A 135,034-nucleotide genomic window follows, 5' to 3' on the forward strand; every position below is an offset into this window, starting at 1 on the left:
TCTTGAGATACAGCAGTCACAATTGACGACAAAAAACGTTCTATAGCTCAACCCCCGTTTGAGTTATTGACACCAAAATTGAATCAGCACCTGTTCCTGTTAATACCAACATATGGACCAAATTTTGTTTGATTCCGCCAGTTACTTCCTGAGGAATAGCAAGCACGCGTAACTCGAAAAACGTCCCATTGCTCCACCCCCCTTGGAGGAATTCGCGCCAAAAACTAATGGGCACAAGTTCACATAGTGGCACATACGTGTACTAAATTTCGTTCGATTTCATGCGGTAGTTTTTGTTGTAGAGCGGCCACAAAAAACTGGTCACACACAGACGTGACACACATACACACACACATACACACACACATACAGACAGACAGACATTTTCCAAAAATGGTCGAAATGGACTCAGCACACCTCAAAACGTTCGAATCCGTCAAAATTCGAAATTCGAAAATTTGCACGAATCCAATACTTTCTTCTATATATTAGATATAGAAGAAAGTAAAAACGCTGCAAAAAATCTCAAAATATTGTTTTTAATAGAACTTTTAACACTAAGAATTTAGTTGTTCTGCCTTTCTTCCTTGGTATTAGTTTTCAGGTTGCTAAGATTCTGAAGCGATTCCGATTCCAAGTGGTGTTTTCTCCCCTTAATAAACTTTCGTTCTCTTCTCTTAAAGATTCCATTAACCCTCTCAATTGTTGTGGGATTTATAAAATTGTTTGCAATCGTGGACTAGGATACATCGGGCAAACCCGCCGTTCTTTGAAATTTCGCTTAAAAGTACATCAAAGCTTTGTGAAAAAACAACAGCTGAATAAATCAAGTATTGCTCAACACTGTTGGGATTCGAATCACACACTTTTGATTTAAACTCTTATCAAATTATACAAAAATGCCCCAATTCGTTGGATCTTTATTTTTGGGAATCTTTCCACATCCTGAGGAATCGGTCTAATTTAGTAAACAATCTTTCTGCAATTTCGTATTTTTCTTTTATGTTGAAGACATTCCGTTCTTGAGTTATGTGACGTACATACACACATACAGACATACGCACATACATACGTACATACAGACGTCACGAGAAAACTCGTTGTAATTAACTCGGAGATTGTCAAAATGGATATTTCGGGTGTCTATACGTTCTTAAACACTTATCCACGTGTGGTCGGGTTGAAAAAAAAAAAAAAAAAACTCAACATTCATCAATACTTCCTTTTTTGTAAAAGGAAGTAAAAATTCATGAAATAAATCAAAATTATTTATTTATTTTAAATACTTTATTTAATTTATTTTCCTGGTTTGATTTTAATGACAAGAAGTTCGGTATCTTTAATCCCGTGCGTTATTGAAGTTGCTTGGAATATATTTCGACAATACTTGCTTTAATAACTTACTTTAGACTTTTTCTATTTTTCGCCAGTTTGGATCAAGTTTTTAAAGAATCACGTCACAAACAATGAGAGTAAGAATGAGATGAAAACTCAATAAGAAGGAGAAAAAAGTGATTTCTAAATAAATGATTTTTAAAATATTACACCTAGCAGTTCATGTGATTAATTAGGCTACATGAGTAAAAAACATGAGAAACTCAGATGCTTTAGAAATTTATTTTTCAAATCCTTTTTTGAAAGATATTCTGAATTAAGACTGTTCGGTGCATTATTTAGGCATTATTTAACTATACTAAAAAAATCCTAAACATCAATTAGGTATAGCAAAACTTAAAATGAAATGAATGGTGTGAAGCCCGACTTCCACAGTACACATGCCACAAGGACCCGTTCATACGGTGGGCAACCATCTACAGCATACCAACACATTCACACAAAGAAAGGACAAGAGCGAGAAAGTACATCCATGACCGAGCCGGGATTCGAACCTGGGACCTCCCCATCGCAGTCAGACTACTCTGACCACTAGACAAGGTGACCGGCAGCTCCTAACGCAATTTAGCAAGCAAGACGAAAGCTAAGGCTGAACTAGCAACAAATGAAGTGCATCTTATTTGCATTCAATTCTTGCAAATCTAGTTTCCGACACTGAACTTCTAGGGCGAGATCCCACTAGACTTGACCTACCCTCATCGAGTTTCCTAAAATTGTTATCATAGATGAAGACAAGACACTTAATAAAGACGCAGAGTATATCTTCGCACTGGTAGTGTTTTTTTTTTTTAATTTTTTTTACAACACTGAAAAGCCGACATTCATGTACTTTGTAGAAATTCAGGAAACGTTTTCAAAAAGATACTTGATTTTTACAGGAAACAGAAGAAAGCTGTGAAAACTCGGAACATTGGCCGGAAATTATCTGTAACACTTCGGAGTATTTTTTTTACTGTGTATGGGTTGAACGTCTCTCACTCAAAACTTTGAAAATTCCACTACTTACACCCCTATGCTTCCCGCTACCTCATATTTACTAATTGATAATGTTCAAATGTGAAAGTATTGCATTGACGACGTACCATCATTTTTCTCCAATTCATTCCTAATTACAGAATAAAGCTAATAAAAAAAGAAGCTTATTCATGAAAACATTAATACCCCAAAATCAATCCTCCAATTACACCACGTCGCCGCTGAGACGCAGAAATCTGACAAATGTGGAATTTCGTAAACAAAGCGGAAGCAGGAATAAAAACATCGCAGTCAAATAAAATCAGCAAACCAGTGCTTATAATCAGAGTCTTCAAGCCTAAAAAATGACCATAGGAAACGAATAGGAGAAAGACAAGTGGGCAAAAAAAAGTGCTGTCCATAATTTTCAATCAGAGGCCGTTAAGATTTCCTCCACAGAGCGGACGCCGAAATCCGAATCAGTACTGTCCCATCCGTGACAGAAGGCAGGACGGATGGCCGGGCGAAAATAATGAAATGAAAATGGAATGGGGTTGGAAAGGCTTTGTTTTTTCCCCCTGATCATTCCCTGTCTTTTAAATGCCCGTTATTAGTCTCTGGCCCAGAGCCATCAATTAGCCAATTCGCCGCCAGGAGAGGTTTCACTAAATCAAATGATAGGATTCGCTGATGTATTTATTTGGCAAGGAATCGTCCGTTATTGGCGAAGTTTTTATTTATTTGTTTTGTGAATTGCTATTTTACAGCAGCATAGAGAGTGCCCATAAATTTCCACGGGCTCTTGAAGCAAAAAGTTTTAATACAATCGCAAAATTTGATTAATTTTATTATAGACCAACCAGTGAATCAACACTTAACAGCAGTTTCATTTTCAAAAATTCATATCACCGTTGCAATATGCAGAATTTGACACATGACAAGAAAAATATTTTAGGTGACATAATACAATTATTTTTTTAAAAATATCGTGGGAACTCTTGTGGTTGTTCATCAGGTTTAGGGGAAGGAGGGGGTGAAATGGAAAAAGTGCCCCTACCCATTGAGAAGAGATAAAACGGAGGGAGTGAAGACTTTCATTCGTGAAGCCAAGACCTCAAGTCACGCGATAGATTTTAAAGCAAAGCATTGGATGAAATCAGGTCTCTTTCGCTTGTTTCACGCAAAAGGTGCCAATCATTTGTTGTTGTTGAGTCAAGGGACTTGGCATCTTCGCCTCAGCTTTTGCTAAGCCAATGATTGGACTTGCCCCCTCCATTTACTAATTCTTGCTCTAAGCCCCTACCCAGTGAATGAACAGCTCAACAAGTGGTCAAACACAGCATTTTTTAATAGCTTCCTTTCTGAAAATGTAGAAGGAAGTTACTTCCAAGGCTGCGGGGTCGGAATAAGAGTCGAAGTCGAAGAGTTGGAGTTGGACTGATTCTGGAATAAAGGAGTTGGAGTCGGGAGTCGAAGGCTTTAAATTCCAAGAGCTGAAGTCGGTCATTTTACCACAAAGTCCGTCACTATACTAGTGTTTGCGGAGTCGTAATTAGAGTCAGGCTGATTTTGGGGCAAAGGAGTAGGAGTCAAGGCTCTGAAATTCCCGGAGTCGGAGTCAGAATCGGTCATTTTTGCTCCGAATCCGAAACCCTGGTTACTACTGCCAGTTCAAAAAAATTTTAAAACCTTAATTCAAAATAATAAAATAAAAAAAAAACCGAGCTGTTCATTCATTGGTCAATCTATCCTATACGTACTAAAAGGTTTACTTATCAAGGTTTTAAATATTCCGTACTACCAATGTGCAGCCCGTTTCTGGCTCAGCATAAATCCAAATGGTAATCAACCCCATCCCACGCCATGACCAACACGTCTCGAGTGTTATTTACCATATATACTTGCCTGAGATAGTTTACATCCTGAATTTTCTCATCGTAAATATTATTCTTAACTTGTACCCAGAAAAATTCTCACGGAGACGAAAAAAAGAGCCTTTTGATGGCTAAGAAATAGACCCTGACCTTATAACCTTTATAACACACTTAGTGCCGAATCGAGAGTAACCAAAATGCTTACTCTTTAGCTCGTGATGAAAAAGCAAACAGAAACTGTTGTGCATACAATTCGTTCAGCAACTGATTTCTTCACTCTTAACTGACCTGACCTAATTCATAGACCATTTATTAGACCTGTCTTTTTCATATCGCCGAAGTCCTTTTGTGGATACCCTGTATAAACATATGCAGGGCGTCTCAAAACTCTCGGTATGTACTTTGAGAGGAGATATTGAAGCTCATATGTAGAAGAAATCAATCAATCAAGGTTTATCTTCAATTGTTCTCAAGCTACACTAATTAGACCGAAAATCTCTATTTTCTGAAGCTGCTGAAAGCACTACACAAAATTAGAATGCTCGTAATAACTTTAATTCTTTCCTAACAACAATCGCCTCTTCACAGTTGATAAGAGTTATTGTAAACTTAACTTTTACATAAAAACTTTCACAAAAAAGGTCCCTTGATTGAAACAATTGAATGAATTGAACTTTTACACTTTTTCAGATTTTTTTTTCAAGGTACGAAATTATTGTCTGCAAACACAAAAACATGTATACTTTTTCTGCACCTCTATGCCACGTGCCTGTTTTTACATCACAAATGGGCAGCTTCAACAAAACAATTAACTGCAATTACTTCATAACGTCTCCGTTACTTTTTGTTTAGGATTAATGAGTCTTATTTTTCGCTTCAGTTGATGCCTAAAGTGCGTTAATTAGTTGGATGTAAGTGTGTGCGTTAATACATGCATCGTCGTATATTACATTTAACACGACTATTCCATTCTGCAAAGCTTCCATCACTTTCGAGAGATTCAAACATAGGCATTGTTCCAAGAACAAGCCGAATGTATCATCGCCATAAACCATTCCCAGAAAAATTATTCCACCAAACAATTGCCCTTCCGTCCAACAATGGCTATTATCAGCACTTTAAAATAAAACAGTCCGATGACGAATCGTCGTCATTATCATCAAAACATTGAGCAATATTTATTCTCTTCGCTTCCATAACTCCCAAGGACTCTGGTCGGAGCCATAAATCCATTGAGCAAGAGAAGCCAGCCACGATAATTGCCGATCGTCTCATCCGTGTGTTAAAAAGTGCTATGACACAGGTTATAACTACACTGGCGAGTCGTAATCATAACTTTTTCGGAGGAAGTGATTAAGAAATGGCTTTACCCTCCGTCTCCCTCTGACGTAAATTAATCTTAACCGTCACTGATTCGATTCAATGGATGAAGATGAGCTTCAGCCGCCCCCGCAGCCACCCCGATGAGGTTGCCGATTTGTCGCCAGGCGGATTTTTTCGCAGTGGTCAATTTCCGTTTTGACAAACCTGGCAGTTTAAACTACATGACACTCCTGATTATCCGCTTGCGGATTATCCGGTTTGCATTAGGGTCGCTTTTAAGATGTCTTCATAAAAAAGTGTCTAACAAAAATTTTTTGAGCTGAAAATTCTACCTTTTGACCTAGTGTTTTTTTTTTTTTTTTTTTTGCAGGGGTCCATTTACGTTTCGACTGTTTGACAAGCCTGGTAGTTTAAACTAAATTAACTCTCGATTATTCGTTTGCGGATGATCCGGTTTACTGATTCTTTTTCGAATGTGTTGGAACTCCAGTGTTTCTAATTAATTACTATGTTAAAATGCGGAAAATCGCAATCCAGTGCTTATTGTGATGAAGCCCTGGGAGTCTTTCACACCGTGAACATAAAAGCGTTTCTAATTGTATTAACTTGACTATTTTTCGAGCTGAAAATTCTGCCTTTTAGCCTTGAGTTTTTGTGAATTTTTTTGATGTGGTCCATTTCCGCTTCGACTGTTTGACAAACTGCTAGGTTAAACTTCAGTTAGCTTCCGATTATACGTATGCGGATTATCCGGTTTGCTGGTTCTCGTTCGAATTTGTTGGAACACCGGTGTATCTAGTTAACTACTATGTTAAAATGGTGTAAAATTACAACTATTGTGATGGAGCACTAGGGTTACTTTTTGACTGAACATGAAAGCGTTTTTAACCAAAATCACTTGCTTATTTTTCGAGCTAACATTTTGCCTTATTGGCCAATTGTTTTTTCAACAACAATTACCCAAACAACTTTCAAATCTACGGACTGCTTCTACTTTTTTGCATATGTTACTTTTCTTTTTCACCTTATTTGCGGCTTGCAGAGCTGTTTCCTTATCGATGTTTTTAGACTTCAGGGATCGAGGATTAACTCTGATAATCACGAATCCCCCTTGCAACAAACTTCAAAACTATAACAAAACCGGAAAGGCAGTTATTATTTAAGGTAACGAAATATTTTTGGACCCATTGTCCTCATAAGGTAAGTCGGGCTAAACTTAAAACTGAGGCATTTTAGTATTAAAAAAAAAAAAAAACATTTCAGGCTCTGCCCACTTAATTTTTCCAAAAGAATTAATTTTCATTTGAATAGCCTTTGGTGTACAACTTCATTTTTCTTTTCATTAAATAATTACAAAATATTGCTGATTTTAAAATTAGCAGACTAGTATGATTATTTACAGACTAGTCGACCCGTGCGGAACTCCGCACTACGCTTCGAATCGTTTCATAAGGCATTTCGCTTTTTAAAAATTTCAAAAGAAGAACATTATGAAGAAGAACCGAAAAAAAGTAAACGCAGAAGAGAAGGCATATAATTTAAAGACATCAGTAACAAAACCTCGTTGAATACAACGCTGTGATAATTTGATCATCGCTCACCTTTTGGCCATACATATTTTCAATGCAAACATAAATATCATTAAAAGTGGCTGAGTAGTGACTCGTGAAAAAGCAATAACCAGCATGATACGATTTAAAATTATACGTAAAGCATGGAATTTGATTAAAGAATGACGAAGATCTCACGTAGAGATTGAAATAAGCATTCTAGAGAAGTAATAATTTAGATTGAAAATAAGTGTTTTTATCTTTGAATATTGAACTATTTCACATAGAAGATTGCTTTAACCGTTACGGCTTAAATGCCCGCACATGTTTCTCTTTTAATCGAACACTTAAAATTCAAAACCAAAACCAGTTGAACTGAGTCCGTTCTTAAGTGTAATTTTTCGAACGTAGACAAAATGTTTTTTTTTTTTTTTCAGCAGAAAGCAGAGGAGTAGAAAATAATTTCTTGCTAATGAAGTTGATAATACTTTGTATCGTATTTGCGCGAATAAAAAATTAAAGGTTTACTGAGTGAAACTCGTAGTTTTAATCGGGCGTAGTATTTTTTCATTTGTACAAAAGGTCGAACACTGCTATTAGAAACATCTACATTTTAGCATACAATAAAAATGTTTTTCTGCACAAAAAGGATTTCTTTAGGTAAATCTAATACTTTTTTATGCTTACATTATGTTGAGTGGTCTGGATGTAGTCAAAGAACACAGTTCGATTAACAATCAACTTATCCGAATGATAACTGTAGCCTGCATAAAGGAGTCGAAACACCAAGTAGCATTCCCACTGCATTTATTTTATTAGGTGTGTATGTTATGAGCACATGTAATGCGTAATACTAATATAAATTTGATATTATGTCGGACAGCCCAAGCTTGCCCGAAGTTCAGATAGTTTATAGCCGAACGCTCTACCGAAAAAAACTTATCAATTAAACCGAACAACTAAGTCCAGTGCTGTTAAGCTTTATTAAAATATGAACACACACAAAGGCTATTTTTTTTTCTTTGCCGAAAGCGACGTAAAAAATAGAAAACTGCATTAGAACTTTGCTTTAAAAAATGCATAAGAACTACAGGCAGCATCAAGGTTTTGAAACAGCAAGAGGCGATTTCGAAAACTTGAATTTTCGACTGTAAGTCTTTTTTTCGTCAATTGGCCAGCCTGATAAGTTTTAAAATGAGAGGGGATTAATATATAAGATAAGATATTGAAGAAAAATGTTTTTATTTTTGAAAATTTTTACAATTTGTTATCGCAGGCTGCTTAAACCGTTATAACTTAGATGGCAGCACGTGTTCATCATTTAACAGCACGGTTAAAATACAAAATAAATTGAACTATGCTCTTTTTAAGCGTAGCTTTTCGAATGTAGTAAAAATGTGATAAGCTATTTGTTTTTTAGCAAAAAGAAGAAAAAATATATATTTTACCCTTCAAATTGAGGTAGTATTTTATTTATTTGTACAAAGAGTCAAAAACTCATTAGAAGAATATATATTTCAATATACGATTTATTATTTTTTTTCTGAACAAAAAACAATTCTATTGTAGTCTGAAATCTTAAACCTGTTACTTATATTTTCGCTTACATTATGCTTTAATTTTCTTTCCAGAGCCAAAGCTTCAAAAAAAAAAAAAAAAAACACGTGCAATTTCGAAGTAATTTAGCACAAAATCACTGAATGTTTTCATCTCAGCAAGGAGCATTTCCTTTTCATTTATTCTATTCCCTCATAGTTGTTATTCAGTTAATTCAGTGTTCATGTAATGCGCGATATTTCTCTAATTTCTTTGCTGCAGATTGTCCGGACGTGGGCCCGAACACGTAATCTCCCTGTTACGAAGAGAACGCTCTGCCGATCAAGCTACTCAGCTCGGTCGGTCATAGCGCAAATTAAAGTTATAAGTTTGACCGAAAATCTTATTCTGGTTCTTTAAAACACGTTTTTCGGCTAAAAGAAACAATTTTTAGACCTTGGGTCTATTTTTCGTCAGTAGCCAGCACCATAAGCTATAAAATTAGCCGTAAATCAAAGAAATCGATCAAGAATTGAGGGAAATTTGGCGTAGAAACCAAAAGCAGGCTACAGAAATAATATATAAGGATGAAAATAATTTGTACTAAACTGGCTTTTTAAAAAATAGTTCGTTTTTAAAATTCGGTTACTTTCAAATTTAAATTAAATTCCTGTGGTATATCAAGTTTATGTCATGTATTGGAATTTCGATCATGATTGAAATTTGTCATGGAAAATGAGGATTTTCAACACAAAATGCTCAAAAATAAAGAAAACTAACAGTTAGGCATGGATTTTGAGTTCCAGAACGTACACTTTAACCAAATTTCATGGATTAAGTTTAAAATTTACCTTTTCATCTGTTTTTTAGGCTTTGGCTCCGATTTTTTGCGCATTTTAAAATTCCACGGCAATCACTTGTGTAAAACTCGTTTGTTTTTTCTACTATATGATTCAGCTTCTAGGACATTAATAATTTTGTGTTCACCGTTAGATTTAACTCTTCTTATGTTTTATATTGTGTATTTTAAGTGCATCATTTTCTTCCTTTAGTCATGCCCACTCGAAAATTTTAATTCGCATGCATCCTAGTCGATTCAAGAGCCATTTTGACAGAATTAATTGTTTAATTATAAATAACTAGCTGCATTTATCGGCATTGCACGGTCTACCTCAACATTAATAGTTGTGTCAAGTGACGGATGTTCAACAATTATGTTTAAATAAAAAAAGAAGAAAAAGTAAAAATTCCTTTTCATCATGTAGAAAAAAGCAATTTCATGATCAAAAATTTAAAATTAGACCTCTTCGGATTTTTTTTAAATTACAAGCATTAAGTGGCTGTTATAAGGTGGCGTAAACATTCCATTTCACGGATTTTCTGTCGAAACTCCTCTAAGGTCCCCCCCCCCACACACTTACACGTTGGGGTGAAAGAAACCGTATGTGAATTCCTCAGCCTCAAAGGTGTCAAGTTTGGCAAAAGTCAGACGTAGACTGGATTTACATACGAAAACCCCCTCCTATGACTACTCTTGAGCATCAAAGAACATCTGGACCAAATATGACTAAGATCCGACGAAAACTGGATTTGTATAAGGAAAGGAAGGGGCAATCTCACGTATGGGGGGTTACCCCCCCCCCCCATAGCGGGACGAAAACTAAGCTATGTGAATTTATGAGAAAAGAACCCATAACAAAGAACCTTTGAGCTAAATTTGGCAAAAAAACAGACGTAAAAACTGGATTTGTATTGAAGGAACATATACACACAATTAAACTTCCAGTTATATTTATATAGATGTCAGAAATTATGCTAATATTTTCATTCAAAAAAGTATCGAATGTGCTAGAGAGAAACGAATGAATGATGAACAACAAACCGCTTGAACAAACGCACGTCATCTAAAACAAGCATGTTGAAACTCCCCCATTTTAATATTGCTTTCGTGAACCCCATTCATACCTCTCGCGAACCCCCTGAGATTCGCGAAACACCGGTTGGGAATCGATCTTCTATATGAAGAAAATAAATGTGTTTTACTGTAAAGTTTCTCATTTCATTAGTTATAGTTTTGTTCTACGAATGAAAGTCTTCCATAATCGTGAAAAACTGAGGATCACCTGCAACTGTAATTTGGATGAAGAGGTGTTTCAAAAGAAATCACAAATCAGTTACGTGTTTTATAGTATTTATTTTAACTGAATAAAAACATGAGAGTAAAAGTGCATTATTTATATACAAATAAGTGATAAAATTAGAAATAAAAAATTGCACAGTATATATATTTTTTAATTTCCACGACAGTTAAACCAACCAACAAAACAAATTGAGCCCTGGAATCCAAGATTTTAGTAATGTTTGGTTTGCAATTGAGTGTGAAAAATTATTTTTTTCTCCTTACTTTTTCTTAATCATCAGTATTTTTTTTAACATAATTTTGTGAATTGCTATGACTACCAAACTTTATATGCTATTACCCTCTACATAATCGATCCTCGACTGAGGTCTCGTTTCAAAGATCCTTACGTTTCAACACGATGTTGAAAACCAATTGCTCCTAGTAAATTATTATTATTATTATTATTTTCAAAAATGACATATTTGATATTTTTCAAAAAAAAAAAAAAAAAAAAAAATTGCTTATCAAAACGACTGCTCAGATAATTTTTCAAGATGCAGAAATGATCTCAAGAAATGAATTTTTTTGTAAGAGGTTTTTTTCTCTTTTTCCTCTCAGAATACAAAAGGAGATGTCAATGTTCAAACGTAAAGCTCCTTACAAGCACTTACAGGTTGAAGCATTATCTGTATCGTGAAAATATAAATCAATAAATGAAATGAAAACTTTGCTTTTTTTCAGTTTTCCTTCTTTTCAGTTGGTTGGAAATATATCGTAAACAGGCATGGCATTCATGTCTGAGTTGAACTATCACAGCCATTCCTAGATTTACCTTTGAAAAGAATACGACATTTAATCTTTACTAATAATAATGCTCAAAGTCTCTCTGTCTGGAGGACGTCTGTAGGATGTCTAGATCTCTGTGACGCGCATAGCGCCTAGACCGTTCGGCTAATTTTCATGAAATTTGGCACAAAGTTAGTTTGTAGCATGGGGGTGTGCACCTCAAAGCGATTTTTTCGAAAATTTGATTTCGTTCTTTTTCTATTTAAATTTTAAGAACATTTTCCGGAGCAAAATTATCATAAGATGAACGAGTAAATTACCAAGTTATCATAACGTGAAACCGTAACATGGGCAAGCCAATTGGCGAAAAATTCATCATACATTATTCGTAAATATACAGGCGAACAGAATGACCTTTTAATTGTCAACTACGGGCAAAGCGTGCGGGTACCAACTAGTTCAGAATAAAAGGGTATATTATGTAATATGCTGATAATATGCTGAAATGTTTAATTCCAAATAAAATATACTCGTATAAGCTAAACCAGGGGCGGCATTTCAGCATTTCATTTGGGGGGGGGGTCGAGTTTCTTAAATATGAATTGCCTCAGGATGGAACCAAAACGCATATTGGCTAACAGCAAGTAATCATGATATGGCTTTAGAATTAATAAAAAAAATGTTCCAAAACAATTTAAATTTTTATAACAAAATATGTAGTTCGTTTTATAATATGTTATCATAAAAAGTGTTTTGGTACTACAGTTTTCACCTTTTAATAAAGTTTTGAACATTTCAGATGTCTATGAGATTATTGTGCCAATGTCCACCTAATATGGGAGCTAGTGTAAATGTTATGGAAGAAGTTATATAGAACTGCCTTGGCCGGCTAACAACAAATATTACAGTGTTATAGAGATATATGATAACGGAAATTATTTCATTTGAAGCAAACTTTTCCAGCTAAGCAAAAAGCTTTGGATATCAATGTCATCCGCAATGCAGTCGAATTTCAACTTCGCGAGAGATGCTTTCCTAGACTTCTCACGTAGGTTCAAATTTCGCAATGTGGAAAAGGGTATCTAGCTACACGATTTTTTTTATGAGCATACCAATTATTTCAGGCATTTGAAAACATCTTCAAACTGTTTTAACCCATTTCTTAATTTCCTATTACCGAATTCAAACATGAGAACTGATGAAATACACCGCCAGCTCAGTCATTTCCAGCCGAGGACTGCAGTTTCGTGCTTATTAGCACTCATCAGCCCAGCATAGGAAAGTGACTGAGCTGGAGATGGAAAACCTCTTAAGGAAGCCAAGAGTGCCAAACAAACTGGTAGCTAATATAGAGTTAGAGCAGGTCTGCGCTATATGCTCCTATGCCGAGCTAATGAGTGCTAATAAGCACGAAACTGCAGTCCTCGGCTGGAAATGACTGAGCTGGCGGTGTATTCCATGTATTTCTGCTTTAGCCCTGGCTAGGGCGGTAATTTACTGAATATGAGAACTGATATTTTACTGTATTAAAAAAAAAGCCGTGTTATTGAATAAAACTACGGTTAGGATGCACAAAATCAATGGGATGGAATGGCATAAAATGAAACAGTACGATACATATAGTACCTGGCAAAAATAAAATGCAGCACTACAATATTACTATACAGTAGATACAGTAATTATATTCGACGCACTTTTTAGTTGTTCAAGCATATCTAAAATCCTTACATTTCTTTAGTTGTTATAAACTTCCTATTTTTCCTGCCATTTTCAAACTGAAGATAAACAGCCCGCTTATGTGAAATTATGTTTCATCAACTTCATATTTAGAATGAAAAAGATGCGGAGTGGCGATTTGTAAGTTAACAAAACGATTTTTCGACCAGTTCAGTGCGGGTACTTTTGCTTTCAGTGATGCTGAAGGGAATGTCCATTCACGAAACTAATATTTACCCAATAATGAAGGTGATACTTAATAAGCCTTGCGATTCCGTTCCGAAAAGTTTCGCGTTGTGGGATGAGGAATTCGCGTCAGCTCCAAAATTCGATAAAAGCTCGCTATTTAGCCATTTTGCGTAAGACGAATCACGTTGCAGCGCGAGTGCTCTGTAGTTTAAAATCGCACATTGAAGTAAAGTAAGCATTCTTAGTTATGTTTCATGTTTCGGATATTTCTTTATATTTGATTATAAATACTAGTACCGTTTAGGATATTTTTTCCTATTTCTTTATTTCTTCTTTTTTACTGATTGAGTATTATTGTTATATCACAAAACAAAAATCAATTATTAAATATTGTAAGTTTTTGAGGTCATTCGGTAAAATTGAAAAATGCTTTTCCTTCATTTTATCAGAAGCGTAAGAAAGGGGGTGAGGAGGTGGTGTCCAGGTCCGGACCCCTTGCATGAAGCTCAAAATCAAATAACTAGTTTCTGCAAAATATCGTCGCCTCGGAGCAACACTAAGATGCCTAATCCCAGAAATAACATTAAGATATTCTACTGTTGGTCTGGGGCGACGATATAAGCTCCTATAAAATGGGGTCGTTTCCAAAATTTTAAAAGTATTTTTTTTTCTGAAAGAGCATGCTTAAAAACATAAAATCTGTCCATTTTTTAAAAAAATTAAATAAGTTTAATATTTAAAAAAAAATACTTAAATCGGTGCTCTTTCATCGTTTAACGCTTCTGCCGATGACATCATAAATGATGAAATGCCATTCAGTGTTGCCGTTCACGGTCCAAAATATTTAATTTGCATCTTTACTCACGTGTATTGGCAACGATATGGTTGATAGCAAGCGTAGAGCCCAATTGTAATTCGCTTCTTGATTATCATAACGTGGAAATGCGGTAGACAGATGCGCCATTGTGCATCATTTGTGACGTCATAAAGACTACGTCTTGTTTGAAAATTCGGACATTTAAAAAATGAATTAAAAAATAACTGTTGAGAAAATAAAAGTATTTTCTGAGTCCGTGTTTTTTTTTTTTTTTTGCTTATTCTATCAATTTCAGTGACAAAAAGTACTACTTTTGACTAAAGGAAACAACCCCATTCACTCCTATAATGAAAGTTAAAGTGTTTCTCCTTTGTTTAAAAGATGTTTTTCACCATGTAAATCAATTTTATGTACATACATTTATTTCTATATAAAACTTTAATCAAATTATGACTGCATCTGTTTACATTTTCAAGTGGTCGAGTTGCACTTCTTGAATGAAATACTTACTGTCAGGAAAGGATTAAAAACTTGAAGGTTGAATTCCTTCAACTTCTTAAATCTTTTTTTGCAGCGAATATCCGCAAAAATCGTAAAAAATATTTGGAATCACAAATTGGCTCAGTAAAGGAATGAAGGAATAAATAATTCTTAGTAATATTCCATGTTAAAGTGCGCCAATTTATTAATCGAAACTAATTTTTGAATTTTCTTCGTTCAATCCTTAAACGGTGTGTATATGCTGCTTTTCATTTATTTATTTTTTTAAAAAGTAGCGAAGTAGCGACTACTTTTCAAAAGTAGTTTGCAGTAGCTACATTTTGAAAAAAGTAACCGTAGTTGTAGTTAACTACATTTTTAACAAAGTAGTTGTAGTTGTAGTTCGCTACGAAAAAAAAGTAGTTTTTACAACCACTCTTTTGATGCTTGATTTTTAAAATACGGAATAGCAGGAAATCTGGTTACTAATCCAGCAATGCCCAGTGTCATGCTCTTTTTTCAGCAAAGTCTTTTTTTTCCCATTGTGCTTCAAAAATAATTCTCTAACCTCCTGAAACACGAAAATGATTTTTCTCTACGTCTGATTGGAATAGTTGAAAAATAATTGAAGTAACAAAGTTACGTATGAAAACATATCTTTCACATCTCTTGCTCTTCAAAATCACCCAGGTAACTTTAAAAATTGTGATGATCTTCATTTTTCATCATTGAATCATCTATTCTAGGCCAGTCTCTAAACAATTCTTCTTGAGTCATGCTATAAATTTTACTCATAATTGAAACAATTTATTTTTTGTTTTCAATATCCAATCCAGACCATAGATAACCAAATGGCACCCTTATGGGTGTTATAGGGGTGCCGTAGGGAGACAAATGGCAAACTTAAAGAGGTGCCACTGGTGCTACACCATTTCACCCTAAAAAGTGTCATATGCAACCTGCAGTTTTCACTGTACTTGCTTTCTTTCTTTCTTCTTTTTTTTCAACACTCGACAACTTTTCTCTCTTTATGTGTCCTTGAAGAAAAGATTAAGTAGAAAAAAAAATGATAGTTTTAAAATTAGTAGGGAAGGAAAGCATTCAAAGTACTCCTTCATTATCCTCCCGTTGAGCTAAAGCTAATAAAAAGAGGTTTGATATAAGCTCAAGATTAATTCTATAATAATTTGTGACTGAAAAACCAAAGGGTAAAACAGAAAAATTCATTTTAAATTTTCTGTTAAGGGGGGGGGGGAGAGCCGACCTGTTTTTTAAAATTTATTTTAAATTTTTTTACTCCGAAATCTTTAACTTTTTTTTTTAATTTCAGCCTAACTAATCTCCTAAAAGTAGTTAGATAGCGACTACATTTAAAAAGTAGTTTGTAGTTGCTACATTTAAAAAGTAGTTTGTAGTTGCTACTTTTCAAAAATAGTAGTTGTCTACTACAAAAAAAGATGTCGTTATTCCGACCACTGACAGTAACATTCAAAAGCAGTTACAACACACAAGAAAAAAGATTTAAAATTTCTCAGTAATAGTCAGAGCCCACACATGTATTTATCATTTTCTGTCTGTGAATGCAGATCTTTTTTCCTCCTCTCCCAGCAGCAACTGCTTTTCAAATCAATCACCAATACGCTTCAATATCACTTATCAATGCTTTTCCAATCCCTCCTTTACCAAATTTATCTCACCCTCTCCAAAAATCTCTAAAGAAAAGGAGAAAAAGGAGAAGGAAACTAAAACAAAGAGCGAGAGAATGAAACCGAGAACTCTCGAGCCCCAAATCTCTACTCCACCGCCGCCTCTGATCTCTGTGAAGTTTTCCAAACAGAGCGAAGAGGCGAGCGTAGAAATCACTCAATTTAAGCGCACTCCCAGTCCACCTCTCATCTCGGGAAAGGGGCGTGTCCTCTCGGACCCTCATTCCTCCCCCCTTCGGAATATTTCCTCCGCCGACCACCCCGCGGCGCTGCGACCGCTAGGCGGCACGCGCGCAATGTCCGCCGTAAAAACGCGTGAGTTATTGGTGGAGAAACACATCGTCTGCTCTGGGGGCCTTAGAGAATCATTATAATAATCTCCGGGGCAATTTATTATCCCATCTTCCATTTTAAGATCGTCTTCATTTTTATATTTATTCCCCCGGAAAAAGTCTAAATATCAAAACCATCGAAGAGATTCGACCCCCCCCCCATATCATCCTGTCATATGGGCATTTATAATAACTGCTCATATCAGCACCGTTCGTGATATCTTCGGCACTTCCGGATTCGATTGTCCGGCGATGGGCGGCGGTGATTCGGCAATCCGGCCGGCGCTATGACGGAAGGTCCGGCTATCCTTGGCATCAAAGACGGTCCTTTGAATTTCCGGGAGATGGGCAGCGCCTTCCGAGTTGTCACCCCGAAAAGGTCCAGGGAAGGTAAGGATCACTTGGATTTTTATATTTTCTTGAATCTTTGTTCTATTTTTTGTGGGGTTTCAAATTCCTGTTCATTATATCCAATTTACTTCATTTATGTTTGATACGTTAATTGTTTTTATTTTTTAAGATTGAATAATGAGATTCTTTTAAAATGTTTTCGTTCCTTTATTAATATTTCATGCAAACTAATTACTTCCATGGCATGACGCATGAGTTTAGGAAACACATGGGAAAATGCCGTTTCTTCTTTTTCGAACTTTTAAAAAGTTAGAAGTTGAACGAAGTTTCTTTTTATAGTCTGATGTTGTTTCATTTATTCACATTTTTAAAAAAATGTTCCAAATCAATTTTATTCATTTCCGTGTAAAAGAAAAATTCTCCAAAATGGTTTCATTTGCATTTCACATGCAAGAAAAAGTGCTTCTCGGTAATATCATTACATCTCACACACAAGAAGATATGCTCTAAAAGAGTTCATTTACTTTGTACGAGTAAAATTGCTTAAATACTTTAATTTTTTACAACTGATGGCACAGCGACTCACTCTCAATAAAACTATTTAGTCCTAATTTTGTGATTATATTTCAATAACTTCAGGATATAAGATAAATAAAACACTTTTAATCTTTCCTGAAATTAAGGTTCGTTTCTTTTGTCCACTGGTTTGAACAATATTAAATGCATCTAAGTAGTTTCATTTTCAAGAATATTTTATTCCGTTATTAAACTTCTCGTAGAAGCTAAATTGCTTCAATGATACAAGGTTTATGAAAATAATTTTAAACATTTGACAGATTTTGCCGATTGTTTTTATTTTTATGTCGGATTCAAATTTCTGTTAAATAAATCAGTGTTACAACAAGGGGGAAAACTTTTAAATACTTTCATTAAGCAAAATTTAAGTCAGAACAACTTTCAATCGAAGTTCTTAAAAATATTCTGTTTTCACTTAAATCAACTATTTCCTGAAATGTTCTTTTCATTCTCTTTATTTTAGAACTTTATGTCATATTTTAAATTTCTGCTCAATAGACAGAAATCGTTCCTTTTGCATTTTATACGCAGGTAAAAATGTTAAAAAAATTTTAGCATTAAAAGTTGACAAATCGAAATGCTTCCGAAAGCATTTTGTTAAGGTAAAAATTTTTTCTCCAATAGTTAATTTCATGCTTAAAATTTTGAGAAATAAATATAACATTCTCTCCAAAGTGTTCATTTTACGTTTCTTTGCTTTTAGTTCTAATTTTCAAATGTAGATTCGAATTTCTATTCAATAGTTTTATCCAGTTAAAATGAGCATAGAACAAAATATTTTTTTTTAAAGGTTAAAACTCATAGAACTAACGACTTTTCTTGAAAGTTGAGATAGTATGATATTCCCTTTTTTTCCAATTTGCATTCATGTTGTAAATTTTAAGAAGTATTTCCTAGATCATTTAAAAAGTCCTATCGTTGCTCCTGCGTTCGAGTTTCGATTCACCAATATAAATTAGTTTCAAAATGCAGTAATCTAAATTAGTTTCAATGCACTAATGTTAATTATTTTGAATACATCAACGTTAACTAGGTTTTTCAACACACAAGTGTAAGTTAGTTTCATTGCACTAATGCAAATTAGTTTCAGTGCTCTAAAATAAATTAGTTCAAATGCACTAATGTAAATTAATTGCAATGAATTAACTTAAATTAGTTTCAATTGATTAACGTTAATAGTGAATATAACATCTTTTCTGCTGTGCAAAATGAAAAATAAATCACTTGAATTTACCCGATTAAAAATTTAATAATGAAATAAAACTTCCAACAAAGAGTATAAATAAAATAATTTCTACGATGTTTTAAATTTGTTTTGTGCAACAAAAATATTTGGTTCAATACGAATCGAGACACATTATTTATATCTTTAAAACTTTTAAAGGAAGTGCATTATTTTATGCGTCTCCTACTCTAAAAGTTGAAATCATTTCTAAATTTTTATCAACAAAATTAAAGCGCTTCGGTTTAAATTAATTTACATTAGTTCATTGCAATAAGTTTACATTAATTAATTGCAATTAATTTACATTAGTGCATTTGAACTAATTTATGTTAGAGCATTGAAACTAATTTACATTAGCGCAATGAAACTAACTTTTGTGTTGAAAAACTAATTAACGTTAATGCATTGAAACTAATTTAAATTAATTCATTGCAATTAATTTACATTATTGCATTTGAACAAATTTATATTAGAGCACTGAAACTAATTTACAACAGTGCAATGAAACTAACTTACACTTGTGGGTTGAAAAACTAATTAAAGTTAATGTATTTAAACTAATTAACATAAGTGCATTGAAACTAATTTAGATTGCTGCATTGAAAGTAATTTATATTGGTGTATTGAAACTAGAGAGCAAGTGCAACGATAGAAGTACGTTTTAAATGATCTAGGAAATACTTCTTAAAATTTACAACATGAATGAAAATTGGAAAAAAGGGAATATCATATTATCTCAACTTTCAAGAAAAATCGTTACTTCTATTGGTGTATTGAAGAGATTCAACTGAGGGTTTTTTTTCCTCTCTCTCTTTATTTATTTATTATTTTTAATGAAAAACTAATTTTAGAGTGAAACATTTTTAGCAAAAGTTTTCAAATTTTTATTCACTCATTTCATTTTTTTAAAATAATTAATTATTGAAACATAAATTTAAAATCAGACTGTATTCAATAAAGATGTCCAGGAAAAATGTTAGTATTAGGTATAAAATATCGTCGAAATCTTAAGTTAAAAACCTGTTTTTTATTAAGTATCCCCCCTCCAAAAAAAAAATACGTTCATTTAATATCAATGGTAACGAAAACGTAAATCTTTGAACTCAAAAATTATTTGAGAAAATATTCTGGAACTTCGTTGGAAGTCTTACAGTACATTGATGTTGCGACGACTATATGCAACATTGCCATTAGGAAAATAAATAAATACCTTTGTATTATACAAAGTAACTGTAATTAACAATGTTGATCGTACATAAAGCACAAATAAGCAATTGATTTGCAGACACGTGTTTCGAGGTTTCAAGGATTCATATTCAATGCAAACTAGTGTCAGTTATGGGATATCAAGTCATCCGAGAATAGCTTAATATTAATCCGAGAGAACTTTTCTCGGATAACTTTACATTTAAAAGCTCGCCACTTCTTTGCATTGAACAAATTTCAATGCAAAGTGCGAGCTTTGGGATGTAAAGTTATCAGAGAATTAGCTTAATAAAATCCAAGAAAGCTTTTTTTTGGATGACTTTAAGCTCCCGCTTCTTTGCTTTGAACAAATTTCAATGCAAAGTGCGAGCTTCGAGATGTAAAGTTATCAGAGAATTAGCTTAACATAATCCGAGAAAGCTTTTTTCAGATGACTTTAAGCTCCCGCTTCTTTGCATTGAAAAAATTTCAATCCAAAGTAGTGCGAGCTTTCGGGAGCAATATTATCCGCGAATAGCCTAATATTAATCCGAGAAAGCTTTTCTCGGATGACTTAACATTCTTAAGCTCACACTTTTTTTGCACTAAAAAATAGGTTCCTTGAAACCTCAAAACAGGTGCCAGCAACTCAGTTGATTATTTTCGCACTGTCTATGCTGTTCACTATTGTTATTACCATATAGATTTTATCATGAGCAAGCAGTAATATAATTTTTAAGGTTATGGGAAATATTTAAGCGATGTATCGGAAAATGTCTAATTCATTTTAATTTTGATGGGGATAACATTTTCCGCTTGAGAACAGAATTTAAGGCTGGTTTAACAAAGTTTATTCTGAGAAGTTTTAACTGTAAAAATTAAAATTTTACGCAATAACCAATTTTAGCAAGATGAAGTTATAATAACATGCATGTTACTAATGTATATACATATATGAAATTGGTGACTTATGTTCACGTCACGAATATCTAAACGCAATTCGTAACGTTTTGACAAATAATTTGAAAACACAATAATTCTCATATTACTATTTTGAAAAATCAAAATGTTACTGAATATATTTTTAACAAGCGTAATATGCATTCTGAAATTGCTTAATATGAGCAATGTTTCATACGGAAATCTTTAACACAATTTTTTAAATATATATATATATTCTATGTGTGGGAGTATGAGGGATATGACATCGACAACAATCAAAGAATATGTGCTTCATAAATCGTAAAATATACGCTAACTCATATTATGTTCAAAAATATTCGACAGTTGCAAGAAAAATTATGAATCAACGTAACAAAATTTTGAAAGAAAAGTTTTTTTTAAGGGGGTTTGGGGAGATACTTAATAGAAGAGCTCATGAAAGACCTGGTAATTTGTGAAACAAAAGTTTAAATAACACATAGAATCATTCTTTGTTTCTAGCGAGAAAGTTTTAAAAGGAAAAAAAATGGATACAGTAAAAAAGATAAGTGCTTGTCATTACGACATTTCATTAATTTGTTACTATCCGATTATATATTTTTTTATGTTTCTATAAAACAGAAGTAATAAAATAAATGAATAAATCAAAAAGCGTAAAATCACAGCATGACTGAACTGATTCACAACGTGTTCCCAAATATTCCACAAATTCACAAAACCATCTTTGGTTCAGTAAATAAGATATAATAACAGGGAAAAAACAATAATGTCAGCACTCAAATCGAATACCAGCCAAAGTGACTAGGTATAAGTCCTTCAATACAGTAATAAATCAATACGAAATTGTCAATCATCCAACTGAACTCTTGAATCATCCTGATTCGACAAATATGCCGAGGACCCATTTTTATCTCAAAAATTGGTGTGCCAATTATTCCGAGACTTTAAACCTCATGGACTTAGCAATAGTATCAGACATTCCGTTAAAAGAAGAAAGAAAGAACTACATAATAAAAGTTGCAATTTTAAATGCAAATTTTAAATCGGATGATTTGCTATTGCAACGTATTCAAAATACTAATATTTCTAACAGATCAACAGATATGCCATTCGAATTCAAACGTTTGTAGTTTATGTAGTAAATCGGATTTGTTATGACCATTGACAAAATTCAGGGGTCAAGCGTCGGAAAATCTTTTGCTAAGTCAGGTTCTGATAAGTTGAATTTCCGATGATGAGCTGAAACTAAAGGTTTCCATTTGCTAAAATTAATGTGAGGAAGGTGGTTTACGTTAAGATAAGGATTGTTGGAATTGGACCAATCTAAGAATTTTGCTTCTTTTAATACAAATATAAATGAACTCGCCCGGTGTCAAGCATATTTTACCAGAGCCAGACTATTCGTCCCAAACGGAGAAACAAAAATATTATGTCTTCAACAGCATCTCAATAAATACAATTAAATTACTTTCTTTCTTTGGGTGGTATTGCAACGTAAGCCCCTTGTAGATTAGTTTAAAATGAATCGATGATCCAGTTTTTTTTTTAAATCTTCATCGGGGGTTTTAGATTTAATGCAAATCACGTGGTGAACGGTAAGGCGTTGCGGAGTTTAGATCAGGACCTGTAGTACTGATTTTAATCTTAACATTGTGGATCGAGTTGCTGGGGACTTGTACAAGATGTGACTGCTGTGAAAACTCAACAAACACTCAAGTTACCAGGTAGTTGTTTTCAAGAGAGTTGGTTTTGAAGGGAGTTGTATAAACCTTTAGGAAGGAGTAGCTATATACAGGTAGCTTCTTGATAATGTTTTTAAAGGGAAGCGGAGGAGTAGCGTATTAGGAGTTCAAAGGAGTAGCTTATTAAGAGTTTTAAAGTGAGTTGTTTGTTTTGAATTCTTAAAGAGGGTTTCTTGCGGGGTTTCTTTAAAAAGTGTTCGTAGTTTGTTGGAGGAGAGCGGCAAGTTAAGTTTTTAAAAGGTGTCGCTTATTAGGTGTTTTTAAAAGGAATGCTTTTTAATGAGTTTTCTTTTATTTTTGGGGGCAGCATTACAGTTCTTTAAGTTTTTTTCGACATTTTATAAGGAGTTTTCTGTTAAAAATTTTTTCACGCATTCGATTATGAGGAGTTTTCAAAGGGACAAGTTGCTTGTTAAGAAATTTTAAAGCTATACTTTCCGAAGGAGAATTCTAGAGGGAATCCTACTCTAAGAGTTTTGGCTTTTGGACAGAGGCAGCTCATAAAACTTGGAATGGAAAGACTTGGTTAAGAGTTTTGCAAAAAAAATTCTTGATAAAGATTTAGTAAAAAAATGCTTGATAAGGGTTTTGTAAAAATGTGTTTGATAATGTTTCAGGGTCAATACGAATTTTGCAAAGAAGTAGGTCAATAGAGCTTCGGAGAAAGGCATGCTAACAGTTTTGGGAAAAGTTGCTTGAAAAGAGTTTAAGAAGTAAGAGTTCATTGAAATTGCATTGTTCAAGTCGACAACGTGGACCAACAAAAAATCTGCGTCAACTTCTCAAAAAGATGATTTTCGAATTAGGAACTTTGACTTGAGCTTTGATTTCACTAATCAGGAGCTTTGTAAATCTGAGCTTACCAAGATTCTTTTGATTAGTAAAATTTTGTGAATAACAACTATCACAATCCTTATTAACGAATAATTTTACACCACCCCAAAGAGGTATAGGAAGTTGTCTTCAAAATGTCTTTTATTGTATCACAAGTGAGCTTATATTTCAACAAAAATTTATGTTTTGAAAAATCATCTAATTTTTGATGCGTGCTATAACTTAAAAGCACCCAGCTTTCTTTTTTCAAAATTTCTCCAGTAGATGTGAATTACTTTCGCAACTTTTGAAATCAGGTCAAAAAGTTGTTGATTGAAACCAACCTTTTTTTTAAATGCATTGTTTAAATAAAAAAAAATCATTCACATAAAGCACATCTAAATCTATATTAAACTGTTTGATTATGATCTATAAAAGATTATGCTATAAAATAAAGCAATAATAAAGGGAAAGGCAACACAAATAAAGTCAAATTGTCCAAAAAAAGAAAAAAAAAAACTTTTCAAAGTATTTTTGATAACTTTTTTTCTGCTTTATTATTATTTTTTAAAATTTAATTTTTGTTTTAGCACAAAGTAGTTTAGATCTTTTTTTTTAATTATAGTAAAACTTTTTTTTAATATCAGAGATATTTAGAGTAGAAATAAAGTTTCTGTAAGTAATGTAGTTTCTTAAAAACATGTTTGGGGGTGATCGGGTATATAGCGGACTGACCAGCAAATAGACTAACCGACACACAATGCACTCACATAAAGAAACCCTCAAGGCTTTCTTTTTTTAATTGTATTTTGATTAATTTAATTGATTTTTGATCATACTTCGCAATCACATTTTAATGCTTTTTTGCTTCTTTTAAAGATTGCTTCATTGTAACTATCTTTTTTTTTTTTACTTTAAAAGAGAGAGAGAGAGATAGAGAGGGAGTAGAAGAATTGTGTTTGCTGCAATTAAAAAAAACGTAAAATGATTTTAAAAACTTTTTAAAAATTGCATTTTAAGAACACGAAAGAAGGAAATCACTCTCAGTTTCCACAAAAACTAGCTTCTTAAAGGATTAGCTACAAGGTATTAATATTTTTAAATGAATCTTCGAGCGTACTACTGATTAATTGAAAATTATTTAACGTGCAGTAAGCAATTTGAATAAATTATAAAATCCTACGTAAAGCTTATCTAGCGTTTTTTTTTTCTGCTGAATGAATTTTTTTTCTACAGTATCATACTTACATGACAATTATATTTAAATTTATCTATTCAAATACAATTCCTGCACCATTTTTTCTAGCGAGGCTAATTATCTTTCTGGTTTTAAAAGCACAATAATTTTTAACTAAAGAAAAATCAATAACAAAAACATTTGTTTCTTCCATAAAAATATTTCTGTTTCCCCATATTTGAAAATTTTGCTGCTTGTTCATTAAAGGTAAGTCACTTGTCGCATTTTATGTTTTTGTCAATTTTAACTTATTTATAGCTATTGTAAACAAAAATTTTCGCATTTGGCGTCATTCTACAATTTCAGTTTCTAAAGTCTAGGGTGGCCATATACTTGTAAATATCGCCAATCCCTTCAAGCATTTTTACTATTGTCAACAAAAAACTTAATGTAGAAAGTCGTATCTTTAAAGTAATTCCTCTTTTGAATTTTTGAAATTTTTGCTATACTGTTCATCTCATCCGAAGTAGCCCGGGTCAGGTGGACCATTTGGATGGGACAGACGGATCACAATAAAATTATGAAATAATTGCACATTTCTCTCTACGTAGTATAAAAACGTCCAAAAAGCGTATGTGTGTTTGAACTCGCACTACCCGGCCGATTTCGCTGAAATTTTCAGTTTGTTCCTTTAAGTCCTGAAAAGGTTTGCAAACCAGTTCGAAAAAAATTCGACGAATTTCTTTTTTTATTCCAATTTAAGCCCAATTTTGACATAAATTCTCGAATATGAAGCTGAAAAAATACTTGCACATATATTAATGTTACGAATCTTTGGAAAGAGTAGAATTTCCGCATTCTACGCAATTTGTTTCAATGCTCTAACGTAATTACGGCGGGAGTTATTTGCGTTTATAGCTCGAATTATTTTAGATTTAGGTGCAATTTAGGCACTACTTTCTTCATTACATTTATCAATAAAAAATGAAGGGATTGTTTCACAGTTTTCTTTTTGACACCATTGGAAAAAGCGACAGTTTTTATTCCAGATCTATCTCGATCTATGGTCGGAAAACTAAGCTTCTATCTCGAAAGGAGAAAAATTACATACCTTTTTAAATCAAGTTCAAAAAATCTCATCTCCATTCATATTATTAACCATTTTCTTTCGCATTTTAATTCCATCAACTCATTTTTTTTCGTGTTTCCATGGTTACGCTTTTTAAATTCATCCTCGATTTAATTTCTCAAAAGTATTTTAATATCTGTCGTCATTGTTTGGAAGGGAAATTTTGCACGATGTTTTTTTTTTTATATTTAATTATTTAAGCCTGATTGTTGAATGTACGTCACTTAACACAATTTTTATTTTCAAGATGGACCGGGCAAAGCCAGGCAACGCAGCTAGTTATATTTATAAATGTTTATTTTCATTACTTTTTTTAAACCAATCCTAAAATATATCAGAATTTACGTAAGCAGACTGTGGCGACATTTTAATTTGTGCTCCAGACGGCATTCTATCTAACAACCCATCTTTTATGTTGTTTCCTTTCAAACTACAATAAGGAAAAAATGTTCCCTCTCCATTACAGCATGCTCAAAGTGAAATAGTTTCTCCTTCCACTCCAAATATAATTAATACCACATTTTTAGATTCTTTAATGGCCACTACTTCGCCTGGCTTATTATTCAACTGTAAAACAGTTTCATCTTTATTAAAGATACAAAGGAGCTTTTCAAAAATATAATATTCGTTAAAAAAACCTTCGAACAGCTATATTCTTTTCTTCAACGACTTTAACAGCATTTCTCAAATTAGCTGCACTTCATTCCCGCGTTTTTACTACTTTTTTCTAATATAGGTAGTTGACATATTATAAACACAGAAAAATACCATACTTTAGTATTATTAATTCAGTTCTTAAAAATCAATTTTTAAAAAATTTCAAGATTGTAATCAAGGTCCAACACTCCCGTCTAGACGTGGTCCGTCTCTCCCGATTGTCGGGTTGAAAAGTACAAAAAAAAAAAAAAAAAAAAAATCCCCCCCCCCTAACCTTTTACTGTAGGTTTCACGTTGCCATTTTAGGTTATTAGGAAATCGGCATGTACCCAGACATTACATCATCAAAAGCAGTCACATTACATTTGATAAAATAGCTTAGATTGTGTAATTATAGTTTTGTAAAAAAAAAAAAAAAAAAAAAATATTCGACTTACAGAAAGAAACTGATTTTTAGCTTAAAAAATTTTTTTTTTTGAGAAGCAAACTGCAGCACGTCATACGAAATGTCTTTCTGTTCCTGACTGAAATGGTGGTTTCATCTATTGAGAGCCGCAATAACGAAATTTTTGACTGGTCCATCTCTCCCGGAGTTACCCTATCAAAAGTTTCCATCTTTTATTATATTTCATTAAAAAAAAATTTCTAATTCAAAAAGCAATTTTGCTACGACAATATTGTATTTGGACGTAATAGAGTTAACAAAGAAGCAGTTGGGATTTGAACCTGGGATGTCTACTTCCTTGCAAGATTCCTATACTGACATTTTTTTTATTTTTAAACTGAGAATATTTGTTTTACTTTCGTTATAGAACAATATCAGGCGATATATGTTCAAGCGATATGATCAAGCGATATGAATCATTCAAAAGTATAAGTTTAAATCGGAAGGCTCAGTCATAACTACTATTTTGAAATGACGCTCTTATATTAAGCAAAAGTTCAACCCAATTTTTAATTCCTAAAACAATTAAGAACATCGAAATCTTATTTCTAACTTACGTCAATGAATGCATACAATCCTTTTTTTTTTCTTTTTGTGTAATCAAGTTGACTTCCGATCTGCTGAGGTTTATAACGATTCAATTGTTAAAATAGGGGTGAGGATAGATGGTTAGCATTGGTGATACATCAATTATTGGTGTTGTGCCAATGTAAGAGTGTCTCCTCTTTCAATCCAAATCTAAATGAGCGCGTCCAAAGTCAAGCATCAAGTTGCTAGAGTCCCATTACATGTGGAAGTATAAATTTTCAGGTAGTAAACTTGGATATTTCTGTTTGATGACTCTATCGATATTTGGACTGTAATAAAAAAAACCTCAACTAACGAGAGAAACCGAAATACATGAAAACAATATTACAAATAAAAGCATTTAAAAAGGGTTAAAATCTCGACAATCAGTTGTTTCGGGGCTATCGACACAAGTATCTTCATTAGTGCATAAAAATGAATGGTTTATGAAAACCTAACAAACGATCAAGTGAACCCACAAAAAAGCGGTTCACAAAAGCTCAAATATAGATCAAATGAGCCTATAAAAAGGATGGCTCAAGAAAATCCAAATACGGTCAAGTGAACGCTATAGCAGTTCGAAATTAACAAATCAAAATAATCTCGAAATTCATAATAGCAATTTTGAAAGCAATAATCCTCTTTACATAATTTTTCTTTTACAAATCAATCTAACTTTAGTGCCACTTCCGTAAAATTGAAAAAACGTTTGACCATCACCGGAAATTACTGGTGAAAGTACTTAAAACAATAGATATAACAACAACAATCAACAACTCTTGTACATAACTTTACCTTTATAAATCAATCTAATCCAACTGCTACTCTCGTGAACTAGATGTCCAGATTTGAGGGCAGTAACTTAATTGGATTTGACCCATAAGCTGAAGGTTTTATACTAACCGTAAGTTTTCTTGAAGAAAGAGTTTAAAACAAAGGACATAAAAGGTACAATCAATACTCTATTAGATAATTTTACCTTTACAAATCAATCTAAGACAACTGCCGCTTCAGCGAAATTGGTGTCCGGAACTGAAGGCAATTATTTAATTAGATTTGGCATTGCCAAAAAAAAAAAAAAGGTTTTATACCACCGTAATTTCTTGAAGAACAAGCCTAAAACTAAAGACATAAAAGCAACAATCAATACTCCTGCACATAATTTCACCTTTACAAATCAATCTAACCCAACTGTCACAAACGCGAACTTGATGTCCAGATTTGAGGGCAGTCACTTAATTGGATTTAACCCACATGCTTAAATTTCTAACTGCCATGCCATTTAGTGTCTCCGGAATGGCCAAGCAGGTCATCTGTCTGCCTGTTCCAGTGGCCATCTCCATTAAAGTCCGCCAACTATGGAATTCCGATGACACAAATTACCGCCTTAACTTTACAGTAGCGAAACACAGATTACTGCACTACTTGGAGAAAGTGCTTCATCGCCTCTTTATGGCTGATGTACCGTTTCTGAGGAAATTTTTATCGCTGGAACTAAAGTTGGACATTAGTGTTTAAGTCTTTCATTCTATTCATTAAGTAGAAAACTTTTGACGGCGCAGGAGGAAGAGTTTCAAAATGGTCTGGATAGAGAATTTTGATTAAATGATTTAAAATCATCACTAGATGGATCCGGACTTCGGATTTTAACCCCGTTTTATCTCAGTTACAATGGTATCTGTAAAATTTGATACTTGATTCGATGTTGAAGAAGGATTGGTTGTGAGGGCTACTATTATTTGTTGCATTTACATTTGTTTGTTTGTATTTAAGGCTAAATCATTTTGAATCTTTACCGAATGCAACTAAATTTTGGATTTCCTACCTGCAAGAGAGAAATCATAGAAAGAACAAACTACCAACACATGACAATGTAAACTGAATAACAGCTTTCCTTTTGTCTTATTTTCCCTCAGATACTCCCTCACTCATACAATAATCAGCAATATGTAGAAATGACTTATTTTAAATAGCCATTCAGCTATTCAAAACATCTGATATTTTTAATAGCTTTCCACTTGCCTTATTTTCCCTTAGATATACTCACTCACTCATTCAGTAATCAGCAATATGTAGAAATGACTTATTTTCCGTAACCATTCAGCTATTCAAAACATCTGATGTCCCCCCCCCCCATGTTTCCTTGCTCTTATCCTTCTTCCTTCCACACAAAAATAATAGTAGATGATTATTAATTGCTTACCATAAATTTATATACATAGTAATAAGTAGTTCGTAACGCTAAATCTTGAAATATATTAAATTTTTTTCAACGTAAAAATACAGGTAATGAATTTTTCTATTATTTTTAACTCTTATTTGTACTTGTACAGGGAAAAATAAAAATATTTCGAGATTTAGCACTACGTACGGAACATTTCACTACCAAAATACTGTGAAATGACCCAAAAACTTGTGTAACTAATAAAATGGCGCTGTTTGAAAAGATTTTTGGAAAACTGATGATACCCAATAAAAGTGGAATGTAATTTTACTTTAAAAACCGTGGAAGAGAAATAAAGAAAATTGAATTCAAAAAGAAAAAAAAGAAAAACTAAAAGGATTGATCAAAAATTAAACGACTCATGCACTTAAGTCAGCTATAAAGTCTTTAATTTTCTTGACAGACAGCTTAGAGCAATCTCTATACGTAACAGGATAATTAATTTAAGAAATTCGATAATGCCGGGGAAAGTGGGGCTGTGTGCGCCTTGAAGAAAAATTTAATTTACTCGGTTAATCGTCAGGAAATTAAGAAATACAGAACTCAAAGAGGAAAACACAAGTTATTAACAGCAAAAATAAAAGGCAATTGATGACAGTATTTTCAATAAACAGCCCATTAAAAATGAGTTTCGACTGTTAGCCTTTTGCGAAATGATTATATGTTCGCTTTCCGTTCAATGTCCTGTTACGACCTAATTGGTGTTAAGCAGTAACTTAAGTGCGTTTGAGAAGAGAACAATACGATATAATTCATTCTCTATGGATGTAGTGCGCAAAAATAAAATGAAAGTCATTACATAAATAAATGCAACTTATATAGATAAATAGGAGGATAAATGGTAGAGTCGAGGGATGTATGACACTATATCAGATTAAGAAATTTCTTAGGAATTTTTTTAAACGAAAATGAAAACAAATATAACTTGGGAAAAACTTAAGGGTTTTTTTTTTTTTAATTTCCATATACTCCCATTTTTACAATGTGACTATTTTTTTTTTCAACTACTGAATGATTTTTATAAGTTTTGCAATAAAGATTTCACCGATTTTGTTAGTATGACTTTTTGTTATCATATTATCTTTATTATTCTTAAATGGTATCATTTGTGGTTTTTCAATTTTATTTTTAAAAAATTCAGTCTTTGAAAAAAAGCACCCACCAAAATTAGTTTCTGAGTACACCACTGAAACAGTGATATATATTTTACTTCGGTGTAAACTGGACAAGATTGCGCGGCTGAACACCTTGCCAGGATAAGGATTTGTAACTCGAGTGAATGTTTCATATGCAGGACTGGGAAAAGGAAACCTCATCTATTTATCTGTTAGGGACTAGACCCCGAATTAAAACGAAAAGGGTGTACTTGGTACTGGAGAGCCAGAAAGCTCATATACGAATCATATGGTCTTCTTACAATATGCTTCTAGCTTTTAGATTTTTAAAATTTCTGAATTTTTAAAATTTTCGAACTTTTTAGATGTTTTATATTTTTGAGCTTTTGTGTAATTTTTGATTTTTTTATTCTTGAATTTTAATTTTGTATTATTTTATTATTCGTACTTATTTTGAAAGTGTTTTTTGGGTTTAAGTTTTTACCTTACCCTTTAATCATTTTTGTCATGATTATCTTCGAGGTTTTAAAAATAATCTGGCTTGTTGAGAAGCATGATTTATCAGGATTAAATTCTAACTTTCCGTTTGAAATAAAAACTTCCCAGAAAGTAGCGTTTTAGGGATGAAGTTGAATATATAACATCCATCTAGTTGCGATAACATCTATCTAGTTGGTGCCACCAAAGATAGGGAAAAATTCAATTTTAGTAACCAGTTCAAATGCAAAGACTCAAAATCAAAGTAGTTAATTGTACAAATAAATATCTGAAAAATACAAAACAAATGTCCCCTCTGACTACCATAGAGATCTATTAAACTTTGTGGAATGGAGTGTGTTGTCTCCAAAAGGAGACGATGTCATGAACAGTCATTGGACGAATCCTTGTCTATACTTATAATTAGAATGCCATTAGCGTGTAACTAGAAAATTTTAAAATTTTGCTGAAACAGGAAAAAAAATCTTTCCAACAAAATAAGGATTTATGAATGGAAAATATTACTTCTCTGAAAGCAATATTCTCAGGGATGGAAGTTAACACTTTCAGCTTTGATGGCATTTTCTATCTCTCTCTAATTGGTGCTGCCAAAAAAATGAAGTATTAGATTTGAGTAACCAGTCTTCTCAAACAAATATAAAGACTCCAAATCAAAGTAGTTAATTGAAAAAATAAAAAATTCAAAAAATAAGAAAATAAATGTTGATGAAGGATGTAAAAGAGAACTCTGCTGGCTACCACATCAATCTAGTGAGCTTTGTGGAATGGAGTGTTTGATATTCTAGAGGAGACGACGCTTTGAACAGTTATTGGACGAACCCTCGTCAACTTTCAAAATTTTACTGAAACAAGAGGGGGGGGGGGATCGTTCCTACAAAATGAAGATTTCAGAATAGAAATTAGTATTTTCTGAAAATAATACTTTCAGCAATGGAGCTGATCACTACTTCTTGATGACATCCTCTTTCTAGATGATATAAAAAAAAGAGGAAAAATTTGATTTTAGTAACCAGTCTTCTGAACAAAATATAAAGAATCCAAATCAAAGTACTAGTTAATTGAACAAATTCAATATCCGAAAAATTAGAAAATAAATGCAGATGAATGAAGTAAAAGAAAACCCTTCTGACTGTGTGCCACATCATTCTATTAATTTTTGTGGAATGGAGTGTTTGACCTTCTAGAGAAAGAATCCTCGTCAACTTATAATTAGAGTGCTTTTAGCTTGTATAGAAACTTTCAACATTTTTTTGAAACAGCAGGGTAAAAAATCGTTTCAACAAAACAAGGCTTTCAGAATAGAAAATATTACCTCTCTGGAAGTAATATTTTTCGGAATGGAACTGAACATTTCCGGTTTTTTATGATATCTTCTCTCTAGCTCGTACCACCGAAAAGATGAAATATTTGATTTGAGTTGATTATCTTCTCAACCAAATATAAAGACTCCAAATCAAAGTGATATACACTGACCCAAAGAGTTCAGTGAAAGCTATCACTCACCGCAATAATAACAGCCACTCTATAGTCATTCAGTCATATCATTTATACAAAAATCTTATACAAAATAATTTTCATGTGTTCTTTTGTTGAATCCCTGGTCACGTGGGCATTGCCGGCAATGAAATCGCCGATTCAGCTGCCAAAGCCCCAAACATCCTAGCTGATTATAGTATCCCTTTTGACGATATTAAAAACGCAATATCTGAGTGCCTTAACACGCATTGGCAGCAAACCTGGAATTTTGAAATTGCATTCGATCCAGTTCTCGACGACAGGTTTCAAACCGCTACAACTTACCAGGAGAGAACAAGTTTTATTAACTTGATTTCGCATATTTTAAGTAACTGCCCAAATTTTAATCAGATACGTTTTAAATATTTTAATGATTTTAATCCATCTTTGAAGGAGCTGCTGGGGGACCCACCCCGTCGCAATTTGTATACTCCTTCCTCCAGGAGATTGGATTCTCCTTTTTTATTTAGTGCTTGTTTCGTCAAAATGTGACTTTTTCCTTTTCTTGTTATGAAAGCTTTTTTGTCAACGTATTGTTTCATACGTTGTTTAAATGTTTTTAATATCTACGTGTTTTTTATTACTTATTTTAAACTACTCATGTTTATACCTTTCTCCATAAAACACGCTTACTTTTATCATATCCTGACTTTATTTTTATATAATTTATTCTAAAAAATCGTTTGGCGCAGTATAGCCCCCAAGGGCTCTTCCGCCATTAAAAGTAAATAAACCGCCCAACCAAATCAAAGTAGTTAATCGTATACAAATAAATATCCAAAAAAATCAGAAAATAAATGAGTGCGAAGGAAGTGTATTCTCCAAGCGGAGACGTCGCCTTGAAGAGTCATTGGTAGAATCTCCGTCATCTTTCAATTTTGCTGAAAGAAGGGAAAAGAATTCGTTTCAGCTCTACAAAATAAGGATTTCAGAATAGAAATTAGTACTTTTCTGAAAATAATACTTTCATGAATGGAGCAGAATACCAGTTTTTGATGACATCCTCTTTGAAGTTGATATCATAAAAAAAAAAGAAAAGAAAAAAAAAAGAGGAAAGGAAAAAAAAGAATGAAAAAAAAAAAAAAAAAAAAACCCCGGAAAGGTATGAATTTAGTAAAAAGTTTTCTCAATCAAATATAAGAACTCCAAATCAAAGCAGTTAAGTGAACAAACTAAATACTCGAAAACTAAGAAAATAAATGTAAATGAAGAAAGTAAAAGAAAACACCCTGCTGGCTACCACAGTGGAACGGATTGTTTGATCTTCTAGAGGAGACGACGCATAAACAGTCATTGGAAGAATTTTCAGAATAGAACGTATTACTTCTCTGAAAGTAACACATTAAGGGATGGAATTCAGCATTTCCAGTTTTTGACGACATCCTCTCTCTAGCTGGTATTACTGAAAAGATGAAATATCTGATTTGAGTAACTATCCTTTTCAAGCAAATATAAAGACATCAAATCAAAGTAGTTAATCGCACAAATAAATATCCGAAAAATAAGAAAATAAATAAGTGGAAAGGAAGTATATATATAAGAAAATCCCGCTGGCCACCACTGCACTCCATTAAGCTTTGTGGAATGGAGTGTGTGCTCTCCAAGAGGAGACGTCGCCTTGAACAGCTTTATCCGCAGCTTTTCGAACGTCGCCTCGGAGTCCGTTCGACGGCCGGGCACTCCCCAAGGGACGATCCGCTCGCCGCTGGTTGGTCCAGGGAAAGCCGTGGGTGGGGATCCGACGCTGCGACCTCCCTTATGACGCCCCTTTTCGCTGCGGGGTTCTCTTCCAGCCACAAGACAATGGAACGCGAAGGATGAATTGTATCTGGCTAGGGAATTTCTTGGGATTTTCAAATTTCCGTGAGCGTTCTGCGGAAATTTCCAATTGGGATTAGGCGGAATGAATCTTAGTGATATAGTTCGATGGGGCTTAGACGGAAGCTGTGTCCTTGAGATAACTGCTTGCGGATTATAAAATACAAGTATTAATGAACTAAATCATTGATACGAGTTAAATTAGCGTTACTTTCGATATTTTTTTTAGCACATCTCAGCTTCAACGTAAAATATTAATACCAACAGTTAATATTTTAAGTTGTGTTATTATTCTTTTTCTTCCTATTTTGATTTGGGAGTAATTGGAAAAGGAAAATAGAACGGAAATGCTATAGATATCAGACGAATATACAGAGTGCTTGTAGGGGAAACTGGGTATAGTTATGCACTTTTTATGGTTGGATTTTTCTAGTACTTGTTACTAATGGTGATGTACCAAAATAAAATTTTATGAAATTTTCTCATCAAATGATGGGTCCAAAACGTTTGTTGACGTTTTTTTCGTATATATATATAAAGAAAAAAAAATCCTTATTTATTTTTAGGATGTATTAATTTGATGTAACAAGGGCCAAGTTGATGCACAAAAGGAGAAACTTTCATTCTGGCGTAATTAGCAACGAAATCAAGTTTTCAAGAGTTGTTTTTAAAGAAGAGTCCTATAAAATGTTGGAAGTATTAACCGAGTTAGATAAGCGTCAATCTGATTGACAGTTAACACAAGAATAGAATGTTTATTCTAAAATGACTTTGAATGATGGGTTGAAATCGATTTTTTTATAGCTGCAGAACTTTTTTTTCTGCAAATTCATACAACAAGAAAATTTTCACTGCCGTAAGACTACCACTGTAAGAAAGCTACATTTACGCATAAAATGAAATTTCTATCGGGAGATTCGTTAGAATTAAATAAAAAAAATTCACACATGGAAAGTCAATTCGAAAACGATTCAAACCTCTTTGCATCATGTTAACTTTTTAATTTTCCTTTGATCAAATTCAACTGTTTTAAGGAAAATTAGAAAGCATCAAATTAACTTTCTTAAATTAACTAACACTCTTTGCGTCAAATTAATTTTCTAATTTTAATTTCCTTTTCAAGATGTATCAATTTGACCTATAACGAAGTTCAAGGTAATGGCATCTCGTCATGATAATTTGATAATATGTTTTGGTAATGTTTAATATGCAGGGAAAACTTTATTGTGACAAGGCTGAACTGAATCCGGTAACTTAACTGTTTTACTGGTGAGACTGTGTCATTTCAGGGGAATGAAGAAAGGAAAATGCAAAATACATCAGTTATTCCATCTTTTCGAGCACTCATGAGAGGCGGGGGGCAAGCTCTTTTAGCCTCTTGGCTCCCTTAAGAGATTTTTCGCCCCCAGCTCATGTGATTCCTATTCCGGGCTGATGAGTGCTAAAAAGCACGAAGCTGCAGTCCTCGGATGGAATAACTGAGCTTGCGGTGTATTTTAAGTATTTCTGCCTCAGCCCTGGCTTTAGGGCGGTAATTTACTACTAAAAAGGAAAGAATGGTCAACAATGAACGCTAGCTACTGGAGTTAAGGTTAACCTATTGGTACAATTGGGTACAATTGCAACTATCAAAATATCACCTAACAGGCAATGGCTTCGTTCATATGTAGAAGCAATTTTTTTCCATCATTCCTTGACTGACGATTTTCTATTGCTTATTATATAATAACTTAAAATAATGGCTTTATATCGAGTGTACTCTTTTCTTAATTTTTTGCATCAAAACTAATTTTTTTGGCTAATTAACCGAACAAGAAAGTTTTCATTCCCGCAAAGCTACATTTACATATAAAATGAAAATTCTTTCAGGAGATGAATTCGTTATTAAAAAATTTACACATGCAGATTTAATTTCGAAAACGATTCAAACATCTTTGCATCATGTTAACTTCATAATTTTCCTTTCATTCGTTTTTAAACAGAAGTTATCTTTTTGGAGTTTCCTCATATAGTCTTCCTACTTTCCAGTTGGATTGCCAAAACATTTGGAATTTTAAAAGCCAAGGACGTTTTTTTGCAGCTGTGTTTGATTTGCGCTCGCTTAAAATCAATGTACAAATGTTCATGTTAGTAAAAAATAAAAGTTCTCGCAAACATAGAATATTTATTATGAAAAAAAAATGAATGGGTTGTAGTTGATTCTTTTTTTTTTTTTTTTAACTGTAGATAAACTTTTTCTTTTTCTTTCTTTCTTTTTCTTTTTTTGTTTTTGTTTTGCAAATTGATACAGCAAGAAAACGTTCACTGCCTGAGGACTACAGCTGAAAAAAAGGTAAAGTTACCCATAAAATAAAATTTCGTTCAGGAGATGAATTCGTTGGAACTAAATCAAACGATTAATACATGAAGATTTAATTTCGAAAACGATTCAAATATCTTTGAACCATGACAGTTTTCTGATTTCCATTTAATGTGTTTTTAAATGGAAACAATCTTTTGGGAGTATAATCGCATAATCTTCCAGGGAAAATTGTCAAAATGTTTGAAATTGGAAGAATCAATGACACTTTTAGTAGTTGTGTTCTTGTGTACGACTTGTATTCGCTTAAGATCGACGTAATTATGCATATTCATAGTTAATGAATAATGAAATTTCACGCATAAACTGACTGTTTATTATAAAATGACTCAGTATAAAAATGTAGAACATGAATTTTTTGGTTGCAAATGAAAAAAATTCTTTAAAAATTCATGCAGCGAGAATTTTTATACTGCCACAAGAAAGCTAAATTTACGCATGAAATAAAATTTCTTACATGAGATAAATTCGTTGAAAAAAAATCCTTCTTGAAGATTAAATTTTAAAAGCGGTTCAAATATCTTTTCACAATGATAGCTTTCTAATTTTCCTTTAATTTGTTTTTAAATGAAAATAATCTTTTTGAAGTTTTATTGTATAGTCTTTGTCACACAAAATATTTGGAATTGCAAATGTCAAGGACGTTTTTGCAGTTGTGTTCGATTTACGTTCTCTTAAAATCAATGTAATAATGTTCATGTTAATAAATACTAAAAGTTCGACATAAAAAGAATGTTTTTCTGTAAAATGGCTTTGAAAAAATTGGTTAAATTCGATTTTTTGGATGCAGATTTTTTTTTTCTGCAGTTTGATACAACAAGAAAATTTTAATTGCTGCAAGACTGCCACTGTGTGAAAGCTAAATTTAAGCATGGAATAAAACTTAAACACCTTTGTATCATGATAACTTTCGAGTTTCCCGTCAACTTGTTTTAAATCAAAATTTATCTTTTTGGAGTATGATCGTATAACCTTTCCAGGTAAATTGTCAAAATGCTTGAAATTGCGAAAGTCAATGACTTTTTGCCGTTGTGTTCAATTAACATCCGTTGTAAATCACTCATATTAATGAATGCTAAACGTTGTCACATAAATTGTTCTTTACAATGCTGCCTCGAACCATAGAGTAAGAGTTACTCGCGAATGATGAACTACGTTTTCTCTCCTGTCAATCCTCGATTGTCAATAGTGCTTTTGTAAAAACTAAACGGGATTGGGGGAGGGGGTAAACAGTTATTCGCGAAAACCTACTTAAGAGTTATTCTGCAGTCACCTACGATTTTTACTAACAGTATTTTACAAAAAACTGAACTGAAGTAAGAGTTATTTGAAGAAATAAACACACGGACGTATCTCCGGTCGCCTCATGATCGTTAATAGCTCTGTTATAGTTAAAACTAAACCGAAACAGTGGAGTGGTTTGCAGAAACTAATCCGTGAGTTTTTTTTTCCTGTCAAGTGACGATATGTTAGGACCGGAACAAAACTGGAAAAGAAATTATTCGCAAAAAATAACTCACGAATTTCATTCCGGTAAACTGTATGTAACTGTAAAAGCTAACTGTTAAAACTAAATTGGCATAAGAGCTGCTTGCGGATAATAACCCAGGATTTTCACCCCAGTCAACCCACGATTGTTAACCGCGTTATAGTTAAACCTGAACCGGAAAACGAGCAGTTTGCTGAAGTTAACCGAATTGTTGTTATTATTGTATTATTATTATTATTATTACTTAACACTTTCTTTCACTGGGTACCTATTAAATTCCTTTTCTTAACTTTTCTGGACTTTAACCCATGTAAAGTTAAAAAAAATCGTTGATTCAAGTCACATTTCTTAAAATAATTATCTGCACATGTTCCCTTTTTTTTTTCTAAATGAACATTTAAATTTTTACTGTTAAGTTTTCTATTGCTGTTTACCCATTTCTCATACATTTATCAATCGAGCAGCCACTTTCATTTCGACTAAATGTCATATGTTTCTTCATTTGTAACCTATGATGTATCACATGATACTTCACTGGGTTGCCATAATTATATTTCTCGCGCTATTAAAAGTTGTCAAATTGCTGTTTTAATTAATTCCGAACAATCGGAGTTAAACGAGAAATCAAGATTTATTTTTCTTGTACTTATTTCTAATACATCAATATTTCTATCTGCACCGAAACGAAATAAAAGAACTTGTGTGCATCAGGTATCTATCACAAGAACACTTTTTTACTTATAGTGCGAAACGAAACGAAAAAAAAAAAAAAAAAGAAAAAGAAAAAGAAAAAGCTTCCAAGAAAGAGATTAGATAGCATTCGATCCAGTCTTCTTTCTAATAAAACTGATTGAAGAAAAAATATTTTTGATCCAAACTAATTACAGTTCTACCAAAGGGAAGTAGGGAAAAAAAGTGTAGGGGATAGAACGAAAAGTACAGCAATCAAAGAACGGGGAGGTTAATCCACAATGCTGTGAAAAACCCTGGCTATCAATCCTCTTACATCACCACAAAAGGGATTTTTCTCGCCAAAGTGACACGTGTCGCTGTTCGGGTGGAAAAAATGTACAAAGAAAAAGAGGCTTTGAGACTTACCGCAATTTAGATGAATTGACCCAACAAAATATCGGTTTCTCAAAACATATTAAATATTTTCATAGTTAAATTTGTTAAATATTACTGAATGTATAAGATTTTTTAAATAGCATGAATTTATCTTCATTCCTATTCCATTGGAAAGACTACACACACGAACACATGTATTATTACTATAAATTAAAATAGAATTGAGTTTCGTAAAGATGCAAAATAGAAGTGAAACTTTTATGTTTTCTTCTTCTTCTTCTTCTTCTTTTTTTTTTTTTTTTAATGTTCTGAACTGTTACTTCACCCGCACGTTTTCTCTAACATCAGGCTCTTGTTCTTTCTGTGCCTGACTTTGCAAGAAAATTGTACATTTTAATGAGGAAAATAGATTATAAACATCGATGTGTAATAGTAGCTTATTATAGCTCTATGATTCTAAACAAACACTAAACAATGCTCGAAATCCGCTTGTTAAGTGTTGCCAAAAACAAGGAAAAATGATAGTAATTACAAAGTGAATTTTGTTAATAAAAGTAAACCAACTAGTTTCAAGGCTGAACTGAAGCAATGTGGATTACGCTTTTAAACTGATGACTTGATATGACATCGCAACTCCAATAAACTATAGGGTGCGCTGCAGCCACTGTCTAACTGCGGAAGAAAAAGGTAAAACAAACACATGCCGTAACTTAGAACTTGCTTTGACGCTTAGTGAATGACAGTAATTTTACATCGTGTTTGTGTGAAGATTTCTTTTCTATTCTTCTAAAATTACATTACACCAAAAACTGTCTGAAACCTGTAATTTACCCCAAAGAAAACACGTGGAATGGAATGTTTTACTTTTTTCGGTAGCATTTTTAATCACCGCAAGATAGCGTATTCGAGCACTGGAGTTGCGAATCAAATTTTGAAATAATGCAAAATTGAATTATTTCAAAAATTTAAATCCACAAATATATGCTTGCTTTAGTTCAGCTTTTTAATTAAATTGTTAAGTTTATTAACTATTTTATACTATAATTGCTAATACTTTTCATTGTTTTTGGAAACAATCAAAATCGAAAGTATTTTAACTTGATAATTACTACCATTTTTCAATGTTTTTCGCAATAATTAAAAACAACTACGTCACTTATGTCACACAAAAAGTTTACCGATAAAAAGTTTAAAGCCCTTGCATAAAAGTTTCACTTCAATAATTAAAAAATAACAATTTAAAAATCTCAAGGTAAACAAAACAGACACGGTTTATTCGCGTTTTCTTAAATGCTGGCATACTTTTGTGTCCCACGAATGCTCAATGAACAAATAACGACATCGAACAACCTCTCCTCTCCACCAAAAAAAAAAAAAGAACCGAAAATTCACCATGTTTAAAATATCTCCAAATCTTCCCATTACCAATAAGTAAACGTACGTCTAAATTGGTTTTATCGAACAGAATTCTGTTTTCAGCAAATGAAGCCATGATTCTTTCCTCCTACGTCAATATTTGTACTATCCTTTAATATCCTTTCCTCTTAGCGTGTGTTTCTTAGTTTGCCTGAAGACTCTTAGATGATGATGTTCAGTTTCGCCATTGGCCCACGTCACGCTTCAATTGACAAGCGTAGTTGACCAATATAAAATAAGGTGGAACGAAAAGAAGATGTCTAATCCGTGCCTTGCTTACGATTTCCTCGGGCTTCGAAACTTTTTAGTTGACAGCGAATAGGTGCCTTATTTCGATCTTTTTCAGATTCGCTAAGTGTAATGTTTTTTTGAATTTGATTTTGTTGAACACATATTCGGGCAAAACTGGCGTAGTTGAAGAAGTTCTAAGACTCCTTTCGTGAAGGAATATTTATCGCCAGCCTCTGCAACATATCCGTACTTCCAATCATAGTTTGTGAAATGTCGATATTTTTTAAAAACAGTTCTTTTATCTTTAACCGTAAAATACTGTACAGTGTGATTATGTTGACAATGAATAAATTTCTTATTTCGGTATTTTTCAGATTCACTAAGTATAGTGTTTTTTTGAATTTGATTTTGTGTGACGTAGGTGAAGATATATTGTAAGTCTGATTTCGTGAAAAGTTACTGATTGAAAGCTGTCGACACATGGTACGAGAATTGCCGAAAACTTTTAAAACAGTTCTTGTATTTTTTGCCATGCAATACAATGTAGGCGTATGGTGATATGGGTTAAGATCCTTATTTCGATATTTTTCAGATTCACTAAGTGTAGTTTTTTTTTTTTTTTTTAAATCGATTTTTTTGAAGAAATATTCAGAAAAAAGTGTTGTTAGGTGAAGCCATTGTAAGGTTGATTTCGTGAAGAATTACTTATTACCTGGCTTCGGTTAATACAATTGTTTTCAAACTTTCAATCCCCAATGCTTGATATACAGGGAGTTTAGAAGTCTCGGACTGACAAGGAAAATTCACTAAAAAAACTACTCCAGATTTAAACATAAATCTCTTTTTATTTTGATCCTTGCCCCAAAAAGTTTTTTAACAACGTCCATAAGTATTTCTAAGGGTGAATCTTTCGCTCTTAGAAGATTAAGATCGAGGGTCGAAAGTCGATCATTCTCGTGTCATACTCCGATATGCCGCCGAGCATATTTTATCCATTGTCATGATCAAAAAACATTTCAAACTATATTATTGAATAAAAAAAATTACAATTAATTAATAAAATAAATTATTAACTGTATTGACTTTTTTTTTATAATTCAAAAAAAAAAAAAGAAAAGAAAAGAAAAGAAAAAGGCAAATTATTTGCGGTTGACCGAAAATCTTATTCCACTTCCATAGTACATTTTATTTTTCATCTTCACGTAACTTTTTCACAAAAGACAATAATATGACTTATTTTCTTTTTCCATTTTGATCTTTTTTTTTTACAATATATAATGTTAAAATCATATTTTTACAATTAAAAAGGAAAATGTATTTACGCTGCATTGAAAGACTATGTGCGTTACATAGTCTTAGTCATGTTTTCATGAAACACAAATAATGAATGTTGTAGCGAGTACTTACCGGCTTACCAGTGGTGTGATGACTAACATGTAGACAGGATTATAATAAATCGGAAAAAAATAAAGAATTATAAGGGGGGGGGGGCTTGGTCCCCTGGACCCCCCTTCCTGTGTACGCCACTGCTTGTGGAGGAAGAGGGTTTGTTCATTACACAGCCAAACGTCTAGGTTTTTAACGTTCGACTTTTGCAATAACCATGTTAGTCTGAAAAAAATTCATTTGGAAATAGAAATAATAAATTTACATTTGTAATCACAAGCTATCACAGCTTTAATATATACACTTAAGGAAAAAAAAAACGACTAGGAGCAAAAAATCGACTAGGTTTGCTTTTTCATGAAAAATCAGGCGTCAAAGTTGACGACAGGACGTGAAATTGCTGTCGTTAAATGAAAATCTTAGTTACAAAATACAACTAACAAATGCTTTTTTTTTGAGGAAAATGATTTACCGTATCATTTAAGAAGCACGGAAGTCTATGCACAGAGTTGTAGTTTTACGTGTCAGTTGTGTAACTTTGAAACGAGTTACGCAATTCCATCAATTTTAATGCCCCCCCCCCCCAATAAAACAAGACACGAAGAACATCACAGACAAGCCTTAATTTTGTTGCTCTAAAAAATAAATAATAAAAATAAAAGGAAGAAAGGGGGAAAAAGAAAGAAAAGGAGGGGGGGGGGAAACGTACTTTTTGGAAGAAAAATCCGGAAGATTTTAAGAGTGACCAGAATATCCGCTTCTTTTCCCCGGGGCGCTTGGGGCGGCGACATGCATCTGCCCTGGTGTCACTTGAATCAAGTGAGATTTCCAAGGCACCCCTGTAATAAGCTTGTTAGGTCCAGATGACAGGGATCTTGTTCAGGCGTTCAAGAACCTACAAGGATTATATTAGATTAGGAAAGAACACTCGTGTATTCTGCTACTGTTCTTTTTTACTCTTTTCTTTCATGTTTTCAATGATATATTTTTTTTTTATTTATTTATTTTCGGAAGATAGAATTTTGTTGATATTTTCGAGAATTTTTAGCGATGGAAGAAAAGAAAGATGTACTTTAGTAGGATATTTTGTGGGTTTTAGTTGATTGATGCTTTTAATTAAAGACAAAGTGGAGCTTTTAGAATTTTAAGGTATAATAATCGGTACTATATGGAATATCTTCACAAGTTTTGGCAACAAGATCTTTTGGTATAGAATCAGACGACAACTAACTGCTCTAATTCTTGGCATAAGATTTGTGGATAACTAAATATTTGGTTTGATTAAATGATTTTATTTTGTCCGGAAAATAAAAGCGCTAAAAAGTTACGATTTTCTAAACACGCTGGCTTCATAATGTAGTTTTAGCTTTGGCTAAACTAATTGCGTTTTTAGCGAGGAATCTCCTAAAATATTCTAATACTCTAAATTAGAAAAAGACAAAAAAAAAAAAAAAAAACCGTTAATTTCAACATTTAAAATATTTTATTTTAAGCAGTTAAAGTTTTTTTGTTTTGTATATCTCACAATTTAACAATGCAGTAAATGAAAAGTTCGTATGACAAATTAGTAAATTCTGGTTTTTATCTTTTCTAATCGTTAATTTTACAGTTAGTACTCCACCTGAAACATGTAGAAGAAAACTGTAAATTTAGGATTTTTTCGCTAATTTCAAATGCGTAAATTTTCTTAAATTTCTTCTTGTATGTGCTTTATAACATCGATTAGAATATATTATTTGAAGCAAAAATAGATATACCTCCTATGTGTTCATAGGAGATAATAACGAATCCAAACACAAATCTTCATTCATGAAAATACCACTTAACATGTTCATTCACTAAGCCTCTCAATTATTTATCCAATTTTAGAAAAATAAGCATTGCACATTAAGAGCTATATATTTTCTCGAGTTAAAATATCTTGTTTTACCAATACTTTGAGTTTTAAGACCTTTAAGTAACTACTAGAAAATACGATGACTTGAGTCAGACGGATAAAAATTGAATTTTGACGTAAAACGTGGCAAATATGTTGGCGACTATGTAAATTATACATTGTCCTTAAAACCGCCACCAGAAGAATTTAGTAAAATAGTGTTAATTTTTTCATCACTGCAAATAGTGCTTAATTTAGATAGAAGCTCAGTTCTAGAGCCTCGATTCTTTTTCGGTGAATGTTTATTAATCAGGTAGAATTTTCAGAGCAAAATACGTATGAATATAAGTTTTGAAAATTATTGGGCTCCTGCATGTTTTTCGTTAGAAATTATGTCCTGAGAGCAACTTCAGGCTAAAGTGACTCTTCATCCAAAAAAGCATAAAGAATACAGTCCAAAATGATTAATTATGACATTTTTATACAATGCACCTACAAAAACACGGCCTATAAGATGAGCAAGAGCACACCTTAGATCAGGAATTAGTTAATGGATGGAGCAAATCCAATCATTGACTTAGCAAAAGTTGAGGTAAAGATCCCCAAGCTACGAAACTCAACAACAACGAATGGTTGACACGCTTTGCGAAAGAAGTCTGACTTCTTCCAATGGTTTGCTTTAAAATCTATCACGTGACTTGGGGTCTTTGCTTCACGAATAAAAGTCTTCACTTTTATTCGTGAGTGTTCAACCATTCGTGTTCAACAACAACGAATGGTTGACACGATTTGCGTGAAATTAGCGAAAGAAGCCTGACTTCTTCCGATGCTTTGCTTTAAAATCTATCACGTGACATGGGGTCTTTGCTTCACGAATAAAAGTCTTCACTTTTATTCGTGAGTGTTCAACAACATCGTGTGAGCATTCGTGAGTGTTCAACCATTCGTGTTCAACAACAACGAATGGTTGACACGCTTTGCGTGAAACTAGCGAAAGAAGCCTGACTGTTTCCCAATGCTCTGCTTTAAAATCTATCACGTAACTTGGGGTCTTTGCTTCACGAATAAAAGTCTTCACTTTTATTCGTGAGCTCCCATATTCATAAATACAAGCCTTTCTGCATTCACAGTGACCCTAACCACCAGAGTACATGAGATTTCTCCAATCCAGGACCAATCTTCCAGGACCACACTTTATAACCAGAGGTTCCAGACGAGTGAATATATTCCCCTAAGGTGAAAGCATGGTGCCCAAGGGTGCCATACTAGCCAGGAAGTAGAGCAGGGGTGCGAAAACAGCAGACAATCGTAGACAGGGGTGCCAAAACAGCAAGCAATCGCAAAATGACTTGCTGGCGCATGCGCTTCCGGCATACATTCACCATTCAACCACTTCAATATGGCGGACGAATGATAGGTTGCATCTATGCGTGGCTTCTATGTCTTTCACATTGAATGAAGTACACTATTGGATTAAATCTCAACTTTTCTAGGATAATTCTTTAAAATAACAAGTAAGTACAGCTTTTGATCACTTTGTAGCTTTTAGGGCTTTCAAACATAGTTAAAAGTACGTTTAATGCTTTTCAGTTACCGTTAGTCCGTTACGATACCGTAGTACCGTTAGTTGTTGATTTTCAGTTTACCGTTACTGTCGTGAAATTTCCATCATTCAAAACGCTACTAAATATATATATCATTATTTTCTTGAGTACTCGATAAGCAACATTTAATCACCAAAATAATAACCGCAATAAGATTATCCATAATCAACAAGTGAGAACCTAAATAAAAATGATTCTTGTGCTTCGTAGATTACTACACAACAGCGAGCGCAAAAAATAAAAAAGAAATCTCTCTCCGTCTAGCTTTTTCTTTTGCTTTTTCGTTCAAGTGTTTGAATCATTTCCTGTTAGCGGTTAATATTTCGATAGCGTTAGGAATTTCTTTAAATTTTTAAACTGTCAAAAATTTCATGCGCATTTTATTTTATTGTTATTTTGATTGAAATTTTGAACGTTTGAGAAACGAATTTGTTTTTCCGTAACTTTAATATCCCAGAATATTTTTGGCTCTTCATGTAAATAATTCATAAGTACCTCTACACTTTACTTTCGGTGCGGTTATTTCTCACAAATGATCATTAACTTAACTATGATTATTCAAATAATTACTCGTCTTTAACTTTAAATATATTTGTGACAACTCTTTGATACCAAATAAAGTCTGTAGATATTTATTGTTTTATTCATTTTTAATATTACTTTGTAAAAAAAAAAAAAACTCATCAGTACGCAGAATTTTTTCACAAGTTTTTTACCGCCCCGAGAGTTATTATAATTATTATTATTTATTTTATTTATTTTTAAGAAAAGGATAAAAATTTCACAGGTCCGCAATGTTTTTCATTTGTTTTTACCGACCCGTGGGTCAAAAGAGGTTGAGAAACACTGATGTAGAGAACGATCAGATGAATTAAAGCAATGAGCACTTCTTAACTATGTTGAAAACTCTGAAATATGATCAAATGCTGTAATTACAAGTTTTAATCATTTCCAGTACTGAATTCATGCAATGTGAAAAGTGTGCAAAACGTAGACTATCATGAATCAAAACAAAACTATTAAAAAAAAAATACACAACTGTATTCAAAAACGCACACAATACGGGGGAGGGGGGGGAGGATCTACAGTAAGGGTGCCATTTCTCTCTCCGAAGGTTCATTCTTTTCACCCCGGCTGCCTATTTTTTAAAAGGTGCCTGTTTTTCACCCTAGTTAGAGGTGCAATTTCGGCTCCGTATTAGGTGCCGCTGGTGAACAAGCGTTTAAAGGTGCTAATGCAACCTGTAGTTACACTATGTAGTCTATTCCAGTAAAATTTTTCAGGAAAAAAAATACTTATACATCTTGCCAAATGTTATCGGAGCAAGTGAACAAATTTAAAACACATTCAAATCTAAGCATGACGAGAGACAATACTGCTTAAAAAAATTACTTGTTATATTACTATGGATTACATTAATATTCATTTGAGATTCTACGACTTTTTTAAGGGTTAAACGGAGGTAAAACTCTCTAACAGTTGAGGAATGTGGAACAAAGTAAAATGGCAGAATATTTACTCTGTTTTTAGCGCCACCTATCTGGTAATATTTTAACTATGTAGTTACATATGTAGTCTATTCCAGTCAGGAAAAAAAAATTACATTTGAAAATCAAAGCATGTGATAAACAATCAATTTTCAGAAATTGATACTCATATTGTAATGCTTTGTTGTAAGTCAAAAACTGTTTTTGCCATTATAAAAAGAAAAAGTTCTTGTTATTAACGAAACTAATATTTAATGCAGTATTTATTTATTTAATATTAAAGTTATTTTTACTTTGATTGTTTTGTACAATTAGTCAAGTGCATGTGGAGCAAAGTGAAATAGTTCATTTCGTGCCTACTCATTCAATCATTTATTTAATTACTAACATATTCATTCATTAACTAGTTCATTTACATGCCTTCACTAAATAATTCTTATATTTATTCAATCATTCACTTATTTTCTTATTCATTTACTATTTTATTCAGTCATTTGTTTTTCTCACACATTAATTAATTAATTTGTTTATCCGTTTATTTTTCAATATCTAATTAATTATTTATTCATTCATTCTTTTATTTACTGATTCACATTCATTTGTAACAAAAACATTTTCAATATTTAAATAGAAAATATTTAACGTTTCACATTGCCTCAGGAAAAAAAAAGGTGAAAAAGTTCTTTTTTTTTCTTTTTTGAAGGTGCAAATATACTACCAAAATTAAAAAATAATGTTTTATTGTTAATTTTATTCGCAAATACATTTTTATTTCTTTATGTACTGTTAAGTTTCAAAACGCTATTTTCGTGCCTACTTATTCAATCATTTATTAAATTACTTATTCATTTACTAATTGATTCGCTTACATCCTTTCACTAAATAAACCATATATTTATTCATTCATTCACTTATTTTCTTATTCATTTATTTTTTTCTCATTAATTAATCAATTTATTTATTCGTTTATTATTCACTATTCATTTATTTTTTCATTCATTATTGATCCATTCTTTTCTTTACTCATTCACGTTCATGTGATTAGAAATTTTCCCTAATCAAATAGAGAATGTTTCATTAGAAAATATTTCATTTTTCTCTTTGCTCCATAGAAAAAAAAGTGAAAAACTCTCCCCGCCCTTTTTTTTCGAGGGTACAAATTTACTGTCAAAAGTAAAAAATAATGTATCAATGTAAGTTTCATTATAAACTGCATTGCTCATTTTTTATGTACTGGAAAAATACAAAAAGTATTTCGAAATTAATCATTTTGAAAATGGTATAAGTATTAACCATTCCTTTTAACCCCACATTCCCTCACTTCTTTTCTACCCAGCTCAGAAGAAGTAATAAATTGATTTCTGCTTTTAATCTTTATGAGTTTATAATCTAGGGAATCAGCTGTCCACTTTCATTGTGATTAGAATTGGAACTGAACGAAAATATCTGCGAACCTGTTAATTGAAGAACTTACAAATTCCACAAACATTACAACTCACTCTTTCGAAAAATCTAAAGTATTCTTACATCATTGTTCCTCGCACCTGAGGACTTCATGAACCCGCAGCAAAAAGCAATAAAACGAATACCATGCCTCAACCTAATGCCATCTCAAAAATGGCAGTTCATACGGGTAAGCGCCTCGGAGATTTTTCACTGACCAAAATACAATGTCTGTACCTCCTCCAGGCGCTTTCGAGCCAAAGACATCTTCCTCCAAACTGCGGTGTCATTCGAATCTTGTGAGATTTCCAAGCTGCCCCATAATAAGCTTGTTATATTCGGATACATTGCCCAGCGATATATATTCTCCGTTCCAGGGATTAGATAAGACCAGATGTAGTTTGATACTTGTCATGGCTTTCTTTCATCTTTTCTCAACCAGGGAAGCTTTGGACGCCACAGAATTTTATGCTGATGCAATTCTTTAAGTTCTTTATTTATGCTATAAAAAACCCTGATATGGAGATTACGTTTAAATGTAGCTTTTTAGAATCTTTTTCGTGTGAGTTTTTTTTAAACAAAACATAATTAAAAGGATTTCATTTTTGATTTCAGAATTCTAGCTGAAACTTAATAAACTCCCACCGTCCGAATTTAATTGCTACATTTCAGATAAACTTTTGAACTGATCATTGATGCTGATGACTTAATGGTTTTGTTGAAGCATTTTAAAGAGATTTCTAACAAGCTATTTACGGTCGAAGTTTTGAAGCATTCACTCCCTAAAGCAGTACAAATTAAAAAAAGAACCACAGAGAACCAACGAGTTATGGTCCATATCCAATGGTTATCAACCTGTGGGCATTTTTTCAATTTGTTTTTTTTTTAATTTAAACATTCAAAATTTTTAATTACCCTTCATTCCAGTTTGAAAAGAAAATAATTTTGTAAAAACGTACTTTGAAAAGTACATCAATGATCTTAGTCAAGTATTTCTCTTCAAACACCTATCAATTCTTTTTGGAAAGGAAAAAAAATATAAGAAATGTACTTTTATTTATATTTATTTATTTCATACATTTTACTTCAAATTAAAATCAAGCATTTATAGTTTCAATGATATCGATATTCACTAGCGGCAATTTATGGGGGGTTTTTTAAGGAAGAATTGGTGGAGGGCGATAAGGGTCCGTCAACATCAAGAGGGGGCAATGGGTACAAAAAGGTTCGAAACCACTGGTCCGTATCATATTTCACGATGCACCAAGTTCACATATTAGCCGCGTTTACATGAGATTTTTTGTACCTCGCATTTTCCCGAAAAAACTCCGAAAAAACCGGAAAATACATCGTTCACATGCAAAAAGAGGTTGTATCCAAGAAAACAATTTTACTTAGCGTCTATACCCATAGCTAGTAAACAATTTAGTTTTGAGAAGTGCTTTCTAGGTTTACCCCCGGGGGAACCCCCGCATTTACTCCATTCGATAGAATGTGGAAGGAAGATCCACATTAACCGAGAAAGCCAGCTGCGAAACTTAGCCATACGGGAGTTCGCCTTGTGGACCATTCGTGTGATACAACCTAAGGTATAAGAGGTGGGGTGAGGTGGAGAAAAGTATCAATTTATTTTCAGAAATTCAGAGTTCGCACACTTTTAAAGCATGTCCCATTTTGCAAGGACTCGATCACCAACATACCAGAAAGATTAAGTGTGTTTTTTAATGAATTGACGATTCATTAGAATGAAGACAATTTTATGCGATTACTGGGTTAAGATTCCTTACAAAATAGGCCGTGGCTCACAAGTGTATAAAACCTGGATTTTTGAAAATAATTTGATGCTGATTTAAGGAGGAATATTCTGATAAGCAAATGATGTTATAAGTAATGACCTAAGGTATAAGAGGTGGGGTGAGGTAGAGAAAAGTTTCAGAAATTCAGAGTTCGCACACTTTTAAAGCATGTCCCATTCTGCAAGGACTCGATCACCAACATACCAGAAAGATTAAGTGTGTTTTTTAATGAATTGACGATTCATTAGAATGAAGACAATTTTATGCAATTACTGGGGAAGATTCCTTACAAAATAGGGCGTGGCTTACAAGAGTGTAAAACCTGGATTTTTGAAAATCATTTGATGCTGATTTAAGGAGGAATATTCTGATAAGCAAATGATGTTATAAGTAATGACTTAAGGTATAAGAGGTGGGGTGAGGTGGAGAAAAGTACCAATTTAGTTTCAGAAATTCAGAGTTCGCACACTTTTAAAGCATGTTCCATTTTGCAAGGACTCTATCACCAACATACCAGAAAGATTAAGTGTGTTTTTTAATGAATTGACGATTCATTAGAATGAAGACAATTTTATGCGATTACTGGGTTAAGATTCCTTACAAAATAGGCCGTGGCTCACAAGTGTATAAAACCTGGATTTTTGAAAATAATTTGATGCTGATTTAAAGAGGAATATTCTGATAAGCAAATGATGTTGCTTGAAACCATAGTATCCTGAACTCTCTGATTTTTTTTTAAAAATAAGATCATAAAATCTTCAACTTCAATATATGATACAAGATTATTCAAATGTAGCAACATTTTGAGACGAAATTTTTGACCTAAATGTGGTGACTAATTTACTAATTTGGAGGGGATGGAGTGTTTTTAGGTTCAATAGATTTGCTAAAAGTAATAAATTAGTAGCTATTACTAAATGTCAGCTATTCATAAGAAGATACTAGTATACCTGTAGGATATATAATTTACAAAAGTTATTATCTGGAAGCAAGATAAATATTAGTATGCAACTTTCAGTAACTAATGGAAAATCGATATAGAATAAATCATCGCCGCACCCGGAATAGATGCCTTATATTACAGATTCAAAGCGAGGGGTCTAGAGAATAGTTTCAAATAAATGTGTGCTTTTTCGTGGTTCATTTCAGTTTCTAAGTATTCAGATTACTATTTTTTGACAAATATGGTGAAATTGGAGCTGTGCTAATGTTAACCGTAACCATTTTTTTTTCTTTGTAGGTGGACCAAGCGTGGGAGTGTCCGCTCTTGCTGCCTCGTCCCTTCGACCTCAATTCCCCCTTTTGACCGAGGGTCTCCCAACCTATTACTCCGGATTGTGGTGTGGGGCACCGCTTTCCCTCAAGGATCCAGCTTTGCCCCTCTTCCCGCTCTTTCCGCATTACCTCCCCTCCTACAGTTTCTCCGTTGACTCTGCAGCATCATCCGCAGGAGCTGAAAGTTCAACTACTGCTCCAGGTAGGAAACTATCAACTTTTTTTTTTCAACCATAAGCGCTAGCTGGCCAAAATTTGAACACAATCATCGGTTAAATTTAATAAACAAATTATTGTAACAAACAATGTTTAAAAACGGCGGCTGTTTATTTTTCAACTTAAAAATTGTAGTTTGTCGATCACAACACAGCATCCAGTCGTCATTTTTGATGCCAAACTTTTTGTAATTAATAATTTGACGACCGTAATTTTACGTCCAGTTGTTATTTTTTGCAAGATTTTTAAATTTTGCTGAGCATTTTGTGTAAGTTACTTTAATTAGTTAAAATGACGTCTGAACAAGACATTTTTGGCAACTAAAACCAAAAAATTAGCTGCCCGCAACGACGCCTAACTTACATCCTAATTTCAGCAGTGTGTTCCGCAAAGCCTGCTTAAATAGTTAACTTAAAACTCGTAAATTAAACTGAATATCACAACTATTATACGAGGCTTCTGAAGAAACGCGTTGGATTTAATACCAACAATAGGGAAATGTTGGAAATGTATATTTTTCGTGCTTTTTTTGCAACGGAAACCAAATAAGCTTGCTTATGCAATTAAGCTAATGAACAATTGACAAAGAAAAAGCAAGGGGGGGGGGAACAGAAAAATCTGCAGTTACTGCCTGTTACCTACACCCACGGCAGAATAGCACGAATTCAACGAAATTTTGTAAAGTATGTTCGATTCAATGCATCAGTAACTTGAAATTCAAGTTTTATTCTTAGTGAAAAACAAAGAAATATAAAGTATAAACACATCTTTAAAAATACATCCAATAATGAAAGCATAGAAAATCTGCTTTAAAATATGAGAAAAGAAAAAACACGAATGGTAAACAAATCATTTCAAGACGAAGCAAAAACTAGCGAAAAAAACTTAGCTTCAGCTAATCAAATTTAGAAGATTTAATGACAAGAGAAAATATAAGAAACGCAGAAATCTCTCGCAACAAGTTGCTCCTTTACGAAGAAAAACAAGAAAAAAAAATCTTCAAAAGTAATCACAGCAAAAATCCAAACAGCGATTAACAGATGAGAAAAAATAAAACTCACTTTCCACTTTAATTCTTTTGCAAATTTTTTCCTGCAGCTGACACATGCACCTAACACCTCATTACTATTCAAATGAGGCAGAGGAGAGAATCGGAATCAAATGTCGCAGCAGTGAATATAAATACTGTAATAACCCCTCGAGATTTTGCAGCCGGAAGCTAAATTGTCGTCGAAATCGGCTCCAGCCGCCAGAGGTAAAAATAATCTCTAGTTTGCATAAAATAATCTACTTTGGTTCGTTTTTGGTGCTGAAGTCCTCTGCGTTTATGATGAATGGCGAGAACTGCGAGGAAAAAAACCCATCACTGATTGGTTGATTTTTCACGGAAAAAAGTCGGAATAAATTTAGAAAGAGAAAGGTGTTTTGGGAGAATTTGGAAATGAATCACGATGTTTAAGTCATAAATTGAGTTTGGGGAATTCGACTTATTTCCAATTGGAATTTGGAAAGGATAATTTTTTTATGCTATGGTATGGCAATTCATAATAAATTAATCCTTTTACTTTGCAATATTTTTTTATTCGAAGCTCCGATGATTATTTTAATTCAATTGATAAAGTAAGCCAGCAAGTATGTTTCACATTATTTATTCTTTTGCATCGTATATTTTCTCCAAGACAACTTTTTTTTAATTATTATCATGACTCGCATAGCACACATATAGCTTCCTTGTTTAAACAGAGGAGAATCAAAAATATGAAATTCGTTACTTTCATGAATTATTTTTAGCCTTAAAATTGACAAACGACGTTTTATCGCAGACGACTTCAAAATTGATTTTTTAAAAATAAGATTAGTTTTAAGTTTGACTAATGAACATAATTATGTTTTTCTAATAGATATTTTCCTTATCCCTTCAAATTTGTTTTCATTTTTTCAAACAAATTAATTACTTTCATCTTGTATTGCGTAGGGGACATAAGATATTATCAATTAAAAAATAATAACACACAGAGAAATCTAAGCAGGCCCGGATATACGTACCCGCAGACCCCGCGGTTTAAGGGGGAGGGGGGGGGGGCTTGGCTCAAGCCTCTAAGGGCCTCACTGCCCAAGAAGCAGAAAAAAAAATACACAATAAATTTTACGAAAACTGTACTCAAGTTTTAACTGTTTAAAATATTTTTGTAATGTTCTGGTAAAGTGGGTAAAACTTTTGAAAGCTTCAATTTAAAAAGACCTTTTTCAAAAGTGGTCTTAAACAAATTCCTGTTGCATTTTTATTATTTTTAGAATAATAAAACGAAATATTTCAGAGAAAGTTGCTCTATCTTGCGCCCCACCAACTATAGGACAAGAATTAACTATTTTTAGAAAAGCATAAAAATTGATTCATTTAACAAATAATTTTTCGTACTGACGTGCAAAATGAACTAATGTACAAAACTATAATTTTTACAGATCTTAGTAAGTAATATGCAATGGCAAACAATATCAAGCTTCTTAAAACATTTTACGAGAGTTAGTTTTAAATTAGCACTTATTACTTTACTGTGCTGCGAAAGAACCTCCTTTAAACTGGATAAAATCAATTTCCGTTAACAAATTTTACGCTAAACAAAATAAGTAGCTTTTACAGATCCCCTATTTGCTCCCGCAGCGCATGGACAACCCCTGTTCGTCTTCATCAATCCCCGAGCTTCTTTTGCAAGCAAAGGGCAGCTCAATTCAAAATTTAACGTTGAACCTGGCAACGGCGCTGATTTTCGGGATCAACGAAGTTAAACTCGGTAATTAACCCGCTCAATCTGGCAACGACGGAAAAATTTTGCACCGATAGATTCAATTTGGAACGAACTTAATTCCTCTCGTCTTGCTTGGCCTAACAAGATACAAATAAACTTCTGATTAGAATATCAAATTGCTGCTACAAGATTCTGAAGACTTGATCCAATAACCTCTCATGCTGTCTTTCTTGAAAAGTACAACTAGATTACACCGGCCTTAAATAGGTTTCCTTTTTTGAGCTCCAAGTCAACACTTGCTTGCAGTGCGCGTCGAATGTTTTTAATTTGGCAGGAGAGATTTTTCCGGGAAAATTACTATTGATCGAATTAAAGCTGTTTAAGTTGTTTGATTTTTGTGCTAAGCTACTCAACTGCGCTTTTTAAATAGCATAATTGCATGTTTCCTTCTATAGCGCCAAATTAGACAAAGAATCTTAATGTTTTGAGGCAAAATGGCGTATTTTAAATATCTCTGATACAAGTAACAATGCTCCAATTGCAGTTCAGACTGTTTAATGACCTTTTCACAGGAGAAATGTTCAACTAGACTACATATTTTTTTTTATTGGAGAAGTAAAATATATTAAGATCTCTAAAAACGAATACAGTAGAAAAATCGCGTGGTAACTAGCGAATATTCTTTTCACAACGAAAGCAAGATGTTTGCGCATTAAAAAGTCAGTAGTTATATAGTTTTGTCTTAGAGGCAAAATGGCATATTACAGACATCTCTGGTACAAGTAACAATACAGCAGTTGAAGTTCAGACAGTTTAGTAACCTTTTCATAGCAGAAATGCTGAACCAGATATATTTTCATTTTATTAGAGTAGTAAAATGCACTATGGTCATAAGTTCGCAACGAAAGTTGGGCATTAGTGCATTAGACGTGCATTAGAATGTTAGTAGTTATATAGTTTTGTCTTAGAGGCAAAATGACATATTACAGACATCTCTGGTTCAAATAACAATACTGCAGTTGAAGTTCAGACAGTTTAGTGACCTTTTATAGCAGAAATGTTGAACTGGACTATATATTTTTTATTTTATTGGAGTAGTTAAATATATTAAGATTTGTAAAAACAAATTCAATAGAAAAATTGCGCAGCCACTGGCGAATATTCTTAAATTCAAAACGAAAGTTACGCGCGTTAGCGCATTAAAAAGTTAGTAATTAGATAATTTTGCCTTCTAGGAAAAATGCCGGATTACAGACATCTCTGGTACAAGTAACAATACTGCAGTTGAAGTTCAGACAGCTCAGTAACCTATTCATAGGAGTAGTAAAATATATTAAGATTTGTAAAAACGAATAAAGTATAAAACTTGCGCAGCTACTGGCGAATATTCTTAAATTCAAAACGAAAGTTACGCGCGTTAGCGTATTAAAAAGTTAATAAATAAATAGTTTATATTATTTATGTGGGCCTTCCAAGAAAAATGGCGTATTACAGACATCTCTGGTACAAGTAACAATACTGCAGTTGAAGTTCAGACAGTTTAGTAACCTTTTCATAGCAGAAATGCTGAACTAGACTGTATATTTTCATTTTATTAGAGTAGCAAAATACATTAAGATCTGAAATTCGCAACGAAAGTTAGACGTAAGCGCATTATAATGTTTAGTTAGATAGTCACCTTTAAGGAAAAATGATGCATTACAGACATCTCTAGTACATGTAAAAATACTACAGTTGAAATTCAGACAGTTTAGTAACCTTTTCATGGCAGAAATAATGAACTAGACTATATATCTTTATTTTATTGGAGAAGTAGAATATATTACTCGAGTTCACTAGCGAATATTCTTAAATTCACAACGAAAGTTGAAAAAGTGAAATATAAAAGCAAATTACAGTGTGCAGTATAGAGAAAACTTTTCTTGTCTAGAGACTTCATCTGGTTTCTAATGAATTTTCATATTTAACAGATCATTCAATTTTTGGTTACTCCATTGCATTTTGAAAACTAATAATTTCATTTTTGAGTTGAACTGTGTCTTTGACTGTTTTGGATTACTCATCTTTTTAATGTTTTTTTTTGAAAAATAATTCCTTTTTTTGTAGTAGTAACAATTGATTTTTCATCAATTCTGATTAAATTATATACTTTTTTAGCTCAATGCTCTCAGAATGCGCGCGAATGTTTGTAATTCAGAGTTTAAAAATATGTACAGAGGGTGGCCAAATCCTTATGCCCAAATAATACTTTCTGTATTCTAATGTTTTTTATTGATGTTACATAGTTTTGTTATTTGAACATATTTTAAAGTTTATTTGAAAGTTTAAATTTTATTCTGGCAGCACTTTACTTTATTTTAAATTATTATTTTAAATGTGACTGACGTCAGTGTCAATGTCCGTTAAAGTTTCAAGTTACAAGTTTTTTCTTGTGAGTGTGATTTTTTGGAAAAAATTAACGATTTTATTTATTATATTAGGTAACTCAATTAGACATATGCACTGAAATTATTCCACGCCACATCTAAGCCATGACAGCAGCAAAAGACTGAGTTACTAAATATTAAATAATTATTTCTTTACCTATTTGTAGTATCGATCGGAAGGTGCTTCATGGTAAATATCTTTAATTAATATTTTAAATAAAAACACAAAAGTTTGTTTGGGTGTAATAATTTGGCCACCCTCTGCATATTGTATCACAGCTATGATTTTATACTATGGCAGAGAATTCGATTATCAAGTGCTACAAAACATTTTCTAGATTTTGTAGCCCCGATAAATCAAAACCTTTAATCAGTGCATACAAGTGAGTATTATAACGACTTTAGCTAAAAACAAAAAAAGTAATAATAAAAATGATAATAATGACAGGAATGAGTTAAGAGGAATGGAACAGTAGCAATTATGACAAAATAAAACGAAAGTTTATTTCTATTGTGTGCTGCAGATGTAGCAGATTAGAATCAAGCAAGAGTCTAATTGCTGCTACATCAACTGGATAGGCTAGAAATAATTTTTCCAATTTTATTTCGGAATAAAGGCAGCAGTCACAATCCTCCTGATTCTACCCTAATTTTAATAATAATGAAATTTATTCCAGAAAATTTTGTTCACATATTGATGGTAGATCGTCAGAAAATTTGAAAATTATAAGATATTTTTTGTGTATAATTATGATTGTACATTTGTTTTATAAGAGAGAGAGAAAAAAATAAGATTTAATTTCGAGAAAAGGTCGCATTTTTTGCTTAAAAGGGCCCACCAATTTCTCACACAGTTAGCTTTAAACGTTTCCGCTTCCACCATAATTTCTTGAAAATTGGGAAACTTTTAGAAAATCTCCTTCGTTGCGAACTCTCTGTTTAGCAAGAACCCAACGACATTCACTTGGTGTTAATAAATTAGTATTTGGAATATTGAACTTTTTATTCACCAATTCGTTTTTTTTTTTGCAAAAAACCAAAATCTTGGGATATTTTAAGTAATGGGAAGAAGATAAATTAAACCAGAAGCGTACAGAACTATTGTGTTTTTGTAGAAATAGCACGGGTTTTTTTTTTTTTTTTTTTTTTGTTGGCACTCATTGACATACAGAGTGGAATTTGTTCTACCTTCATGGAAAAAAATGAGTTTCTATCGATACACAAACAAATTCCCGGTCAGAGAAGAGTTTTCGGCAGAATTTTTGACTGAAAATCCGTTGTTTCAGAATCTGGAAGGGTATTTTTACTCTCAGTATCAAAATACTGAGATCCAGCAATTGTTGGAAAATCACATTGTACAATTTTTTATTATTTTCGAACCAGTAGTGCAAAATTCGTTCCTAGCGCAAGAAAAATAACAAAAATTAATTCAAAGTTTCATTCATATCCAGATAATTCAGAAATTACCGAAAGATACAACTCAAAATCGCTTGGCAAAAAAAAAAAAAAAAAACTGGAAAACGTTCTGGGACAAATTTTAACAATGATTGTTATAATAGCAATAACAACTACTACAATAATAATAATAATAATAATAATAATAATAATAATAATAATAATAATAATAATAATAATAATAATAATAATAATAATAAAAATAATAATAATAATAATAATAATAATAGTAATAATGATAATAACAGCAACAACAACACTGATAATCATAATAAAAATAATAATAACAACATTGATAATGATGATACTACTAATAATGTTAATAATATTAATAATGACAATAAAAACAATAATAATAATTACAATAATAGCAATAATAGTAATATTAATAACAATAGTAGTAATAATAATAATAGCAACAACAGCACTGATAATCATAATAAAAATAATAATAACAACATTGATAATGATGATAATACTAATAATGTTAATAATATTAATAATGACAATAAAAACAATAATAATAATTACAATAATAGTAATAATAATAATATTAATAACAATAGTAGTAATAATAATAATTATATTAATAATAGTAACATTATTATTATTATTATTATTATTATTATTATTATTATTATTATTATTATTATTATTATTATTATTATTATTATTAACAATAATAGCAATAATAATAAAATTAATAACAATAACAATACTGAAGCAGAATAATGCTTCCCAGATTGGAACAGTTTGCTCACTTAGTCCTCTGAATATTTACACAATAGGAATTACCGATTCTACCACAACTGATCGATTCAAAACCTTGTGATTGAGCAGATGAAACAGTATACACCTGCTTTATTCATGTTCTCAAAAGGGTTGTTGTAGGGTTGAGTCTATCATCGGTAATCAATTGAGATGACAGAGATGGGGTGTCCGAAATCAATCCCTAGGCAATTCGTGGATTTGAGAGAAGCTGAATCAACTCAACGTAAACCAAGTTGATGTTGAAATTGTGCTTGAGCATGAGCAGGGGTTTTCACATGGCAAAAGCCAGTAAATTTTATGATAGTTTTCTTACTAATAGTAAATGTCGTCATTGCATAAAAATAAATATTTCTGAAATATGACATTTATAAAACAGTAAAACAGTTTAAATTATGAAACACAATTTTAAACGTTTCTTCATTTATTTCATTTGCTATTCCTTTTTCTGATGCTTCAAATTGCAATTTGATTAATCTATATGCTACGATAAACTATTCTTAAAAGTATGAACAAAGTAAAAGATCGGAGTTAAAAATATATAAATAAAAGAAGTGAATCTTCACGAATTTTGTATAAAACATGACAGAGTAACAACGATAGAAAGATTAATAAAATTTCGAACGAGATGAGAAGTAATTAAATGAAAAAAACTATGAGGAGTTTAAAAAAATGAACAGATATTATTTACTTCATAACAAAACTACGCTAAACTATTCTTAAAAGTTTGAGCAAAACAAAAGATGGGAGTTAAAATACATAAAAAGAAGAAAAGGCTTTACAGATTTGACAGAATATTACATAAAACGATGGGCAAAATTTTGAACATCAGAAATAATTTTGAAAAACAAGGTAAAGAGAGTTTAAAAAAAAACACATAAAATTGACACAGGAACAAGCTTCAAATCTATAAATCAAAGAGAAAAAATCGCCAAGATTTGTATAATCCCTAATAATTTCGGCAACAACAATCATTTGGCGCAGTATTTCCTTTTAAGGCTCTTGTGCCATAAAACCCAAGAACCAACCAACCGTTAATAATTTATTCAAAGATGGCTGTTGGTTAAAATATTTAAAATAATTACAATATTAATTTAAGCATCACACACACACATAGAGAACATGCAAAACAATCTTATTGACATTTATTTTAATTGTATCTTTATTTTTTGGACATTTTTAGAAGCGTAGCATGTTTTTTACTTTAGCTACCTTATTTCGAAAGGTAGAGTAAGTTAGTTTTACAATTTTTCTTTTCAGTTTTCTATAATTAATTAAACAATGCCTCCGTGAAACATGGATTTTCCAGACATGATGTAAATCATAATTCCTCAAAAATATTTTTCTTTTAAAAAAAGCTATCGTCTGCTTTTATGCGCCTGTCAATCACAAGTGAGTTCAAAGTTCAATCAGAAAAATAAACTTAAAAACTGTAGAGACAAAAAATTCCAGATCACAGCTTTTTAAAGAAAGCTTTTGCACCCATTCCATGCTCAGAAAAGCCTATTCTGAAAGTTTTTACAAGATCTATATCACTATAATACACTACAAATACTTAGAGAAAGGAATTATATCTTCGACTAAATAGTAACGCGAAGGTCTTCTGGGGATATCGAATGACATTCACCCATGTTCAATCCCTACTCTAGTGATTGATGTAAATGAAAGAAATCATCACCTCTACAATTTCCTCCATGGTGTGGAAAGGATTAATGACAAAAGGAAAGGCTAGGGTCGTGTCCTGTCATTGTCCATGAAGGGCATCGCAAGATTGAATGAGAGGAGGGGGAAATGTGACTGGGGTTGATTCCCTGATGTTCGAGGATTAGGTTGTTAAGTGCTTTTAGGTAGTTGGAAAATGCTTAGTGGAACATATTCTGAAATGAGAAGGAAATAAAAATTGAAAAAAAAAAAGAACTTTTAAGTAGGGTTCTATCAATTATGTTTAATGTATCTTGAAATTTACAAAAACAAGAGAAGACTGTCAAAGATGAAATATTTTTATTTTTTATGAAAGAAACTCATGGTAAATGACTGCAAATGCACATCAAATATTTACCCACCAAATTGTCAAACTTCTTAGTCAAGAGTGCACTGAAGTACTTCATCCTTCAAAGAAGAGTGTTGTCCACTTTTGAACTCCCCAGTCGTAACCAAGAGTCGACAGATCGCCAAGAGTCGACAGATATTGACAACTCTTGGTCTGCCGAACGGACGATTCCTCAGAAATTTATGACTAGAAATTATAAAATAATGTCTGATTTCAAGGGCTAGCAATTTAGTTTAAATTACGTCTTGGCAAAACACTTCTGGAAGACGTGATGCTCCACTCAGACTTCAAAAGCTTAAGTTTAAGTAAGATCAATGACACAATGAGGGATTTAAACAAGTTTTTCTAATGCTTTTGAATTAGGAAATAAAATTTCACGATAAAGATTTGAATTTCTAACACAAATCAACTTCTTAACATGCTATTTCGAAAAAGTGTAACAACATTGTGAAGTATTTTTTGTTATTATTATATTATGCACAGAAATATAATAAATAATTTTCCTTGAAATTGCTCCCAATTTTAGAAAAGTTGTTTGATGTCATTAATCTGGATTAAATTCTACCACACGAGTTCCTTCGAAAAGCGGTAAAGCTTTAAGTTTTTTTTTTTTTTTTTGAATAATTTACTGAGCATTCAACAAAAGTTTTATGCTAGTGAATTTTACAGAACTAAAAGTTAGCCTTAAGACAATACAATTCTATTCTTAACAGTAGCTTGATTTCTGTTGGTAGGTAAATATTCAATCACTAAACGTTTCATTTAAGAAAATTCATGGAAAAAATGTGAATACACATTGGGAATACAATAATATTACTCTATCTTGGTAGGTTATCTTTATCTTTTCCTTTCATAATGATAAAGCTCAAAGTTTGTCTAAATATCTGGATCTCTGTAAGGGTATCTGTCCGGATCTTTGTCTGGATCCCTGTGACGCGCATAGCGCCTAAACCGTTCCGCCGATTTTCATGAAATTTTGTACAAAATTAGTTTGTAGCATGAGAGTGTGCACCTCGAAGCGATTTTTCGAAAATTCGATTTTGTTCTTTTTCTATTCCAATTTTAAGAAAACTTTACCGAGTAAATTATGATAACACGGACGAGTATATTACCATAACATGGACGAGCAAATTACCGTAACGTGGACGAGCAAATTACCATAACATGGGCGAGCAAATGAACATAGCAAATTGGTGAGAAATTCATTATCCATTATTTGTAAATATACAGGTGAAACAAATGATCTTTTAATTTTCTACTACAGACAAGCCGTGCGGCTACCGCTAATAAATTAATAGAGCTCTTTTATTGTACGTGGATCAGAAGAATATGCAAATACAATTATAAATCAAGTACTTTATTTTGTCTTGATAGGGAGTAAAATGTTTTATTTTTTTCACTTTAAAGTGAAAAATAAATAATAATATAAAAGGAAATTGAAAACACTTTTTTGAGACTGTTGAACCTGGCACATGAAATTGTGCCTATTTCTAGAGGATTGCTCACATGAATAAATGTGTATATTAATATACAGGGTTAGCATAAAAGAAGATCCCAAATTTAAATATTTGTATTTTTTAAACTATTACACTTAGCACTATAAATGACACATACAAATAAAGATAAAATGTCCAAGTTTCTTTTCGCTCACAAATGTTGGATGTGTTCGCCTTTCGTAACTTGACACCCATCTAACATACATTTCGGAGTGTTTCAATGTCACTTTTTCGTAATGCAACACATATGCGAGTTTTCAGTTCTTGCAGTGTTGTAGGCAATAGTGGTGTATAAACTGTATTTGACGAAGCCCCATAAAAAAACCACAGGGAATTAGGTTTGGAGATCTAGCTGGCCAGGCCAACGCATAAAGGGTAAGCCATCATCACCTGCACTGCCAATCCAGCTTTGCGGAACGTTAGCGGCGCAGCAAAGTGGCGTGGTTTTGGGTTAAAAGCACCCCTTAGAGGTCTTGGTATTCACATCGTTGCCAATCTTAATTCAGTAGTTAATACACACGTAAGAACTGTTGTGACCCCCCTCCCCCAGAAGGCATTTCTGTCTGCGCTAGTGCGGAACGTGCACGTTTAAGTAATTAAGTACGTTCAAAAAAAGAAAAAAAACTTGGACAGTTTATCTTGATTTTTTGTATTATTTATAATAATAAGTGTAATAGTTTATGAAGCAAAAATTTTTAAAACCGGAATATTCCTTTGTGCTAACCCCGTATTAAGAAGAAAAACATGTAATTATACCTGTAAATTTCTGAATTAACCTCACTCTACATAATAAGTAATAACTTAACATAGTTTACTTATTTAACTTATCTAAAGGAAACGCAAAAAATGCAGAGATGCAGGTATTTACGCAATGATATAAGTCAAAGGCATTTCATTTCCGCCATCGATATAAAAACACCAGGACGACATACCATTAACTACACTTGCACTCGAGTACGTTACCTCTGCTTTGAGTTGCTTCTTTTTTCATTCTTTTCCTTGAGAAGCGGACCTATTTTCCCCAACACCCTAGTCTACCCGCCATGTGTGTGTATGTGTGTACGTTCACATACCCCTAGAGAAGACTGCAGTGGCTTAACGCGGAACAAGATGTAATTTTTCCGAGCGCCAAAATCTGCTGTCACATTCCCACGATTTTCGAGAGTCGAGCTTGTTTACCGGTAGAGTGATTCAGAGACATATTGGTGTAAGGGAGATATTTTTTATGGGCTGTTTTCTCCCTTGTCATCATCTATATCGGAGGTTCTCAACCTGGGGAACGTGCCCCCTAGGGGGGGGGGGCATAGATGGATTTCAAAGGGGGCGTCAGGGCATAAAAGATAAAATAAAATATAAAACACACAATGATTCATTCAATTTTGTGATCACATGTGAATGTTAAAAAAACAGTGTCATCCCTCTCATTAATGTTATGAAAGTGACTGATAATGTACGAGAACCCTAACCTCATCCTAGATTACCTCCAAAAAAAAAAGCAAATAATTACCGTGACGATATAGTCGGCGATGTAAATTACTTATAGTAAATGAAAAAATAACAACGTCAAATAGTACAAATTGCAGATTACAGCAGACACGTGTTTTAGCGTTACAAGGAACGCCTTTTTCAATGCAAAAGAAGTCTGCTGTAATCTGCAATTTGTGCTATTTGCCGTTGTTTTTTCTTATTTTACTTTTTAAGCACAAAGGTATTAATTTAACTTAAATTATTTATTGTTATAATTTTTTTCTTTTTCTTCTTTTCCTTTTTTACGATTTCATAAAAATGGTGCAAAACTGCAAATTGATACGTCAATTTGTTGCTTTTCTATGAATTTTCCAAGTACGTCATGGAATTTCCGCGCATCCTGTATTAGACCATTCCACGGAAAACGGTAATTTTGCCCGCCACGTGACGCTCTATACATTTCATTAAAAATGATAATTTAAAAGGATAATGAACAAAATTTTGTTGTCTCAAAAATCACGAACGTAAGTGTGGCTTCTTAAGCAAAGAATTTCGTCATTGCCTTTTAAAATTATTACTTTTTAAATAAATATAGGAACTGTCACGTGCGCGAAAAAATGACCGTTTTTAGTAGAATGTTCATATACATGTTTTTCTTTCAACGATATCAATCATTATTTCTCAACAAATGATATATGTTTCCTTTACCTTGGAACATTAGTTTTCAAAACTTACAATTTGTTTCGTCATTTGCTATATTAATAGAACAAAAATATTATGTAATGCATATAAAGCAAACTACAAAAGGTCGACTTTCGATGTGCCGCATCAAATAAATTAAATTTTAAGTTAAAAAGTTATTTAATAAAAAAATAATACTGTGTCAGCAGTATATCTGTATCAAATGTAAAGATTAAAAAATGTACTTTCTCGTGTTTAATTAAAATATTATATTATAACAAAATGAGAGTCGGATTGCCCCCTCATGTAGATATGTAAAATTTCCGGAAATTTTGAAGTGGTGGAAAAAAAACCGGTTTTTTCAGGAAAAATTGAAAAAAATGGAAAAATTGATTTTTCATGAATAAAAATAGGGTTCTTAATAGCTCTGTGTTTCTTGGAACATATAAAGGGTTAAGCATTAAAAATATATATGCAATATACACTTCTTCTTTTTCTGTTTGGCAGAAAAACACATAAAAGTAAGTTCAATTAGAAATTTTATTTTTTGTGTCATAACTGATAGCTTTTTTGGTCAAACACCAGAAATAAGTCAAGTCGTCGTTCAACCAATAATATCGGGTTAAGGTGTGTCTAATCATAACAATTACATTTTCTGTTTTAGATTGCCTTTGAAACTTGAAATAATAATTAATTTTTGACTTTCAAACCTGATTAATATAGCTTGAAAGAAAAATAGGTATGATTTCCCTTCCTTACAATGTAACTTTACTGTAAGAAAATGAAAGCTGTTGAGTTTTGATTTTTTCCAATCCAGTCTAAGTTGAAATCAAAACTCTAAATTGGCTTGTCTTTTTCTTTCCAACAAAGATCCCAAACCAAAACTGCGTAATGGCTTCTAAAGCTGAACCAAAACTTAAACTGGAGCTTCAGTTTATTCATATGGCCTTGCTAAGCACAGTAGTAAAAGTAGTCATACCTGCACTTTTGAACAAAACCGAGTTATTATAACCAAGTTTTTCTCTATTTCGAATTTTACTTAATAAATAAAATGTTTTAGGGTTTAAAACTTTTTTTTCTAATTTCTGATCAAAAAAATGAGATCTGAATCAAATATATAGAATAGCCAAACTTTAAAACACAATATCTCAACTTGAGCTCAACTGCAGATTCCACTTTTGTGCTTAACACTGCAGTATACAAGGTGCGTCAAAAAAAAAAAAAAAACTCGGAGAAAGAAACTCGGACAAAGATTGCATCATCGAATAGAAGTAATTTCATTTTAATGGGTTTCTTATTTATTTTTGTTTCGCACTTTACATTAGAAAATAGTTTACAACATATCTCCTAGTATTATGCATTGTTTTTCGGTTTTCTTACAATTTTAAGCAAAAGACCTACTGTTTTACAGTGGGTCAATCAAGTAGAACGACAGTTCGTTTGCCTGTTGTGCCTCCGCAAACAGTATTTGATGCGGTATGCCGCTTTAAGTGGCTTGGAAATGATAGACGATGTCCGAAAAGTGTACAAAAACGAGCAGTGAACATTTCAGTTAATCGTTACGTCATCCCAAAAGTGAGTTCAATGAAATCCATGGGTTTCCACGAAAGAAGTCGTTTGTGAAATAGAAATTTGTGACCGGTAAGTGCGACTAAGGGCAAAAACAACTCAAACAGAAATTTTACAAGTTCCAAAAAAGTTCAGGCATTCGTATGACTCCAAAGATTCTAGAACGTTTTAGACGGGCTACAAGTCCACGCAGGAAGATATACCCTTTTACTGATTTACCGTTCAACCTGCTCATAACCCCCAGAACAATAGAATTTGGTCTGTACACACTCCAAGCATCTTAGAAAATCATAAACATCGCCAAAATCTGAAGTCAGGCTTTGTCTGTGATAGAATCAACCCAAGCGACAAAACATCTCTGTTTTTTTTTTGTGGATGAATGCCGTAAGTCAAATCAAAAAGTGTACCAGTAGGACATTTTAGAAGTTTTTGTACTTCTGTGGACCTAAAAGCACTTCAGCACAGCAAACTTTACATTTCAGTTTGACTTCATACCAGTTCATATGGCCAAAAAGACGAGAGTGGTGCAAGGTGTATTATTTTTGACATGATATCATCTTTAGAGTGGACGCTCTACTCGCTAGACCTCAATCCCATTTATTACACTGTATGGCCTATTTTAGAGTCAAAAAGTCTGCCCTAAGCTACACATAAGTTTGGACTCTATAAACCAATTGCTTCATAGGGAATAGGATTGATTAAAGAACTTGTGGCCCTTGAATTAAAATTTCAATGAACAGTTGCACCCCCTGCATTACTTCAAAAGGTGGTCAGTTTGAAACCAATTAATTTATTAATTGCTGAAGGTGTTATCTATGTATTATTTTTTGTTTTGTTAATTTATATATTTTTAATAAAGTTACATTGAAAATTGCTTTCCCCGGTTTTTTTTTCCGCACCCTGTACAATTGGTTCGCACAGTCAGCAGAAACGTAATCTGTGATTAAAGTTATGTTTGTTTCTTTTATGAAGAAGGAAAATAAATTCTTCACTAAGAATACTGATTTTTTTTTTTTTTTTGCAAAAAGCATTAAATGTTTTTTGATCTATATGCCAACTATATTTTCTTACAACAACTTGCATTGTCAAAGTTAGACAGTATTTTAACATACAAAGAGGGAGTGGGTGAGGAAAAATTGCATCAGAATTTAAGTATGAGATATTTCTAATCACTTTTTGCTGAAAAATTTTAATTAAAACTTTAAGAAAAGTTGAAAAAAAATCATTTTTTCAATAAACCCCCTTCGGAAAAAAATGTTTTTTTCCCCAAAATGTTCCAGTTTTTTTCCCGACTGTTTTCATTCCTACCCTCACGTGACGGTGGAATGGCCTTATTGCTCTTTTATAATGTATTTACTTCTAATATTTTAATGTTTTCTATTTCTTTATGAGAATGTTGATTATATAACTGTTAAAGAGATATTTTGATTATTACTGTTACATACTTTGTCATGAAATTTCGTTTCAATCCCATCTTGGTGACAATGCTAATAAAACGTGTTCATATTGGTTTTGTCTCTAAATCTTTTCATTCATACGTATTGTCAGAAAACAATAATTACTTGCTAGGTTTTGGTACCATTAGAAAAATATATAAATTATACATTAGTGGTATACTTCTCCGTAACTTTGTTGTAAAACTTTTCTGGTTAAAATCGTGCAGTAGGTTGAAAAATAGTAGACCAAGGTAGTGCGTCTAGGAGGAGGGGTACAGTTTTAGTTTCTTGAATTATTCAGTTTATCACGGTAAAAATAGTGCAAGTATAATGTAAATGAGTTTCAAACAACCTTTCAAAGAAAAGTCTTCTTTTTAAATTAAAGTTGTCACAAGTAATCTAAACTGATCTTATTTTGGTCATGCAAAAATCCGCCAACTGTAGCATTTATTATGAAAAAAGGTGCGTTCCCAAAATACAGAAATGTGTGCAACTACTATGAAAAACCGGTTTTTATGTTTGTTTTTGTTACTTAAATTTTCTGTTGGTACATAATTTAGACACAGATATTGCAGATTTTGTATGACGTTCAAAGACACAAACTTAGATATTTTGTTTAATGTTGCATATCTTTGCTGCTGCATTTTTTCTTTTTATATATGCATACATTTTGAGCATGTAATACCAATATGTTATCAAATACTGGTATTATATTTAATTTCTTTACTAACATGTTTTTTTATTCTTTGATACGTTATTCGTTAAGATATCTGATTAAAATATAAAAAAGATCGTTCCTATTTTTTTAAAAATCTATAAGCTTATTTTTTGCGTTGAAAAAGATGTGGAGACATTTGTACGATTTGATCGATGTTTTAATGTTTTCAACTTTTTTTCACAACGATTCTATCATCAAGCGTAACTTTTATCTACATTTTCTTTGTTTTTAATGCATCCACTCATATTTTCATATATGGTTACTGTATCCAGCGTAAAATTGTGTAAAACTCCTAAAGTATTGTTTAATTAAAACCGAAATAAATAATTAGGGGAATGCAGGGCAAAGTGAAATGGTGAAATATTTACTCTGTTTTAGTGCCACCTGTCTGATAATATTTTAGCTGTGTATTTAATTGAAGCCAGGAAAAAGTATCTCTGAAGATCAAAGAATATATTACAAGTGAATTCGGAAATTGATACCCACATTATAATACTTTGTTTGGAGCCAAAAATTATTTTTATTTTTTAAAATGTAAAAGTCCTAGTTATTAACATTTTAAATATTATTTGAGACCTACTAATATTTAGTGCGAAATTTATTTATTGAGCAATCACGATTGCTTGTTGTTCTCACTTGACCGTTTTGATGTGCTATGATTTTATTTTCCCCCCGCCAGCACCACCGTCGGCCGGCCGCCCCACGATGCTGCTCCTCAAGCGAAAACTGTCACCAGGTTGCGTCACTTACTTGCCAACCTTTACACATACACCTACACATACACACAACTGCCCACATACACATACCCCCACACAAACACAACAACTACCCCCACACACACAAACACACATGCCTACACACATATACATACCCCCACATACAAACGTACCCCCCCCCCCCCACATACACAAACACACACGTCTACATACACACACTCGTGATTGCAAAAAGCATAATTTGAATTCAAAATGTCAAAATTCAAATTAATTTTTTGATTTTAATCTTGATTTTTTTTTGCTTATCCAACCTTTTATTAACACTTTCACTGTCGATCTCGCACCAGGGCGTAAAGCTTAACAGCTTTCCTCTTAAATCGGTATGGTATATAACATGTTTCTGAGAGAGTTCTGGCAAAGGCTCAGTCTATCGGCGCTAAACATGTTAAATCTCCTATACTTTCATTTATTGATGAATTAATTAACATTCCTTCATTTAACAATTTCTTTTATCTTTATTTACTCATTCATTTGATTAAAAATGTTTTTAATAATCAAATGTAAAATATTAAGGAGAAAACTATTTAATTTTTCACTTTGTCGCACCAAAAAAAAAAAAAGTGTGAAATTTTCAATGCAAGTTTTATTATAAAATATATTATTCTCTTTTATGCACTGGATCTTTCAATAGAAATTTCCATTTTGTTTACTTTGAAAAAGGTTAGTGATCATTCCACCGTCAAGTGTGGTACAATCCGACTCTATAATTTCACCAACATTTTGTTGTAGGTCTTAATATTTAAATTAAACAGGTGGGAGCACATTTTTTAATCTTTACATTTGATATACAGATACTCCTGACACAGTTTATTTTATTAAATAACTTTATTACTTAAATTTTAATTTATTTGCTTGCGTCACGTGCAGGACGGCCAAAGTCAACCTCTTGTTATTTGCTGTACGCATTACTTAATTTTTTGCTCTATTAGTATAGCAGTGACGAAAAAAATGGTAAGTTTTTAAAGCTAAGGTTCCAACAAAAAAGAAACACATCTTATTTGTTGAGAAATAATAATGTAAACGGTTGAAAAAAAAGTATTTATATGGCCATTCCGTTGAAAACTGTATTTTCATTGAAAACGGCTATTCCATTGAAAAGCACGTGACGATTCCTATATTTCATTAAATAATAATATTAATTTTGGAAGGTAATGACAAAATGTTTTGCACAAGAAATCTCATATACGTTTGTTATTTCCTTAAGCAACAAAATTTTGTTCGTTACATTTTTCAATTATTATTTTTAATAAAATTTATGAAGTTTCACGCGTGGGAAAAAATGACGGTTTTCCGTGGGATGGCCTTGAGTTATCTTTACTATTTCACTCTGCCCCACATTCCTCTACCACTTGCATAAGATATTTAAAAATAATTATTTATCTGATGTAAAGTTATCGTGCCTCTTAGTATACCTTTTAACTATGGGATCAATGTGTTCTAAAATAACTTATTTAAATAAAAATTTGAGCAACTTAAGATCTTATTTGCAACTATAAAGCTATAATTTCTGGCTGTTACACACGAAGTGCAACAGAGTGAACAAAGACGTTTTTAAATCTTTTTTCTAATTGTAAATAAAAGTTATAGTTACACAAAAAGCATAAAGTTAACTGATATTCTATACCGTTGTTGCATTACAGCCAATTTTTACTTCCTTTTCCAAAAAAAAAGAAGTATTGTATTCGCGAAAAAATTTTCACTCAAAATTCGACCTTAATTTCCATTTTGCTCACCCCCGAATTAATGTTGAGTTTTTTTCGACCCGAGCACACGTGGATATATGCCTAGAAACGTAGAGACACCCGAAATATTCATTTTGACGACCCCCGAGTTAATTACAACGAATGACGTCCGTATGTACGTATGTATGTGCGTATGTATGTGCGTCTGTGTGTATGTGTGTATGTGTGTATGTATCTCGCATAACTCAAAAACGGTATGTCCTAGAAATTTGAAATTGGGCACGTAGACTTCTAGTGGAGTCTAGTTGTGCACCTTCTCTTTTGGTTGCGTTCGGATGTTCCTAAGGGGGTCTTTTGCCCCTTTTTGTGGGGAAATCGTTGTTAATTTCGATGTAAACTCAAGTGGTGTTATAATTTGTCGGACACTTGGCGATATATCGCCAGTCTTTTGGTCGCCAAGTTTTTTCGCCAACTTGGCGACAAATTTGGCTTTTTTTTTTAAATTTGGTTTCATTTTGACTACTGTTGGTGATATTTAGAGAGTAAACAATTGAATCACATTAAAATTGCCAAAAATGTGGAAATGACATTAAATTGGAGTAAAAGGAAGTCATGTGATGCACACATCAGCTCCTTAATGATGTTTTAACTCTTACAATTACAGCTTCGTCATTTCATATTCTCCTTCATGTTTAAAATAAAAATATATTTATTAAATATGAAGGACTCATTTGGTATGTATAAATATGCCTTTTTACTGAGGAGTGTTTGCTCGTGACTTTTTTGTTGCGTGTTGAGAGCGTTCACATAGATGAAGAGGCTCCATTGCTGCCTTGAAAGTTTTGTGCTGCATTTTCTCGTCCATGTTCTAATTTGCTCGTCCATGTTATGATAATTTGCTCTGCAAAATGAGCTTAAAATTGGAATAGAAAAAGAACAAAATCGGATCGAAAAATCACTTCGAGATGCTCACTTCTATGCTACTAACTAATTGCGTGCCAAATTTCATGAAAATCGGCCGAATGGTCTAGGCGCTATGCGCGTATCAGACATCCAGACATAAAAAGATCCAGACTTTTAGCTTTATTATTAGTAAAGATAATTTATTTCAGCCATTTCATGTGAAAATGGACATTTTGTCCAGCACATGACAGTTAATATATTTATTTTTGTTAAAATAATGAAAAAAAAAAATAATGAACAAAATTTTGTTGCTTAAGAAACCGCAAGCGTAAAACGTTTTGTCCATCACCTTTCAAAACTATTATTTTTAATGAAATATATTAACCGTTACTGGCGGAATAAAACGTCTGCTCTTTTCATGGAATAGCCTACTATACAAACCATCGATATTTGATTGTACACAACTAAACGTAGAATCGATAATACAATTAGTAATTGCGGTCAACTATTGAAATTACTTTTAAAAGTTCAAAAGTATCGGAGATGTGCACTATTTTCGTGAGAATGACCATTCTTTGCTTTTTTACCCAAGAAATGAAGCATAAAAAACCTCTCTCCGACTACCCCATCACACCACTGTTCACACTTTACAACTTGAAACTAGCTTAATAATTGTTGTTCTTGCAACAATTATTTCCTAATTTTTGTTTCAGTAGTTTTTTTTTTCAGTTTTATGAGAATAGATGCAATAGCATTATCAAAAGATGATTGAGGCAATTAAAATAGTAATCCAAGTAACTCTGAATGCACAGGCGGATGATACACCAAAAAAATTGGGAGGTCAAAAAAAGTGAGGGGGTTAGTGGATATCACCACTATAGTTGATTTTTTTCTTTTGTAAAATTGGGCTATAATATTGGATTTTAACATTACTGGTTAAAAGATCTCCAAGAATATGATACATAGTCTCAAAAATTAGGATTTAAAAGTCTCCTTTCCAATTAAAAATTCTATTCTTATGAAATAATATGAGAAAAGTGCAATTATTTGTAATTTTTAGTTTTCGTTTTCATGAAATAAATCAAATCACCCTGTAAAAAAATCATTTTTCAATCGATCATTATTTTTTAACTCTAAAAAGAGAGGGACAAGGTCCCTTTAATTTTAAGAACAAGGTGGCAGTTACCCCCCAGTACGAGCTGTCTAGGCCTGAATGACCGTATCTTGTTCGCTTGCTTTTCTACCTAAACACAGAAACATAAAAAAAAAACCTCTCCGGCTGCCCCGTTACACCACTCTTCTCCGCGCGGAGAGTCTGCTTGGGGAGAAAAAAACAGCAAGGGTTCGCCCACAGGTATTGACAGAGGCGCGATTCGGCGCAAGCGTCGCTCCCCCGGCGCAGGCAGGCCGGGATTAGAGACTGCTGCCAATAAACTGAGGGCAAAGGATTTGGTTGCGTTCGGCGTGAAGACATCTGGCGTTTCTCCCGTCCGCCCCGGCCCGCTAATGATTTACGCTACGCTGGGCTCTCGGATCGCGAACCTATGATTGCTACGCCCACCGCGGTTACAGCTTTATTCCCATCACTTGACTGACTGATACACTGCGGTTTCGCATCCTCTGTCAGGGGGTTGCCATTGGATGGCAAAGATGCGCTGCTTCCGGGGTTGGTAATCTCGTGACACACATACCATCATATTTTGTTTATCTGGAGTTTTTTTTTTTTTTTAATTGACAAATCCACCTGAGTTCCTTGTTTTGAAATAAAGGAAAAACAAATTCTGGAATCTTACACGGAAATACATGGAGCTACTATTTCGTGACAAATAAAATGTTTAGCTTTATGCGATCAGTGAACATTGAACAAATAAGGAGTAGAAATTGCTGACACGTATTTTGGGGTTACAAGGAACAGTTTTTCCACTGCGAAAAATTAACTTATGCAGGGAAAACATGCGACCTAAGCTAATTTTGTGACTCTTTCAGTAATGGTCATCGAATGCAATTAGCGAGATGAACTCAAGCTTAAGCAAATATCTTCTAGTCTTGAAAAAGAAGAAAAACTGAAGTGTAGAGAAAAAAGTATAAAATTTAGCTATTAGCTGATAAAAAGGATAAGAGTTTTATTTTTAGACTAAAGACTAGAAATGAAAACACCTAAATGGACAACTCACGCTAAATAATCTGCCTTTTGAGTTTGAAATGTCTATAAAAAAACAGGTTCGAGTGACTATCTCATTAAGAAACGCTAAAGTATTGAAAATAATGTAACTTCATTTTTAAAAAATAGAGAGAGAGAGAGAATCATGCATTAGTAAATGTACTTTTACGATTTATTACGCATCATATTTTTTGCTTATGTTTGTTTTATTGGGCATTGATTGGTACTTAACAAATGATCTCGATTGTTGCTAGAAAAAAGGAGAAAATTTTCATAATATTAATCAAACCCACAAAACATACTCCGGTAATATAAAAATCAGAAGCATAGTAGAACAAGACATGCTTAGATAAAGTTCAATCTCAGCAATAATGGCACACTGTTAAAAATTCAAGGAGCTTTTACGGTAAATATTACTGTAAAATAAGCATTTACAGTGCAGAAAAAAATACAGCAAATTGCACCGACAAAATAAACGATTGAGAGCCAATTGCAACACCAGATGACTTACCGCACGAAACATATAACACCGTATTTCCCCTCACTCGATGTATCCCAACTCGTATGGTTGGTAGCAAAGCCGCCAGCTAATCCGAAGGTCGTGAGATCAAACCTACAGTCCGCATTTTGAGTGTTTTAACTCTCGTTTATTCTACCATAAAATTTTACATTAAAATAGTTACTTATTAAACTAAATGCGGTAAAAGTTACTGGCAACATGGATGCCAGTAACTCTTACCGTAAAATTTAAGGATTTTTTAAAACAGTGCATCACGTAAAGAGAAACAGCGTCATCTATACTGGAACACGACGTGGCATGTAAACCCTATTGAACGGTTTAGAACCCGCATACCATAGTTGCCTGCCCATGTAAAGATAAATGGCGTATTCAGGCACAAAGTACTCTTTAGAAAACTTACACTTAGTTTTGACTTCAAAATTGCGTACGGTTACCACATTCCGAGGACAAAATTATTGTAGCACAAAGTTTAATAGTTTCGGTAGGAAAATCATGCGCTTTACTAAAAATTACTACTATATAGCCAAAAGTAATTATCGAATTGCGACTCACGTCAAACACCGGATAAAGAAATTTCATTTTGCACCTATACTTCAAGTGTGACTTCTATCAATAATTACAAGAAACACAAAAGGTGCAGCATCTATCCCAGGTGTGGCAAAAGTTTAAATTTCCCTTAATGTCCATTATTTTGATTGCTTGTATCGCATAATTTTAAAACGGAAATATGTGTCGCTGTTGATTAAAATAGTATGCATTTTATTGCTTCATGAAATGCACAATTTTCAAGGCATCGTGGCTACTATGAGCAGTTGGCACCCTTTCTTGAAAGACTACGGCAACCCTATAAACACAATATCATCCAATACAATGTAAAGGTGTCTAGGAGTTGCCTTGGATATAGATGACAAAAGGCGACGAAGCGTTGTAGGAGAGTATTCAAACTTTCTCATCTTATCCAATCGCGATCGTCACATGTGATACAGATGAATACAACAAAGGCATCATCTGTATCGGGATAGGCATATCACGCGACAAAATGATGCAAAGACGATTTTTGGAAACCAGAAAATAAGGTTTTCTGAAGAGTAAACAGGATTTGGCTGAAGGTAAATAACCACAAGGTGAGAAGTGACGTTTTCGGAGGATGAATGGATTTTTTATTGGAGCCTTCTTATGAAAAGGAAATGATATTTCCCAGAAGAAATATTGCAAAAGAAGGGTTGAGAAACGGTCTGGTGCAAAATTTAATGCATAAAATATTGAGTTTTTTTTTTTTTTTTTTTGAGAATGAATTGTCGATTCGGTGTGTTGAGGGTCTCTAATATTTATGTCAACGATGGCGGAGATAATTCATTGGTTATTAGATCTAGTCTGCTGCATTTCTTGTAAAACATTTGCAAAAGATTTTTATGTTTAGTTCTAAAAGCATTTATCTAACAGCATTTCGTATACTTTTAGGTTTTACTGCTCATAAGTATTTCAATTAAGTATGATATTGCAAATTATTCTCTTTAATCGATTGTAGATTGAAATATGTCAACTTTTTGTTGAATTTTTGAGTACTGAAGAAGGTGCTCTTGTAGCTGTGAAATAAGAGTACATCAGATATATTACTGTTTGTACTTCCTTGTAAGTCAATATCTGATTCAAAGTAACGCTTGAAACAGTTGGAAAAATACATGCATTAGATTCGTGCTAAACTAAATTAATGAAAAAAAATACCACAAAGCTTATGAATCATTAGATACATTTATTCAAAAATTGTGTTGGCGGAGTTTATCTAAACAACATTTGAGATATTTTATGAAACAACGAAACGAATATAACCCAACTGAAATATTGAGATGAAATTCCAAAGCGCTGCAGAAAACATAACTGAGTAAAACTTTGATATACATAACTTAAACTAATGTTTCAAACACAGATGTTCAATGTTCATAATATAGAAAGACTGAAAAAATCAAATATAAATTCAGCTCCAAACTAACATGAAAAAATATTTTAGAAAATCTTGAAGTAATTGTAATAGGGTAAAAGTGGGAGAGACGCCATACTTTTTGGAGAAATTGGATAAAAAATTCAAAATGCAATACAAATCAACCCTGTATGTTTGATTTTAAATTTTCACTATTATTAAGTATTAAAATTACCATTAACGAGTTTTAGACTTGAATAAAAAAGAAATAAAAAATAAAAATTGTAAGTTGACATCAGGCCATCTCTCCCATAACGTGTGAGAGAGACGCCATGTAGTGTGGGACAAATGCCATATATGTTATAATTCCCTGTTTTTGAAAATTTTACGGATTATATCCCTGCCACAATTATTACAATGCGGTGCGTACATTGTACATGACTCATGCAGCCTTTTTTGGCGTTTAATCCAGTCAGTGTTTTTTGTTAAATAATAATTTTCTCTGCATTCCGCGCCTACAAGCAACTTGTTTTCGCTTCACTGTCGAGCTAGGTAGTTTTGAGATTGGATAAGACTTCTGAAGCATCTTTGTAGGGGTTTCTTTACTAATGGATGTTTGTCTCGAAGTTGATAACTTTTGTGAAGACTGAGCTGGAGTGCCAGCACTTCCAAGAGGAATTTCAGGATTAGCTGCTTCAATTAAACCAGTTATAGCAAAGAAATGATGTGGAATAGCATTAGGAGTGAGTGGAAATATTCCACAAGCTTTAAAACCTGATGTTGCATTTCCCACGGCATTCCTTGAGGTTTTTGAGCTTCATGTTTCGATGTTTCTCCTTTTTTTTACTTTTTCAATATCCAGAATTAAGTTATCTTCACTCCACTGTGCCTTGATTACCGTATGCTTCCTCGCGCATTTTCTTTGCTTTCTAAAAACAAAAAAATAATAAACAGAACACCCCTTCATTTACACGTTTGAAAAGTTTGGCATCTCTCCTCATTATGTGGGAAAGATGCCACATAGGTATAAATTTTGTAAGTATTAACATATATTGCAAAATGTAGTTAAAATAAGTTAATAACAAGCTAAATCAAACATTAAAACCAGTTTTTACATTACGTTGTCTTTGCTTTACATTTAACTCTTTTTGAAACCGCAGCGACTCAAAACTTTCGTCGAAATATGCTCGTACTAAAATAATCTTTTCGTCACACACACGTCACACTTGAGCACAGTCGAACAAGAACTGATACGTTCTGAAGAAAGTGTCTATGAGTAAATAAAAACAGTGGGAAATATAGCCAGTAGTTCTTTCTTAATCACTGATTTTCTGAAGGTATGGCGTCTCTCCCACTTTTACCCTTTTTCAAGACTTTTTCTATTTAGTATCTGCTGAAAGAGGGAAAACGACTGGAAAGCATGTTCACATTTATTTGGCTTAACAGAAAAAGACATCTGACATTTAAATATGGCGATTGCGTTCAATTCTTTCAGTTTTGAACTGAGATTTATGCACATAGTTTTATGCAGCTAACGGCGTCGAAAATATTTCTATAAAGCAGTTTTACTGATAGAAAGGTTACGGTTTCCAACTAAAAACAAAATTTTTGTATGATAAAGTCAAGGTAAATATAACTTCAAAATACTATGAATCAGCAAAGTGAACAGCTACACCCAGATGTACAAACAGCAAAAGCCACAAATGAACGTTGTAGAGGCATGAAAATAATTCTTTTTAAGAAAATCTCTATATTTAATTAATAAACTGATCTACTGAAAATAATCTCTTGTGCCTGAAAATTTGTCATTTTGCTAATTTTTGGGTACAATTGTAATCTTTCAAAAAAAGTCTGATTGGGTAAAAGGGCGATTCTCAAAAAAATGTCCCGTGCGTAACGCTAAGTTTTTTATTTTATTCAAGTAATTATTAATTAAATATGGAATTAAATGTTATGCTTCGATAGTATATTAAAGTATGTATTATTCCTCAACAGCGTTATTTTTTGAAGGCTTTGGTTAGCTGGAAAAGATAAAAACTTTTTTGAGACTTTTTTTCGAGAATCGCCCAAAACACTTCGTTCTAAATTTAAAAAAAAAAATCCCAAGGGAAATATAGTCAAGGGTGCCCCGAACTAAACATTTAGTAGGAGAAAAATGCACAATTTGCCAAATGATAAAATTGCAATTTAAATTGCATTTAAAACACAGCAATATTGGAACAGTGTCTCCAAACTTGCCGAATCATCTGACAAAATTTGCCGAATAAGAAACTTTTTGGAAGGTCACAGTAACTTCTCGTGACCTCCCAACGGGGCGCCCTTGAAAACCATATTTAACCCCCTTAACAATATTATTATTTTCAAGAAAATAGTCCTAACATATTAATTCTGGGAAATTTCATCATTTTTGAAATATACCAGGAATTTTCCACCTACAGAGAATGTTGCAACTTGCCTTCCGGTGAGGTATTTTATTTTGGACACACAGGAGGAAGGCGCAGTGTTTGTAAATAGAAAATTCGTAGGGAGTGTATGCGCCTGCGTGTCACGCGCAGTATGAGCATTTTATGTACATGTACTACAACATTTTATCTAATCATGTGCTCTCTGTTTGTGCATTTATTTTTTCCTTTCATGTGTGTCATTTTATTTTCGAGCTAGCAATATTTGATGCCTTTTTGCAATTTTCATTGATTTTATTTTTATTGATTCTCTTGCTATTTTTATTGATTCTTTGTCATAAGATGTACTTTTTAGGGTTAATAAAGTGCTTTACACTACTTTTCGCTGACATTTAAAATTTTCTTCCCTTTAAATACATCAAAAAATAAGGTTGAAACTGAAAACCATTAGGGAAGGAAATTTCGTGTCGGCAAAAAGTAAGGAACACCAATAAAGTATCTGAAAAATGAAACTTATGTTTGTGCATGTTTTATGATAAACGTGAAAGTGATACGATTTTCTTTATTTTTTTAATACCATTTCAGCTAGATTAACCGGTGAAAACCCATCCCCCTGGGATACCTGTGGAGCAGAGAAAGATTTTCGATCTTCTCTCACACCATTGGCCCTAGGTGAGTTCAAACCACTTGGACTAACGACTTGGCCTACAGACTTAAGGGTCAGACCTGTGCCCGTAACAGGATGTCCCGGAAGTGCGCTGACGAACAGCCTTTTCCGAAGTCAATCCCAAATCAGTTCGGCAAAGACGTCAGACGGAAGTCCTAGGCATGTCCTGGGCGCTTCGACACAGGACGTGGCATCGAGCCATTTGTTCAGACCAGCATTTGCTGCTGCAGCAGCTGGACTCTCCTGTTTTGGCTTATCCTTGTATAGTTTCGGCACTGGAGGACACGACAAGTCCCCTGCCAGCCCTGATGGTGTCCTGAAGGCTTCTCCTACAGGAGGAGATGTGTACTCTTGTGTCAAATGTGACAAAATGTTCAGTACTCCGCATGGCTTGGAAGTACATGCACGTCGCTCGCACAGTGGTAAGAGGCCGTTCGCATGTGAACTCTGCAACAAGACTTTTGGCCACGAAGTCAGTCTGAGCCAGCATCGTGCCATCCACACTGCAGAGAGGACTTTCGAGTGCAAACAGTGTGGCAAGTCTTTCAAGCGATCATCTACCTTGTCGACGCACCTCCTAATTCACTCTGACACTAGACCCTATCCTTGCCAGTACTGTGGGAAAAGGTTCCACCAGAAATCAGACATGAAGAAGCACACGTACATACATACCGGTAAGTGTCAAATGGCTTTTGTGCCTTCAACTTTTGGTTATAGAATCTCTTAGAACGTCTAATTAAACTGATTCGTGAATAATTACATAAATATATCGTTAAAGAATATATTAATGACATACATTTATTCTTTATAGCGTACTAGCATTCCCGTACCCAGCACTGCTCGGGTAATGAAATTAACAGGGGATAACAGTGCTTGGTGCACCTAGTTACGAAAATCCCCTATAATAAATACTTAGTGTCTATATTTTTTTTCTAATTTTGGGAGGGTCCCGGGGTACCTGGACTCCTTATAAATATGCCCTTGTCCTTAACCGATCCTTAACTGTCCTTAACGATCCTTTTAAAGTATTGATTTTCTTTGCAAACACAGGCCATTCACATTTTATTGTTATTACTATGTTTAAGCAAGAAGTTATTTGTATACAACATTTTTGGTTTTTTTTTTCTGTTCTAAAATTATTAAGCTGCTTGATGAACTGACTCTGAAGCAAGCCACATAAAATTGGCCGTGTGAAAAACAGTCTTCTCTTAAATCGATCCCTGCTACTTTTAATGTCTGTCCTTGTGACTTATTAACGGTTATTGCAAAGCTAACTTTTACAGGAAATTGCACTCTTTTAAATTCAAAAGGAGAAAGCAAAAGACAGAAACATTATTATTCGACTTTAGAAAAGCCTCGAAGAATCACGTGAGAAACAAAAACGATATCAAATTTAAGATTCGCTATCGACCAAAAGTTGAGATGAAGTACTGAATAATGATTTGAATGGAGGAAAGCCTTCGAAAGTAAGGAATTTAAATTTCAATGACAGGTTTTAATTTCGCAGAAATTAAGAGGTTTTAATTAATTTCTCCCGAACTTATTGATATTTTGAAAAATCCTTTCTTAGTGGATACTTTCGTAATCATGTGGACATGCCTGCCAAATTTCAAGTCTGAGGTATCAGCGGTATTGACTGTGCGTTGATATATATATATATATATATATATATATATATATATATATATATATATATATATATATATATATATATATATATATATATATATATATATATATATATATATATGTTATCTCAGGACATTGATTTTTATATAAATAGATTATTATACTGCCGTAGGCAGGTAAAGATACTTTTACAGCATTACGTATATTTTTATGTATTTAGGATTTTCAGTGTATCTTTTAGGATTGATAACGTAAATTTGCCTAATTTAACTAACTTCATTTTACTAAAAGCAGGTGCATTAACCCAGTATATTGACAACTACATACAGTTCAGTATTTTTATTGCTTTATGTAAGCTCAACTGAAGTGTTGATTTGAATTTACGATTTTTAGTACTGAGACTGAAAGATAACAAATTTGTTTTTTGAAAAATGAAAACTCTTTTTTGAAGCTTGAAATATAATTAAATCATTAATAAATAAATAAAAACGCAGATTAAAATTCAATGCTATTGCATATAAATATTCCAAATTCATCAAACTTCATCGCTGAAGAAGTTCACAAATGCTCCAGCAAGTAAAATTTTCCTGAAAGTTCTTCCTTTCAAATGAAAAAAAAAAAAACCTTCCACATTAATTTAATAAATTACTGAGAAATGGAAGAAAAATTTAAAAGCGACCATTTCATTTATAACAGTGGACTGCTCTTTTAAATCTATACTGCCATGAAAAAAAACTATTTAAAAAAAGGAATTCCCTTTGGAGATGAATTTAAACTCTGCGCTTATTACAAGGTGGCGATAAAAAAGGAATGAATAGCAGTTTTTTTCCCCTTTTTAAAGCCTTGGTGATCAGGAAAGGGACCCACGGGGTAGAAACGACTTGAAGCTCATGGGGATGGCGCGAATGAGAGAGAAACAGAGGATGGACAGAAGGAGAGAGAGAGAGCGAGAGAGTTACTGGGACTCCTTGTTTTTATAATCCCCCACGCGAGTGAACAGATTGTTATTGCGCGGAAACTAATTCAATTACCATTTTGCACCGCTGCTGATCTATGAATGGGGTCCTCCCCTTGCCCAATCCCCCCAGGTGATATTATGGGGGAGGACACGGGAGTTTAATTCTCCAGCGTTCGCAAATTGCCGCACCCTAATTCTATTAGGAAAAGGTAATACTTTTCTCCGCTGTGCAGAAAAGGTTTCTTGTTAAGAAAAAAATACAAAAAAAGTGGAAAAGAATCCAGCGTGGAACTTAAACTGGACTGATTACCAGCGTAGAGTCTTCCTCAAAGCAAGAATAAATAATAATAATGATAAGAGGGAGAGAAAGAGAGAAAAAATAAAAAGAAAAGGGCTGGGTTAAATCACGAGTCTCCGAAATCCCCAGTAATTGGAAGACCAAATATGATGGAAGCTTTTGTTGCTTACTTTACCAATAGCGAAGCAATCAAAACACGGAGCCCCGCCGCAAAAGGTTTTGATCTCTGAGTCTGAGGGCTTGGAAGAGGGGGGGGGAGACACCCCCCTCTTCCTCCGTCTTCGCGAACTAATTCATTTTGAAGCGCTCTGAGAGGATATTTCCTAATTTTCGCGGACACGCGGTGAACCGCAATACTTTAAGCCTCAAAAGAGGCCGAGGCGCAAACAGGAAGGCATTGCCTGGATTGATTATGATTTGAGGGATGGAGCGGGGGGGGGGGGGGGTAGGAGTGTTGGATCTGTGCGAGGCGATTGAATTCTAGGGCTGCCTCATCAACGGCATTGGACCGTCCCTTTTCGATGCAAACATTTTGGTTACGGTGAAGTGGTTTGCAGACAAAATGTATGGATGTTGAAGGACTTTGGTGCGTGTCTACAATAATTTCAAAATATTGAATGTTTACGTTGTCACGAATTGAGAGATTCAGCTTACAGTGAGCCATGTACTCTTCAAATAAAACAAATGACTTTCTTACGTTTTTTAATTGTCACAGTATTTAAAGCAAAGAACGAGGTATAACGGTTCGCATTTAATAAATGGCACAAAATAATTTCAAAGTATTTATGACATAAACCGGAAGGCATTATTGGAGTTCCTCGCAATATATTCCTATAACGAAGACAATGACTTACAAAAGAATAAGAAGGACTATTTGAGTCAAAGCATGAAATTTCAAATCTAATACTTAAAGCAAGGTCTAGATTGATTTGTGAGAAGTGACAGCGAATGTTAATACAGGAAAAGTACCAAAACCCACACACTAATTTATTTTTAGGCTCAAAACCTAAATAAATACGTTCATGCCCGTATGTTAGTGGCAATCTATTTTCTGGAAAAAAAGTGAATTTTGTAGAATGTGTTGTATCTGTTGGGGAAATTTCTATTTGTTTAGATTTTTCCAAACAAAGGCCGTGAAAAATGACACTTGAAAGTTGACATACAGAGAAAGATTGTCTAAAAATTCAGCTAGATATACCGAAACCATTTCTCTATTTATTTAATTACATAAAATTGTTCGTTGAGAATCATTTTTACATTTTCAAAGATAGATACGCCTGATATAAGCATGTTTTAATGACGAAGAGACTCGTTACGATGGAAATTACTCAGTTTATGCTTAAGCTATTAAAAAAAAGCAAAATGAGTCAAATAAGATTTAATCGGTCTGCCATTTTTCATTTACTTTAAAGGCACAGTAACCTGCTTATGAACTGTATATTCAGCTCTGTCAGTTTTGCGATATTGAGGTATGTCGCGATATTCAGGTATGTCAGTTTAGCGATATTCAATTGCGCCGGTCTACAAAACGTCACAATGCAATCAATACACTTGCTTTCCTAGCGACAATTAGTAAATAGCAAGAAACTATAGGGATTTGAAACCCTCAGTACTTCAGCAACTGATCGCTGATTTCTTGCAGAAGTATGCTCTCAAAGATATAGAGCAAAACAAATTTCAATGTGAACAGAAACTAACCATAGCTTATACATGACAATACAAACTGGATGCCAATTTGCACTATGTTAACTCTTAACCACTGTACACAATAGAAAAGGTTCACGGAAAACCTCTCAAGGAAGTCAAGAGTGTCAAACAAACTTTCCATCTCCGGCTCAGTCACTTTCCTATGCCGGGCTGATGAGTGCTAATAAGCACGAAACTGCAGTCCTCGGCTGGTAATGACTGAGCTGGCGGTATATTTCATATACAGCTATATCAGTTTTCCATATCTATATCAGGTTTGGTACCGAACAAATCAAAGAAAAAATGTTTGAAGTTATGAATGACGTAGTATTCCTCCGTGTATCTGGTACGATAATTTAGACATTTCAAGGCAAGGGATATCAAAATACTGAATACAGTTAGAAGTGCTTTGTTAAACCGCTGGTATTAGGGGAAATGCTTTGTGTTTCCTCGTTGTAACACAGCTGATATACAATAAAGCATGTTTTTGTTTTTGATTCATTTTACAGAGTTTTGAGTACAGCAAACAGAATGGATAGTTGTTTTACAATTTAAAGTTGCGTTAACTCTTGATTTAATTTAGTATGGAAACAGTTTGCAAACGAAATTCTTGCTCTTTAAAGCACAAGGGAAAGGTTTTTGAGAGTACAAGGGGATGTTCTTGATTAATTTTAGTTTGGCAGTAGCTCGTATATTAGTTTTTGTTATTTAAATTTTGTTATTTTCTTTGATTTGACAGTTGTATTTTCAAGGTAGCGGAAGATAGAATCAAATGGAAAGATTAAATCTGTTAAAGACAATGATAATTGTGCGATTGTTTTCGTGAAAATATAGAAACATATTTAAGTACACTTTAACAATAGTTGTGAAACAATAGCTTCAGTAGTGCTAAAATTGCTGGAAACCGATGAATTATAACTTTTTTCAAACAAGGAACACAAGTGAAGGAAACATTCAGTTTATAAAACAAAGTGAAAATACAATGCTTTTGCGGTGCATTGAGGATTTCGTTTCACTTCCTTGTGCAAAGTACAGAAAAAATTGTGCTCTCGAAAAAATGTTCACTCAAATTTGGGCCTAAATTTCTATTTTAGTCACCCCGAAATGAATACTGACTAGGTTTTTTGGCTCATCCACAACAGCATATGCAAACGTATAGACACCAAATAACTATTTTTCCGAACCTAAATTAATAACAACGAGTGACGTCTGTATGTTGGTGAGCATGTATGTAACTCGCATAACTCAAAAACGGAATTCTGTAGAAGGCTGAATTTTCATATACAGGGTCGTCGTTAAGGGTGCGCACCCAGATGTGTACTTTTTCTTTTGGCAGTCTTCGAATTTTCCAGAAGGTGTCTTTTATGTGATTTTTGAAGGAAATCGATGTTAATATCAATGAAGACTAAAGTGAAGTTATAAATTAGCGATCACTTGTCAATATATCGCCAAGCTTTTGGTCGGCCTCTTGGCGATATATTTTTGCATTGGTTTACAAAAAACTAGGGATATAACTATTTAAAATTGTTTTTTTTTAAACTATAAAGTACTATTTATTATATTTTTGCTCTTTTTACGTGTTCCATATATATATATATATTTTTGCAATATTAGAACTAAGTCAAACATTCCCTCTCTTTACATTTTAAACTGCCATTCCCAATTCCGTGTGTCTAAAAAGTTATGCATTTAAGAAGTATTATTTCTCGCGCTCGTACAGAAGTACACGCATCCATTTTTCCGAGTTAATGAAAAAAATCGATGATTTAATAGGCATACAGGGAAGTAGTGTGAGGTCCTTATAAGATTTTTTGTCTCAGAAAAACTTGCACTCTTTATCTTTATCTTTACTAATAATAAAGTTGAAAGTCTGGAACTCTGGATATCTTTGACGCGCATAGCGCCTAGACCGGCTCGCCCATATTATAGTAGTTTGCTTGTCCACGTTATGGTTATTTAGTCGTCCACATTATGAGAATTTGCTCATCCACGTTATGATAATTTGCTCGTCCACGTAAAATGTTCTTAAAATTGGAATAGAAAAAGAACAAAATCGAATTTTCGAAAAATCGCTTCGAGGTGCACATCTTCATTCTACAAACTAATTCTGTGCCCAATTTCATGAAAATTGACCGAAAAATGAACATAGCAAATTGACGATAAAATCATCATCCATTATTTGTAAATATAGAGATTAACCAAATCATTTTTTAATTTTATACTACGGGCAAAGCCGTGCGGGTACCACTAGTATTTTATAAAATTACCCAATCGATTTTAATAAATAAAGACATGAGAAGAAACAATATTTTACAGAAAATACTTTATGCAAGCTTTGCTTAATATTTGCTGAAATTGTTAATTCTTACCAAATAGGTTTGACTAAATGTGCACTTAATAAATGTTCTTCTTTTTGAGAGACAGAAAGCATTACAAATTCTGCTCACAGTTCAATAACATATTGAAATTAGCATTCCACAATATTTTTACCTGGAAAAAAAGTTTCTTAAATCGGCATATTATTTTTTGAAATTATATTCCTATATACCTCCGAAACTATTTCTCGATGAAGAAAAATACTTTTCAGAAAGAAGCCAAACATCTCAACTCAATTGAGCACAGTTTGAGAATCTTTCCAATCTTGGCTCTAAAGATGCGGAGGAATGTACAATCCGCGGCCTTGTACCAACCCCTAATCCCTGCCGGAGAATTATTGCCCTGCGCTATGATTTTTGGCACCACTTCTCTCACCCGGCGATGGGGAGGTAAGGAAAAAGGGAAAAAGATCTGTTAGAAGGGGGAAATAAAAGGCGTCTTGTTCGTCGTCAGGTAATGAATGTTTAAGACGATGTGGCACTTTAGCGTTGGATGCAGCTAAATCTCTACCAGATGAACGCTTCAATCTGGAATGCTGAGACAAGCAATGGTCCAAGTCTTGGAGGAAACTCCATTCGAAGTTGAGGAGGTAGACACAGTAGAAGACATTGGGTTTTTGAAACCAGAAGGTCCATATTTCAATGTAATTTTGACCCTATATGATATTACAAATGAAAAGAAAAGAATCAAAACTCTCCCGTTGGTTTTAAAAATGTTAACCTTGAACGCTTTTAACTTTTGTAAATTAAAACGTGAAACATTTTAAATTTCAAAAAACCAATATGGCACATATTTTTTCTTTCCGTTCCATCGTTTGCCTCATCCTTAAACAGTTGGTTTTTCATGAAGCTGATCACTCTTATGGTCTTTACTGATTTCATGTATGTTTTAGTTTTTGTAAATGGAAAATGTGAAATATTCTATGTGTTATAAATCGTAATAGTACACATCTTTTCCTTCCCTACACCATCCATCTCATTATTAAAAAATTAGTTTTTCAGGAAATCAATAACTATTATTATGGTACTTTTTGATTCCATGCATGTTTTTAGTTTTTGTAAATTCAAAATATGAAACATTCTAAACATTAAAAAAAAAGGCATGCATTTTTTCTTTTTCTTCCATCATCCATCTCATCAATAGAAAGCTAGTTTTTCACGAAATTGATCCCTATTATGGTGTTTACTGATTTCATGTATGTTTTTAGTTTTTGTAAATTCAAATGTGAAATTATTTATATGTTAAAAATCAAAATAGTACACATCTTTTCCTTCCTTTACATCGTCCATCTGATCCTTAGAATGTTAGTTTTTCATGAAATCAATCACTCTTATGGTCTTTTCTGATTTCATGTACGTTTTTAGGTTTGTAAATTCAAAACGTGACACATTCTAAATGTTAAAAAATCAAAATGGCACGAATCTTTTCTTTCCCTTTCATCGTCAATCTCATCCACAGAAAGTTAGTTTTCAATGGAATTGAACACAATTATGGTCTTTTCTGTTTACACGTATTTCTCCCCTCCAAAATGAATTTCTCTCCTCGAAATATGTCAAGGAGTATTTCTAAACTTTAGAAAAAATTCTAGCAATAGCTCTGTGTATTGCGATTATTTCAGAATATCTTACATTCAAATAATTAAAACAGCAATGCTCAAAGCAATTGTTGAAACGAAAGTTATTTTTTAAGACCAAGGAACTCATCACTTGGTCACGTATCGAATGCCAAAATCTTTCATTCCATTTAAACAATCATTGACTATTAATGAACACTCGTTTGTTTGAAACTATGGGTATAAAATCTCGTTTTTAGCTTTTTCAGTGTCAGACTTAGTATTTTCAGCCCTTTTTCTTTCTTCTCTTTCTGTCTTTCTTTCTTTTCTTTTTTTGCTTACCAATATCATTCACCAGCTGTAAGTTGATGTTTTGCATAATGATGTTTTGTACGTTCTGTGTCAACTCTTACATTACAGAGATTATATTGCAAATGATATTACAAAGGCTCATTAAAAACTCCAAACCGTGTCAACAGAAACATTGCAACACTAAACTCAAATTGTGGCCTGATTTTAGTTCTTGAACAAAAATCTTTAATTCATCAAAGGGTTATAAAGTTTCCTTACTTTTCAACTCTTCTCGTCGGACAAAAACATCCGACAAGGCTTTTGTCGGATATTTTTTTATCCATAAACTCATTTCTTTTGCACTGAAAAAGACGTTCTTTATAACACCAAAACACTGTCTGCAGCAATCTGCAATTTTGTGCAATTAAACTTTTTTTTTCTTATTTAACTTTTCAAGTACAAAGGTCAACTCTCATACTGGATAAACTTAGCTTCAAACAGTGAATGTCATTTTCGTACAAGGGACGAATTTTGTGGTAAACTATGCTTTAAATGATAGACAAATAACTTCAATTGCGCATTTGGTTTCTGAAAGTCCACAATAAGGGGTTAAAATATGATAACTTTACTTTAAGATAACTCAGGATATTTTGTCTGATTCACAGATTAGGCTTCTAATGTGGGTGATATACAGCAAAACATATCAGTCATGAAAGTGCTTTATCATTTGTGTTCCTGCGTTGTTGAATGAATGTGATTTGTACTATATACACATAAAGCTTGATAAAAAAAAGATTATTTTCTTTTCTGTCCAAAAAGAATTTATTTTATAAACGAGAAAGAACAAGATCTGAAAGTTATTAATGTGATTTCGTATCGAAAATAGACATGGGAAATGTATGTATTGGACCAAAAATGTTGAGCTCGAGTTGAACAGTTTCTATAACAAATTTTCGAGATTTCGAAAGTTCAAAACTAAACTACAAGTCAAATACAAATGCTTTTTTACTGCATCTAGTGATTTGTGAGCAATGGAGCTAAATTTTAAATGAAGCTGAATAGAAACCAACAACATAGATGTATTTAACTAGATACAGAGGAGAAACTGGTTCCATGTGCAACCGAATCCCTTTAAGAGACGGGTAAGCGCCTGAAAAATGCATGCGTGCAGGCAACTTCTGTCGTAGCCTGATAGGATACAAACAGCGTTGCATCCTTATAGGCTACGCTTTTGCCCGTTTACTTCAAGTTTTGCGAGTTCATGGGCGACCAGTTGCTGACGCTACGGAGATGTGTATCCAGTTATACTATATCTATGACTAGCACAGTTCATTATGTCTAAATTATTCTCTTTCTGTCCTAAATTAGTTGCGACATTATTATAAATATTGATGACTGACAGCTATTGATACTGATTATTGATATTAGTAATGATTTTGCGATTTTGTTTGAACATTTTTTTTTTTTTGAGATTTCAAGCTTCTGGACTACCAATTAACAATATTAACTTACCAAGCCTTCCTCCCTCACCTCTTTAAATCAGTACCTAATTAGTTGAAATATCCAGTTCGCATACCCTTAAGCTAAGCCCCATTTTGAAAGGACTGTACCACAAGTAGAACAGAAATATCAGTACTATTTTTAATGGATTCATTAGCTAGAAACCAGTTTTATGCGATTGCTGTTGGAAGAATCCACAAAAAAGGACGTGACTTAAGAGTGTGGAAACACTGTATAAGGATTTAAGGAGGGAATGCTTGGTGAGTATAGGCTGTTCGTTGATGGCATAGCACCCTGAAACTTCTGATTTTTTTTAAAAAGTAAAATCATATAATCATCAAGTTTACTATTGACTATAAAACAATTCAAACATAGCAACTAAGTTGGGACAACATTTTCAACTTAAATGTGGCGACTAGTTTGGAACGGAGGGAGCGTGCAGTGTTGATAGAACACTGAAATAGCAACTCTTGGAAACTCTTTCAACTTTTTCATGGGTGCGAAGAAATTCCACTGCATCCTTTGTCTCATTCTAAGCTTCTGGCAGTTGTGTTGCTGATCGGACTTGCACCACACGACCTAGCAATGGTACGCAGGGGTTGCGGCCGATGTTTCTGCAAGAGAGAATAACACCGCTCTCCGCGGGACTTAAGAGATAGGGATGAGGAAAGAGCGAGCGAAGGAAGAACCTCGAAGGGGGGGGGGGGGGTAGGGACAGATGTTAGAAATGCAAGGCCGTCGTTGACTGCAACGGCGCCACACCACCAATAATAGTGCTCCCATTTTTCACCTCGTTTTCGCCCGAAGTATGGAGTGCGTCATACATGGAGGAAGGGAGACGCTTTTCGGACAAGATAAATGGCGGACCAAATTGAATTTGCGGAGAACAATGCGCTTTGCTCAAATCATTGCCGCGCGATGCCTTTTGGAAAACCCTTCGGTCGGCCGCCACTCACCCAATAACCGGCGAGTGGCTTGGGACGGATTTCATACGAGGAGCCATCACCGGGTCGGGGGTCTTCTGCCTGTTGAGCGGGGGCTCATTTGCAGGGCGCAGTTCTGTTGCTCAGACGAGTCGAATTCGTAGATGGACTCAGTGCGTTGATTTTAGGGAAATGAGCTCTTGACCAGGGCCTGATTACTGAATAGGCCAGCTAGGCCGTGGCGTAGGGTTTTCCAGATATTTAGGGGCCCCCAAATGGCTGAAATTACTTAAGTCTATGGCTAGAATTGTTTCAGCCTATGGGTAAAGTTATAAAGTTTGAATACAGGTTGCCCCCCAAAAAAAAATTTGGCTTAGGGACCCTTGACATCTTAATCTGGCCATGGCCAAGGACCTCCAATTTTTAAGTGCCCCCAATGACTAAAATTATTTAAGGGAATGGTGTATCCTAAACCTTAAAAATATTAATTTTTCAGTTTTTGTGCATTCAAAATATTTAATTAAAGAGCTTGCAAGCGGCACCAAACTCATGTTGCTATGCAAATTAAAAGTAATTCAATTTAAATATTAATGGGGCGCATTAAAATGTACGTCTGATTTTACTTTCAAACGCGATTTTCTAAACACTTCAAATCCAAAAACTCATACATATTACTTTCGAATTTTCACCATATTTTACTGATATGTTCATAATGACACTGAAGTGCATTTTTCTCTTTATGATTCACACTATTTCCTAAACAATTGTTTTAATGGTCAGAAACGGTCTTTTTTTTCATTTCAAAAGTGACTCTTGGCTAAAAATTTTATTTAATTATTAAATTAAGTAAATTGCCTTGAAATTTCACTTCAGTAGATTCTTAGATATCTCTTGAAAACATAGTGAAAATTGTAAGTTTCTATCATTAAAACTTTTTGTGGAAAAAGTACATAAATTTTAAAAATTTAACATTACACAGGGTACCGACTCCTCTTAAACTCTAATCCATTATTTAGGAAAAAGAAAGGAAATAAACATTATACATCTCCTTTATTTCCCTCTTCTTCTGCTTACTTTAGGAGTTGGATGCTTTGTTCCCCAATAAATATTTTGAGTAAATGACTGAGCACCACAGCAGCCCTAAAGCCGGCATTCCTGTTCCCTGTGCCTGTTGTGTTCAAATTATTAATTCGTATAGATTTCATATTGCACCTAACCTTTGTGTGGTCCCTTGAGAAGTTGGTGCATATTTTGCTCATCAGTATTAATCGCCCAATAACTTGGTCTGTGCAGCCGAAGGTATGAATTCATATCCCAAATCAGTCATGGGTGTTATTGATGGGTGTATTACTTCCTCTCATCATGTGCTAGTGGATACCAGTTAACGCTCCAATCGTGTCCTGGTTGTTCAAATCCCACTTAGATCTGTAGGTTCAGCCGCAATTCATAGCAGTACTTGTACTCAGCCTGTTTGCTAAACATCAATGTACAGGACGGTCATTTGATTAGGCTACAAACAAAGTTATTATTAGCAAAAGTGGTTCCCCAAGCAGCAGGCGCAGAAGGCAACTGAGACAGGGGCAATATATATACAAGCGTTGCTAATCGAAGTTAAGGTTAGATATACGATTGTGTGATTAACAGATACGTAGTACAGAAACTTCAAGAATCAGTACATATGGTTTTTTTAAGTATGGTTAGCGAATAAGTGAAAGAGGTGTCTTTTTATCGGTCAGACAAAGATGGTTTCTACACTTACTTGTTTTTCTTGCCAGTGTATTGTACTGAAACGTATTTCTTCCTATGATGAAACATAAATTTCGGTTTCTTGTTCTGTCAGACTTGAAAAACTCCTTATTACAGCCTGTAATAGTGTGATTCGTCAATAATTTTTTTGACATTCTATTGAGATTTACCTGATGATTCTCCATTGATTGATTTTTCACAATTGTTTTGCATGATTGCCAATATTTGATGTTGAAATTTCAAGAGTCTATTGTTCTTTAATGATGAAATAGTTTGACTCACAGATCTCTTTTCAGTCTAATTGTTCTTTAGAATTATATAAAACTGCTTGAAACAAGTTGTTCATGGCAAATTCCTCCATCGATTGTGTTTGACACAAAAGTGCCAGACGTTTGAGGTCTCGTTCTTCAGAATTTTATCAAACTGCTTAAAACAAGTCATTCAAGACCAATTCTCCCATCGTTTGTACCTGACATTGGGAAATATTTTATAGAAAAAATATTACTGCATGAGAATTTTTTTTTCTTTCATTGAGAAAAAGCAAAGATTTTTTTTTTATCACTCTTTCAACAACATGTTCAGATCGATACGATTTTAATTACGATTACATTTCTTTCAGTCAGAATCGCAGAAGTAAGTAAAATTAAGAGAGCGAAAATGCAAGTTCTAAAAATTGCTTAGGACTTATTGAAAATTGAAATGAAGTGAGAAATTAAGAATTTTACAACAAAAATATTTTTTTAAGAAATTTACATTTTATTTATTGAGCTATTCATCGATAGTTTCTTCGTGCATGCCTAATATAACTATACAAATTCGTAACTCCAGCGCTCGAATACGCAACCTTGAGGAGATTTATAAAATGAAAGGAAAAGGTAAAACATTGCGTTCCACGTGTGTCTGTTGGTAAACACAGGCAGTTTGTTATGAGTATTTATTAACGCATTCGATGTATCTTAGATTTCTTTCAGCAACGGAAATAGTTTCCTCCCGTAATGATATTCTCGAGCTTCTCAAAATAATGTTAGTTTTCATTATTTTCGTCTAAAAAGTGAGTTGACTGTCGGAAATGGCGAAATCGTAAACACAAGAAAACTCTGGATTAACAAATTTCGCATTTGCATGAATAAAAACAAATATGCTCCTCTGTTCGAAGCTTTTTTTTGAAAGAGGATAACGTTGTGCCAGGTAAAACTTTTTTATTGTTTTGTGTGAATTTGTAAGAATATGGGTTTGTTTTTTCTTAAGATAGAAATAAGGATTAAATTACATTAGCAGAAGAATTCGGGCTTCATCTCAGCCCAGTTTATAAATAATTAATTTAACTAACCTTATTTTTCTTCAGCATTTAGTTAGAATAGACAGTATGCAAAATATTTTCTTGAATAAATTATCGCAGAACGAAATGAAAAATGTTTAACCGAAAACGAAATTTGAAGCAAAAACAAAAGCCGAGAATTTTCATCACCAAAATAATGTGCCAACTTTACTCTATTGCTTTCATTCTCAGCTGAAGAGTTACACCAAAATTTGTTTAGGGTTATAGTTGTGCAAGCAAAGAATCCTTGGCGAGATTTCGCATGTCAGTTAAACCATTTTTATTTTTTTTTTATCATGCGTGGAATAAAATGGTAGAAAGATTACAGAATTCGATAAGATAAAAGAAACAATGGTACATGGATCAATTAAAAATAACACTATCACCATATATCCGTGAGAATATTGTTGATGATTCGCATAGAATGACAGAACTAAATCACAATTCAGAAATTAGAAACATACGAAACAGAAAATTTTTTAATTAACCGATTCGGCAATTTGAGAAAAGTAACTCAGCTACAAATGCAAAACAATTAGCGCTAGACAAGCAAGGCAAAGAAGTATCATCTTCTTTTGATAATAATTCTTAGTGTCATATAATTAAATTTTCTAGCATTAATTGTTATTCTTGTCAGTCTTATGGCCATACTGAAAATGTAGTTCCATCAAGAATTAATAAATATCGAATTCAACATCGTGGAAATGGCTGCTTAGAACTACGAACAACGTAATTTGCATTAATTTATGACATTTAGTAATGTTTCTTGAACTCTCATTTCTTTCTACGAGGGCAAGAATATCCACAAAACTTTAAAAACTAATTTAAAAATAATAAAACAAAAAAAATCATGCATATAAACAAAAACTACTAAGTTTATTAGCATTTTCTACGCTTCGGTGTGCGTTTGTTTCAGCCTTTTTCATCCGCCATTAGACGGTGGCTGCAGTGCCGCCTATAGTTTGTGGGAGTTGCGAATTTGAAATTTCACTGCACTTAAGACTTTTGCTCGAACTGTACCGTAATGCTGCGGGAGTTTTGTTAAACGTTTTCCCTGTAAATATTTCTGTGTTTAATTGAAAGTTACAGGAACCACAATTATTTAATGCACTAATTTTTAAGTTCGCAGATCTACTTGAAACCTGCTTCAATAGGGCGATTTATAGTTTTTTTTAAAAATTTGTTCTAATGTTTCTTGGCCCTATTTAACGGATTTTCGGTCCCAATAAGCGAATAATGTTAGGCTTATGTAATGGGATTTGTTTTGGTTCTTAAAGATTTGGTCTGAATAAGCGGATGGTCCGATTAACCGGTGTTCTAACTAAGTGGATTCCACTTTATTACATTTTAATGGAGCTTTTATTGTTGTTTAATTTTCTTACTGGTTTATTTTAAGGAAACTTTTCATATTATTAACAGCATGTTTTATTTATTTAATGAATTATTTTCCATTTTGAAGGTTTTTAATTGTTTTAATTTATTATTTTACCTGACTGTTTTATATTACAATGGAACGTTTAATGTTTAATCGCTTGTTTTTTTATATAAGTCCGTTAAGTAACAGTATTATGTATTGTGTCACCAAAGTAGTAATTTCTATTTATCTTTGACCAACGATGATGGTAAGTACTAAAGTTTCCCTGCGGTTATGGAATGTCGCCGACTACGAACGATAAATGTATTATATCGCCAATGCCCCCGATTCTTCAAAGTAAAAATTTCTACATGTAGATCGAACGCTGGTACTTACATTAAATGTTTGTCACATTTCTTAAGAAGAAAGAAGTACAGTTTTAATCCTATTGAAAATCTATCACAAGGCCAAATTAATAACAGGATTGCTGAAATATATGGCTACTATATCGAATATCATAAAACAATCTTCAAATTTTTTAATATAATAGAAAAAACTCAATCCACATTTTATTCTGTTTATCAGTTTCAAAATTTGCAGTTAAATTTCAGGGTAGTCCCTTTACTAAACGATATTCAATTTAATATTCAAAACAATGTCGGGTTTGAGAAAATCTATCTCACAGACTCAGGGAGAAGAGTTTTGGGTTTGAATTGCAGTATCATTCGATGCGTTTTACGCTTCATGATGCGGCTGTAAAAGCGCCTTATGTGTTGCGTTAAATCGTATTTTGATTTGGCGCGTGCACGATGGTTTTAAAACCTCTCGATAGGCGATCAAAATGCAAGCTATATTGGAGTATAAATCTTTGATCATGAATTGCGTAAGTCTTCACTTTTCGAACTGGAGTGAATATTTTGCTGTTGAATAAATTATGAAATAGTTTTCAAAGTTTGCCGAATTAAACCTCCTTTATGGAAGTCAAAAGTGTACAAACAAAATCTGAGAAAGCTAGCAAGAACAAAAATCTTCATAATGGGGTTGTTTCCTTCAGTCAAAAGTACTATTTTTAGTCACTGAAACTAACAGAATAAGCAAAAAGAATAACTTGGAGCCAGAAAATACATTTTTTTCCCAACATTTAATTTTTAATTAATTTTTAAAAATGTCTGATTTTAAAACCAAAATGTTTTCATCGTGTGACGGCACAATTTATGACAACCCTCTTGAATCGGAGCGCGTAGTTGTCTTTTCTGGCAAAATATATCACTTTTTAATGATTTTTTTTCACCGTGAGCAATTTATTAGCGGAACGAGAATTGTTATTATATTCATTTAGTGAAGTTTGGCAGTGTCATGAAACTTTATTCTAGTAACCCTAGCGATTTACTCACTTGTGACGTCAGCAGCAAAAATGAAAACAACAGCTGAATGTCGTTTAAGATTTTTTTTTTTTAAGAGAAAATAAACAAAAATTAATAAAAGTAACTCACCCCATGTTTTTGACCATGCTCTTTCAGAGAGAAATATTTTTGAAAAATGAGAAACCACTCAATACGGAGTTAAATCTTCAAGTTAAGGATAGTTAAAGCAATAAGTTAAAGTTAAGTATCAATAAATTGATATCAGTTTTAAAGCAATGAGTTTGTAGTAAGTAAGATGCAAAAATAGTAATTCTAATGATGGACACATTTTTTTAAAACATGTTTCGGAACACGCAAGAAATACTTCTTAGACCGTGCAAATTGGACTACACTCCAGAACAGCATATTAAAATACTTATCGCTTTAGCTCCACAAACACAATAAATACAGTAAGTAGTAATAAGTTTTCCGAAAGTAGACGTACCCCCCCCCCTCAATGGAACATTCTGAAATTGATTTTCTCGCAATAAAAACGATAATTATTTCACATAATGTTTTCTTTTTTCAAAACGTAGCATTAAAAATTAACACAAAGTTACTTAAAATATCTTTAATTAGCTCATTTCAATAAAATTTATAAATTTTAGACTTTGATGAGAAGGGTTGTACTTATTTTAACATAGCTGATTTAGTGTTAAGCTTTATAAATGAACGTTGAATTAACAAATCATGTTCAGAATTAAATTTGCTGTAGTAATGTTTTTCTTTGTTGGCACATAGCTGAAAGCCCCATTTATAGACATTCGTTGCAAATTGTATCAGCATCAATTTTCGTGATAATTCTGCCTTATGTTAAACTTACGGGGATCACTCATTCTTAAAGAATATTTCTTATCTTAATTTGTTTGTCACAATGCCCGCGTTTAACTTGCACTTTTTAATTTTTGCCTGGAAAAAAAATCATTTGAATTTTGACATTTGGAATTCAAATTATGTTTTTCGCAATCACGAGTGTGTGTGTATGTGTAAGTATATGCATGTATGTATGTGTAGGAGTCTGTATGTATGCGTGTGTGTATGTGTTTGAGTGTGTGTATGTGTTTGTGTATGTGTGTAGGTGTATGTATGTGTGTATGTGTTTGTGTGTGTGTGTAAGTGCGTGTAGGTATGCATGTAAGTGTAGGACATTGACGCAACCTGGAGACGGTTTTCGCTAGAAGAGCAGCATCGTGAGGCGGCCGGTCGACGGTGGTGCTGCAGAGGGTGCTGGCGGGAAAATAAAATCATTGGACATCAAAACAGTCAAATGAAAGCAATAAGCAATCGTGATTGCTCAAAAAAAAAGACTTTTTGCTCTAATTTTATGATTGATAAATCCATACATATAGATTCATAAATCTTATTCATGTAAACATATTGTCTAACGAAACTCAGCCCTCCTTATCATCGCTTGACTTTCCACGCCATCTATGAGTTTCCTTCTCTATTCTATTAATTATTGTCTCTTATAAAATCCGTTTAATTTCAACTAGCGCATTATGTAGGCAAATAACTCATAAGAGTCATTAGCTAAATACGATTGTCAAAGTAAATATAGATTTGTTGACTACAAATATAATCACTTTTTAATAAATAGCATATGGTTGCTGAACGACCTACTCTTTTGGCGAAATAATATTCTGTGTACATAAATAAACTTACATCTCACGCTGTCTCATTCTAAAATTTCCCTGAGTTCAGAGCAAGCATAAATCAGAAGCGGAAGAGGGGAAAAAAATCGACCATCCCATTTACACTTCCCTTAGATCCTATCCTTAAACGGCGTTTGAATCTCAGTCACCATCAAATTGCTCATCAACCCCGAGCATAGAACACAACCGCTCCTTAACCCCCCATAGACAGCTCTGGAACAATGCCTCCTCCACCCTTACTGCACAATCGAACCTGCATTTTTAATGGGAGCTCTCCCTTCCAAACGGCCCTGATCAAATTTCGAGCCACTTTTACCGGGAGCTTCAAATCGGATTTCTGCGGACTGGAACAGCTGAGTCGTTTGAGTCCCCCAAGAGAAAATCTTCGTTCGAGTCCACGGGAGTCATGAGTCATTGTCAAGAACGAAGCCACCGCTAATAATAATAAACTCTTCCTCCCCTCTTTGGTATGGATGGAGAAAAATGACATCCCTCTACCGGATAAGGCAACCCCTCCCACTGAATTGGCAGAGGACCTGTCAAACGAGGAAGATTAGTGGTTACCGCTTGTTGCTTCGTCAAACTTGTTTCGTCTGCGAAGAAGATGCCACTTAGGGATGGAGGAAATGTTGTTAAACCGCTGAGGTTGCAGAATTCCATATCGTCATTGGCACACTTGTTTGTTCCTTTGGTGTGATTTTGACTAGCATCCAATAAGAGTCTTTCTTCTCAAATCTATTTTTTTTAAAAAACATTTTGTTAAAATTAGCACTATTTCTACTTCATGTTTTCATCTCTGTCTATTTTCAAAGACTAATTTCTTAACTAGTGATACATATAAATTCATTTTATGGAGTTTTCACCCCTTCGCGAATTAATTTATTAACTTACTCTTTCTTATATGAAACTTTCCTAATAATAAAGCAGAAAATCTCTCTGTCTGGATGTCTGTGACGTGCACAGCGCCTAGACCGTTCGGCCGATTTTCATGAAATTTCGCACAAAGTTAGTTTGTAGCATGAGGGTGTGTACCTTGAAGAGATTTTTCGAAAATTCGATTTTATTCTTTTTCTATTCCAATTTTAAAAACATTTACCGGAGTAAAATTATCATAAGATGGACGAGTAAATTACTAAATTATCATGACATGGAATGGGAGAGCGAATGAACACAGTCAATTGGCGAAAAATTCGTCATCCATCTTTTATAAATATACTGGCGAACCGAATGACCTTTTAATTTTTCAACTACGGGCAAAGCCGTGCGGGTACCACTAGTACAAGATAAAAGGACCTGAAATCCCACAATCAGGTTCCCATTCGAAGAAGAGCAAAACTTAACTGATGGCGTGAAAATTAGAATTTTGTGCAGTGTAGACCAGTGGCGTATCAGGAAATCAATTTTGAATGCTGCATATGGTCATTGTGATGAAAGACGTAACTTTTAGAATTACCACTCGGTGAACACTCAACACTTACTTTATTTCCAATTCGCTTCTTCTATTTAAACTGTTCAACTGTTTACTTTGAATAAAATTTATAAAGACTAATACCATTTAAAAACAATGAAGACATCCTAAGAGTAAAAATTCACTCCAGCCAAAATTGGTGAAATATTCATTGGAAAATTTGTAAAAGTACACTACTAGCCGTTAAAATTGCTACAATAAGAAGGAGTTGTCAGAATGAAACAAAATTTTGCACACGTGATGGCAACATTAACACTAGAAAACGATTACAAAATGAGCAGCAAAATGATCATTTATTACTGGAAAAATCTCACGTGAATGGAGGTTTAAGTACCCTGTTGCGCCAACTCTAGCTGGAATGTAAGAGTCGATACGGTCGAGCATTGAGATATAGCACGATGTCCTACGTCTTCTCGTACCACAATTGCTATAAACGCGCCACTAATTCAATCACACTTACAGGCTGTCCAATTTACCGTCTCAAGGGATCCCAGATATGCTCGATTTGTGATAAATCGAGCACAAGCTTGCTTGCTTGCTTGGTTTCCGCCCTAAATAAAGCACGAAAAAAAAGAGTCAAATTCTAACATTTCACTTTTGTTAGGGGTGGAATCGAAAACGTGTTTCATCAAAAATTTCAAAAGCGCATTTCTGCCTTTTCCGACACCAGAATTAGTCCAACTAAAATTGGTCCCTTGCTTAGCTGTAAAACGGTTTTTGTTGTGCAGACATAAGTGTGCAAAGAAAACAACAAGAAGTGATTTTCCTTTCCATATTTTGCAAAGACCTTTTATTGATGTTTTGGGTACCTAACCGTTAATTGTTCTTTTTTTGTAACTTGAACTGTAAAATATTACAACTCAATAGTGGATTGATATCAATAATTACACTTTGACTATACGTTTCTGGAGTAGATACAGATTGATAGATATATGAATAGATATGTAGATATTGTTATCTTAGTAGGAGGAGGCTTACTGAATTTATCCAAGTCCACGAAGATCTAGTTTATATAGTGTCCTACAGTGTAGCCTCCGAGTGTAACTGGAGTCATGCGCCTAAATGAATGATCATAGTACAAGTTAGCGTGGTTATTTATCTCCTTGATGATTATTTACAAAATGAACTCCTTGGTAAGTTATATGCAAATTAAAAAATTAAATGATTAACAAATATGAATTTTAATCAATTGCTCTTGAAGCATTTCGTGAATTTGCAAAACTTTATAATCATTCTGAAATATGACACACTGTGTTTAGCCATGAAACAGAGTAAAAACCGAAGAAATTAAAACCAGTTTAGCAACTGAAGTTTAGATTTTTAAACAGCCTAATCACAAGAACGTAACGGCACACTGCCTACACGGCTGGCCCAGTAAGTAAAAAAATGGTACCTTGAAAAGTGGGAAAGGAACAACAAATCACCTGCGGCAACTTAATATGTAACTAGATGCATTTTCATAACATTCTAACGCATTGGACGATGTTAGAACGGCGGCCAATCGCATGGAAAAGGAAATTCTTCAATGCATATAGACTTAGAGTTAGTACTTTTGGCTTAAATGAACGAATCAAATAGTACGCATAGATCAAAAAGCTTAAGGGGGAAGAAATATGGCGCTATTACCATATATATATATATATATATATATATATATATATATATATATATATATATATATATATATATATATATATATATATGTAATTATTATTGTTATTAGCAATAGAAAATTTGAACACGTAGTAACGAAAATTTGAACCAAAAATCCCAAACACCCAGGGGCCTCATTAGGGGGTTATTTCTCAAGGGCAGGGAATACCATGAGACGTTTCGTGAGTACTGCAGGCGAAATTGCCAAAACCATGCGAAACATCTCATGATTTTTTCCGTCCTTGTGGAGTAACCCCCTGATGAGGTCCCAGGGTGTTTTGGAATATTTGGTTCAAATTTTCCACCCTACTTGCTCAAATTTTCTATTGCTAATCTTTTACAGTATCAAAGTGCTGCCTATGGCGCCTATTGAACTGAGTGTTGTGAGGCTTAATTATTCAATTTGTTTGAATTGTTCAGGTTAAAAATTGCTGTTTATGTAAAAATTTCGCAGTTTATATATATACTAGCTGCGTGCCCGGCGTTGCACGGGCTACCTAAAAAATGAAAGCCGATAGAAAGATGCGCCAAAGTACATCATTTGTGACGTATAAAGACCACGGCTTGTTTGAAAAATCGGATATTTTAAAAAATTAATTAAAAAATAACTGTTGGGAAAATAAAATTATTTTCTGGGTCCTTGGTTTTTTTTTTTTTTTTTTTTTTTGCTTGTTCTATCAATTTCTGTGACTAAAAGTAGTACTCTTGTTTGAATTAAACAATCCCATTATCAAAATCTTCTCACCAAGATTTATATCAGTGCGAAGTGTTTGCCAAAATTGTTTATGTTACACGAAAACAGGAAAATTTACATTCTAAATCAGTACTATGCAAACTAATAATAAATTGCATGTAAATCACTCATTTACTTTACGACGTGAAATAAAACTTAAATGCTTCATTTATTGTATTTGTTATGATTCCCTAAAGTATTTTAGGTCGAATCTCCCGAAAGAAACATTACTTAATTATTTGAATTGAGGAAAGCCTCAAAAAAATCACGCACGAAACAAAGACAATATGAAACGTTAAATTAGCAATCGACGGAAAGTTTAGATGAAGCACTGAAAAATAATTTGAATGGAGGAAAGCCTTCGAAAAATAGGGATTTGATTTTGAAATCTAAGAGTCATAATTAATAGTTTTTAATTGATATCTCCGCTAATTATTATCGGAGGATTATGTTAAATAGCCAAACATGAAGACTGGAAGATGACGAATCCATCGATACCTGGTTCGATGGTCAGTTCACTGTCGTTCGGGAGAAGAAGCTTGGACATAGATAGATAGATACTCAGATTTTATATGTATAAGATATATATATATATATATATATATATATATATATATATATATATATATATATATATGCGAGCGTTTATGTATGTGTGCTTGTGCTCGCGCTTGCAAAATGTACACACAGCAGTTAGACATTCCTGCTTGGTTCTTCGCGGAATTCGAAATGTTTTTAATTACTGATTACACAATACTGCGGCCGCGTGCAAGGCTTCAAGATTTCATTCATTAGCAAAACGCAGGCCAAACAGACCACCGCTCTGTGCGCCGGAGTAAATTAAACAGGGTCTTTGAATCGTGATTTATTATCTCAAATATTAAACCGAAAGCGACACTGCCATAAAAGACCAAAAGGGAGGCTTCTGGTATGTGTCGCGCGCTTCCCGACAATTCTACAGAGTGAGTCAGTCGGAGAGGGGGGGGGGGAATTCGCGGAATCTTCTTCCCGATAAGTGATCGATGCAGGCTGGAATGCCCCCTCCCGATTACAAGAGAGAACGAGGTAAATTAAATTCGGCGGGAAAAATTATCACCTCGTTATTCTGCTGGTTTCATTCCAGTTGTTGCAGGTGCGACATGGTATCGTCCGTAATTCCTCGGGCGTCGAACGCCCGCGCGTGCACCAATCGGGGCGCCGCCGATGACATTTATTTACTTTAGAAGTGTGTGGAAGGGGAGTATCGGGGTCTTTGTGCTCGAGTTTAATTTTGGTTGAAATGTTTTGAATAATTTTCCCGTGATGAATGGTGTGAAAATTGACTGATAAGTGCGGAGGAGAAAAATCAAATGATCGTTACTGTCACTAGAAACATACCGCGGATGATCTATAGAATCTTAAGTCAATTCGTTAATTGCAGGTGTGTTTAATTGATTATAGAATGTCTCGAATTCTTTTACGATATCACATATTTTGAGTTAATGATAAACCACTGAAAAATGCCTTCATTTGTGTTCGATATTCACACAGTCACGTTCCTATCCGCTTTCGTAATCAGTTTCGTATGTTGATGAATAATAGCTAAAACGCAACTTATTATACTGCTTAAAAGTATCATTACCAACATAGGTATATTGGTTCATTGATTTTAAATGATTTTATAACTAACATTTTGAAACATATAAGTAATACCTAAAAGAATACTTGAATCAAAAATTTGTAATCAATGTATATAAAACACAAATTGTCAACAAATTGCATCAAACAGTTATTCCAAATCTGTAGGAATAACTAATATACCTTTAGTAATGTAATATAATACCTTTAATAGTAATAAATTAATGTAGCAATGTACTAATATGATAAATGTAGCAATATAATTATATAATAAATGTAGTAATAATTGTAAATGCAGTACAATAATCCCTTTTTATTGCAGCGGAAACTCGTAACACAAAACATTACAAACAAAGAAAATCACGCAATCAAAATTTTCAGAAGTGTTAGACTTCTACTTGTTGCTTGAAATTTTATTTATTTATTTATTTTTGCTAAAATGATAAACGAATTAATTTTTTTGCGCATCTTACATCGTTAGGAAAATTCATTCTGCAGTAAATAATTTTTCTACTGTTCTTTTTTTAAATACTTTTAACAGATTTCTATGTATGGTTTTCACTTTTTTCTTTTCCTGGGTACTTATTAGTTATGTTCATTCTCTGTCCTATGTTTTTTATTGGCTTGTTCTAATCTGAATCTTTTTGTAAAAATGCAGAATCAGTTTTTTTAACGGAAAAATTTGGGTAAAGATTTTCGATGTGTCCAGTCGATAAAATATGAAGGTTGTATGCAAATGGCGGATAGACATTAACTCTTCCCTTCAAAATAATAATGATAACAATTATAATCACTTCAAGAAGAATTCAAAGGAGAAAAATCTACAGCAAATCAAAAATACAGGCTGACCAGTTAAAACAACAATACATAGCAACTTCGAGTTGTTTTTCAACAAGCATATAAACTATGCGGAAGCAATGGGGTCGTTTCCGAAATTTTAAAAGTATTTTTTTTTCTGAAAGAGCATGCTTAAAAACATAGGGTTTGATCATTTTTTAAATAATTTGACAAAGTTTACTGTTTTCTTTAAAAAAAAAAGATATAAATCGACTCAATTTTATTTTTTACGCTTCTGCGCATGACATCACAAATGATGAACACGATTCACTGTTGATGAAATGATTCACTGTTGCGATAAACGCGGAGCGCAATATTTAGTTTGCTTCTTTACTCACATGTATTGGCAACGATATGGTTGATAGCAAGCGTAGAGCGCAATATTTAATTCGCTTCTTGATTCTCATAACGTGGAAACGCGGTAGACAGCTAGCCTAAAGATACAGCGCGCCAGTGGAATACACGGTAAAGCTCATCATTTTTGACGTTATAAAGACCACGCCGTATTTGAATAATCGAACATTTTTAAAAATTATTTAAAAAATAACTGTTGGTAAAATGAAAGTATTTTATGGGTTCATGTTATTTATTTATTTATTTATTTATTTTTCATTCTATCAACTTTAATGACTATAAATAGTACTTTTGACTGAAGGAAACAACCCCATTATTAGGATTAGGCACAAACCTAATCTTTTGAAATCCTCTTATCGATTTCAAAATAAATTCTACATTTAAAAAGAGAAGTCTTCTTAGCAATAACTCTTTGAGCCCATCATCCCATCTAGATCCATTCCTTACGGTCATGCTGCAAAACACTTCATGAAACAAGAAAAAATGAGCTAAGAGTAAAACTCAAGTGCCGCATATACGTCTCTCATAAGTTTTTTTTTTTCGAGACAATAAACAGTAAGTACATTAAATTTTCGTAGTTTATGTAAATAAATCCATAAACCGGAACGTAAATTTCCAAATCATTCCATCATGAAAATTAAACAAAACAGATTAACACACTAAATTCAAATTCAAGCTAAAGCAACTTTTACCTCTTCTCAGTGGTCACTGGATATTAGCCCGGTCAATTTAGACAAAAAAAAAAATAGTGATCAAATAACAAAAATTCCGGGAAAGCTAAATATTTGTAGAGACCTTGGGTTTAGCATTACAAATAAAGTGCCAAAAGTCCCCGTAGATCCCATGTGCGCTAAAAAGTAATTCGGGGTCAAAGGTCAAAATTTTAGGTTTTTTGGATTTTTCTCAAAAACGGTAATTTTTATCGAAAAGTACCGCAGACCAAAGTTATATATCTCAAAATTCTGTATAAAAATGGTCTTTATGATTTTTTTCTGCAAGACCAAACCTTCCCAGATATTGCGTACTCTCAAAGGCAGCCAGTCATTTACAGAATCCCCTCTACTTGCATGGCCTTGAATAACATCTGGCTATTCTAGTCCGTGTGGCATCGTTCACGTACCCAAAGGGGTCGGACCTACTAAGGGCATGGGCGCACCCCTCAATATCGCGGAGCCCCTCCTCTAAGAAGCAAGAGTCCCCCTCCAAAAATTGAGAAAAATACCCCTCAAAACAACCCCCTTTTAAATGTTTTTTGAGCTCTCAAACTGTAACCACATTTCATACAATAAAACATAGTTTGGCTGGCGAGTCGCATTATTATTTTGACATCTGACAATGTTTGGCCTTAGTGATACATTGTGAGTAAGATTTCTGGATTCTAATCTGACTCTAAGAAATCCATCTCTCTTGGTTAGACAACAAACTGTGTTTGACGCTTCTTTGTCTAATTTTACGCATTGTCTCACTGCTTTAGTATAACGTCAGGTATTGGAAATCATATAATTCAGTAGTTACGCCCTCAAGCACCATTTCTTTTAAAGTTTTATCTGATATTCCTCTTTTAAGAAGATGATCCGAGTATTCCCACTTCTGCTTATCAAAGAACTCAAGTTGAAGTCTGAAATTGTAAATTTTCACTATACAATCGAATTTTTTTAACTTGCCATGTTTGGATCATCAGCTCTTGTTCTGCAAACTGGTTACTTTGAGAATCTAAAAAATATAACACTAGACATTGCGGATGACCATCATCAGAGAACTTGTTTCAAGACGGATTACGACGATCAGTTCGAAGATGGACAATGAACATTTTTATTTCCAGATTTCAATTTTGAGGCAGAGAGACTGCTATGAGCTTATCGATAAGCAGAACTGGTAAAACTCCACGGCTCCCTCTTTCAAAAAGGGTACTTCCGATAAAACTTTGAAAGAAATTGCTTGGTGGCGTACCTACTGAGTAGTATGGTTTTCAAAACTTCATGTCATACTAAAGCAGCGAGACGATAGCATAGCTGCCAAGTGCTCCGTTTTTGCCGGAGTTTCTCCGATTTTTATTGCGTACTCCGAAAATCCGATTTTTTCCAAAAAACTCCGTTTTTTTGACTTTGCTTGTACACTTTTCGATTTTTGAGGAAAAAGAAGAAATTTCCCTATCCTCGAAGGCAGGAATTGTGCACAAACTCAACAAAAGAGAAGACAATTTGATGCTTTGGAAGCTTAGTGTCAGGATCAACACTGAGGGGGAGCGTCGATTGGAGATCGTTGTTTTTTCATCGAGCATTTCAGCTACGTGTAAAAGGTAGCCGCCATGTTTGGTCATTCACTAGATGGAAGTTAGTAGATGATGCTTAAGCGCCTTCGTTTTCAAAGACAAAGTAGAATTGGGTGTTTCTTTTAACTGCAAACTAATGAAAAAAGCAAAATGTGCTGCAAAATGCTTTTTTTTTTTTTTGGTTATTTTAAATAATTTTATTGAGAAATATGAAAACAGTTATACCATTTAAAATTTCATTTTATCCTTATTGCTTTGGACACGAATGTGCTAAAAATTCGCAATTAAATTGTAGTTTCATGGGGGTTTTTTATTTTTAAATTATTTTCATGCAATAAATTCAAAATTTTATATCTGAATTTTTGACTTAGTCGCCATATTTGGTCATTTGCCACATTTTAGTACACAAGACTCTTAAGTGGCCAAGTTTTCAAAATCGGAATTAGATGTTTATTGCAATGAATTGAAAATAGTGCAAAATGGGCTGGTTTTTTTTTCGGAAAATTCTAAATTTTTTTCTTGAAAAATGCAAAATTTTTTCTTCAGAATATTATTTTATCCTCATTGGTTTAGACTCTAATGTGATAAAAACTTGCTATTTCGTCTAAATTTTAGTTTTGTAAGGCTCATTAATTAATTATAATTACTTTTAATGCAACAAACTCAAAAATCTATTGTATTGAATTTTTCGCGTTATTGCCATGTTTGGTCATTTGCAACATGAAGTAGACAAGACTATTAATAGCCTAAGTTCCTGAAAACAGAATTAGTTGTTTGTCTCAATGCAAACTATTAAAAATAACAAAAGGCAAAAAGTTATGTTTTTTTTTTTTTTTAAATATCTTGAAGGGGAAATTTTATCTATTTGATCCTCATTGCCTTGTAGGCTTTGCTATAAACTGAAACTATTTCATCTAAATTGAAGGTTCCTGCTGACTTCTCATTTATTTATTTTTTAATTTTTTTTTAATTATTATTTTTTTAAATAAATCAGAAACCTATTTTAACTTAAATTTTCCATGTACAAAAAAAGTATTGAATATCTCTCTTTAAATCCTATTCATTTTTTTAGGGAAGTTGTAAAAACTGCCTCCCCCACTCCAGTTTATATTTCAAAACTTGACGACATTGGTGGCCACTAAGTTTTTGGAGTCTAGTGGCCACTTTCAAAATTTCAGAGTCTTGACCTTTACTATGTAGTTGCTTTACTTCCAAGTATAAGAAATAATTGTGTTTTTTAATCTTCAATATGTTCTTATGTATGTAGGATATGTGTACAAGCATATTTAAAAAAAAAAGATTGCAGTTTTATTCAATCAAACAGTAATCATGTTTTTTTTTTAAACTTTTCAATATGTATCTATGTAATGTTGCTTTTTTAATGTAAAATAATTTTGTTTTAAACTTGGTTGTAGTTTTGTTGAAAATCTAACATGAAAATTCAGAAAAGCATTTAAAAAGTGCTTAGAATTTATGGAAACTTATGGTACAGAAGGAAGGTTTAGCGCAGGCCACGATTTCATGCTCCTATTTTAACCCTCAGTGCTCCTATTTTTTCTCTTAAGTGCTCCTATTTTTTGTATCTTGAGGTTGGCAGCTATGCGATAGGAAAAATAAGAAAAAGTAGTGTCAGGTACTCAAAACCTCACATGTCATACTAATGCAGTAAGACGATAGGTAAAATAAGAAAAATAAATGTCAGGTACAGTTTGCTGAATAACCAAAAGGGATGGATTTATTCGAGTCAGATTAGAATCTGGAAATATTAAGCCACAATACCATCAAGCCACAATTTCAATCAAGACTGAAAATTATGAGAAGTAAAAAAGTTCAACTCGCATGCCAAACTTATGTTTTATTGTAATCAATGTGGCTACAGTTTGAGGGCTCAAAACCCATTAAAATTTCTTTAGCAACGCCTTTTGTTTCAAAGGGTGACTGATGTGGGCTCTTACAAGCCACATTATTTAAAAATTTTTATACTTAACCTTTGTTCTCTATCATAGGTAAATTTGACATTTTGAGCCAAAGTTATCTGCTAAGTGGAGAATTAAACATTTTTTTACTAGATAAGAAATGCTTTTATTACTTTTTTTTCGTATCTATGTAAGAATTAATTAATATGAAAACAAACTTTTACAAATCATAACTTCTAATATTTTTTCTCTAAGTACGGAGCAACACGATGTTATTGAATTCTGACTATATTGGTCAAATTCACAACGCATGTGTGGAACTTTAAAATACAGTTTGTTATTAAAACTATCTTATGCAATGTGTAATCTACACAAAAAGCCTACTCTTAAGAGCGATAACATCGAATTTCTCAAATTTTAATTTTTGGTGAAATTATTATAACTTTTTCCAGTTTTTATGCATTTATGGTCAACTTTAAGGCGCGAGCGACACCTCAAGATATTTTTTGCGGTCTAAATCCTTTTGTTGAACCAAATATCTCTACAAAAGGCAACTTTTCCGGGCTATTACTTAGCGTTTATCAGATTTTGATTTTTTTCAATCCACCCTAATGAGCATGGCCAGTACTTCAAAAGTAAGTCCACCTCGAACAAGAGCGGGATTAAGTGAATCTGAATCCAGCTTTTGTTGTAAAAAACACTGCTTATTTTGTGGCGAGGAAGCGGATGAAGAGGCTGAGAAGAACAAAACGCAGAATTATCGCAGAAAAATTTATAAAGTTTCCACACTTACATTCAAAGAATCTCTTTTAAAATTAACTAAAGATCGTTCTAAGGTGTGTCAAAAGCTGCTCTTGCACGTTTTAATTTTGAGTATGATTTGGTCGCTGCTTTATGAATTTTTCTTTCATTATTCTGCGTTTTCTTCTTCTCAGCCTCCTCATCCGCTTTACAGCCACAAAATAAGCAGTGTTTTTAAAAACAAAAGCTGGATTCAAATTCACTTAATCGCGCTACAGTACGAGGAGGACTTGCTTTTGAAGTACTAGCCTCTTTATCCTCACGTTGCTGCAGAGATTGAATTTTTCCGGGTGTATGATTTTCTGCAATCCAGGCGAATTGTAACGGACTTTTGACTTCTTAAATAATCAGCATTCTTATAACTTCTCCCGAGACTTGCATCAATTAAAGTTGGCATTCCACAACTGCCCAGTACAACAGTTTCACCTTCAGTCAAAAGTTTATTGCAAATAAAGCGAAATTGTGACATTTTTCTTAAATATTAATCAGCACAAACAACAGTAGACGCTTGTGATAAATACGTTTATTCACTCGAACTGCACGTTTTAAAAGAAGCAGGTACGTTAGGGGTGCCTTCCCCCCCTAGGAGGGATCATGACCCAGACTGCGTCATCGAAATTTTTAGGGGGATTGTTTTGAGGGGTATTTTTCATTTGGGGGGAATTTCCGCGAAGATGAGGGGAGTGCGCCTTTGCTCTTAGTGGGTTGGACACCTCTGGGTACGTGAACGATGCCACACGGACTAGAATAGCCAGATGTTATTCAAGGCCACGCGAGTAGAGGGGATTCTATAAATGACTGGCTGTCTTTTGAGAGTACGCAATATCTGGGAAAGTTTGGTCTTGGAGAAAAAAATCATAAGGACCATTTTTATAGAGAATTTTGAGATCTACAACTTTGGTCAGCGGTACTTTTCGATAAAACGTTTGAGTACGTTTTTGAGAAAAATCCAAAAAACCTAAAATTTTGACCTTTGACCCCGAATAACTTTTTTAGCGCACATGGGATCGATGGGGACTTTTGGCACTTTATTTGTAATGCTAAACCCAAGGTCTCTACAAAAATTTAGCTTTCCCGGAATTTTTGTTATTTCCATTGTCTAAAATGACCGGACTATATACTTTTCCAAGAAAATGTTTCAAAAAAGCAGCACGGTAAAGGCCACCTCTGTCAAAAAGTCGTCAAAAGTTTCGTCAATAATGAGGTAAAATATTTGAGAAAATCAACCTATATAATGTCAGAAGGAAATGCTTAGGAAATAATTATTTACATCAGGTTAATTTCAACCTTATTTATTTATTTATTTTGGAAAAACCGAGTGTTTCATTGTAAGCTGCATATATTACATCAGCTTAATCACAAACTGTTTCTCAAAATACAAACATAAAGCTTTTCGCAAGACATCGGTTATCTTTTCTTACATTTTTTTATACACAGATTAAACTTTTCACAATGTTTTTCAAGTTGAAAAAACGTATGTTTCTTTGTATATTCAGTAAAATTGTATATACATTATTCTTCTAGATAAGCAACTACGTATTTACTTCCAAATTTAAAACTTTTGTTTTACGATGGGGTGCATTGTTATAAATAATTGTCTAAAACTTATTCACATCATTAAGTATATTATTTAAGTCTTATTTCCTATATGTAAACGTTAATGATGAAATGAGCAAAAAAAATGAGCAAAAAAAAAAAAAAAAAAACTTTTAAAAGCTTTGTAAAAATTAAATTTCAATATAAAAAAAATAAAACACCTTTTCTGACTTTAGAACAATTGAGGCAGTGAGAAGCAAAGGGATGTAAGTGGACATTTTCAAGTTATAAGTAAAACGCGTTTAACGATAAGGTCCTAGGTAGGCTTCCATTGAATTTCTTTTTCTAAATCATGCTGTACAGCAGCACCTACTTGGGCTACTAGTACTATCTCTTGCTCTCTTGCCCCAAGACAGGACAGAGGTTCACCTATCATTTGTACTGGTTATCTCCCAATCTTTAATTTTGTCATATATATATATATATATATATATATATATATATATATATATATATATATATATATATATTAGAGATGAGTTCGGGCTCATTTTTGAGAGCCCGGGCTCGCCCTAGCCCGAGTGATATTGTCTCGGACCAAAATCCGAGCCCGAAGGAAACTTTCATGTATCAAAAACTGAGCCTTCTACAGAATGACATGATCTCTCTCTTAATGAAAAATGTTACGTCAAATGTTCTTCATTAACAGAAGTTTCTAAATTTTCTTAAAATGCACCACTTCAAATGCATTACTATATGACATATTGCAATAGTAATCGCAAAGAAACACTATAAATAAGAGTTAATTTATTTTTTTGGGGGGGAGGGGGGTAAATATACATTGATTGAACTGATTTAAATTTTCCTTTCATTTTCTCATAGTAGGAAAATATTTATTTCCTTTGAATTTGTATGGAGATTGGCGGCTAAATATATGTGCTTGAGTCCGAGCCCGCCCGAGCCCGCTTCGGGGGTTCACTATATATATATATATATATATATATATATATATATATATATATATATATATATATATATATATATATATATATATATATATATATATATATATATATATATATATATATATATATATATATATATATATATATATATATATATATATGTATAATTTTAAAATAGTCAAAGTGTTTATACGCCAATAGCAACAATTTCATTAGAGGGCTTCAAAAGCCATCAAATAATTCAATCTACTTCTTTCCCTAGATGACAAACTCTGCATTAAATTTAATTGAGAAAATATGTGTAATTTGCTCGATTATAGTGAGTGTTATGTTATATAGAATGGATTCATTTATTTTCTCACTCAGTTTCATACTTTATTTATGTTACTCAACTTGCGATAATAAGAACTTTAAATATGAGCAGCACTTAAATTATTTGTCCCCAAAGACAAGTTTTAAAACTTTTTTGTACGTTTGTTTCGTGAAGAAATTACGTGAAAGCATTAATTTCGTGATGATTCGACTTTTTTCCCCAATAGAAATCTTAACAAAAAGAATAAACTTGTGTCTGTGATTCAAGAAGATTTAGGCTGCAAAAAGAATGGAATTTAAGTACGCAACTTCGTAATTAATATGAAGTTTTGAGACACGGCGTATAAAAGGTAGAATATTTACAAAGTTAAGGCTTAATGTTACGCAACTTCTGTATCTCCGAGAAATGAACCTTTTGCTGCCGAAGCTAGCTGTAAAACAGGTTTTCTTGTGTAGAGATTAGTCTGCGAAGAAAACAACCACCAGTGATTTTCCCCTCCATATCTTACAATGACATTTTATTCGCGTTTTAGATACATGAATGAGGATAGTGATTTTTAGGTTTCTTGAATGACAAAATAGTACAATTTAATAGTGGAATATAATATGCAGGGTGTCCTGAAAGACTGACTGTTTTCAAAAATTTATAACAGGAGATTTGTTAATGATAATAAAAAAAAATTCTTGCAGAAAATTCATGTGGTGGGCGCTAAATTTTCCCCCTCAGAGTTCCAAATTTTAGTTCCAAAATCTTTCGATAGATGGCGCTGCACATAGTAAGCCGGTAAGCTAAAAAAGAAGAATTGAAATTCGCCGATTTTTCCTCCGATTGCGACACGGGATTACAGCGAGGATTGTTTCAAAATATTGCTTTGTTTTTTTGTTCACATTTCGAAAAATTATGATGTCATTTTCTATTTTCTATGTATATATATATTCTTTAATTCACGGGTTTACTAACTGCAGCGCCATCTGTTGCAAAAATTTTCAACTAAAATTTAGAACTCAGGGGGGAAAATTTACGGCCCATCACATGAACTTTCTGCAAGAATTATTTTTTTATCATTTACCGTTTTCCTGTGATAAATTTTTAAAAACAGTCAGTCTTTTTCAGGACACCCTGTATATGAAGGGCGTAGGGAAGAAACCCCGTCAGTCAAAAAAAGAGAAAAATGCTTGTGAATGTTTGACAGACGGGATTTTCCCGTAGTAACACCTATTTTGAAACAAAGCTTTCAGCTGCCTTATGGGGTTTTGTACAAAATGATGGAACATTCCAAAAGTATACTTCAGCAACCACTAGAGGGCTTCATTACTCCGTTTTCTTGAAAAAAAAAAAAAAAAAAACTGGCGGGTTTTCCCCCTATACTCCTGATATGTTTTTGGATATTTAGATGGTCATGCCCCTCTATAGAAGAAACTTTACAGACCTCTATGCCGTGTGCGAATGAGAAAGTGTTTTCATTACTCTTACGGTTGCGGATGGAGTTTGCCAAACCATTCATCGTCTTGGTCAATATTACTCAATATTCTTAATTAGAAAACCGCCCGTCAAAATATGACGGGCGAAAACTGCTTCTACATTTGAAAGAAGTAATTGCCTGTTTGGGGACATTTTGATAGTTGAAATTGTCACCCTAACTCCAGTGGATTAACCCTAAACTCCAGTAGATAGCGTTCATTGTTGACCATTTTTTCGTTTCTTCATTCTTTTGAAATGAGAGTTTTACCAGTAAAACAGTTAAGATACCGGATCCAGTTCAGCCTCGTCAAATAAAGCATTTCCCTGCACGGCAGACGTTACCGAAAAATATTATCAAATTATCATGACGTGGAGCGAGTTTCATTGTTGATGACGTCAGGAGCGTTACTCGATCATTCGCTATTATAAATATAAGGAAGAGAGAAGTACAAAAACAGTTGTGTTTTTAAAAATACCTCCCCATTCGCATTGACGCTTAGCGCATATTTTCCTTTTATAACTTCTGTTTTTAATTTGGGATCGTTTACGCGATTTTTTTTTTTTAATATTTGCTTTTAATAAAAATTATTGAAATAACTTCAAGGCGGCTTTGGCTCAAAGCACAATTAGGCAAATGTGGCACAGTATAGCCTATTAAGGCCCTTGCTTTAGTAAAATCTATGCAACCAAACAATTTATTTATTCTTTTTAATTTGCTGAAAAAAAAAATTCACGCATTAAAATTTGTCTATCAATATTCTAAATTAGTTCATAATATGAGAAACACTTTTACTAATATGTGGAAGCATTTTTTGAAACTAGGAGAACTTTTATGATTGTACTTTATTTCATTTTCTTCGGGAAAGTGGGGATGTAAATGGAAAGTGGGGCGAAAATCGAGCAAATGAACACCTCTAACTATTGAACAAACAAAATTTTCTAGTCATTTTTCTTTTTAGAATTGTATAAAAGTAAGTTACTTCTGCCAAGTAAGCTAAGAAAAAAGCTTTTGAAACCTAATTTGAAATAAAATAATTTTTAAAAAATGACCATTGGGGTGTGCTCATTTGCTGGTTGGACTACCTTGCATTGAAGAAGAAATTTTCCCACTAATTTTTAAGAGGAAATTAAACATCCTCATTTTTATTAACCACATAACACATTTTTTTGAGCCTGACACCATTGAAAATTACCGGTGTGATTATACAAGACCGTGTCTCCCCCGGGAGATCTTGTAGGTCATGTTATTTTATTTTAAATGCCCGTTTGAGTAAAAATAGAAAGTTAGATTATAGTTAAGGGGGTTCGGGACACATTTTGAAAATTTTTTTATTAAATACTTTAGAGTTTTGAAATTTTTCGTACTGATTCACCATCTATTTAATAAGCAAAATCATAACGTAAATATTTTTAAAAAATTTTTATTTAAATTTATTTTTTTTAAAGGAAGTTATATTTTAAATTGCTATAACTCAAAATATTCTAGGTCAATTTTCAAATTTTTTAAAAAAATTATTCACAAACATCTAATCTTTAATTTTTATTCTGCGGTTTTAAAAATATTAATTCAATAAAAAAATAAAAATATTTGAAGAAAAATTTTGAAAAATTCCAAGATACTTAAAAAAAAAAAAAAAAAAAAAAAAAAAAAATCATATTTTCGGCAGTAAACGTTTTTTTCAAATTCGCCAAATAAAAATTAAAGTAAACTGGAAAAGATATGCTCCAAATTTCATTACCTTATCTTTATCGGTTCCTGACTTATAAGAGTTTGAATGCAAGAAATCGGGAAAAATCGCATCAATGAGAAAAACGCGTTCAAAGTTTTAAAGTTAAATGCAATATTAGTTAAATGCATGCCACAAAAATAATTATACCTTTTGTTATAATTAGGATAGAAACAAGATTCAAACGTCGTGTTAAGCAGCAGAAAACGGAGTACTTTTTAAAATGAAAAAAAAAAAAAAAAAATCAAAATTTGATGATTTTAGTGTCTCGGACCCCCTTAAACTTGTTTACCATAAAAGGTCTCCCTATGCAGCATTTTTCTTGTGCAAACCACGTGGTGCATTTTGATGATGAGTTCTAAATTTGTTAAGTGTTCTTTGTTGTAAAGTTATTGTTCCGTATGTAAAAGATTCCATTTTTATCGCGCATATAGTATTAAATAGTCAAGTTAAGCAGAGCTTGATTTTTATGAAGCGTTTTTATGACATGTGATCAAATCATTTTTGTTTGTATAATGTATATGTTTATCTTTTTACTTCTTAATCACCCCCCCCCCCCCCAAACAGCTGAAATAGCATTAAAAAAAAATGCACTATATCTATATAGGCGTCTCTCGTACAACACGGTACTCGTACAACATGGTTTCGATAGTACATGGTAGCAAATTTGCCATTAATACAACACGGTTTGGATAGTACACGGTAGCAAAGTTGCGATTATTGTAACACGATTTCGATATTACACGGTACGAAACTTGAATTTAATGCTTCATGGTTTTAATACAACACGAATGTTATTTTTATAAAAAGATGGAATTTCATTTTTGTTTTAATACCTTCCGTTAATGTTTGATAATAACTCTAATAACTTTTTACGTTCTTTTTATGAAACTCGGTTTTGATATAGCATGGTACACATTTCTTGATTCACATTATTTCTAAGTCTCGTATAACACGGCTTCGATACCACACGGTACGTATTGATATGTATACTTGATGAATTAGCTGAAGAAATAAGTAAAAAAGTTATTTATAAAACAATCTCGTATAACGCGGTTTTTATTACACGGAACGAATTAACCGTGTTATGCGAGTAACGCCTGCATATTAATTTTATGTCGAAAAAAACCCGATGCTTTTTCACCAGTTTTTCCAAAGCAAACTCAGGATTTAAGGGGTTGAAGAATAAACAACTCCTCAATTTTTATCAATTTATTTTTTCCTTACTCTTACAAATCTCCTCGCATTTAAATTTCTGTATCACTACTCTAGAAATTGCTTATTGATACGTCACACTACTGCTTCCCCATGCAAAAACAGCGATGACGGCAGAGAACGAGAGGGGGAGAGGGGGGAAAGCTCTGCCTCAATAAATAAATAAAACGGGAAAAGGCTCTGAGGACAAACGACCAGGGTGACAGCGGACCGCGGACAAGTAATTAGGTTTCTCCTTCCTGGGGCCATCTGCTTTGAATCATGCCAAATGAAGGGGCCATTAATGGAGGGCACGCGCCCCTTTTCCGAAACGGGGGAAAGAGCAGTCGAGTAGAAGAAAGCGCTTCCGCTAATCTTGTAACAGTATTTAGGATAATGCGGATCTGATTTTTTTTATACTTATTTTTATTTTTGAGGGGGTCTCCTATTCTGATCACGCCAATTCTGACTGCTCAGTTTTTCGTCCTTTGTGCTTTTGTGGGATGTTGACGAAACACGTGGTTGTCTGGAAGGGTAATTTTTGCTCTTTTTAGGGAACGGGAGGGTCTTTTTCGTCCCTCTCCCTCCCTCCGACTGAGTTGAGTCTTTTGATTTAAAATATTGTAATAGCATCGTGGTAAATTTTCACATAATCATTATTACGTAACAATTTGTGTTAATTTTTTTTTTTTTTTAACGCATCTTGTGTCTTATTTACGAATATTATAAGTCATTTCCTTCAAATTCAGTTTAAAAACGCATACTGGAAAGATTAAAGCTCACCATGAAACTTTCACAATTAAACTAATTTAGCTAAAAAGTAAGGTTTATCAAAAAAGAAATGAAAAAAACTTAAAAAATATCTTTCGCAATGATAATTGCTTAGTATAATGATGAGAAAAGGTATAATTTTACATAGAATTACGATATTTTTTTGAAAATATCTATTGCTTCTATCCCCAAAAAAATCATATAACTGTTAAATAAAAAATCCTTTTCGGCAATACATTTAAGAATGAATTCATTTTCCTAACGTCCATGTATTTTCTTTTTCAGGTGAAAAACCACATAAGTGCGCTGTGTGCGGGAAAGCATTCAGTCAGTCTTCGAACCTTATCACGCACAGCAGAAAGCACACGGGTTTTAAACCTTTCGCCTGTGAAATCTGTGGAAGGGCCTTCCAGAGGAAGGTCGACCTTCGAAGGCACAAAGAAACACAGCACTCGGACATCCACCACATACCTTAAATATTGTAAGGCTCATTTGAAAAGAAAGGTTGCTTCGTTCAATGTGTTTTTTTCCCAGAAGAGCTACAATAAATATCGAATTCCAAGGAAAAGAATTAATTTAAATTTGACTTTTAGAAGGACAAATCACATTCAAGTCATCTCAGAATTTATCAATAAATCTATCAACATCATTAAGGGCGCTTATTTGGAATGAAATACCTTAGAAAACTTAAAGAAACACAAAATTTGGACATTAACATGCATATCATAAATGTAATTAGTTGCTTAAAAAAATTTTCTTACAAAATATTACTTTTATATAACTGCAATGAACAATCATATTTTGCTAACATAGAGCCCCCCCTCCCCACCCACCGTACTAAAATATATTGGTTTCATCAATCTAAAAAAACTTAAATTTTTTCAATTGATACAACAACATTATTAGGGGAATTTTTTGGAATGAGACCTTAGAAAAACTTACAGGAATGCAACATTCGGGCATTAAAACATCGCTTTTTAATGTAACCGTTTAAATCGCAAAATTGTTTACTTCCTAAATTATTCCTTTCATAAAACTGCTATGAACGTCAATCCTATTTTGGTAACATAGAGTCCCCCTTCAAATATATTAGTTTCAACATACTAAAAAATATATATAGTTGCCCTCTACACTAAAAAAAGTATAAAACTTTAAAATGGATTTTTTTTTTGACTTAAATAAACTAATAAAAGAATCATTCAAAATTTTCCGCTGACTACTTTTTTAAAAAGAGAAGTAATTTTCTCCGAAGGAAAAAGAAATATAGAAAGAGTTATGTAGCTAATCTAGTACTGCATTCGACTTAATCACATATTTTTCAATTTTAATTAATCGAAGCAATCTTGCTCTTTTAATTGAGTTGATAAACAAAATTTGCATTTACTCTTTGCCTGAAAATCCAAATTGCTTGAAAAATCAAGTATTTCATCAGTGGACCAACCGCAAGGAATTTAATTTTCAACTTCGGCGTTATATCGACGGAATTAATGTGAACTGACCTTCTAAATGTTATAAATGTACATTCAACAAATTGTACAGTAAACTTTCCATTTTTCCTTGTATTATATTAAATGCAAATGCTCTCTACAAGCTGCGTTTTATACTTGTCTTTATTCCAAGAAGCTTTCACCAAGCCGATATTTTTAATTTGTGGAAGCAAATTGAAAGCTTTTCTTATCTTGTGGCATTAGAGTCTGTTTAAATTTAAATGTGTAAATCAATGAAACAGCTTTTATTGCATTTAGAATCAAAACCAGGTTAGTCCAGTTTAAAAAAGAAATTGAAACATTTGAACGTTAAAAGTTTATATTCATGAACAAATAATTTTGAAATTTCCTTCCTAAATTCATTCAAGAGAAGAAACATTTAAGTTTTTTTAGCAACCATTTTAAAACTTGAGTTTAACCTGCACAAAATTTGTATTTCAACTGCTGTTATTTTCCTTATTTTATAATGATTAAACGCTTCAAAATTCAAAAATTGTGCATTAAAATATCTCTTTGATGTTTTATATTTGAAGTTGTGTTATTTTATAATCTATATTAAGTATGAAAGAATCTTTTAGACTAACAGGAAATGAAAAAAAGTGTGTTACTTTGTGTTACAAAAATAGTTGTAAAAAAAAAAAGAATAAGAAAAAAAAAACTTTATGAATGCATAAATTTTGCCACAAATATCAGACACGCGTTTCGGAATCTTAAGGAACCTCATTTTCGACGCAGAAAAGTGCAAGCTTATGGATGTAAAGTTATCCGATAAAATCCAAAATTCGAACGTCTTCACGTTCGTAATCTCATACTTTTCTGCAATAAAAAAGGCATTCCTTGAAACCCGAAACATATGATTGTTATTTTTTGCAAAGTTTGATCATTTCTAAGGTTGTTTTTTTCACTGATGCATGTGAACATTGTTAGCAGTACCTTGTTGTTTTTCTAATTTGTTTTTATTTGCAAAAACGATAATTGTGGACAGTTTGTCATAGGACATTTTAAGACAAATACCACTGACAGTTGAAATTTAGTTAACTACAAGTCTTATCTTTTATTTCATACCCCTAAAACCAATCAACCCTTATTAACTCTGAGCATAAATCTATTGTGGTAATTTAAATCTTCTTTAATGTTTACTTTCTTTTTTCACATGAATGCTTTTAAGCTGAACTTTGAAAAAATCCCAATAATGTAACATAACTATTTGTAACTGCTTGAATATTTTGATTTAAACATGATGTAAATAACGGACTCTTAACAGCTGTATAGTGTATTGTAAAGTGTCCGCAAATTTAGCAAATTTAATTCCATACGATGAATAAAGTGGGATTTTTGTAACTATCTGTTGTTGTTTGACCATTGAATAAGAAAATGTTATTTCTTAATTAATTTTTGAAAACTTCAGATAGTATACATCCTTCCAGTTTTATTCATAGTTACGTCACAAGTTCCTAAAGTTAAATTATATTACATCAGTGTTGTTTCTTGTAATGAGCACAATAGTGCAATTGATTTCTTATTATTTCATGTACTAACTAATATTTAGGAATTTGCAGTTTTTCTCTTTTTATGTTAATAATGTGATGAAAATGGATTTAAAAAATTAATAGCGAGAAGATCGATTAACAACTATCAAACTGAACGAGTTATTCGCTGGCTAATTTATTGTAATTAATATGTTTGTATAATTGACTTCTCTGAATATGCAATTTGGGTTTTCTCCATAAAACTTTTATTAGTGAAAACAAAGTGAATTTTTCACAAAATTAATCGATATCTCTGTTTATCATTGAAAATACTTCGATTCCCTCCCCCCTCCCAAGTTAACACTTTAAAGACATTAAAGACACTTAAGAAAATAATTTTAACTTATATATTGCTTTTAGAGTTGTGTTATTTTTTATTTTACTTATTTTTCTTAAAATTTTTAATTCATCTAAAACAAAAAAGGTTGTAAGCAAGCATTTTGAGCGTATTTGTTGCAACAAAATTCATTGTTTCAATAGAAAATAATTAAGAAACACATATTTCCTCCTAGCAGTTTCTATCATTTTTTTAAAAATTACGTACAACAGACAGTAGAGTTCGAATTATCCGAATCAATGGATAACAAAAATTTAGATTTTTTTTTTTGAAAAAGGGTCTATTTTAATTATTATACTTTATGTATGTTGAAAATGGGAGAAAAAACTATTTTTAAAGAAAAACACATTTTATTCAATTAAAGGAAAAAGCAAAGCTCTTATATGTTAAGCGTACAACAAGTGATGTATAATAGTACAGAATATACGTGTACCGTACTGTAAATAGAAGTCATTGCTTGCTGAACATCTCGGTAAAAGTAAACTCTTGGACTGCTACTCACCTATACTAACTTTAAGGAGAAAAGGATAATAGTGTGCGTAGACAAAACCACTTTTTTTTTTTTTGTTAATGGCAGTATGTTTCCGTCTTTTTTCCCCTCAAAATCGGAAAGCGACTCGGATAATCAGCGATTCGGATAGTCGGAGTTCGGATAATTGGAGTTCTATTCATATCGTACCTATGCTCTTCTTTACTTACGTTATCTTTATTAAGAGTCTTCAGAATTTTTTGTAACCTGTCTCATTTTTAACTAAATTGTTATGACGAAGTCGGGTTTTCATGTAAAGAAAATCCAATATTTGTTCGCTTTTCTTCACTACTCGCGGACTAATGACGGATATATATTGTAAAATGTACATACGGACTTCTTGCAATTCATGAATTTTATGTTATAAATATTGTTACTTAAAAATAATAAATATATGTCGTTCTATAACTTGAATTCATTTTTTTCTTGTGTCATGTAACTTTTGACCAGAAACATCTACACTTTTCTATCGACCTACGTTTACTTAAGAGAAAAAAAGCCACTAGAGTAATTTAAATGTGTTCAGTTAATTCATAAATGGTTTTAAGAAATACTTTAAAGGGTGTTGATAACTTGTCATTTTTGATCAAACAGTTTTAGTCAAAGCAGTTTAGATAGAATGGTAAAAAACAATAGTTATTGATTAATAACTCTCAAATTAAACAATTTACCAATAGTTTAGCTAGTAACATATTTAAACAGCTCGCTTTTCGTAAACAATATTTCGGAAAATAAAAATCGGAGTTTCTCCGTAATATTTTATAAGTGAAACCAAACTACACTGAATTAATCGTTATCTGCATTAATGATTAAGAAGGAATTTCAATGATTTTCTTTAAAAAAATTTAACTCATTGAAAACTGGAAAGGCTATAAGTATAAACATTTTTGCTCACTAAATTATCCTTTGTCATTAGTTTTGAGAGTAAAAATAAGCAAACATTAAATTTGAATTTTACAATGAAATCGCAAAATTCAAATAACAGTATAAACATTGACAACAAGGATAAGAAGTTATAGTTTGTATTTGATAAAAAGAGAAAGAAAGATGTAGTCATTTTCTTCTTTTTTTAGAACATAAATAAGTATATTTGCAGCTTAAACACAATTTTTGAAAATTACCGCCTTCTGGATTGTTTCAAAACATTTTTGAATATTTTTCTCTGCATTTTTTTATTATAGTTTAAAAAAATACATATTTCTGTCACAAAAATTTGAGAAAATTGCGGAATCCCTGCAATTAGTATATTTTTAATTTTTGTTTCAAAAAATATACAAAAAGGTTAAATAAAAAAAAGCGTTTTGCCATATACTGAATTTTTACGTAAATTAGAGATTTCTTGATTGAATCAAAGTGAAGGTCATGCAATAGAAATCATGTAATAAAAATAACTACAATTCTGCGTTTAATAATTATTCAGTCACACAATCTTAAATTATATTCTAAATTTTCGTATTTTTATGCTCTTGTTATTCTTTCCTGTTTGGTCAACAATCAAAAACTTAAAAAATAATAATAAAAAAAAACTTTTTAAATAAAGTTTTCATGTTTATTAGAAACCAGGACGAAATATCCCAGACAATCTTTATTTTACGAAGGTACAAAACCATTGAACCCTGCGTGATGCTATCACATTTCCCAATCAACGATATCGCTTTCAAAAGCAAAATGCCCCTAGTCATTCTAAAGCAAAACACTTCTCTAACTACATTTTTAAAAGAAAGTAAAAAGATAAAAACAATGTTGCAATGTAAGTTTACAATTAATTGCAGACACATATTTCGTGGCTTGAAGGAGTGCATTTTTCAATGCAGAAGAGGCGAACTTATAAAGCTAAAGCTTTCATCTGCTGTCTTTACGTCCATAAACTCACATTTTTGCATTGAAGATCGAATTCCTTGAAACCCCGAAGCACGTGCAATCCAGCTCGATTATTCCCTATTCAAGACTGATGAGTCCATAACAAGGATAAAACTGCAGTGTCTAGATGGGATAACCGGGCTGTCAGTATATTGCATGTAGTTCTGCCTTTGTCATGGCTTAGGCAGAATCAACATACTGCTTAGTACATTAAAACACGTGTTTGCATTTGTTTTGCAAATTTGAAATATTTTCAATGTCTTTGCTTATATTTTTACTTCTCTAAATGTCTAAAGAAACTATACAACTAAAACATTCTACTTAGTACCCTTAATACTTTTCTCACCACATTTTACAAATAAAAGTCTTAAAAATCTTTTTTCTACAGACTGAGTTACATCGCTTCACTACTCCTAACGCTTCCACAAGATCCAAATAAAAATTCCCAAACCAAAACATCACTGCCACGGAAGCAAAAGAGAAAAAATTGCAAAAAGGATTCAGAATCACACTTGACTTGTGGGCATTGGGCAAACACTGGACAGTTAGATATGGGGAGGTGTCAGCAAAACAAAACAAAAAAAAAAAAGGAATTCTCAAAGAAACACAGCACCAAAAAGACAAGTGGCCTCATCTGCTTAAGAGTCCGGTCGCGCAGGCAAGTTGCCAATTCAATTGTGGCGCCACTCAGTTCCTGCCAAGTGGGCTCTTTCGCCAACTCGCCTCGAAGGGACCCACGTTCACTTATCACTGTCACTTTACCCCAAAAAGAGGAAGCCCCTCACAGTGATCTAAGTTTTATTTACCAACAAGAATATCTCCTGCGGAAATAACTCTCGAGCATTTGGAATGCGAAGATCTTTTCTCGCCCTTCTGAATGTTTGAATTTTGATTTCGGTGTATATCTCCCAAAAAAAGTGAAAGCAGATATCCATTGTGTAAAAGTCAAGAGGAGAACGATAGAAGATTGATTTACAAATGCAAACACTGTACTTTTTTTTTAAATTTAAATAGAGCTTTTTCTCAAGCTTAAAGAAATGATTCTTATTAAAAAAAAGACTGATAGTAAATTTGAATAATTGCCTTTGTGCTTGAAAAGTAAAATAAGAAATAACAACGTCTGTTTGCTCAAATGTTTCGGAGCAACGATCCGGGCAACTCCGGTTGCCCAATGGGGTGGTTTCCTTCAGTCAAAACTACTACTTTTAGTCATTGAAAGGATAGAATGAGTAAAAAAATTACATGGACCCAGAAAATACTTTCATTTTCCCAACAGTTTTTTTCTAATTAATTTTTTTTAATGTCCGATTTTTCAAACAAGGCGTGGTCTTTATGACGTCACAAATGATGCAATTTGGCGCATTTTTCTACTACGTTTCCACGTTATGATAATCAAGCAGCGAATTAAAATTGCGCTTTACGCTTGCTATCAACCATATCGTTGCCAATACACGTGAGTAAAGATGCGAATTACATATTTTATTCTGTGAATGGCAACATTGAATGGAATTTCATCATTTGTGATGTCACACGACAGAAGTGTAAACAATGAAAGCGCACAGATTTAAGTATTTTTAAATATTAAACTTAAATAAATTATTTAAAAAATGGTCAGATCCTATGGTTTTAAGCATGCTCTTAAAAAAAGAGAAATACTTTTAAAATTTTGGAAATGACCCCATTGCCATAACAATTGAAGGTTCAATGCAAAATAAATGAGCTTTTCACCCATAAGCTCACTTATTTTGTGTTGAAAAAAGGGTTCCTAGTAACCCCGAAACATTTGCAATTAAACGTTGTTATTTTTTATTTTACAAGCTGTTGAACACAAAACTGGGTGAAAATAATGTATCTCTAACATTAAAAACACAAAAACTACTGACTGCATAAGTAGCAAGTACGTTATAGCAATATTACTTTCTGGAAATCGCATACTATATAGGGCATCTACATCTATCTAGTCCTGCAGTGATAAAGAGAATTCTTTAAAAAACTATTTTATATTTAAACATTTTTCATATTGATCTCAAAAAGTTTTTTCACAACATTTATATTTTTATGCATGTCCGCCTTTCATAGTTTTAAGAAGACTTAAACCTCTTTAAACTTCGTACCATTGGTACTGGTGCAGCTAAAATTTACCTTCTGGGAGTCGGAGTTTAGTGATAAAACATGCATGGATATAAACTGTCATGGGGTTGGTAATTTTCTTAAAAATCTAAGGTTATGACGGGTTGTTCCTCAAAATCTCCCTCGTCGCTTTCCAGGTGCCAGGTACAAGTTAGAATATTTGCTGTAACCATGATATTTCATTAATTGTTATTTTCTTTGATGAGTCGACCAGCGTGCAAACGCTTTGTCATTGACTAAACCTTATAAGAATGTGCTAAGTTGTTTCTTTTATAGACGTCATTTTGAGTTTTGGATGCTATCATTGCCTTTAGCTCACTGGTTTTGCGCAACGAAACAACAAAACAAGCTTACAAAATACTTATGTATGAAATTCAGTATTGAGCGGGAAACCTGTGCAACGAGAATTTTTGTCTTGATGCTTTCTTTACAAATCCTGTAGAAGAACCGTAAACTTAAGAGGTATGAACTATTTTGAAGTAAAAACTTCTGTTTAAACTGAAAATTAATGCATAAGAAAAGAGAGGAATGAGAAACCCGAGAAACGTATACTATCCATAGTGCAAAGTATTTATAAAATTTTGAACCGGTAAAGAATTTTTTTTTTTATAAAAGAATAAATAAACAAACTGTTTAAGATTTATAGATACATTTTTTTATATTTTTATTCTAATGTCAACAACTTTTTCGTTCTTACTTTATATGTGATTTTAATGTAACCCGAACAGACAAAATGAACTTTAAGAGGGTTTGCGTTTTTGAAGGGCAACTTTTTATATGAGGGCTTTGAAATTCGGATCCACAACCTTTTTGTGTGATGTAGTTGTTTTTTAATTGTTGCCAAAATAATTAAAAATATTAATTTTCTTAATAAATTTGACAAATTAATTTCAAGTCTGAACTTACGCAAGCATATAAATTGAATTTTGGGCAGTTTAAACTTTTTAAATAAATTAGGTTTTCGAGGAGTTCTTCGATTCTAGTCTAATCATCAGTTTAAAAGCCTAATACACATTGCTTAAGTTCAACCTTGTTTGTTAACTTTCATAAACAAAATTAACTTTATAGTTCCATTATTTTTTATTGTTTTTCGTAAAAATCAAGAAGTGGTTTTCGAGTATTTTTTAGTTTTTTCGTTGTTTATAATCTATTTTATATAACTTCAATATAAACCATTTAGGCGAAAATGAACTTATAAAGGGTTTTCTTTTCTTTAATTTATGAAACTGTATCATTCCTAGTAAAACCTCATTCCCAAAATCTTACGAATTGCGGTACGATAGAAATCTAAACCCTTTTCAGCCTCCCAAACCCCCCAGCGTCCAGACATTACAATATTCACCATGTCCAACAATCCGACTTAACCCAGACTCAACATCGATGCCTCTGTTTGTCCTGGGGACAAAGGCAAGACTTGGCGAATCCGATTTGTGGTTTCCGTCCGTCCAATCACTTAAGACAAACAGTCCGGGGAGGGTCCGGGCTCTTCCCTCCCTCTTCCCAAATCACACCGGATCCCGAAGGACCAGCAGTCCGGCAGTTGCTGAACTAAGCTAATGAGTGATTAGGTCCTCCAAGTTGGCTACACGCTGCGGCCCGCGGGCTCAGCGCTCTGTGATTTCATTAGCCACTCTGCTGTTTGCGCAAGACCTTTCGTGGTCGGAGACTGGATGGACGTGCTTTGGCCTGCGCTCTTCTCAAACCGCCTTCAGGTTTTCTTGAAAAGAGGGATTGTCTCCTTATGGATGGGGGAAAATTAATTCTTAGGTCAGTTCCCTCTGTCGAAAGATTTTCTAACTACTAACACATTTAAGGCCAGATTTTTCCCACAACTTATACTAGCAGATGCATATTTTTCATAATAGTTTTCTCAACTATGGATGGTAAGCGAAAAAATGATTAAAAGTAAAGTTACTAAAAAATAAAAACTTTCCAAATAATTTTGGCATTGTCTCCTTATCAAAAATAGTTTCCTAGGTCACTTCCCTATAAAGGACGATTTCCTAATACATTAGCAGACTTTTCTCTCAATCTATCCTAGCAGTTGAACATATTTTTATAGTAGTTTCTTTAGCTATAAATGTTAAGATAAAAATGAAAAATTATAACGTTGCTGAAAAATAAATTGTCACAATTCTATCAGCAAAAAAATCCCTTAATTAATGCTTGAAGAGAGGGATTGTTATCTTATAGATAGGGGAAATGTCTTCCTAGGTCACATTCCTGTGCAGAAAGATACTAATACGTTAACAGACTTTTTTCTCAGTTTATCCTAGCAGCTGGATAAATATATTATGAAATATATTATGCAAAAATATATTATGAAAAATAAATATTTTACATAATATATTTTTTTAAACTATAAATGGTAAGATAAAAATAGTAAAAAATAACATTAATAAAAAATGAACTTTCACCATCACTTAGGTTAGTTCCCTGAATCGAAAATTTTTCTAACTAACACATTGAAGACCGGACTTTTGTCCTTAACATATCCTAGCAGCTGAGAATTTTTCATAGTAGTCTTTTCAATGGTAAATTTTCAAATGATAAAAAATAACTTTACTAAAAAAACATAAAATTTCAAAATTATTTCAACAAGATATCCCTCTATTGCTTGAAGTGAGATATTGTCTCTTTATGAATAGAGAAAATTACTTCTTAGGTCACCACCCTGTGTCGGAAGATTTTCAGAAACTTTAAAGTTAAAACTTTTCTCTCAACTTATCCTAGCAGTTGAGTATTTTCCAAAGTAGTTTTTTTTAACTATAAAGGATGAGATAAGTAAAGTAAATCAACTTTATTAAAATACAAACTTCAAAAATAATAAGGACAAATATTTCAGAGCGGCAAGGAATCACCTAATTAATGTTTGAAGAAAAGGATATTCTCCATATGAGTAGTAAAAAACTGCTTCTTAGATCAGTTCCCGGAGTCGAAAAATTTCCTAACATATTAAAGACTGAAATTTTCCTTCAACTTATCCTATCTGAGTATTTTTTATGCTGTAGTTTTTTCGATTATAAATGGCAATACAAAAATGATAAAAAGAACGTTTCTAAAAATATATAAATGTTAAAAATCATTTCAACAAGGATTCACTTTGGTGAATTCCAGCGGTAACGGAAGAACAGTTTGTACCCAAAAATTTATGTATTTCTGTCTGTGAGCCTATCAGAATACATATTTATTCAAAAACTGATGCAAGACTTTTATACACATCATAGTAAGTTGCTAAAAAAGCTAAATCCAGGGATTTTTTTGTTAGTAACTTTTTTTTAAAACCAAATTCAAAAAACGGTAACAGAAGGACATTGCGACATGATTTTCACGCTGTCATGTTTTCCCCAAAAGTTCAGCCAAACTATAAAAGGGAAAATTCTATAAAAATTAGGGCACAACCAGGAGTGTTCAATCATTACAATTTCAGCTCTAGTTTAAAAAAAATAATTATTTTAAGCACATAAATTATGTATTTTTTAAGGGTAATGGAAGGACAGTAACGGAAGGACAAGAAGTCCAGAGCAATTACACTTGGTAAATTTCAACTTACAAACATTTATTCAGCTAATACAGCAGTCTGAAACAATGATATCTAATGCCTGAACCATCTACAATTCTGAATTCTTAAAATACTCAATAATTTTATCAAAATCCATAGGACATTTATCTTCTTTCTCAGAGAACACAATGATCATTCCGACATTATTATGCATTCTCAAATAAGATATTTCTATGCTTCATCTTCTATGTATATGAAGTATCTAACCAGCATTGCTCTTTGTTAATTTCTTTTCCTTCCATTCAACTAATAAAACTTGTCCAAACGTTAATGAATCTTTTGGCATATTCTCATGACTTGGTGTTTTTGATTCAGCTGTATTTTCATTTTTAACACTATTTATAATTATAACACTCAGTCTGTTGACTTTGAAGTGAAATCTCCTTCGATTTGTTGAAGTACTCATAATGTTCAATAACATAAGTTGTTACAGGATTCAAATAGTGCATATTTTGAGTGCCAGGATGAAAATGGATATTATTTTATCTTTTTGAAAGTTGATCTTTGAATTTACCGATCTCTTTGCAATGCGTTTAACGGTTAGACCAATGTTCTCAACAATCCTTTCTTGTGACTTGTGGCAACAAATCTGAAAGCACTTTCAATACTGTATTGTTCCAATGTAAATATGAAGTTTGTAAGCGACTGTTTCTACTTAAATTGGCTCGTCATATCACAAACATTTCATAGCAAAACGATTTTCACATGCTTAGGAATTTTTAGGTGTAGCGTTCATGATTTTTATCACCTACAATAGAAGAAATAAAGTCACGAAACATTAAAAAAAATAAATAACAGTTTCCTTTATAACTGAAATCATCCACAATTTTTGTACAAATATTACTTATTTATGTTTTAATTGTAACTACTAACTTTAAACAATAATTTGTTTTCCACTAGCATTCTAAAATTTAACCCTATAACAGCTTATAGATAAATGTCCTTCCGTTACCATATTTTTCGTCCTTCCGTTACCATTAAAAACCATACAAATATAAATAGATTCAAATTATAAGTATGCTTCATTAACAAGGGACATAATTCTGCTTTGCATTACAAAAAAACATTCGTTTTTATACCCAATAGGTTTTTGGTGAACTAGCTGAGATGTAGTATGTTGGTAACTTAAGGACATCAAATTGTCACCTTAGAAATAGGCCTATTTCATGGCTAAACAAAAAAAAAAAAGAAATTTTAAATTACTTAACAAAAAATTTAACTAGACATTCAAAAGATAAAAGTTAACATAAGTATTACATTCTGATAACAAGTTTATTGAAATTACAGCATGTAACAAAAAAGAGATTGTTGTTCGGTAAACGCTCTAAAATTTTGCCCTTGATTTTCTGAAAGTCATCGAACTATATGAGGAAAGCAGGTTAAGATTCAAGAAAGTCATTTATTTCTGAAGAGAATGGTACATGACAAGTGACAGAATATTATTTTTTAAAATTCAAGAGTCATGTCTCTTTTTTCCTAGAATTCACCCTTTATTAATACTTAAAGAGAGGGATTTTCTTTTTATAGATAGGGAAAATATTTTCCTAGGTTACTTCTCTAAGCAGGAAGATATCCTAACACATTAACAGAGTTTTCTCTCAATCTATCTTTGCAGCTGAGTATTTTTCATGGTTGATTTTTCAACTTTAAATGGTAAGATAAAAATGATAAAAAAAAAAGTGCTACTAAAAAATAGATTTTCACAATCATGTCAACAAGAAATCCCTTTATTAATTCTTAAAGAGAGAGATTGTCTATTTATAGATACGGAAAAGTATTTATTAGGTCATTTTCTCTGCAGAGCAGACTTTTCCCTTATATAACTCCAGCAATTGAGTATTTTCCATTGTAGATTTCTTCATGACTATAAATGATAAGATTAAAATAATAAAAAATCTGTGTTATTAAAACAAAAATTTTAAAAATACTTCTGACACCTATTTCGGAATTACAAGAAATCTCGTTATTAGTGCTTCAAGACAGAGATTCTCTCTTTAAGGATATGGATAGTTACTTCATCATCATCATCATCATCATCATCAGCTACAAAGAATAGGCAATATGCCTGTTCCGGCCTCATTGATCCATCCACCTTTTTTTGGGGGCCTGCCACGATCTCTTCTGCCTTTAGGAGCATAATTGAGGGAAGCCTTAGGGAGGTCTTTGGTCTTGTACTCGGCATGCGCTGAGCGCTGCACATGACTTTTCCACTTGGTGTGGTGTTCCTTCACTCTATTACATAAGCTAAATATTCCTAATAATAATAATAATAATAATAAAAACACGATGGCAGAACGAAACTATTTCCTCCAAGCCTTTCGATCCAAGGGGCTACAGTCTCCTTGCCCCCCCCCTTTCTATAAATATGCTACTATATATAGTAGTTATATTTAAATGTAATGCATATTTAAATTCGCAAATGTATTACAGTATTAAAAATCTCTGAAATTTCAATTTTATCTTGTGTAAATTCAGACCTCAAGGGGGAGGGGGCTATAGCCCACTTAGCCACCTCCTTGGATCCGCCACTGCTTTCATACGTTTAATAATAACGTTAGAAATTTTTGATTTTATTCGAGAGTATTTCGAACTATTTTGCAAAGTTCCGTTGAAACTTGAAAAAGAGTATTTTACAAAAACAAACTTTTTAATGTGCATTTTTTCGCTTTATTTTGGAAACATTTTTCGTTTTTGCTTTGGACAGAGTTGCGGGGGGAAAACAATTCAATTGTAAAAACACATTCCTCAATATTATACTTAGAGTTTTTTTAAAATCTTTTTTAGAGATCATATGCTCTTCTAGTACAAGTTGAAAAATACGTTAAAGAAAATGCGTCAAATATGCCTATTAGGGTGTCCAAAAAAAAAAAAAAAAAAGCTGATGTGTGCATTACATGACTTATTTTTACTCCAATTTAATGATAATAGTGCCTTGGAGTAAGCAAAAAATCACTTTAAATATTTTTACCCCAAGTTTGTTGCGAACTAAAGCAAAAAAATGTTTAATACAGATTACTTTTCTCAATATTGGACATTTTAATGTTATTCAATGGTTAACTTTCTAAGAAACACCAATAGTAGCCAAAATAAAGCCAGATTTTTTTTTTTTTTTTTTTTTAAAGCTCCAAATTTGTCGCTAAGTCGGAGAAAAAACTTGGCGATTAAAAGCGTGGCGATACATCGCCAAGTGTTTGCCAGATTATAACAACACTTGAGTTTGCATTGAAATTTACAATGGTCCCCCCCCCCCCCAAAAAAAAGGTGTAAAAGTGCCCCTTTGGAACATCTGATTGCAACCAAAATGGTAGGTGCACAACTAGACCATACTAGGAGCCTACGTACTAAATTTCAACTTCTAGGAAGTAACGTTTTTGAATTATGCGAGATACGTACGTACATACGCACATACATACGTACATACGGACGTCACGAGAAATGTCGTTGTAATTAATTCGGGGATAGTCAAAATGGATATTTCGGCTGTCTTTTCGTTCTTAGGCAGATATCAACGTGTGGTCGGGTTGAAAAAAAAAAAAAAAAAACCTCAATATTCATTCGGGGGCGAGCAAAACGGAAATTAAGGTCGATTTTTGGGTGAAATTTTTTTCGCGAATACAATACTTCCTTTACGTCGTAAAAGGAAGTAAAAAGAAAAGTCGATTTTTTAAGTCGCACACTCTCTTATATTTTTCCTTTTAGTTAAAAACAATTGTAAAAATAGTTTCATACAATTTGAACAATGGCAACTCGTGCCGACTTGGGTCTGAAAGTGTGAACCAGCTGTACTAGGCTAAATAATAAAAAATAAATAAAATTCGGAAGTTCGAAATTTCACGTTGATAAAATGTTGTCTATAGCCCCACATGTACTACAAAAATATTTATCTAAATTTAAAAAATTTAGGCGCCCAACAGGAAGTCTAGAATTTGTAATTTTCTTCAAAACATTAATTTATTTCTATTTATTTTTTTAGAAAATTACACATAAAATTAAATAAAATATCAAGAGCAAAAATTATTAGCCAACACATTTTCAATTCAGCATTTGCAAATTAATAACAAAATATATATATAATTTTAAGTTGAAAATTTTAACTTAAATTTGAAAAAAAATCTACATTTTGAGTACACTTAAAGATATATATATATATATATATATATATATATATATATATATATATATATATATATAGAAAAAAATCAATTCTTTGAACAAAATTACAAATTTAGGGCCTCCTGCAGGACACCCAAATATTTTTTAATTTGGATAAATATTTTTGTGGTACATGTGAGGCTGTAGGAGCAACATTTTATCAACATAAAATTTCGAACTTCCAAAAAAAAAACTTTTCGATTCGGTTTAGTACACAGTGCTGTTTCATACTTTCAGGTGCAAGTCGACACGGGTTGCCGATGTTCAAATTAAATGAAACTTCGTTTACAATTGTTTTGGCCTAAAAGGAAAAATATAAGAGAGTGTGCGACTTTAAAAATCAACTTTCGTTTTTTTTTGGGGGGGGGGGACACACCCTAATGTGTATATTTAACTATTATTTAATTGCCACAGATCTTGGGAAAATGAAGTTTCGATTTCAAAACTAATTTCAAATAAAAGTCTGTTTACTTTTATCCCAATATTTTCAATGCATTTAATTAGTTTTATTTTCGTTTTTTATGAGTACAAATCTACTGACATTGTGACAAAAACTTGAAACAAATTTTAAATCCTGAGCTTGGAAAATTCCATGTTAGCAAAACTAGAAAAAAAAGAGATACAGTGGACGCCGATAATGCAAACTTGCCATTTTGATTTCTAATTTTTAAACTAATAAACTTTTTTTTTTTTGATCAGGCAAAAAGATTTTTTTTAATATTTAATCAATTAAGTTCAGCGGATTGTATTTTAGCATAAATGAAATCTGTTTTTTAATTACAGTTTTTGTAACTACTACAGTTACACTAAATATTACTTTGCTTCATCTTCATTTTTTCTTTTTTAGTTAATTAATTAGCACCGATTTCGCTGGCACTGTAAGTTAAATCTACTTTA

General features: G+C 32.9%; 1 protein-coding gene across 1 annotated transcript; it reads left to right on the forward strand.

Annotated features, from left to right (window-relative positions):
* Positions 1 to 17,054: 17,054 nt before the first annotated feature.
* LOC129229975 (zinc finger protein Gfi-1b-like) lies at positions 17,055 to 119,027 on the forward strand. The gene is made up of 4 exons (XM_054864359.1): positions 17,055 to 17,170; positions 52,155 to 52,391; positions 80,166 to 80,921; positions 118,837 to 119,027. The coding sequence occupies exons 1-4, from the start codon at positions 17,068 to 17,070 to the stop codon at positions 119,025 to 119,027; spliced, it is 1,287 nt and encodes a 428-aa protein (XP_054720334.1). The 5' UTR covers positions 17,055 to 17,067.
* The last annotated feature ends 16,007 nt before the right edge of the window (positions 119,028 to 135,034 follow it).

This window comes from Uloborus diversus, chromosome 9 (genome assembly GCF_026930045.1).
Source record: "Uloborus diversus isolate 005 chromosome 9, Udiv.v.3.1, whole genome shotgun sequence".
Taxonomy (NCBI): Eukaryota; Metazoa; Arthropoda; class Arachnida; order Araneae; family Uloboridae; genus Uloborus; species Uloborus diversus.

Coding starts and splice junctions, on each gene's coding strand:
- LOC129229975 (XM_054864359.1), top strand. CDS start 17,068: ATGACGGAAGGTCCGGCTATCCTTGGCATCAAAGACGGTCCTTTGAAT. Junction 52,392..80,165: donor AAGTTCAACTACTGCTCCAG/GTAGGAAACTAT, acceptor ATACCATTTCAG/CTAGATTAACCGGTGAAAAC. Junction 80,922..118,836: donor GCACACGTACATACATACCG/GTAAGTGTCAAA, acceptor TTTCTTTTTCAG/GTGAAAAACCACATAAGTGC.